The sequence below is a fragment of the Coenobita brevimanus genome, chromosome 93 (genome assembly GCF_032717465.1).
Source record: "Coenobita brevimanus isolate Jiangsu-jjx chromosome 93, ASM3271746v2, whole genome shotgun sequence".
Classification (NCBI taxonomy): domain Eukaryota; kingdom Metazoa; phylum Arthropoda; class Malacostraca; order Decapoda; family Coenobitidae; genus Coenobita; species Coenobita brevimanus.
Window position 1 is genome coordinate 11951193 of NC_137046.1, and position 144179 is coordinate 12095371.

The 144179-nt window shown below is 42.4% G+C and overlaps 1 protein-coding gene across 1 annotated transcript; it reads right to left on the reverse strand.

The window, feature by feature from the left end:
* Positions 1-21039: 21039 nt before the first annotated feature.
* LOC145412496 (cytochrome P450 9e2-like) lies at positions 21040-103445 on the reverse strand. Its single transcript, XM_080282384.1, has 6 exons — positions 103350-103445; positions 102497-103181; positions 76929-77147; positions 61862-61922; positions 25805-25995; positions 21040-21444 (listed from the first exon to the last, which is right to left on the reverse strand). The coding sequence occupies exons 1-6, from the start codon at positions 103434-103436 to the stop codon at positions 21272-21274; spliced, it is 1416 nt and encodes a 471-aa protein (XP_080138510.1). The 5' UTR covers positions 103437-103445; the 3' UTR covers positions 21040-21271.
* Positions 103446-144179: the final 40734 nt, after the last annotated feature.

The following is a 144179-nucleotide window of genomic DNA, read 5'->3' on the forward strand; positions in this document are numbered from 1 at the left end:
GTGAAGAACTCATATGAAGTTATGTTGGAAATTGCCAAACAAAAAAAGTTTCGCACAGTTGGGAAGATACTTATCAAAACTGCATGTTGCACATGATGAAGCTCGTTCTTGGGGAAAACAGTGTGTAGATGAGGAAGTATCTCTGTCGAATACTACCCTTCAAAGGCGTATTGCTCAGATGTCTAGGGATGTGAAAGAGCTAGTTTTGGACAGAATCAAAGCTTTTCCATTGTTCGCCTTTCAACTGGACGGATCAACAGGTGAGAGTCCATGTTCTCAGTTGTTTGTCTTCGTGAGGTATATTCATTCATACGACATCAAATAATTCCTGTTCTGTAGTGCATTTCACACCATGACAAAAGCTGATGACGTCATGGAAAAGGTCTCAACCTTTCTTCACATCAAAGGTCGACAATTGGGAAACGTGTGCGTGGTTAGTATGGACGGAGCACCAGCTAGGCTAGGATCAAAGTTTGGATTCCAGACGAGTGAAAGAGCCGTCTTGCGAAGCTAAGGACATCCACTGCATGATCCACAGATAGGCTCTCGCCAGTTCGACTCTTCCTGCTTCTCTGCAGGAACTGCTTGATTCTGTGATCAAAATTGTGAATTATGTGAAGGCTGGGGAATTCAACACACGTCTATTCAAAGAACTCTGCAAAGACATGGATGCTGATCATGAGGTCCTTCTCTTCTTCACAGCTGTAAGCTAGTTGTCGAAAGGGAGTGTTGTGAATCGCGTCTTCAAGAAGATGAAATCAGGTTCTTTCTGGAAGTTCAAAAACGAGAGATCTGGCTCACTTCAATGATGAAACGTGGAATAAACGGGTTGTGTGCCTGGCTCACTTTTTCAACCAGCTGATCAAGCTGATCTTGAAGCTTATGGGACGGGAAATGCATTCTATTTCAAGACAATCTATGGGCCTTCATATCGAAACTGCAGAACTGACACCCGAAAGTCAGTCCTTGGAGCTTAACCATGTTTGTAACCTCTGTGAAGTGATGGATGAATCTGAGGGCGAACTAGACCAGTCCTTGAAGGATGAGATTCTTGGACATGTTGAGTCCCTAGAAAAGTAATTTCAGTGATACTTCCCTGAATTCACAAAAGAGGGGACACTGGTAAGAAACCCTTTCTCGCCAACACTTGACTTATCCAGCATCCCTGCCGAATCCCAAGATAAATTTTTGGATCTACACAACGACTCACTGGCGTGTGACTTGTTCTAGAAGAAATCGATGACTCATTTCTGGTATGATATGGATCAATCATATCACAGACAGCATGCTGGCCTTCCTTGCTCTTCTTCTACTTGCCTCCACCTTCCTCTGTGAGGCGGGATTTTCAACCCTCGACCACATCAAAACAAAGACCATGAACAAACTGGATGTAGAGTTTCACAAGAGATTGGTCTTACAAGCACTCCGCTGTGAATTCTAAGACGCACTGCTCAGATGCAACCCCAACCATCCCACCGGCTAGGTTGGAAAGATGATACGTGAGTGATGACCATCGTAGATTGTGTGATGGTGGATGGCAGTGAGAAAAGATGATGAGTTTGGTTTGACTAACAAACTAAAGTTACCCCGAATTTTATAATGTGGAAGCAATATTGTAATAAAATTTGTGGAATTAATGAATTAATTATTCTTTTCTATTTCTTCCTCTTTCTCAGAAAAAAAATGTAGAACTGAAAAGGCTGATGGCGGAGAGGGGGGAACTGTGTATCAGATGTTACGTTCCCACCCCACACCTCCACAGGTTCCAACAGCAGTAGGTCGGTACAGGAAGGACATTGCCCAGTGAGTTGTTCTTCCTATGGTCAGCCTTTAGGTGTACAGTACACAGGATCAGCTCAGTCATCGTAAATACAGTAAACACTGGCTTAAGTTCACTCTATTTTCCAAATAATTACACTTAATGCTTTCCAACTTCACTTCACTATTCTCACAAACACTGCTATACAAACTTTACTAACTGCAATTACAGTTAATGCTTGACAACACTTCACTGTAATTACACATGCTTGACAACACTTCACTGTTATTACACTTAATGCTTGACAACACTTCACTGTAATTACACTTAATGCTTGACAACACTTCACTGTTTTTACACTTAATGCTTGACAACACTTCACCGTTATTACACTTAATGCTTGAAAACACTTCACAGTTATTACACTTAATGCTTGACAACACTTCACTGTTACTACACATAATCCTTGACAACACTTCACTGTTTTCACAAGTACCGAAAATATACAAACTTCACTGCCCTGACACTGCGCTACACTCACACTGAACCGAAAAAATGACTGAACTCGAACTAGTCTGTTCTCCAACCTTATATAACCTTCCTTGCTTCTCCAACATTCTAGAACGTGCTTGTCTTGTACCTGCCCCTAGCAACAACAGCTACCAATTCGGAGACAACCAAAACATGCAAGTTTTCTTCCATTACATAACACTCTAAATCATTTGTTATACAAACTTAATTTCAATTACATAATTTAACAAACAATCAAATAAATAAAACATTATAAAGAAAAATCACACAAAATTAATGCTTAACTTACAAAATAACTACAAACAGCAGGCAAACTGGCAACTCTGACTCGTACCAGAGCTAGCTACTGTAAACATCGGGAAACATCGAGATGCTTCTCAAGCACCTAACTGACAAATCCCGCTTCTTAACACTACTCCGTCCCTAGTTCTTTGTAGTCCCGACAAAACTACACAGTATATACAAACATAAACCTTAATCCTAATGAAACATCTAAGTATACAAAAATAATCCTTCAACTTATCAGGTCTTCTTCTATGCCGCTTCTGATTATGCCCTTGTTTCTCCACACAGTCCACTCCTGGAAGGTCTTGGTCCTCTTCTTGATTCGTTTCTTCTCTTAGGGAACTGTCACCATCCTCTTGCACTTCAGCTCCATGGTCCTCCTCAACATCCTTGGCTGTGGGAGAGCATGATTTCTCGAAGACGTTCCAGCTGTACTGTCCAGGCCCATGGTACTGCCACAGACAGTTCACTTGCACCACTTTTGGGCGAGACTTCCTGCCTCCCTGAATCTGATACATTACATCTGATAGGCAATCCAACACAGTGTAAGACCCATCCCATGGGCTCTGCAGCTTTGGTGACTCTCCCTTCATTCGCTGAGGATTGTATAACCAAACTTGGTCACCATCCTTGAAGCTCACCTCACTTGCCTTGGCATCATACTTGCAATTCATCACTTCTCCTGAAAACTTGAGGGCTCCTTGCACTTGATGATATACCTCAGCCAGCATTTCCGAAAGATGCCTTGCATAGCTCGAGGTGTCTGTAGACAGCTCTTCACCAGGTGGTCTTCCCATTAACAAGTCAACGGGTAAACGAAACTCGTGGCCCAACATCAGTTTTGCAGGGGTGTAACTGGTAGACTCGTGGGCTTGAGACCGATATGCCATCAGCAATGCAGATAATTTCTGGTCCCATTCTGTTTGTCCATTGATGCAGTACATGACCAGTTCTTGTCCTGGGGTCCAGTTGAATTTCTCCACTATCCTGTCTGACTGTGGCCTTAGTGGGGTCGTCCTGGTCTTCTTGATCCCCAGTAACTTGCAGCACTCACGGAACACAGCAGACTCGAAGTTTCTACCCTTGTCTGAATGAAGCTCTTGTGGCATCCCAAAACAACAGAAAAACTGGTCAACCAACACCAGAGCAACAGTCGCAGCCTCTTGATCAGGGATGGCATAGGCTTCTGGCCACTTTGTGAAGCAGTCCATGGCGACACATATATACCGGTTTCCTCTTCCAGTGAGTGGTAGAGGTCCAGCAATGTCCACCGTGACTCTTTCCATCGGTGCACTCACTTGGTACAGCTGAAGAGGGGTGCAACCACGTTTCTTGGGTGTTTTCTTGGCACAACACACATCACCGGCCCAACACCACTCTTGAACTTCCTGATGCATGCCATTCTAGTAGAACCTCTGTTGCAGCCAGCTTAGAGTTTTCTTCACTCCCAGGTGCCCACTAGTGATCTGGTTATGGGATTCATCCAAGATCTTGGACCTCATCTTCTTTGGAACCACCAGTTGCCAATACTTGCTGAAGCCATCAGGTGTTTCCCATTGATGCTCCAGTTGCCTGTTGTTCAAACAAAGAACGTCCCACTGACTTCAGTAGCTCTTGGTTGCAGGGCTTAAACTGGAAACTTCTTCCCATGATGGTCGCACTGTACTCCACTGCAGCCACTCTAGCACTGGTTGCGAATTTGCATCCTCCATCTGCTTCCTCACCTCTATTGACATCTGGTCCAGAATTTCCACTGCAGCACCCTTGGGGCTATTAGCATGCTGCACTGCCATCTCAAACTTCTGCTGCTCAAGCTTGGCAGCTACTTCCTCCTTAAGCTGTTGCTGTTCTTCCTTCATTTCCTCCATGAAGGCATCTGGCTGTCCTTGCATCGACAGTTGTAATTCCCTCTGTTGCTCCTCTGATGCCTCTTGAAGTTGTTCATATCATCCTTTTTGTTCTTCATGTTGTGCCTCTAGTTGTTCACTCTGGCTTCAATTGTACACTTAGTGCCTGTAATAGTTATTTGAGTTCTTTCTGTCCTTCATTCTTTGATTTCATTCCTGAGCTCTTTCTGTTCTTCACATTGGGCCTGTAATAGTTCTTGGAGTTGTAAACTTTATGCTTGTAGTAGCTTCATAATTGCCGTCAATGACACATCGTCCTCCTGCCCAGCTCGGGATCTTGTCTGTACACCCCCTTGCTCCATGTCGAAGGTCAGACTCACTGCAGCACTGAAATTATCCACACTCCTGACACCAGTGTTACGTCCCCACCCCACGCTGCCACAGGCTCCAACAGCAGTAGTTCAGTACAGGACGTTGCCCAGTGAGTTGTTCTTTCAGCCTTTAGGTGTACAGTACACAGGATCAGCTCAGGTGTCTTAAATAAACACTGGCTTCTTAAGTTCACTCTGTTTTCCAAATAAGTACACTTAATGCTTTCCAACTTCACTTCACTATTCTCACAAGCACTCCAGCTATACAAACTTTACTAACTGCAATTACAGTTAATGCTTGACAACACTGTAATTACACTTAATGCTTGACAACACTTCTGTTATTACACTTGATGCTTGACAACACTTCACTGTAATTACACTTAATGCTTGACAGCACTTCACTGTTATTACATTGAATGGTTGACTACAGTACACTTCACTGTTATTACACTTAATGCGTGACAACACTTCACTGTTTTCACAAGTATCGAAAATATACAAACTTCACTGCCCTGACACTGCGCTACACTTACACTGAACCGAAAAATGACAACTCGAACTAGTCTGTTCTCCAACCTTATATAACCTTCCTTGCTTCTCCAACATTCTAGAACGTGCTTGTCTTGTACCTGCCCCTAGCAACAACAGCTACCAATTCGGAGACTAACAAAACATGCAAGTTTTCTTCCATTACATAACACTCTAAATCATTTACCATATAAACTTAATTTCAGTTACAGAATTTAACAAGCAATCACATAAATAAAACATTATAGAGAAAAATAGCACAAAATTAATGCATAACTTAGGAAATAACTACGCTCACAAACAGCAGGCAAACTGGCAACTCTGACTCGTACCGGAGCTAACTACCATAAACATCAGGAAACATCGAGATGCTTCTGAGCACCTAACTGACAAATCCCTCTTCTTAATCCCTTTGCAGTACAACAGCGTAACCGTTTATATTCACACCAAATTATAACGGATTATAACCGCATCATAGAGTAACTACTCGTAAGATACTAATACGTTTAAAATAACTGTAATAAGACCGTAGGCTACATGATTAGCGTGATAATTCGGTCTCCCTTCGCCCATGTCCGCAGCTTCTTTGTTTACAGTAGATTCGTCCCACGTTTTCTTTTTTTTTTTTTTTTTTGGTTCAACTAATTAGACCCATCATACATTACGACAGAGAAAAGAAAGAACGTAAACGTGAGATCAAAATTCTAAAATTATACAAATGGCGGGGCTTAGCAATATAAATAGTCGAGATTATCGTGAGTGAAATTCCCTAGTCCGAATTCACCGAAAGACGAAATAACCAGCTACGAGTTCTTTTCTCTCCAGAGTAAGAGTGAATGATTCGTACGTCTGGCATGTATCTGGCAGCCGATGGCGCATGTGCAATGAATGCAAGGAGTCAAACTTTCCAGGGAGGGCAGGAATTTCTTACTACACTGGTTCCTCTTTGGACGGGTGACCTATTCTATCATGGCACAATGCAATTATGTACACGCATGTTATGGACCCAATTAATGAGACACCTCTCAGTCTGTCACGTATAATTCATCTTGCTAGAGCTAATGAATGCTACGCAGTCATATTATGCCTATATAGATGACAATATGTATTAGTTTATTGCATTTTATTCCCTGCAACATTTTCACCAAACATGGGCATCCGGAAAAGCCCATAGCTTTTAAGAAATTAGGAATCAAACGATGCACTTCCAAACCACCCAGTGCATCCACACAAGGGCTTCAGCATTTACATGTGTGTGTGTGTGTGTGTGTGTGTGTGTGTTTGTGTGTGCAAGATAAGTGACTTTTTGTAATCCTGTATGTGTGCTTGAACCATCAGGCATCATCCGTTGAAACAATTAAATACATAATTAGTTCACATACAAAACAGATCGTCCATACGTCCATCTGAGCATAGTGCCTGAAAATGATGCTTCCACAACACCGACCTACAGTACATATCTTTTTATTTCCCTTCATCTGTGAAACTATGTGAAAATACGTATATGATGTAACCATATGTTTCAGAAATGTTATATTACAATGTGAACAAGCCTCTTTTCAGTTGACACACTTATAATGTATACTTAACCCACCACATCTCGACGGATTTTCACCGCTGATCCCCTCAATCCCGGCAGATTTTCAAAAACAAAATTTCGGCTAAAACCTCCGCTTTTTATGAGAAACATTGGAGAATGCCCCCAAAAGTGCTCACCTGAGCTTATAAGTGGTCTAAACAGGTGACCCTTTAAACACCAGGTACCATGTTCTCTGCAGCCACGTTGTGGGCGTCGCGTTTTCTATGTAGCAGTAACTACTGCAAACAACTCAGAATAGTAGATATTTGTTCATCTGGTACGAATTTACTTATAGTACAAAAATATATTGGTCTTCACACAGTTACATAGGTGACATAAGCGTTGTTTCACTCACTGAACACATCAATATATCGCACCTTCCTTGGTGACGTTACCTTCTCATCACTTCTGTTCATTTCTTCCTCACGCGCCATGTAAACATTGTCCTCCACGTTGCCATTGATTGGGGAATCACTCCTGCCTTCAAGTTCGTACTGTGGGGCGACATGTCTTTACTTGCCAGGTCACTGGTAACGGGTGAGTTACTGAGACAATGGCGTGCGAGGGGGGAGGGAAGTCACGCATGGTAAGGCAGTGTCCCCACCTGACGGTGGGTAGAGGAAGGTGTCCCATATATACGTACCAAAAATCATGCACAAAATTTGAAAAATGTGCAAATGACGGATCTTGCAATTAGAAAACATATGGGTACATCAATAGGTGTCACCGTGACAAAACGAGGCGATGTATCCATATGTCAATGGGACGCCTTGGGTTAAAACCAACCTACCTCTGTATATAGATGGACACAGCAAGTCTCACAGGCAACAACACACAACACACGAACACACATATTATGAACCCTTCAAGTCTTCAATATCAGTGTCACGTTATGATGCCTTTGCTATGTAAGACAACGATTATTGCATAATACTGCTCGTTTTACCTAACGCTTATCTTTGTAAACCATGGAAAGGAAGGAAAAAGGCTGTAATTTCAAGACTAAAATTCAAGCAAACCATCTCACATCATCCAGTGCATCACACAACGTTATTCTGTGTGTGTGTGTGTGTGTGTGTGTGTGTGTGTGTGTGTGTGTGTGTGTGTGTGTGTGTGTGTGTGGATGGGCGAAGTGAGAGTTTCTCTTATTTTCATAATGTCATGTCAAAGTGTGTGGGGGGGTGCAGGCGAGACTAAAGATATACAGTACTTTTATAATGGTAGTGTGTGTGTGTGTGTGTGTGTGTGTGTGTGTGTGTGTGTGTGTGTGTGTGTGTGTTTTATAACATCAAGCTTCATCCTCAGTACTGTAATTCTTTCATAAAAATAATTTACCATTTACCTTCGGAGAGAGCTCACCCACGCATCAGTGTCAACATCATCCCAGAGCACACTTTTTCACCTCACGTCCATGATTCATCCTTACATCCAAAAAAGAAGGAGGATAAATACCTTTTGAGCACCCGTATCCACTCTGAAACACCAGGCCTTCTCCTACCCATGACGTCTGGTTGCTCATTCATATGGCGATGTTTTGAATCTCCATGTAACTCCAGCGTGTAGGTGTTTTCCCTCTTGTCCACTTGCTATGACGGTACTTTGAAAGGTCGTTTTCGTTTCGTTTCGTTTTTTAAAGGCTCCAACATGCTTGTATGTGTCAGCTTTGCTCAGCTAATGGCAGCTTTCCATGTCACTCGATCTCTGGCAGCTTCCCTATTCAGTCCTAAGGTCACACTCAATGACCTCATCCCAGGTCTTTTTCGGTCTGCCTCCCACAGCCCTACCCCTAACATTAATACTTCTCACTTTCCTCACTCAATTATCATCCCCCATCTGCTCCACATGCCCAAACCATCTCAATCTACCTCTCCTTATCACAACACCAATACACTCCAGTCCCATCCTACCTCTCAATTCTCGTACTGTAAACTTAGCTCCTCCAGGCCTTGCACTCAGGAATGCATTACATAATGCATATCCATCTAGGCATTGTCATTTCTGTATGTTTGAACCAGCAAATATCCTCTTCCTTTATTGCCCAGGTCTCACTACCATACAGTATTACACTCCTAATATATGCCACATACAAAGATCCCTTAGCACGACGGGAGAGCCCTCCCATTGTCAGGAGAGGCAACAGCTCCCTGAACTTCTGACCACTCCTTACTCTAACCACAGAGCTAGCTCCAGCCCCGCCTCCAGCACATAACATCTCAAAAAAAAAAAAAAAAAAGATCCACACACTCAAGAGACACAGCAGCAACATCAAACCTTTCATGCCTGACAACATCCACATGTTCTTCCTGACACACCACACACACGAAATCACCACTACATCTCTTAGACAACCACTTACCACAAACACTGCACAAGATGGAATTACCTTCCATCCCCTTGTGGCAAATCGCATGTGGCCATTCTCCCTCTTCTTTAACAGTACCGCCACCAGCTCTAGATACGATTACTTTTGTTACCAGCCGTGATAACGAAGCTGGTATTTTCAGTTTGTGTGTGTGTGTGTGTGTGTGTGTGTGTGTGTGTGTGTGTGTGTGTGTGTGTGTGTGTGTGTGTGTGTGTGTGTGTGTGTGTGTGTGTGTTAGCGTGATAACTTTGCAACTGCTCAAGATATCATCACAAAATTTTACAGGTGTGTAGTAGGGTAAAAACTGGATCACGAGTTCGAAATTGGTGAAAGTAAGTCAAGGTCTGTGTATATGTTACCACGATAACTTCGCAATCGCTCAGAATTTCATCACAAAACTTTACAGGTGTGTGGTAGGGATGAAAATCTCCTATTAATATTGTTTTCAGTTTGTTCGTCTGTGTGTCTATGTTTCTGTTAGCACGATAACTTAGCAACTACTCAAGATGTCATCCCAAAATATTACTGGTATGTATTAGGGATGAAAATCTCCTACTAGTATTGTTTCCAGTTTGTTCATTTGTTCAAAACAGGTGAAAGTAGGCTAAGATCTGTGTGTCTGTTACCACGATAACTTCTCACCAACTCAAGATATCATCACAAAATTTTACAGGTTTGTAGTAGGGATGAGGGATGAACATTTCAAGAGTCGAAATCGGTGAAAGTAGGTCAAGGACAAGGTCATATTCCGACCCGCGGTAGATATATATCTGCTTGCGGCTGCTGTGATTCACTGATTCCCCCCTTGGAGGGCCTCTAGTTTTATCTGCATTTACTTTTAAGCCCTTATACCCCATACCATCTGTTCACTTCTTAAATCTTTCTTCTACCTCCCTTTCATTCTCTACAGTCAACGCCAGATCATCAGCATACAACATCTCCCATGGAAGTCCATTTCTGAAGTCACATGAGAGGGCTACAAGTACCGTGATAAACAATAAAGGGCTCACGACTGACCCCTGATGTTCACCAGCATCCACGAACAATTCATCACTCAAATCTCCATTCATCCTTATCTGGGTGCAAGCACCCACATACATAGCCATAACCATCCTTACCAGCCAGTCCGCAATCCTAAGCTTTCTCATTACCCACTTCACTACCTCTCTAGGGACTCTCCCAAAGGCCTTCTCCAAATCAAAAAAAAAAAAAAAAAAGTATAGATTCCTTTTCTCTCATTATATTTTTCCTGAAGCTGTCGAATAATGAATATGGCTTCAGTGGTCCCTTTGCCTGGCATAAACCCAAATTACACTTCATCAGTATTCACTCATTCTCTAATCATACCTTCTAGAACTCTCTCCATTACCTTCATTATCTGGTCCAAAAACTTTATGCCTTTATAAATTCATCTTTTCAGGGCATCACTCTCCCTCTTGTACACATTTACAATTACACTCTTCAGCCAATCATCTGAGACAACGCACTCATGTATAATCATATTTATCAAGTCAGTGACTAACCACACTCCTGTATCTCTTGAGGCTATCAACAATTTCAGCAGTCAACCCAGACACACCTGCTGCCTTCCTCACTTGCATCCTTCCTATTGCCCTGTTCACAGTAGCAGCGTCAAATGTCAGTGGCCAAACACTGTATCTGCTGGCTCCAAACCTTTCCTGTCCCAGTCAAATTCCTCATTCAACAATCGGTCTTAATGCCCTCTCCAGGCATCTTTAATATCCCCAGTGCTCATCACAACCCTTCCGTCATCATGCATCACACATTGCTCACCTTTGATATCCCTGTTTTCCTTCTTCATCTGATTTGCAACCTTAAATATCAAATTCTTCCTTTCCACACTATTTAGGTTATCAGTTAAAGGCCTCAGAGACTCATACTGTGCCCTGTAAACCTTTTTTCTAGCCCTACACTTGACAGCCAAGTATTCCTTTTTGTTACCATCCTTATTCCCTTTCCGGAAAAGCCTTCTTTTCTCCGTAACTGCAGCTTCTAGTCCCTCATCCCACCACCAAGTTACTTTTTGTCTTGGTGTGCCCCTTATCCATCCACACACTGAATCAGTAACTCTCAGGAGGTTGTTCCTGAGGGCTGTGTACTGTTCATTAACACTTCTGTCAACGGCTCCCTGTTCACCCACCATGCTACTCATCTCGCTATAGATGGCATCCCTTACTGCTTGTTTTTTAAACTTCCATATTTTCCACCTAGGAGCATAGGTCCTCTTTTTCATCACCTCGCTCAATGTGCACCATGTCACATACCAATAACTTGTGTTACTGCACTCACTCCTCACTCCCTATGACTTTACCCCGCTCCTTCTATCAGCCTTTCTGACGAGGAAATAGTCTATCTGCCTGCTGTTTCCCCCAGATTAGTGTGTAATCAACCTACTTCCTCTTTTCTTCCAGTGTGTGTTGTACACAATCATGTTCATTGCCTCCCCAAACTCAAGCATCCTTTCCCCTTCCTCATTTCTTGTACCATATGCACATCCCTGATGTATCACTGAGCTGCATCACCTACATGACCATGTAAGTCTCCTCCCAAAACTGGACTCATCGTCATCCATACCACTTACTACACATATTAAGTCATCCCAGAATCTATTCTTCTCTACCTCATCCAACCCTGCCTGTGGAGTGTACACCGATAGAAATGAAAACATTATCCCCTCAAACAAATTTTCACTACTATCATTCTTTCACTTACAAGTATTCTCATTACATTCATCACATTTTCCACCCATTTCTCCATACCCAACACACCCACATCACCATATTCATCTGCCCTACCCTGCCAAAATAACTTGTAATGACAATCCATCTGCATTCATTCTGGCTGATCTTCCCTTATATCTGACATCTTGCACACATCCAACATCAACCCACCTCCTACCCAACGCCTCAACTACTTTCCCCGCTCTACTGCTCATGCTTCCCACATTCCATGACGCCACTCTGATCCCCTTGGGTGATTTATTTTCCTCAGGTTTGCTTTGATTCCCTTTCTTTCTTTCTTTTTTTTTTTTTTTTTTTTTTTTTTTTTTTTTTGTCATAATCGGTAGAAATAACGGTGTGAAACAGACCACAGGCCCCACCCACCTGCACAGTCCCATGTCCAGGCATGGGATCTGGGACCCATAGCCGTGACCAGTGGCTGTGGCAGTTGCCTCCTGGCACCCTGCCAGGATAGCTACATGGACCCCCCTTCAAGTACGCCTTGGCACTGTAAATACCTCGCCATATACCCACTGATGGGGCAGACTCCTGGGGCGCTACTCCCAGGTTTGGGCCCCTCTATTGGGCGGAAGCGGCAGCAGGAGAACTTCAGTGCTCTGTATCCTCAAGCACAGGTTTAAGCCCCTGAAAGGTATGCAGTGAAAAACAGTATTATATTAAATTTATTGTCACCTATGTATCCATATTTTGGTTAACAAGGTACATACATATCAAAAAGAGCAGAACGTGACACAGATGACAAAGCTTCGAGGAATTCATAATTTGTGTGTACGTGAGTGTCCTGTGATAGTCAGAGTGGGCTGAAGTCCAGAAAGGATCCGGTCGTAATCTCCGGCCCCGACCCGGGTGGGCTAGAGACAGTGGTTTCCGAATGTACAAGACTGCATATTTTTACTCTAGAGAGGCAGGACACAGGCAGGGCAGTTCTGTACCTTTTCCCCGTATCTTGCACTTTCCATGTAGATTTCACTTCAGTACATTACTAATATAAGGCTAATACTATCAAAATACCTTTTATGGATCTAGAAATCGATGTACAAATACATATTGGGGCTAGGAACGAAAAGCTCCAAGCTGGAGAACTGGGTGTCGCCCCTCAGAAAGACCAAAACAGAGAGCCTTTGTCCCTTCAGGAAAGCATGCTAGCCTCCCTACAAGGGACCCATATGATTAACTTGTAAAACTTTCTTTTTTTCTTCTAGAAATGTGGATAAACCTCACAAAATATATATGAACGAATTGGTAAGATATTAGTATGAAGTGTAATGATGTAAAGAATACATAATAGCAAGGCAGAAATTTATAAAAATAAGGGATATTATGGTGCAAAGACTAAAATTATTATAGGCATTTATTTCCAACCTGTACATACGGAATCTCCTTGTGCTGCGAAATATAGGAATCCACAAGTTAGTACGCTAACTGAGAAATTCTCGTGGTTAATCAGCGAAAATATGTTCGTTTCTGTATTCCGTGAATAACCTAAATTTGCACCAAGGTTCTAGAAAGCATTCCGTTCATCACGTGTGTAATTACACATACAAATAGCTCATAATTTTAAATCTTGTATTACTTGTATTTCTTAACAAATGCTACCTTAATTACATTTCTCAGTACTGTTCATATTTCGCCTTTATATTTACATCATGGACTCCGCCTTAGACAGCCTAGCCAGGGCAGCTAACATAATTATATGCTGCTCAAGCTAACGTAAGTATAAAGTAGTAGATTGTAACGATGAAGGATATGTTAAAATTATGGGGGAGAGAGGGAGAGAGAGAGAGACAGACAGACAGACAGACAGACAGATAGACAGAGAGGTGTGTGTTGGTGGGTATGTTTTTCCCATCACTCACTGAATGAAAGAAAAACATTCGGGAGCCGGATGCTAATCGCCAGCCAGACTATGCTGTTGGCCCAGTCCAAGACCTTGGCGATATCTTTATATCCTGCAGGCTTCATGTTGATAGCTTAAGTCGTTCATGAAATATAATGGCGCTAAAGGCAGGTGATAAAAACTAGATGATTATTGGCAGCCATTTTGATGACGACCCCGAGTGCTCAGCTTCGGATTTGGCCAAGATTATGGCCATATCTTGATACCCTGGATGTTTCATGTTGATAGTTCAAGCCGTTCATGAGATATAATGGGAACACACACACACACACACACACACACAGCCGGCCAAAACCATCATCGTTGCACCTCGTCAAGGCGGGCGCTAACCAGTACAATCTGGTGATGCGGCGGTGTGTTGTCCTCGTCCCAGGCCATGGCAGTGCTGCCACGCTTATAGTTAGACTAACCTAGTGCTATTTTTCTCTCATGTATAAGTGATATATCTTATAGATTCATTCACACTTTATACTGTATACTACAATTATTAAATGTGTTACTACATCGCTATATGCTGAAGGGATGTATGACAAGACCCACCACCTCCTTTGTTGCATATGTACTCTGTTTACGGTACCTGTACAACAATAAAAGTTTCAATCAGTCAATCATCAGGAAATACAGAACACATCCTCTGCATTTGCGTGTGTGTGGGGGGGGGGGAGTAACTAGGCACTTCCTCTGTCATCACGCTGCATCCCCATCTTCCCCATCCCTCCCCTCCACTCCCCATACACCCAATTAATCCCCTCCCCTCCCCACCATCTCGCCCTTCCCATCACTTCTTCCCTCCACCTCTCCCTTTTCTTCATCCTAACCCCTTCCCTCCCCATCCCTGTACCTTCCACCCCTCCCGTCCAATATTATGTATGTAGGCGTGTATGTAGTGTGTGGATCACATGAAAGTAACAATGGGAATGCTACAGAAAGATAAATGGAGTAGATTTACAATGTGTTCATTAACTATCTGTACAGAATTTATGACAATGAAAAGCACGTTACGTTTACGGACATACAAAGGATGTACCGATACCAAAATCATTACCGATACCGATACCTATACTCCTGTAAAGTAAATAGACAGATACTTCGTCGGCACCCACATCGACACTGATACTTCGAAAGTTTTCAGGGGAAAAAAAAAAAAAAAAAAAAGCATTCCGCAGCCGAATGCTAATCGCCCGCCAGAATATGCTGCTGGCCAAGTCCAAGATTTTGGCCATTATCTTGATACCCAGAAGGTTTCATGTTGATAACTCAAGCCGTTCATGAGATATAATGGGACCACACACACACACACACACACACACACACACACACACACACACAGGACAAAAATATTATCGCTCCGCCTTGTAAAGGCGGGCAGTTATAAACACATGAGCTTATTCTCACTAAGATAATCGTTAGAGAGAGAGAGAGAGAGAGAGAGAGAGAGAGAGGATGTGTGGTGTGCATGCGTGCATTCGTGTTTACATGCCTATCCGTGTGTGTGTGTGTGTGTGTGTGTGTGTGTGTGTGTGTGTGTGTGTGTGTGTGTGTGTGTGTGCAACCATTGTCACTAACCTTTCATGAACTATATCAATTTTACTCTAACTTGGCCGAGATTTTCGTCCAGTTGCAGCTTATATCATGACGGTCGGTAGTAGAAAAAGTCAATACTACCGCTCGCTATTATTTCCAAAGCACTTCTTCATAACTAGCAGCGTATTCTACTGTTAACCTCTTTTTATAACTCAGTATTAACGATGGAGAGACAGTAATTTTAGGCCAAGTTAGAAGAAAAGGGGTATAGTATTCTGCCCCAAATAACTTAATGCAGTAGAGGAACCCCTACCACTTACCACTAAATTAATCACCTCGAGCTCTTGGCGAGAAGTGGCATGCAAGTGTAGCAGGGAGAGGATTTAGAGACAGAGCATGAGTAGTTTAAAGAGAGGCACGACTGAATTGAGAGAGGCAGAGTGTGAGTTGAGGGTAAGGCAGAGGTGATGAAGATTAGGGCAGGGCAGCGTGAAGAGTGAGGCGGAGGAGGGTGGAGGGTGAGACAGAGGAGGGTGGAGGATAGGGCAGAGGAGGTAGGGTAGAGTTGAAGGTGAGGCAGAATACAGGACAGAGTTGAGGGTGAGGCAGAGCAGGGTAGAGAATGATGCAGAGGAGATTGATGGTGAAACAAGGTACGATAGGTGAGGCAGAGGAGAAGAGGGTGAAGCAGAGAAGAAAGCAGGGTGAGGAAGAGGAAGGTACAGAGAGAGGTAGCAGAGTGACTGTCGAGAGTGAAGCAGAGGAGAGTGGAGGGTAAGGCGGTGGAGAGTGTAGCAGGGTAAGGCGGTGGAGAGTGTAGCAGGGTAAGGCGGTGGAGAGTGTAGCAGGGTAAGGCGGTGGAGAGTGTAGCAGGGTAAGGCGGTGGAGAGTGTAGCAGGGTAAGGCGGTGGAGAGTGTAGCAGGGTAAGGCGGTTGAAGATGGAAAGTAAGGCAGAGGCAGAGTTGGCAAAGCTCAAAGCTCTAAAATGTCGCCTGGTACAAAGAGTTCAGCAGATAGATAGGAAAACACTACGATTTCTAGAGTAATGCTTAAATAGTAAAATCATCTTAAAGTTTCAGCGAGATTTCATTGAAATATTGTGTATGAAAAGTGTTAATGGATCAAGAATTGATACTAAACGCACTGATTTGACATGTCCGGGTTGTAGATTGGAGGGTGAGACAGAGTTTGTGGAGAGTGTGAGACAGGAGATACGGTGCGTGGTTGTTGTGGTAGAGGCCTGGGGGAGGCACCCGTGACAGATAATGAAGGTGACCTTGGACTCAATAGCGCCTTGTGGGATGGTGCGGGGGGGGGTGGATGGTCGTGGGTGAGGGGAGTGGGGTCGGAGTGACGGTAGTAACACAATCTTACATCCAAAACACACACACACACACACACACACACACACACACACACATATATATATATATATATATATATATATATATATATATATATATATATATATATATATATATATATAAGCCGACGGAACTGGGTCACTTACTTCTACATTACTTGTGCCTGCTTGAAATTCGGTCTGCCTTTGGTCACTATACTATTTTTACTCTAACTTGGCCTAAAATTGCCATCTCTTCCGCATGCATGATGAGTTAAGTAATAGATTAACACTAGAATGTAATAATGGTCATGAAGAAGTTTCATGAAAGGGAGATTGAGTAGTAGTATTTTCGTTTTCTGCCACTAAACAGCATGAAATAAGTTGCAAAAGGACGAATATCTGGGCCAAGTTAAGGTGAAAGAACAATGAGTAGGAATGAATTTCTAGTTATTAGTCAATTTAATCAGCTCTCCAACCTGACCAAAATCAACTGAGATGAAGGAAGTACAGAATTTTCATCAGGTTAAAATAAATGTGCCATTTTGTGGGAGGGTGGACTGACCTTATAATCCAGTAACTGGCTACATGACATGTTCTATGGGAAGGGGGGCTATAACAAACCCAAGTGCATTGTATACTTAATTTTTATTATCGATACCCAGCAGATAAACAAGCGTTTGCAATTTTTAATTTTATATGAGTTTATGCTCAAACACGACAGTTGATAGGTAAATAGTTTAAATGAACAGAAAAAAAAAGAAATAAAATTTATTATAGTTTGGTCAGCCGCCACATGATCGTGCTAAACCGATGCTTTGTTTCAGTTTATGTGATGGTTGTTCAGTTAGGTCCAGGTGGTCACCATCAACGAAGTTCAGGTGAACAAGGGTCGATCTAGCGAGGGTTTATTAACCATCCCCATCCCGGCTGATTTCTCATTAATATCCCCCCCCATCCCGGTAGATTTTCGATTTTTTTGGGGGGAGGCCTCAAATCTCTACTTTTTATGAGAAACATTGGAAAATACCAAAAAAAAGTGCTTACCTGAGCTTATAAGTGCACTATACATGTGTCCCTCCGAACACCTGCTACCATCTTCTCTGGGTGTGCGCTGCTGCTGTCACGTGTTCTATGGTAGGGGTAACTATTGCAATCCACTCAGAATGGTAGATATTTGTTCATTTGGTATGAATTTATATGTAGTACAAGAATATATTGGTTTTCACACAATAATATAGGCTATATAAACGTTGTTTCACTCACTGAACACATCAACATACTGCACCTTCATTGGTGACATTACCTCCTCATCACTGCTGTTTGTTTCTTCCTCCAGCGCTATGTAATCTTTATCCTCCACATCGTCATCAATTGGGGAATCACTCTCGCCTGTGAAGGCATCAAGGGCGGTTTGAATTTCATCGTCGGAGAGACCACAGCGCAACATGTCTGTACTGGCCAGATCATTGCTTCCATGGCCGGGAGCTATCTGGGTGTGCCTTATGCATTGCAGAGGTTATTCTTCCGGGCATGGAAACATACATTCCTTTCTCGTATCCTTTGTCTAATGCAAGAAAGCCTTGGTTTAATCACGCTTGTTCTAATGCTGTCCGCAACAAGGAGAGGGCCTACGAAAGGTACCGGAGTCAACCCACCCCTGAATCATATCATCTTTACTTTTCTGCCTGGAATCGCTCTGCTAAAAATAATTTCATCCGTACTAAATGCTCTCAACTCTCCAAATCGAATTCATCCCGCTCCTTCTGGCACCTTGCCAAAAACCTTTCTAACAACTTTATCTCATCATCCTTCTTTCCTCCTTTCTACTCTGATGGTTCTGTAGCTATTTTTTCTACTGATAAACCAGATCTCTTCGCTCAGACATTCTCCTCCAATTCCATCTTAGACAATTCCGGTGATGCTCCTCCATCACTGCCCCCCCTGACTTCCTCATGGCTGACATTAAAATTTCTTCAGCTGATGTATTTTCTGCCATCACTGGCCTCAATACTAACAAGGCATATAGGCCTGATGGAGTCCCTCCTGTTTTTCTCAAGAACTGTGCTTCTGTGCTTTCACCCTGCCTAGGTAAACTCTTTTGCCTTTGTCTGTCAACTTGTACCTTTCCTTCTTTCTGGAAGTTTGCTCTCATTCAGCCAGTCTCAAAGAAGGGTGACCATTCCCAACCCTCTAACTATCGTCCAATTGTTTTACCATCCTGTATTTCAAAAGTTTTCGAGTCAATTCTTAATAGAAAAATTTTAAGGCATCTTTCCTATCACAACCATCTTTCTGATCATCAGTACGGGTTCCGTCAGGGATGCTCCACTGGCGATCTTCTCACCTACCTTTCAAACTCCTGGTCATCCTCCTTTCAGAACTTTGGCGAAAGCTTTGCCATTGCACTTGACATCTCAATGGCTTTCGATCGAGTCTGGCATAAATCTTGAATTTCCAAACTGCCCTCTTACAGTTTCTGTCCTTCTATCTGTGCCTTCATCGCTAGTTTCTTTTCTGGTCGTTCTATAGCCACCGTTGTAGATGGCCATCGTTCTTCTCCTAGATCTATCAACAGTGGTGTTCCTCAGGGCTCTGTCCTATCACCAACTCTCTTCCTTTTATTCATCAATGACCTTCTAAGTTGAACATCTAACCCTATCCACTCATACGCTGATGACTCCACCCTTCTCCTTTCCATTCGGTTCCCACAATGCCCATCTCAGCAGTTACTTGAATAAACAAGGAATGAGGCTATGGCACACCTAATGTCTGACTTGGCTCGTATCTCTGACTGGGGTAAAAATAATCTGGTTGTTTTTAATGCATCTAAGACTCGGTTCTTACACCCGTCAACCCAACAAAATCTTCCACATGTATACCCACTAATGTTTAACAATATTCAGCTTCATCCTGCATCATCCTTGAATACGCTTGGGGTTTCATTTACTCGGGACTTATCTTGGAAAGATCATATTGCATTACTTGTAAAATCTGCTTCCAAGAGATTAGGTGTGCTAAGCCAACTCCATTTCTTCTTTACCCCTGCACAAATGTTGACTTTATACAGGGGTTTTATCCGGCCCTGTGTGGAGTACAACTCTCATGTGTGGGGAGGCTCCCCACATACAGCTCTTCTCAATAGCGTGGAGTCAAAGGCTTTTCGTCTCATTAACTCTCCTCCTCTTATTGACTCCCTTCAACCTCTGACTCTTCGCCACATTGTTGCATCTTTATCTCTTTTCTATCGCTACTTCAATGGTCACTGCTCCTCTTAACTGTCTGCATGCATTCCTCCACCTTTACGACGGACGCATAGCACCCGTCTAGCAGCAAACTCTCATCCCTTTTCTGTCCAACTCTGTAATGCAAGAGTTAACCGTTACTCCCAGTCCTTCATTTATGCAACAGGTCAACTCTGGAACTGTCTCCCTCTGTCTGTATTTCCTGCTTCCTATGATCTCCAGTCTTTCAAATGCATTGTGTTCAGGCATCTTGATATGATCGGATCTTGAATTTGACTCTCTCTTATATTTTGTGTTTCTCTTGGAGGTAACTGTTATTGTGGGCTCATGGCCTTTGGTTCCTTCTTCCTCATATTAAAAAAAAAAAAAAAGTGAGTTGCCGAGACAATTGCGTGGGGGGATCATGCAGGGTCAGGCAGTGTCACCGCGTGGTGACTGGTGGAGGAAGGTCTCCCACATATGCCTACCAAAAATAACCAGCGAAACTTGAAAAATGTGCAAAGGACAGACCTCGCAATTGAAAAATGTACCAGTACGTCGTCGGGTCTCAGTATGAAAAAAAAAAAAAAGTTGTGACGTACCCATACATCGTCGAGATGCAACAGGTTAATACGTCTGGTGGCTCTGATAATTTCATGACTCAGTTCATGTAGATATTTTTTTTGCAAGACATTCTCCTTTGCTAGCTTGCATTCTCTTATAAGGTCTTTAACTTCTCAAGCATTTATTTCTTATATAAGATTTCCTTCTAAAAGAGTCATGCTGATTCCTCTTCGGTTGTTATGCATTGCCTCCCTGTCTAAACTTAATATTCTGATTTACTATTATTCACTCCCAGCTGTGTAATGTAATACTGCCTAACGTCATTTAAAACTAAATAACAGAGCTGCCCTGACCACTGCAAGGAAATTTGCTGTAGGTTCTCAATCTCAGTTCGTCTGCCCATATTGCCCTTTCTTTTGTGGGCCTTTCCTCACCATTACTCTTCTCTCCTTGGATGAAGGACTTCACTCCTATGATGTATTTTCTCTTCTAGTCTTGCTACCTCCAATCGATTCTGTTCAGCTCTGGAGATACTTTTTGTACTAGAAGGATTTAACAGAGCTTTGAATACTCCCCCTCCCCTCCACAGCAAGAAATGCCCCCTTAGGTGCTTAAAAGCGGCTGCATGAAACAAAAATAAATGCACACACACACACACACACACACACACACACACACACACACACACACAATTATGTCACTGGATTCAGGGGTGTAAGATGGAGTTTGGACCCCTTCTTAGGCCGAAGCGTAAGTGCACCTCTGTCGTAGGTAATTTCTTCATGTCCCGCAGCCACGGCGAACTCAGCGGCCAGCAAGAGTTTGGCCAGAGCAACCTTCTCTTCCATCAGGGCGAACCGCATTGCTGGAAGGAAACCATTATTGTCATCATCATCATTACCATCCTCCTCCTCATGATCATCATCATGAAAGTGCTCACCCTGATGAACCTGCATTTCTGGAGTGAAAGATTACAATGTTAGTGTTGTATTATTAACACTGAGTAAAGGAAGGTGTGAACCCTAAATATCTAACGGTTACTTATGGAACAATTATTGTTAGGTGTGGTTATGCTCCATCACATAGTAGAGAGTACAGTCATCTGGGTGAGGCATGTGCTGTCATCGTCACTCAGTAATTATCGTGAAAACTTAGGAGCTTGTCCACACTGTTGTACGATATTCATAAAATTTTGTGTCAATTTGCATTTGTTTATGCTCTCACAATAACTCACAGCTACCAAACAGTTCAGAATTTAAATAGAATACATAAAAACTACAAGAAGATGAAGATGATGATGATGATGATGGTGGTGAAGAAGATGAAGACGGTGGTGGTAGTGGTGGTGGTGATGGTGAAGAAGAAGAAGACAAAAAACGGAGGCAAAGAAGTAGAATTGCCCAGAAAATGCAACATCCATGGTGTACCGTCAGTCTGAAAGCTTGTCTACACGATCAGATGGCACTTGTGGTTTTGAGTATAATAATGATGAATTTCTATAAAATAATCTGTCTGACACACTTTAGCTGCTTCTAATCCTCTGTGTTGTTTGTCACAGTGTTTTGAAACTAATGAGTAACGTGCTCTGACATGACACACCGACACTGATCGTCTGGGAAGACCTGATGGCCGAACCCTTGCTCTTATCCTGTGTACTTGACCTTTGACTGATTGCTCACAAAATCAAATTAATTCATCCATACATAACCCTAAACCCATCCACCAAGATTGGTTCATAATGCTTCAAAAGTGTAAGCTGACCTTACCCACTAGCCCAGCGTTTCTCAACCTTTTTACCCTTATGAAACCCTTCAAATAATATTCATGTCTCAGGGAACCCTTACATAAAAATTACTATATATCATTATAATCTTTCTTTCTTTTGTATAAAATTAAAGTTCACAAGGAGAACATAATGTATTTTTTTTGATGACTGGTTTAAGCAAAAAATAACTTAGGTTTATCTCAAGTTTATTGACAATGCAAAAAATTAATAATATAAATAAACAACTGAAATCAAACTGCTTGTTCATGAGACCTCATACGGAGGGTTTCATTCACACGCAGAAAATTAAACAAATAACCAACATCATATATAACATATAAACAGAACGAAAACAGATAATAACTACTAGTGTTACTACAGTAACTTAATAAAAAAAAATTAAACAAATAAAATTGAAGCAAATTAAGCCAAAATGAAGAACTAACCCTGAGAGAGAGAGAGAGAGAGAGAGAGAGAGAGAGAGAGAGAGAGAGAGAGAGAGAAAAACTTCTCATAAACTAACAAAATCATAAACATACTTAAGCTGTTAAAATTCAAATGATGGGTAACATTTACTAAATAACGTGGGTGAATGAGGGACTGTACCGGCGGGAAGTACATGCAGGACTGATGGGAACCGTGCATGTGTCATGTACTCAAGTGAGTCACTTGATATACGAATCCCTCACGTATAGCTCCTGTCTACTGCCCACTAGAGGCGGTTTCACACTGGTGCCGTAGAGACGTCGCTAAGTATATTCCCTATAATTATTATACTTTTAAATGATATAACAGGTTAAGACTTTAAGATAATACCCAAGAATTTTCCCAGAATATGCCGTACGTGTATAGTAAAATTACGAATATGAAATGAAACACAAAAATAACTCAAAAATGCATTTACATATGAGAAGTCTATTTATCACTATTTCTCTCGGGACCCCTGGCGACCTATCGTGGAACCCTGGGGTTCCGGGGAACCCCGGTTGAGAAACGCTGCACTAGCCGTTGCTGTCGTTCTATTGTTCTGAAACAGATAATTTGTCGTCACTTACCAATATCCTGTTTCACACACTATGATCCAAAACAAAACCGACCTGATTGAGTTAAAATATAGAATACTTGCCACTGACCGGTGATCTTTATCTCTGACCAGTAGTTCTCAAAACTGAATTACTTCACTCTTTCTCATCCTTGAATCCTTCCATCAAGCTGGATTACAATCAGATCAAAAGTATGAACTGACCTTGCCCTTGACCTATGACGTTTCTATGCCAAATTTAATTTATTCTTCTTCTGGTGGTTGTGAATCATTATAAGAGATCTGGTGCAATACCTTCCATTTCTTATTTTAAATATAATCCTGCTTACAAACAGACAGCCAAACAAAAGGACGGGAAAAAAAACGGACCTATAACCCCATACCATTGTGCGCGCGGATATAAAGATGACAAAGCAAATCTACTTCTGACAGTAACTGCCTAGTGGACTTACTTAGCATTGAAATTAGCAAATATATTTATTAGTAAAAAAATACTAATAATAAAGGCTTAGGAAAGAAACTTATTCCAAGAGTCTTCCTGGCTTGAAAATCGACCTCAGGTTTTATGGGTACTGTTCCTGCTACAGAACCAGCGCAGTTCCTGTGTCCTATTGATTTAAAAAAAAAAAAAAAAAAAAGGGTGAGACAGTCTTAATGGTTGCCTTGTTTTTGCCTCCTGGTAGATGATGTTTGGATAAATTTGAGTTAAGTTTGGTTGAACCAGATTAGATTAGGTTGGGTTGGGCTAGGTTAGGTTAAGATAGGATGAACTAGGTTAGGTTAGGTTCAGGTGAACTAGGTTAGATTAGGTTAAGCTGAACTAGGTTAGATTAGGCTGAGCTACATTAGAGTAGGTTACATTGAACTGGATTACATTAGGTTGGGCTGAAGTAGGCCAGAGTAGGTTAGAATGAATCAGGTTTGATTAGGTTAGGCTGAACTACTGTAGGTTACATTATGTTAAGTTGAAATAGACTAATTAGTTTAGCTTAAGTGAAATTAACCCACCGCATCCCATTGACGTATATATATGTCCACACATTCTGTCACTGTCAGTCCCATTGACATATATAAATGCGCATCAATTGCAAGGTTCCAAATTTGCACAATTTTCAAGTTTTGCACGTGATTTTTGGTACGTATACACGGGACACCTTCCTCTACAAGACGCCAGGCAGGGACAATGCCTTACCCCGCTTGACCTCCCCCCACCCCCGCACGCCATTATTTCGGCAATTCACCTGTTACCAGTGACCTGACCAGTAATGACATGTCGTGCCACGGTACGAAATTCAGGGCCAGAGTGATTCCCCAATTGATGACAATGTGGAGGACAAAGTTTACGTAGCATTAGAAGAAGAAACAGTCAGAAATGATGATCAGGTAATGTCGCCAAAAAAGGTCAGGTATGTTGATGTGTTTGGTGAGTGAAACTGTGCTTATATTGCCTATATTACTGTGTGAAAACCAATATACTCTCGTACTACATATAAATTCTTACCAAATAAATAAATAAATATTGTTTATGAGTGGTGTGGAATAGTTACCCTCCCACAGAACTCGTTTTCTTTTGAGCCAGCCTGATGGAAAACCCAGTAAGATAAGAGGAACTGCTACCTGTATTGAGTATTTTAAACCGAAGGTGAACGATTTCTCTATGAATTTTCGATGTTTCTCGCCAAAAGTGGAGGTTTCAGCCAAAAAAATTCTTTTCCAAACTTGGTCGGGATTGGGGGGAGTCAGTGGTGGAAAATAGGTCGGGATGGGGCGGGTTAAGTAAGGTAAGGGTTTGTTAGGTTAGGTCAGATTGGGTTTATGTTAAGGTTAGGTTAGGTGGGTGAAGGTATCAGTACACAAAAAATACTTAGCAATTTTCCAATATAATACATAGGTCCAATTCCAAAACGAATGAGTAAAAATTTTGTTGGATGTTGACCTTATTTGTCGGTTATGTTAAGCTTGGTGAGGTTAGGTTAAGTTTGTTTCATTTAGGTTAGGTTATGGCAGGGTATGGTGGTTCAAGTTAAGATAGATTATGTTAGGAGGCATCAAAGAACCCAAACACATGCGACATTACAAAATGATTGATATTGTCCTTGTTTACTGCTGAGTTAGGTTAGCTTAGGTTAACTTACGTTGGCTTCTATAGGATAGATTAGGTTTTAGGTGAGCAGAGTTATCTTTTGGAGCCTAGAGTAGATCAGGTTAGGTTAAGTTAGATTATCTTAGGTTAGGAATCAGAAGAGCAAAAATGCATGGAATGTTACGAAGGCAGTTCCTGGGTCCCACAGCAAAGGGCAAAGTGAATGAAGTGCTTGATGCTGGCTATATTTTCAGGTGTGTGTTAGGTCAAGCTGGATCAGGTTAGATTAGGCTTGATTGTATTAGGTGAGATAAAAAAAAAAAATGGGACATTACCAAGGCAGTTTCTGGGTCCCGCTCCAAAGGGCAGATGAGTGAAGTGCTTAATGTTGGCCTTGTTCTCGGGCATGAAGCGATCTGGACGGAACTTGTCAGGTTGGGGCCAGTAGCGAGGGTCGTGGTGGATACTCCAGATGGGGTAGTGTACCAAGTCGCCAGGCCTTAGCACCACTTCTGTCCCGGACACTCTAGCCATTCAAATGAGATAACATTAGAGGGAACAGAACATGAATGGGTTTTTGGGTGGCAGTGGTAACAATCACAGTCTACTGACTCACTCTTAGCGAATAAAATTGTCTAGCAAAGCTGGAGTTCAAGACTATAGCTGTCTTGAACAAGAATGTATTACCCTTTTTACTCTCACTTGGGCTAAAAGTGCCATCTATCCATCTTGAATGCTAGATTGTGACAAGAAATTAACACTAGAATATGATGCTAGTCACGAAGAAGTGCAATGGAAAGAAGTGCAATGGAAATTCAGAGCCACTGTATTGTTTTATTCTCCTAGTGTGCTACATGAAATGAGCTCCAAAAGGACCAGAATCTGAGCCAGGTTAAGGTGAAAAAAATGTAGTAATGCCACCAATGACCCTCTTGTGATTGGAAAAACTCTGATACTTTATTCCATTTCTGCGAAACAATAACATTAGGGACATTAGGATTTCTAGTCCTCAACATCAAGGAAAGGATGGCCAATCAAACAAGACCCGAAGTTGTAAATATCTAAGAACAAAAAAACTCTCTATACAGAGCACACAACTCTACTCAAGTCCAAGTACCCAACTGAGGGGGGTCACCGGCAACAGAGCTTGAAGTGTGGCTGGCAGTGTCAACTACTCTGGAGGCATGCCTGCCTTCACAGGGTTCAGCGCCTGTCGGCCTCGTGGACTAAGCATTCCGAGCCCCTGCATCAGTGGTAGAGGAGGTATGCTGGTGATGCTGCTTCTCCCTGTCTATCTTCTCTCTTGGGCGGGGTTTTTGCCTTCCCATGTGTTTGCTCTGTGTGGCGTCCCGGAATGCTGGAAAACGGGAGTCCTGGGGTTGAGCAATGCTGCATGATGTACCCTGCAGCTGCAACACACCACTTTGGTCCCCTATAGTTGCTAAACAAGCAGTCTGGTTGGGCCTGACCAGGTTAATTGGCTGGTCACTTGTTCGCCAGGGTGAAGTAGATATGGGGGAGCGGGCCTGGTGGCTCCTATAATCCTGGAGTCACCTTTGTTTAGGTTCTCCGGTGGTTACCTACGTATACTCCCTAACAACCTCCTGGGTCATCAGTGGTGTTATCCCTGGCATATGGCCTCCCCTTGTTGGGCTCCATCGTGGGTGGAGGAGTGGGGGAGCAACGTATATTTTGTTGTATGTGGTTCTTTTAAATAATGTCCTGTTGACGACCATGCATCTGTCCTTCGATTCTCAGACTCGCAGTCCCTCGTTGCCATTCTGGAGCATTGCCAGACTCCTGGGGACTACTCTCCTTTGCCCCACAATCGAGCTGGGACTGGGAGGCGTTCATGTCAGGTTGGTTCAGCTCTAGGGTTAGGCCCACAAGAAATGGTGAATGAATCATGTGCAAGATATTTAGTGCTGAAATCCTCTGTGAGTAGGTCAGTGCTTGATACTGACATTTTTTATATAAACCATGCCATTGTTTCACCTTGTGGCAGGGAACCTAAACTGTCTTCTCAGAGGGATAGAACCATCCTTATTGAGGTGTCCTCCCCAGAACAGAGCTCCCAATTACTGGCTTTGACATCTGTTACTGGTGTATATGTTTCATACGTTCTTCATGCCACCTATAACTGATGTAAGAGTGTCATTTTATCCCATGAGCGCCTTCAATAGTCAGAGACAAGCCTGTTGGAAGAGTTCCTGTCTTGTGTGGTGATGCTAAGAGCCTGCAAAAGAAAATAGATGGTATTCTGACCCGTACTCCACTCTTGTTCTCAACATTTGACCAGCTAACTGTGCCTGCTTCAGTGAAACTGGCTTGGCTGTCACTTCCTGTGAAGCCATATGGGTCAACTCCAAAGCAGTGTTTCCACTATCAGGGGTACGCATTAGCTGCTGTGCACGGACTGGTCTTCCTTGTGTCTGTGTCTCCTGTGGCGACCCAAGCCATACTGATGACTGTCCAGGACCCCTTAAATGCTATCACTGTGGGGGTTCCCATGCTATAACTTCTTGAATCTGTCCTCACTACTGTATTGAGAAGATTTTGACCATTTGTACACATGAGAAGGTTTCACTTCCTGAAGCAAAGAGGAGGGCCTAGACACGCTTCTTTCAGCCTGAGGTTTCTTATTCTTCTATCCTTTCTGGATCACTTTTGCTCCATTCAGTGTTTCAGAAGTTGTCTCGACCCATTCCAGTGCCTACTTCTCTGTCTGGTGATTTGCCAAATGCTGTCCTTGAGACTGGATGTGACACTGTTGTTTGCTCATTCTATTCTCAGAACATTTCTTCCCCAAACATCGGTGGCTTAGGGTTTGCCCATTTCCATGGTAGTGGCAGATGTCCACATTGACGTGTCATCTTCTCCCATGTCCAGCGTGCGTGAAGTTGATCTGAACCTGGTAAGCGTTACTGTGGTTCTTCAGAGTCCTCTGAGCCTGAGGACCAACCACCTAAGTTCTCTATTGTGGAACCTTGTGAGGACCTGTCTGCTGTTCCCCCTGCCATAGAGTCTCCGGAGTCTACCCAGGTGCAGGGTGAAGTTGGTGTTTTGCCTGTGATCCAGCTCCCACTTGGGGATTGAGTTGCATGGATTGCTGGTACCTCAGTTCTGCTACATCCGATATCAGCTTCACACGATTCTGGTCCCGTAAACTCTGTCTCTGCTTTGTAGACTTCTGGTGGTGGCACTGGCTGACCTACTTCACCTAGGCCAGGCTGTAAGCTGCCCTCCAAGCAACCATTCCTTACCATTCAGGAGAGAAGTGTTGTAAAATTTGTTCATTTTCATCCTCATGTTTGCTTTCAGATGGTTGGCACAATGTGTGAGTTCCAGGTGCTGGGCAGTCCTTTTCTAGGGGTCTTCCAAAGCATCAGTCCAAACCTGCTTGCTTGTCAGGGGCTGTGCAGTCCCTCAACTATAAGGGCTTCAGGTAATCAACAATGCCAGGTTCAGTAAACGTTGCTATGTAGTGGAACTACAGAGGTGTTAGAGCCAATTGAGAGTATCTCCAACTGCTCCTGTCTGAGTTTTACCCCTTCTGTGTCAGCCTTCAGGAAACTATGGTTGGAGACAGGCTTCTTCCTGCTCCTAGAGGATAATAAACTTTCTGTTTACCACCTCTTATATCCTGTGGTTCCCGAGGTGACTGTGCTATTCTGTGCCGGACAGATATTCCATTCATTTCTTTATTTGTCCAGTACCCCCTACAGGTTCTGACCATACAGTTACACCTGGAGAGGACTTACGTAATCTGTCGCCTTTACTTACTACTCTCTGTAGCTGTATCATGTGTCGATCTTGATCACCTTATTCGCCAACTTCCTAGGCTATTTCTTCTCCATGGTGACCGAAATAGGTGTTATGCTTTGCTAGGTGATACTCTGTGTAACTCCCATGGTGATCTCGAGGCATCTTTGATTCAGGATATAGGCCTGGTTCTGCTGACTCCTAGCGATTCGACGGATTTTTATGTACAAAATGGTACTTTATCCATTATTGATCATACACTGGTCATCCTAGATTGTTCATTGGACTTTTCATGTCAGACTTTGCCTGACTTGCACGGTAGTGATCATTACTCTGTTGTGATTAAGTCATGCAACTCTTTGCAGGTGGTGCATGTCCTCCACTCCAGGTGGTGCATGTCCTTCATTGGCGTTGAAGGCTTACTGGGCAGAGTTTGCAGAACACTGTAATTTTGACTTTAGTGTTTCTGACTTTGAGAGTACTGATAAAGCAGAACAGTATTTTACATTTACTGTATATCAGGCTGGTTTTTCCTCTTTGAGAATTTCTCGACTGTCTGGAAAGTTCTGCAGGAGACCTGTGTGTTGGTGTAATGAGGAATGTGCTTTGGCCAGGAGTGTGAACAATGTTGCTAGTAAGAGATACACGAAAAATATATATATTTTTTTTTATTCAGATTAAGAAAGTTCGTGCCTGTTATCGGTGGGTTCAGAAAAACTCATGTCACACCTCATGGAGAACCTATGTCTCATCTGTCACCTCATACACTCCTTTACCAATGGTCTAGAAGAAAGTGAGGAAAATACCGGACATGTATTCATCTTCTTGCCAGGGATCTCCTGTACCCAACGCCTCTGAGGTAACTTCAGCCCTGGGAGAGCACTTTTATTACGTTTCTAAATCAGATCCCGCCAAGCTGTTTAGTTGTTTTCGCCATCAACAGTAGAGGTTAGGTATTTCCTTTTTATCTAATGGAGAACCTTATAATGCATTCATTACTTTATGTGAACTGCGTGCTGCTCTCCAGCAGTGTAGTGGCTGTGCTCCTGGACCTGATGACATTCCTTTTGTGATGATTCGCCATTTGCCATACCATGCTCTATTGTTTTAGTTAGAGCTTTATAATTAGATATGGGATAAAGGCGTAGTCCCAACAAACTGGAAGATGGGTATAGTCCTTCCATCTCCTAAGCCAGGTAAAGATCATTCTAATGTCACAAATTATCGTTCAGTTTGTTTGACGTCTTGTCCATGCAGACTCTTCGAGAAGGTGGTTAATGTGAGGCTCGTTTGGTATCTAGGCAAAAATGGTTTCTTCTTTTCGTCACAAAGTCGTTTTGTAGAATGTGATGTACTTAAGACAACCCCATCAGACTTGAGTTGGCAATATGTGAGGCTTTTGCATCTTGACAACATCTTGTGGCTGTGATCTTTGATCTGAAATAAGTATACGATACGGTATGGCTCCATGGCATTCTGAGTCAGCTTCACAATTCTGGGATGTGTGGCCGACGGCCTTTATTCCTTTGCAAATTCTTATCAAACTGCAAGTTTCAGTTCCATGTGGACTCTTCACTCTTTGCCCCTCGAGTTCAGGAGGAGGGTTTTCCAAACGGGAGTGTGCTCAGTGTTCCTTTATTTACTGTTGTCACAAATGGCATAATAGGTTCCTTGCCTGAAGGGGTGTCTTCAGTTTATGTAGATGACCTAGCAATATGGTTTGGTGGATCCTGGATGTGTGCAGTTTAAAGTAAAATGCAGCTAGTACTGGACAGGGTCGCAAACTGGGCGGAATAGAGACGTTTTCGTTTTTTTCAAGCAGGACTGTGGCTATGCAGGTCTGTAGAATTAGGGAGGTTCATCCAGACCCTGATTTGTTTCTAAGAGGACGCCAGCTACAGTCCATGGAGGAGAACATATTTCAGGGCTTAACATTTCACTGTCGACTTAATTGGGTTTTGCATTTGAAACTACTAAGAGCATCTTGTTTGCAAGCAATGAAATTGTTGATGGTACTATCTCACACCTTGTGGGGTGAGATACACCTGTATCAAGCTTTAGTGGGGTCAAAACTTGCTTACAGTTGCGAGGTGTACTCATCTGCTAATGTGCTGCGGCTTCAAATTCTCGATCTTGTGCATTATGCTGGTTTGCATCTCTACTGGTGCTTTCATATCTCCCAAATTCCTAGCTTGTCGGTCAAGAATGTGTGCCTCCCCTAGATCTACAGCGCAAGGCACTGATCATTCAATGCTGGAACCGTGTGATTGTATGCCAAACTCACTCACCGCTGTTTGGTGTCATAAGGCATTATTTCAATTTTATAATTTGCATTCTCGCACTCTGCATACCCCTGGGTACAGAGTCAGACAGGTTATGAGAGATATAGGTCTGTTTGCAGAACCTGTCTGCCCTGTCCGACTCCCAGGGATCGCCCCATGGTTTCTTCCAAAGGTGCAAGTGTGCAGAGATATTGTAGGTACCACATCTTCTGTCACTTTACTAGCTCTCCATTAGCAATTTTTAGATCATTCATCCATTCACAGAGGCACCATTCCTGTATATGTAGATGCCTCGAAGTCAGACGCTGGTGTTGGGGCTGGGGTGGGTTTCCCAAATTTTGTATAGGGAGGAAGTCTTCCTCTAGATTGCTCAGAATTTACTGTGGAACTGACTGCTGTCGTTTTAGCTCTTCAACTAATTTTAACACACGAGGAGACTTCTTTTACGATTTTTAGTGATTCTTAAAGTACCCTTTTGGGTCTTCAGTCCTTTAAATCAACTCATCCCCTGGTCCTTGCTGTTCTTCAGTGGCTTTTTCTGATACAGAGGCGTGGTAAACTTGTCCAGTTTTGTTGGGTTCCCGAACATGTTGGTTTGGAGGGCAATGAAAGAGCGGACACATTAACTAAAGGTGCATTTTCTCAATGGCCCTCTAACAACTACCCAGTTCCCACTTCTGCTATGACACCTCCTTGAAGTATGCGATTCGTACAGGTTGGCAGAGACAGAAGGATTCTGTAGCTATTAATTAAGGAAATTTTTCAGAGAGCGGTTGTGGTGAGGGTTCTCCCCTCCATGGCTCAGCAGTTGAAGGTGGCTCCTGCCTGGCTTTGCATTGGGCACTCATGGCTTACACACGGGTCTGATGTGTGGTGGGATGCAACCGTATTGCAATGATGGCCTTGTTTCCTCTATTGTCCATCACTTGCTGGTCGAGAGTCGAAGTCTGAACTACATCAGAGATACCTCCATGCATGAGGGGGTAGATGGTGGTTACTGTCTGTCCTCGATGGTTGGAGGTCTACGGCTATTTAACTGATGTTTTTAGCTTTTTTCAGGTGGGCTTCCTGACGTTTTCATAGGTAACTGATACTAAGTAATTTATCCTCTTTTCATTTAGAGTATTTTATTTCAACATGGGATTTTGAACTTTGTTTTAGTAAGCAAAATTTAAATTTAAATATTTTGTGGTGTCTTTTACCTTGTTGTCCGACAGCATATGACCCTGGCAGTTGCACCACCAGTTTTTATTATATTTAATAATCAATGTAACATTCAAACAAGCCTAAGTAATTCTAACAATATAGCCAGTATTATAAAGGAAAAACTTACCTGTTTGTTGCGTGAGTTTCAAGCTGTAGGGACGCCGTGATTTGAAAGGTGGGCTTCTTGGGATGTGGGCATGTGCGAGTCGGATAGAGTTTTGTTCAACCCGTCCTCAGACCAAAATGTCTGACTACCGACTGACACAAATAAAGAAAAAGATGGTGACCTGATTTGTGCCAGGGCACAGGTGGAGTACTACACAGAAAACGTAATGAATTAATTTGTATGAAAGCCTTTTGCTTAGTATACAAATGAAACGAACTAAATATTTACTCTAGGTTTAAACCGTTTTTAGTCCAATAGCTTTCTTATTCAAGTATTAGGATGCCCAAAAGTAGACAACAGCACTAGTTTCAAAGACGTTAGGGCATCCACAATGGTTCCCATTTCATTTATATTAAGAAAGCCACAGAATACTATGAAATAAAATATTACATATATTAGGTAACATCCCTATCTTTTCCTGTTGCCTGAAACATATTAACATTGAACTTTGGTACACCTGTTATTCTAATCTATTGCTTCGATGCTTCAGAGTTTGAATATTGATGAAAATTTCCACACGGGGATTTCCCCTACTGTTGGCCTGAAGGGAAAAGGGAACCCAGTGTTGAAGCTGTTCATCTCTCTCAAAGCATTAACTAGCAGAGCTTGTACGATCTGAGCAAGATCAGCGAAGTACTCCATTGACCTTGGATCTAGTATCACCGGAATCACATGCAAACCTAAGAGGGGGAAGTAGATTAGGTTGGCCCGCTTCAGTGTCAGCTCCTGACGCTATGAACTTCTGGAATACATGCAACCATCATATGAAGCTGGCACACCTGGTGTGAGCTGTTGTAGCCACTCGGCTCAGAGAATCATCAGGATCCGGCATTTTGTTAACCCATAAGCTTCCCTGGTTCCTATGTGAGGGACTGTGCTGGAAGGGTGCTAAGCGTACTGCCCTCCTCTTATCGGCTCATTATCGCAATGTTCATGGGTCCGTACCACGGGGTTCCCTTCTTTGTTAACCTTTGAAAATGCCCAATTCCGTCGTATACTGTAGTCACTGGGAGCAAATGGGTTAAAGGAACTGATAGATTTGCCAGTATTTAAAGAAACTGATAGATTTTCCAGTGTTTAGCCCATTAGCACCCAGAGTTCTGGTGTGAGGGATTGTGCTGGAAGGGTACTAAGTGTACTGCCTTCCGCCTATTGGCTCATAATCGTGAAGCTCACAGGCTCCAAACCCGGGTTTCCATTCTTCATTAACTTTTGAAAATACCTCATTCCATCCTATACTGAGGACACTCGGCGTTAATGCGTTCAAGAAACTGACAGATTTGCCAGTGTTCAACCCACTGGTTCCCAGCCTCTGGGTAAACTAAAGATTTCTTACGGATTTAAATTGTTTATGATACCTATACATACTTCGATTTTAACTTTCTATTTATTAATTTGTTAGTATTAAGACGAATGTTCACACACACACACACACACACACACACACACACAATTATATATATATATATATATATATATATATATATATATATATATATATATATATATATATATATATATATATATATATGTTAATGGACCCAGGTGCGAATCCCGGCTGGGATAGGGAACAGTTGAAGGATTTGAATTTCATGAAAAACATACTTTTCTGATCTACCAGATGACCCGCCGACATCTTATAAAAGTACCCCCGCTAATACCAGTACACCAGTCTTACATGAGATAGCCCTAGCATGTGTTCAGTGTGGATGGTGGATGCTAGCGCCGAAGTGGTGACATGTGGAGATGTAGGAGGACTGCTGGGCCCGAAGGAGGACTACTGGGACTTGGGAATAGGCCCTGAAGCCTTTGCCTAGAGTCGGGTATGTAAAAAAAATTTATATATATATATTTTATATGTGTATGTATTTCTATATATGTATATATTTATTATAATTATATGTATTTTCTTATGCATATACTATATATATATATATATATATATATATATATATATATATATATATATATATATATAGATTTATATGTATCCTTCGTTTTCGTTTTCGTTTTTAAAGGCTCCAACATGCTTGCATGTGTCGGCCTTGGTCACCTAATGGCGGCTCTCCACGCTGCATGATCAATTGCAGCCTACCTGTTCAGTCCCTTAACCCTAAGGTCACACGTTATGACCTCGTCCCATGTCTTTCTCGGTCTACCCCTCATAAACCCACCCCCAATATTAACACTTCTCACATTCCTCACCCAATTATCATCCCCCATCCTCTCCACATGTCCAAACCACCTCAATGTACCTCTCCTCATCACAACACCAATACATTCCAGTCCCATCCTACCTCTCAACTCTTCCATCGTAAACCCAGCCCCTCCAGGCCTTGGACGCAGGGATGCACTGCACATCCACCTAATCATTGTCATTTCTGTACTTCTGAGCCGGCAAATATCTTCCTCCTTCACTGCCCAGGTCTCACTACCATACAGCATTACACTCCTAACACATGCTGCATACAAAGACCCCTTAGCACGTAGGGAGAGTCCTCTCAATGTCAGGAGAGGCAAGAGCTCCCTGAACTTCTTCCAACCACTTCTCACCCTAGCCACAGAGCTAGCTCCAGCCCCACCTCCAGCACACAACATGTCTCCCAAATAACAAAACTCTTCCACACACTCAAGAGATTCACCAGCAAGTTCAATCCTTTCACGTCTGACAATCTCCACCTGCTTACCCCAACACGCCGTACACATAAAATCAGCATTATCTCGCAGTCTACGTGTGATACCACTACATCTCTTATGCACCCGTTTATCACACACACCGCACAAGATGGAATTACTTCCCACGCCCTTGTGGCAAACTGCACATGGCCACTCTCCTTCGTCTTTGACAGTACCACCACCAACCCTAGATATCATCACTTTTGTTTTATCTGGGTTTACTCTTAAACCCTGTTGCCCTATACCATCTCTCCACTTCCTAAACCGTTCCTCCGCCTCCCTTTCGTTCTCTGCAATCAACACCAAATCATCAGCATACAACAACTCCCACGGGAGTCCGTTTCTAAAGTCACGTGAAAGGGCTTCAAGTACCATGATAAACAACATGGGACTCAAGACTGACCCCTGATGCACACCAACATTCACGGAAAACTCATCATTCAAATCTCCATTCACTCTTACCTGGGTGTGAGCACCCACATACATGGCCATAACCACCCTAACCAGCCACTCCTCCAAGCCAAGCTTTCTCAATGCCCACTTCACCACCTCTCTAGGGACTCTGTCAAAGGCCTTTTCCAAATCAAGAAAAACAAAATAAAGATCCCTTCTCCTACCAATATATTTTTCCTGAAGCTGTCGAACAATGAACATGGCATCAGTGGTCCCCCTACTTGGCATAAACCCAAACTGCATCTCATCAATATTCACTCTTTCTCTAATCATATCTTCTAAAACTCTCTCCATTACCTTCATTATCTGATCTAAAAGCTTTATACCTCTATAATTTCCTCTTTCCAGGGCATCACCCTTCCCTTTATACACATTTACAATTACACTCTTCAGCCAATCACCTGGGACAACACACTCATAAATAATCCTATTTATCAGGTCAGTGACTAAACTCACCCCTATATCGCCTGAGGCCTTCAACATTTCAGCAGTCAACCCAGACACACCTGCTGCCTTCCCCACCTTCATCTTGCCTATTGCCTCACTCACAGTAGCAGCATCAATCAAAGGCCAAGGGCCAGACACTGGATCTGCTGCTCCAAAACTTCCCTGTCCCAGTCAAACTCCTCATTCAACAACCGGTTATAATGCTCTCTCCATGCATCTTTAATATCCTCACTATTCACCACTTCCTTCATCATTCTTCACACACTGCTCACCTATAATATCCCGATTATCCCTCTTCACTTGGCCTGCCACCCTAAATGTCATATTTTTCCTTTCCCCATGATTTAGATTATCAAGTAATAGTCTCTGTGACTCAGACTTTGCCCTGTATACCTCTCTTCTAGCCCTAGGTTTGGCAGCCAAATATTCCTCTTTGCTACCACCATTCTTCCATTCCCGGAAAAGCCTACTTTTCTCCTTAACTGCAGCTTCTACACCCTCATCCCACCACTAAGTTACTTTATGTCTTGGTGGTCCTCTTGTCCAATCGCATGTTACATCAGTAACTCTCAAAAAATTGTTCTTGAGGGCTCTGTACTGTTCATTAACGCCTCTGTCTACAGCTCCCTGTTCAGCCACCACTCTCCTCAACTCGCTATAGAAGGCATCCCTTACTACTTGGTTTTTCAGCTTCCATATTTTCCTCCTAGGTACATAAGTCCTCTTTTTCATCACTTGTTCTTTAAGCACCATATCACAAATCAATAGTTTGTGCTGCTGCACACACTCCTCACTTCCTATAACTTTAACATCCCTCACTAACCCCCTATCGGCCCTCCTTACCAGAAAATAATCTATCTGACTGCTATTTCCCCCAGACTCATACGTAATTAACCTACTGTCTCTTTTCCTAAAATATGTGTTGCACACAATCATGTCCGTTGCCTCCCCAAACTCGAGTATCCTTTCCCCTTCTGCATTCCTTAGACCATACGCACATCCCCCATGCACTCCTTCATAACCTTGTGCTGCTTCACCTACATTACCATTTAAGTCCCCTCCCAAAATCACTATCTCATCATCCCGCATACCACCCACTACACGTATTAAATCATCCAAAAATCTATCTTTCTCTGACTCATCCAATCCTGCCTGTGGAGCATATGCTGATATAATCGCAGCTATCTTTCTTCCCAACAGAATTTTCAGTACCAATATCCTATCGCTTACTCTCAAAACATTCATAACATATTCCACCCATTTCTCCGCAACCATCACACCAACACCTCCATATTCGTCTGTCCCCCCCCTGCCAAAACAACTTATAGCAACAGTCCTTCCCAACAATCTTTCTGGCCGATCCACCCCTGTACCGGACTTCCTGCAAACATGCCACATCCACCCACCTCCTACTGAATGCCTCAACGACTTCCCCCGCTCTTCCCCTCAAACTTCCCACATTCCATGAACCCACCCTCATCCCCATGGGTGATTTATTGTCCTCAGGCTTGCTTTGAAACTTATTTTGTTTTGTCATCTTCAGTATTAATAAAGGGGGACAGACACAGCACAGGTCCCACTCACTGCACAGTCCCAGGTCCAGGCAATGGATCTGGGTCCCCTAGCCCACCAGCTTACCAGTGGCTGTGGTAGAGGACTCGGGGCACCCTGCCAGGACAGCTGCAGGGACACCCTCCAAGCGCGTCTTGGCACTGCAACTATCCCGCCATTATACACCCACTGATATATATATATATATATATATATATATATATATATATATATATATATATATATATATATATATATAATCAAAATTATTGTAATATGGATACCTAAGCGCGAAGAATCGGAAAGGTTGGCTAACGTGGCTCAACAATCCTCCACACACACACACACACACACACACACCTACTGTCCTCGGACCCAAGAACATCACTAAATATAATCATAAACCACCATAATCAAACACCCATGTCACCGGTATCAGTACGTGATAATGATAGTACTAATGTGCGAAGCTGTCTGAGGGTATTTACGAATGCCCTGCGCCATTTATTGTAATACGATGCAGTATATCACAAGTAATAACCTTGCCTAGTGTGCAATGGTAGAGGCTATTTTATATGACAATGTTACCAGTCATTACCCGTACAGTTATGACACTTATAACGTGGCACGATAAAATCCACGGTGTTAACTCGTCACTGTACAAACGCATTAACTAAGATGATTCGTTTATCCAGCCCTCGATCCATACTACAACTACTTTACCACAGGTCGGCTGTTACCAACCCAAAACTCACAATTTATCGTCAAGCAATTCGCTCACTGATTACGTTATTCAGGGACATTTGTCTTCTCGTAGGTAATGTTTTGTCATATTAGGAATACCAGTCTATAGCAAGGATGTGATCCCATAAATAGTGAAGTATTTGTTGTGCCCTCACCTGGACACTGATGGCAGCCGTTTTCTTGGTGCGTGTCCACACGTGCTCTCGAACATATGTTGGCAACACAACTGGCAACATGTTCGGGAATATGTTTGCAGCAGTATTTGGGCAGATGTATGCAGACATGTTTCAGTGCAGCTTCGAACACTGGCAGAAAAGGTGATGGGATAAGTGTGTCCATACCAGGCAGCTGTGACTTCATCATGATGTTGCCATCATGATCTGGACGCTGCTGTTCCCAACATGTTTGCAGCGTGTTAGTTACTGTGTTGCTTACATGTTGCCAGCACCTGTTTGAGCACACGTGTGTACGCGCCCTCAGATTTATTTAGGATGCCAAGAGTGACACATTTGTTTTTTGTACTTGAGGGTACATTACCACTCCACCATCTAAAGTATAGATATATAGCTCACATATAGTTGGTATTACACGACAGGTAACGCTTTATTTTGTCATTCATTGTTATTGCACAGCTTGTAATGCTACAGCTGTAACAAGTCCTATATACCTATCATCCACGAAAATTAAAACGTATATACACATCATCCATGAAAATTAAACAAAACCTATATACTCATCTTCCAGGAAAATTAATCAAAACTTATATACTAAATTACTCATCTCCCAGGAAAAATAAACAAAACCTATATAATCATCTTCCAGGAAAATTAAACAAAACCCATATACTCATCATCCAGGAAAATTAAACAAAACCTATATACCCATCATTCAGGAAATTAAGCGAATCCCAACTGTTACCCGTATCGGAAAGATCTCCAGATTTCCTTATCAGCCTGCCACAATATACCCACACATTTGACACCTAACATGTGATTTTCTGTGTTGAACCTAAAGTATTGACGGAATCCCGAGGATGGTCAGAAGGCTATGGGATTCAAGAAGGATCAGCAGCAGGGAAGAAAACCTCTGTGGGGTCGAATTATTGTTGGAATTAGAGGGAGTGGCAGAAGTTTACGTGAAGTTGCCACAAACCAAAGTGTTTCTAAAACAACGATGCGGTTGTGGCTCCAATGAAGGGAAGAAAGTGGGGAAATAACTAACCTCCTGAGAGGGAAGTTGAGCATGCAAAACAACCCCGGAGAAAGAACGGCAAATACAGGAGGCTGCTGGTAGCAATCCTTTTACAAACGCCGCATCAGTAAAACACTGAAGTTCGATGTGACCCCCCTCATCGTGTGACGATGCCTGCACAGAGGAGGTCTTCATCACCAGACTCTTGCGAAGAAGTAGCCATTAACAGAAAGACACTGCGAAATGAGGCTGAAGTTTGCTGAGCTACATGTCCACGACGATTTGAAGTACTGGGGGCGAGCCTTATTTACCGAAGCTTACATTGGTGAAGGAGGAACAACGCAATATTATAACGAAATTTTTATATTCACAGTTGTTTATACTGGCTTCACATATTTGCAATAAATAAACCATTATAGTAGATGGGTGACGAACACTATTTGCATCTATTGCAAGTTTTTTTTCTTTTTTCATTGTTAAAATCTTCCTTGCATGACCGGTTCCATTACACAAAATTGCAATGCAAATTTTATTCCAATGCAGCCACCATATACGAAAAAATACGTATTACAACACTAAGTTTAAGCTGTTGACATAATTAACTTCATGTTGCACTTTTTATCCTCATATGAGTCCACATTTTTAGGTATGCTCCGGCGAAAATGTCTGCGAGGAAACCCACAGAGGTCAGGTGAAGTACAACGTCTGGGGATGGATTTGTCTTTATGGAATGAGGTAAGTAACACAAACAGGAGGCAGGCTCACAGCCGCCAGATATTCAGAGATGTTCAAGGAGGTATTTTTTCCATCTTTAAGTGACAGAGATTTTCCATTCCAAGGAAGAATATTATTCATCCAAAATAGATGCCTGATTCACAGTGCCTGCACAGTCCAGCACTGGTTTTCTGACCATCCAAATCTACAATTGTTGGATTGGCCTAGATGGGGGTGTGACATAAACCCCATTGAAAACATCTGGGGAAACATAGTCGAAACGTAGGATCCAACTAAGGAGAGGACACGAAAACAACTTAAGGAACATTTAAGAACACAGTGGGAACAGAGTTAATCCTCGGCTGGTCAGTAACCACGTATCGTCCATCCCTAGTCGATTGCTGGCCCTCTCTGATAACAATGGGGGATGGAGCAAGTCCTGAAAAGTCGGAGTTCTTATTTGACAATTTTATATGGTAAACATGTATGGAAAATTGTTATACACATTGCACTGTTTATTGATATTTTGCATAATTCATGATGGTAGCTTCAGATAAGTATTGATGCAAGTATAATCCAATTATTAATTTTTGTTGCATCTAGTCAACGAATACAGTTTTTTTAATATACGAATATTGGACAAGGCTGAAAAGCAAATATTAGCTGGGTAAAACTTTGAGATACGATACTAACCAATGGGTTTTGTTTAATTTTCCCAGTATGATGGGTGTACAGGACTTGTAAAAGTTGTCGCGTTACAAGCTGTGCAGTAACAATGAATGAAAATAAAGCATTAGTATAATTCCAACACTCTCAGAACCATATATCCCTATTTTTCATGGTGAAGTGGTAATCTAAGTAATGTATGTGTCTCTGTTGTTATCCTAAATTATTACTCTAACAGAACGGCTGCCATCAGTGTCCAGGTGAGAATACAACAAATACTTCACTGATTATGGAATCACATCATTGGATTAAAGATTGGTATTGCAAATATAAAGTAATATTAGGTACGAACTGTGAAATGTATATGGTAATCAGTAAGCACACAGCTTGAGGATAAAATGTGAGTTTTGGGTTGGTAACTGCCAACCTGTGGTAAAGTTGTTGCAGAATGGAGCAAGGGCCGGATGAATGCACCATCATCGTTTATGCGATTTTATCGTGACACAGCATACGTATCAGAATTGTATATGCAATGACTTGTAACATAATGTTGCTACACGTATAAACAACCACTTAACATTGGACACTAAAGGAGATTGTTATCATTGGTATATCTCATCATATTACATAAAACGCGCAGAGCATTCATCATTACCCTCGGACATAGTATGATTTACAGTTTTCCATTAACTGGTGCTGTCATTATCACGTACTGAAAACGGTGACTCAGGTCTTTGATTATGATTGTTTATGATTATATTTAGGGATGTTCCTGGGTCCGAGGCTTGTGCGTGTGTGTGTGTGTGTGTGTGTGTGTGTGTGTGTGTGTGTGTGTGTGTGTGTGTGTGTGTGTGTGTGTGTGTGTGTGTGTGTGTGTGTGTGTAAGACAGGTGAGGCAGGATGGCTAACCTTTCCAACTGTTTGCCTTTAGGTCTCTAAAGTACAATTGCAATTATTCTGATGTGAAAGCTGAGTTTTGGGCGAGTGTAGAAGCATGTATGGACAAATCTGAGAAGAGCGAGAGAGTGCTTTTGATTGGAGACATGAATGGCAAAGTTGGGAATGTACGAGTGGATGGAGTGGTTGGTCAGTGGGGTATGCCAGCTGAAGTAGATGGGAATGGTAATGCTTTGGTGGACATCTGTGCTGGTAAGGGGTTGGCAATAGCTAACACCTACTTTCGGCATAAGATGATCCACAGGCATACATGGAGAGTAATGAGGAGGATGGATGGTGAACTTGTTGAACGAAAGGCAATGATAGACTACGTATGTGTGGATGAGCGAATGAGAAGACAAGTGTTGGATGCAAGAGTGTGGAGAGGGTGGGGGAATGGAGTCTCGGACCATCACTTAGTGATGGCCAAAGTAAAGCTGCAAAGAAAATGGTTGAAGAGACGAAGGGGAAGACAGGAGGAAACAGCTCCTGTGAGAAGAGTGGAGAAGTTGCAAGATAGTGAGAAAATCGCGGAGTATAAGAGCACAGTGGAAGAAAGATTGGGAAGGTATGACTTAGAGCGGATGGAAGGGGTGGAAGATGTATGTAAGATATTCACGGAAGACATAGGCGCAGCATGTGAGGTGGTTTGTGGAGTGAGGAGGAGATGCAGGGGTGTGCAAGGGACAGCATGGTGGAATGATGAGGTGAAACGAGTTGTGGAACAAAAGAAGATGGCATATAGTGAATGGCTAGCGAGTAGAGGTAGGGGAGAAGATGAGAGAGAGAAGAGAGAGGTATATGTGAGCAGGAGAAGGGAGGTGAAGAGACTGTTGAACGAGAGTAAGAAGAAAGTGGATGAAGAATATGGGAGGAATCTGAGTGTGAAATGGGGGAGAGTAAGAAATTGTTTTGGAAGGAGGTAAAAAAAGTAAGGCAGTGTGAAAGGTGAAATAGTAGGGGAGTGAAAGATAGGAATAATAGATTGTTGGTGGAGAAGAGAGAGAAACTGAGGAGATGGAAGAAGCACTTTGAGGATTTGTTGAATGTAGAGAGAGAGCAGTGCGAGTATAAGTGGTTGGGGAATGGCTGGGAGAAGAAGAGATGAGAGGAGGGAGGAAGAGATCAGTAGGGCGGAAGTAGTGGAAGCAATGAAGAAGATCAAGTTGGGAAAGGCCCCAGGAATTGATGGAGTGTGTGGTGAAATGCTGAGGTATGGGGGTGAGATTGTTATGGAGTGGATATGGAAGTTGTGTAGATTGGCTTGGGAAGAGGGAAGGGTTCCAGAGGACTGGAAATCAGGTATAATTGTTCCTTTATACAAAGGAAAAGGGGAGAGAGAAGTATGTGGTAACCATAGGGGTATTTGCCTTCTTAGTGTGACTGGAAAAATTTATGGCAGAATACTCATTGATAGGGTTAGGCATATGACAGAGGAGCTAGTTGGAGAAGAACAAGGAGGATTTAGGAAGGGAAAAGGGTGTGTAGATCAGATATTTGTTTTAAGATGTTTAGTGGAGAAATATCTAGAGAAGGGAAAGAAGTATGCTGCCTTCATGGACTTGGAGAAAGCTTATGACAGAATAGATAGGCAAGGTATGTGGACGATATTAAGACTATATGGAGTGGAGGGGAAATTGTCGAGTGCTGTGAAGAGTATGTACGAAGGAGCTAGGGCTACGGTGCGAGTGGATGGTGAGCTGAGTGAGTACTTTGATCTTAATGTGGGACTGAAACAGGGTTGTGTGATGTCTCCATGGCTGTTTAATATATACATGGATGGGGCTGTAAAGGAGGTGCAAGGTAGGGCAGTGGATGTGGGGGTGGCTCAAATGAATGAGGGTGATATTTGGAAGATTCTGGTGTTGCTGTTTGCTGATGATACAGTATTGTTGAGTGAAGATGAATGGGAGTTGCAAGGTTTGGTGAATGAATTTGGGACAGTGTGTAGGAGGAGGAATCTGAAAGTTAATGTAAACAAGAGTAAAGTTATGGTGTTTGAGAGGAATGAAGTCACAGAATGTACAGTGAGGTTGGATGATGAGGATATGGAGAATGTGAGTGCATTCAAGTACTTGGGTAGTGTGATGAGTAAGGATGGAACTTTGGGGGATGAAGTGCGTGAAAGGGTATAGTATGAAACGAAGGTTGTTGGTTCACTGAAAACTGTGATGAGAAATAGGGAGGTGAGTATGGAAGTTAAGAAGTCACTGCATGATAGTGTTGTGATCCCTACCGTGACGTATGGAAGCGAGGCGTGGACCTTGCAAGAGGGGAACAAGTCAAGAGTGAGAGCATGTGGAGTGACACGGAGGGACAGGTTGACGAATGAAGAAGTGAGGGAACGTTGTGGGGTGGATATGGATGTGGTTGAGAAGATTAGGAGAAATACACTGAGGTGGTTTGGACATGTGCAGAGAATGGAGAATGAAAGACTGACTAAGAGGGTGGGAGAGGGAAGGGTAGACCGAGGATGAGGTGGAGGGATGGAATTGAGAGGTATATAAAGGAGGGGGGTGTTCGTTGAGGGGAGGGTAATCAAATGGTGGGTGACAGAACGACTTGGAGGCGTTTTGTCTGCGGCCACCCTTTGCGGGATTAGGGCGTAGGGCTATAGATAGATAGATAGCATATATATATATATATATATATATATATATATATATATATATATAGAGAGAGAGAGAGAGAGAGAGAGAGAGAGAGAGAGAGAGAGAGAGAGAGAGAGCAAGAATGCAAGATATGCTGTGATGGCATTTTGTGAAATGAAGATGAAAGGGTGCGAAGTAGAGGAGTGGGAGGTTGTGAAATGTGTAAGATCGGCAATGAATGGGAGAAGAAGATGCAAGGAAGGAGTTGCTTTGTTGATGAATGAGGTGTGGCAAAGCGGAATGAGAGACTACAAATGTGTCAGCTCGAGGTGTATGTATGTCAAGTTCAAGTTTGAAAAGGTGAAAGTGGCAGTGATTGTAGCATATGCACCATGTGAGGACAGGAGTGAGAAAAACAGGTTTTCGGATGAGCTGGGTGAAGTAGTGGGAGAAATGTCCTGGTGCTATAAAGTGATCGTGATTGGGCATATGAACGGAAAAGTAGGCACTGGTCCTGAGCATGACATAATGGGTTGTTATGGAGTACCAGGAGAAAATGTTAATGGGAATCAACTAAAGGATATGTGTCAGGAGAGGAGGTTGTGCATTTGTAATTCGTATTTCAAACACAAAGATGCACATAAATATACATGGTATAAAGGAAACGGGGATCGTGTTGAAAGAAGCCTGATTGATTACGTGCTCGTAGAGAGGTCGATGATGGGAAGGGTTGCCGATACGAGGGCTGTGAGAGGACGATGTGGAGCTCTGTCAGATCATATGATTGTGGATTGCAAGATCTAGCTTAGAGGAGTGAGGTGGATCAAGAGAGAGAGGAGCAATCAGGGAGAAAGACTGAAAGTTGAGAAGCTGAAGATCAAAGAAATGGCAAATGATTACAGGACCTAAGTAGAGGACGAGTTAGAATCAGTGAACTGGAATGAATTGGATCTGGACAGCCTGTGGAATGTATACAGGGATTGCTTAGTTAGGAATGCTAAAGTGGTGTGTGGTGTGGCAAGAGTATCAACAAAAAAGAAGGGTACGGCATGGTGGGATGAGGAGGTTAAGAGAGAGGTGAAGGAAAAGAGGAAGTGGCTAAAGTGGTTACAGGATAGAGGTTCAGTTGAAATAAGAACTGAGTATATCAAGAGCAAGAAGCACGTAAAGAGACTAGTGAAGAGGAAAAAGAAGGAGGTAAATGATCTGGGAAGGAAAATGAATGCAAATTACTCTGAAAATAGGAAGTTATTCTGGAAAGAGGAGCGGAAATGTAGAAGTAAAAGCAGAAAGAAATGTGATGATGCGAAGGATGCAGGTGGTAGGTTACTAACCCATGGAGATGAAGCAAGGACCAGATGGAAAGAATATTTTGAAAGCCTGATGAATGGGAATAGAGAGAGCAAAGTGGCTGTAAACATGATTGGTTTTAGGGATGCGCAGAGAAGGAATGCAATGCCAGGAGACGTGACACTCGCACAGGTGAAGAGTGCTGTGAAGCGGCTGAAAAATAGGAAAGCAGCTGGTGTTGATGAGGTGTATGCAGAGATGCTTAAGTGTAGTGGAGAAAGTGGAATGAAATGCTTGTTGGAGATATGTAAGAAGGCATGGATGAGTGAAACTGTGCCTGCAGAGTGGTAAAAGGCTGTGATTATACCCCTGTACAAAAATAAAGGTAAGCAAAGAGAGTGCAAGAATTATCGTGGCATAAGTGTATTGAGTGAGGTAGGGAAGGTATATGGAAGAATTATTATAGAGAAAGTAAGAGAGATATCAGAAGTCCTAGTGAGTGATGAACAGGGTGGCTTTAGGAGTGGCAGAGGATGTGTGGATCAAGTATTTGCAGTGAGACAGATGGCAGAGAAGGCTTGTGAGAAGGACCATAAGGTATTTATGGCATTCATGGATCTGAAAAAGCATATGACAAAGTAGACAAGGAGGGACTGTGGAATGTTTTGCGCATGTATGGTGTAGACGGTAAGCTGCTACGTGCTGTCAAGAGTTTTTATGATGGTGGCGAAGCATGTGTAAGAGTTAATGGGCATCTAAGTGAATGGTGTGGGCGTGCGACAAGGTTGTGTGATGTCCCCATGGTAGTTCAATATATATATGGATGGGGTGATGAGAGAAGTAAAAACACGAGTAATGGAGAAAGGGATGGCGTTGGTAATGAATGGTGATAGATGGAATATCTCAAATTTGTTGTATGCTGATGATGCAGTACTGCTTACAAGTACCGGACAAGGACTTGGTAGGCTAGTGCAGAGTTTTGCTGATTTCTGTGAGCATCGTGCCTTGCGAGCAAATGTAGAGAAGAGTAAAGTCATGGTTATTGGGAGAGAAGGTGACTCCCAATGTGATGTCACAGTGAATGGAGAGAGACTGGAATTGGTGAGAGAGTTCAAATACTTGGGTACAGTGATAAGAAAGAGAGGAAAATGTGCAAAAGAAGTGGAAAGTAGAGTGACACAAGGAAGAAAAGTAGCTGGTGCTATGAAGGCCTTGATAAGAAACAGAGGCTTGAGTGTTGCAGCTGCACGAGGCTCACATGGGGGAGTGTTAGTGCCAACTTTAACATATGAGTGTGAGACTATGGTGTGGCATGAAAATGAAAAGTCAAGAGTAAGAGCAGTGGAGATGGGACTGCTGAGGAATGTATGTGGAGTACAGAGGGTGGATAGGGTACGAGATAATGTGATTCGTGAAAGGTGTGGAGTGAGGAAGTCGGTGGACACCAGAATCGAAGAGAGTGTCCTGAGATGGTATGATCATGTGGAAAGAATGGATAACAATAGAGTGGTGAAAAAGGTATACCTGAGCGAATTTGAAGGAGGAAGGAGGCGAGGTAGGCCAAGGAGAAGGTGAAGAGATATGGTGGATAAGTGTTTGAGGAAGAGAGATTTGGAAGTCGGTGAGGCTAGGGAACTGACAAGAGATCGAACTGGCTGGATGAATGTTGTGAGGAGAAGTGCATGATCAGGGATTTTGGCACGCCTTGTGAGCATGGCAGCGTCCGGATTCACTCAATCGGATACGTTTGTGTGAAGCTGCAGAATGTGGTGAATGTTTTTGGCATATCCGGTAGAGCCAGGATTCCGGGGGCTTGAATGATGAGTGAATGGAAGCATGGCCTATTGGATTGGGCAAGTTTGTGCTGTATGGACATTGCTACTCCTCACCCTGCCCTTGGGTGGGAAAGGAGGTCCGGATGATGATGATGATGATGATATATCTGTATCTATATCTATATCTATATCTATCTGTCTATAAACTGGAGCCATAGTATTTTCCAGCTATAATTATATATATTTAAACCAGCTGCACATTTTGGTGATGCCTGGACCTCAATGTTTTCCCTTTACCAATCTTTGATAAGCTCTCAAGCCTTAGGTTACCGAGGCAACTTTTCGACATATTAATAATTACAATGTCACATTGAATACTGATGGCTCAGAAGAGCTTCTACAGTACCACAAAGGATGCAATCACCGCAATTTCATTTTATAGGGTATACTCCTAATTTATTCAGACAAACGTATGTTACTAATCCCAACCACAGTCAGGATTACAAATGGTAAAGTTCATTCATAAAATGCTACAGCCTACAACAACCGTTTTATCAGACAGCACCAGCACGATACAAGTATTACCAGTGGGTCAGGTTCGAGTGTCTCTGCTAGTACACTGTGACTTCTCTTTCTCAAGCTACCTCCGTCCTCTCTCATTACAAATCGCTCACTGGCAGTTCAGTGACAGACTAACTCACTTATCGAGTCTGACTGACTACTCCGTCCTTCACAAATACTCTCTGAGTCACCAATTGTTACTGACTCTATCACTCTGTCTACCAGTGACTTATTGACTGTCTCACTTGTTATTAACTCTATCACATTCTAAGTATATACAGTCGTCCCACTCTCGGTTCAAAATTTGGAGGAGTCCGCACATGACATCACAGGGTCCCGCAGCTCGATGTAGCAGAAGGGCACAGGTGAGTCTCCCCACAGTCTTTCCTTGTGCGCAAAGCTCAGATGTGCGGCATGTGAAAACATGCCAGTTTTAATATGGAATAATATCCGAGGGTAAAGAGGTCAAGAGTAGCTTTAAAAGTTTACCCTTATCAAAGAAAATTAACCTGCCGCATGCCGGCTGTTTTTAGCCCCATGGGTCACCCCAGTGCCGGCCATTTTTTGACCTTTTTTTTTTTGGCTAAAATGATAGACTTTGATGTGGAAACAACGAATTTCGCCATTAAAATGCTCACCGAGGCTCAGAAATCAGTTTATTGAGTCCTGCATACTCGTGTACTGGTATAGCCACTCTCTCATGCTCACCACGTACGTGAGAGAAAGCCCTTTTCTATGTAATGTGTACTCAGGTATTTATGGTGGGAAGGTATAGGAATGTTCATTACACTTTTCTGATGATTTATTACTTCATCATCTATCACAATTTGCGTGTCTTTCTCACTGTGAATGCATTATCTTACACTTACTTGAAGATAGGTACAACCTGACTTCATTATGTACAGTCCTGGCACTTACAAGAAGGTATTTACAACTTGACTTCACTATATAGTCCTTACACTTACAAGAAAATATTTACAACTTATACTTACATAAAAATATTTACAAAATACCTTCACTATGTACAGCACCGGGTGAGGCACACAGGCAGAGTGAGGCAGAGTGAGCGTGAGGGGGGGGAGTGAGTGAGTGTATGGCCTTGACAGCCTGGGGGATGATAGAGGAACAGTTACCTTACATGCCTGCCAATTTTTACCCGTGAATCTTGAAAAATGCGGTCACAGTGAAGTTTTTTATTTTAAACTGTTTTAAAATGGCACTGGCACTGGCTGCAGAATTATGTCTGACCGTTTTAATACAGCACTGGCACACGGTGTCTCTTGCCAGATGCTTTAATCCCTTATACAGGGTGGCCACAAACAAATCGCCTCCACATCACCCTGTCCCCTGCCATTTCACTGCCCTGCTCCCAATTCACACACCCCTCACTCATATCCATCTTCACTCCATCCCTCCATCTCATCCTTGGCCTTCCCCTCCCTCTCTCCCACTCCACCTCACTTACATACACTCTCCTCGTCAGTCTCTCTCTCTCCATCCTCTCCACATGGCCAAACCACCTCAGTGTGTTTCTCCTAATGCTTCCTATCACATCCACATCCACACCACAATGCTCTACCACCTCCTCATTTGTCAGTCTGTCTCTCCATGTGACTCCACAGGCTCCTCTCAAATAACTCATTTCCACTGTTCTCACTCTTGACTTGTGTCCCTTCAAAAAGGTCCAAGCTTCACTTCCATATATCAGAGTTGGTATCACAATACTGTCATGTAAGAACTTTTTCACTTCCATGTTCACTTCCCTGTTTCTTATCACTGCCTCCAAGGAACCAGCAACCTTTCTTCCTTGTTGTACCTTTTCAAGCACTTCACCCTCCAAACTTCCATCCTTACTTATCACACTACTCAAGTACTTAAACGTACTCACATTTTCCATTTCCTCATCATCCCATCTCACTGTACATTCACTGGCTTCACCTCTCTCAAAGACCATAACTTTACTCTTCCCTACATTCACCTTTAATTTCCGTTTCTTACACACTCCCAAGCTCATTCACCAAGCCTTGCAGCTCCCCTTCGTCTTCACTTAACAACACAGTATCATCTGCAAACAACAGTACAGAGAGTTTCCAAACACTACCCTCTCTCATTAGGGCCACTCCAACATCCACTGCCCTACCTTGTATCTCTTTTATATCCCATCTATATACAGACTGAACAACCATGGAGACATGACACAGCCCTGTTTCAAACCAACCTTCATATAGAAAACCTCACTCAGTTCACTATCTACATGCACTGCAGCCTTACAGCACCCTCATACATACTCTTCACCACATTCAACGACTTCCTACCTATTCCATATATTCTTAATACTTTCCACAGTCCTTGTCTATCCACCCTGTCATATACTTTCTCCAAATCCATGAAGGCCGCATACAACTTCTGTCCCTTCTTTAGGCACTTTTCCACTAATGATCTAAGAATGAATATCTGATCTACATAACCTCTTCCCTTCCTAAAGCCTCCCTGTTCTTCTCCAACTAATCCCTCTGTTCTTCCTATGATGACCAGACACTTCTTTTTCCCCTTTCCCTTTGTATAATGGAATAATTATACCTGACTTCCAGTCATCCGGGACTTTACCTTCCTCCCAGGCCAATCTGCACATCTTCCGCATCCATTCTACTACTATTTCTCCCACATGTTTCAGCATTTCACCACACACTCCAACAATTCCTGGGGCTTTCCCCATTTTAACTTAATTCATTGCTTCCACAACTTTCATCCTACTGATTTCTTCATGTCTTCTCACCTCCCTCCTTCTCCCAGCCATTTCCCGGCCACTTATACCTGCATTACTTTCATTCTCTATGTTCAACAATTCATTAACGTGTTCTCTCCATCTGCTCACTTTTTCTCCCTTCTCAACTAGTAATCTACCATTTTTATCTTTCACTCCCCTACTAACTTCACTGCCACCCTGTCTGACTCTCTTTACCTCTTTGCAGAACATTTTCTTACATTCCCTCCACTTGACACTCAGATTCCTTCCAAATTCCTCATCCACTCTCTTCTTCATTTCCCTTACTAATCTTTTCACCTCCCTCTTCTTGTCTCCATATAACTCTTTCTTCTGTCTCTCTACTTCTTCCATGCCCCTATTTCTCATCCATTCATTATATGCTTTCTTCTTTTGTGCCACAGCCTGTCTCACCTCTTCATTCCACGATGCTGTTCCTTGCACCCCTTTTCGTCTTCTCTTCACCCCACACACCATCTCAGATGCTGTACATATTTCCTCTGTGAATATCTTGCACACACCTTCCACGTCCCCCAAGTGCTCCAAGTAAATTGTCCACCCACGGCGTACATCTAGGTGCGCATGTTACACTAAAATACATGCTGCATTTACTTCAAAACTCAATCATTGCCTTATAAAACTATAAGATCAACTTTAATTTTCTTTGATGAAAGTAAACTTTTAAGGCTTATTTTGACCACTTTAGCTTCAAACATTATGCCATATTTAAACTGGCTGCATATATTGCAAGTAGTTTACAAAAAATATATATATGTGTTTAAATAAGAAAAGCTGTAGATCTACCACGCTCCTCAGTTTTCCATTAACCAATGAGCAGCCTTAGTTCAAACGTTTTTATCTCCTGCTATCAGAGCTGAGTGAACAGATTATAATTGTCACACTTTAGTTATCCCTTTACCTCTCGTTTTCTCTTTTCGGGGAGACCTTGTGATGTCATCCTCCTGCACATGGCATGACTGTAATAGACTGGACTCTATGACCATTATTATCTGACCATCTTTCACTCAGTTCCTCATGCACACAAACTCACTTTGTCCCTTACTGACTAAACCTGAACTCTTTGAGTAGCAGGATTGTCTCTTTAAATACCCCCACCTGACTCCACATACTGGTATAGCCTAGAACACTCCAGAGCTTAGGAGGGAACTCGCATTTTCTCGTGCAATAATTCATATTCTAGATCCTAGGAGAGAATTCTCATTTTGAAACAAAAATGCATTTAAATAAAACAATACATGATAACAATAATGACAAAAAATATTTTCTAAGGTAAGAAAGTAAACAATACAGAAATGTCGACGTTCCCAATTATTCCTCGCATCTCCAGATATAAAACATTAACCTAATGAAAAGCCATAACACTTAATTCTAGAATGTTCCTCACATATCCACATATAAACCACAAACCTAATTCTACCGGCATGACACTGCTTTATATCGACGATACAGATGGAGGTTTATGTTGTAAAACAGCAAAATTTGTTGACGATGCTATAATCGGTAACAGTGCAGATGCCCCTGGACAAGGACTGATGAGTGATGATTCAAAGAGATATTGAAAAACAGTGCAGTTGGGCTCAAACATGAAGTTTAATGCAGATAAATGCAAGATCGTACATATCAAGAGGAAAAAAATGTAGATGTAGTATGTATAATACTCAGCTCTTGAATGTAAACCAAGAAAAAGAATTGAGAGTAATGATAAATTTTTTTTAAAGCCAAGACAACTGTGTCTGTACGTAATACAGAAAGCTAACGAACTTATCTGATTTATAGGCAGAACATTTTAATTCAGACTGAAGAATATTATGCTTACCTTATACAGTTCCTCAATTCATCTGCATCTAGAGTACTGTACTCAGTTTTGGTTATCCTTTTACAAGAGAGTGATAGAGAAAGTACAACAAAGAGTAACCATAATAATACCCAGATTCCGAAACTAAAATACGCGCCTCCGCCGCCGGGCCCCCCCACCCCACCACACCCCACCCTGCTGCGGAACCGCAGCCCTACCCCCACCCCAGAAGGACACCACGGGGGGCCAGGTCAGTACGAGATTGGCCCAGAGCGAGAAGGGCGCCTGGGCGCCCCTACTTTGAGCCCCTCAACCTACCCAACTGTGACCACGCAGGAAGGAGAGACGATCTCACGGATGAAGCAGCCCTCACCAGATTCGGGGTGGGACTGCTCCAGATTCAGTCGACAATGGCCACCGTACATGTCGGGGAGGGAACAGCCACCGTACGTCCCTCATCCACCTTCTCCTCCTCCTATGGGAATAGCACCACGGTAACAGCCACCGTACATACCAGGGAGGAAGCGGCCACCATACACCCCTCAGCTGCTTCCCATTGGGCAGACAGAGCTGCGACAACGACCACCGTACGTGTCGGGGAGGGAACGGCCACTGTACATCCCTCATCTGCCTCTTCCTCCTTCAGGAGCAGCACCGCAGTAATGGACACAGTACATACCGGGGAAGGAACGGCCACCGTACGTCCTTCTGCTGCTACCCATAGGGACTGTGGAACCACCACAACGGCCACCATAAGTGTGGGGGAAGGACCGGCCACCGTACACCCTTTGTCTACAGTCTCTAGGGTTCTCCCGGAGGGGAAGGTCCCTTGCGCAGCCGGCTCAATACCTCTCGGCTGCGTGGGATGCCCTTCACTCTCTCCCTCCAGTTGTGGTTCCCCGGAGTTGCTGCCATTCCAGGAGTGGTGGTGAGGTCCTGTTCCTGCCCTGCAACCGGCCCCTGGGCGACGCCGGCCCCTGACAGATGCCCGACAGAAGAGGTGCCGCAGTCTGTTCCTGATGGCACCCCACTCTGTAGGCGACTGCAGCACCCGGCCTCCCAGGGCCAGCCAGCGGACCCCAAAGCGGGACCGCTCGGGCCCCACTCCCCGTCGGCCCTCCCCTCGGAGCACTAGGCAGCAGGCCCGCCTGCTGAAGTTGTTTGGCCCCAGCCCCGATGGCCACCCATCAGGTCGAGGCCCCCAGATGGAAGGGCCTCCCTGCACCCCAGCTACGAAACAGGCCCGGGCAGTGACGTCCCCGAGAGCTGTGTATTGTTTCCTGAGGGAGAGCTCTCCCGAGGGGCCTCCTCCCATGCCCGGGCGCCACCTCTGCTAACCCCAGGAACCAGGGGCTTAGTAACGACATCCCTCACCTCTCCAGTCATGTCAGAAACTAAATGAATGAGACAGTAGTGAAAGTGACAATAAAACGGTAACAATATAATATAAAGTGATGATCAGTGCATATAAACACAAGGGCAGAAACCAAGGGTCAGTGAACACGAATAGCGAACCCAATGTGATATACCAAAGTACTGTGGCTATACCCAAGCCCTACGAAACCAAGAAAACATACCAGTGGTGCCCCGAGACAAACTAAGACCAGCCAGTAAAGACAGAACCAGTAAAATAGTGTTGCCACGGCTAAGTGACATTCCCGTGTGCTGCGGATCGCGCCATGTAATGTATATAGTAATATCAACCAATCTGCCCCTTCACTCCATCCACGTATAGTATATCCTGTCAAGTATATTAAATGACAATTGTGCCTTAGCTCCAGCACCTACACTGTGCCCTAGTGACTGGTAATATCTATGTGTGTTGATATAATTGTATTTTGCCCTCGACATCATCACTGTGCTTGTGTACACTTTATACCTGTAATAGCAACTCTGTCACCCTGTCCATTCTGTATCCAGTGTATCTTTGTTCTTGTATTGTAAGACGTTCAAATTAAGACAATAGCTGTGCTAAGGTATACTGCCAAGTTTTTATGCCCTGTTCCTTTGTGGGTGCTTTACTTCCGGTCTGGAAAGAGGACCCAGCTCAGTCGCGGGCGTTTTTAGGACTAGAGACAGGACTAAAAACACCCAGCATAACAGAAACAACCAATATGAAGAGCGTTTAGAGGAGATGCAGTTATTCAGCTCATCAAAGCACAGATTACAAGAAGATCTGATTCAAGTATATACAACTTTTAACCCGCGGCGTCCCATCGACGTTCTTTAACGTCCACATGTTTTGTCACTGCCAATCCTGTTGACATACATAAACGCGAATCAATTGCAAGGTCCCTAATTTGCACAATTTTCAATTTTCGCGAGTGATTTTTGGTACATATACACGTGACACCTTCCTCTACAAGATGCCAGGCAGGGACAATGCCTTACCCAGCATGACCTCCTCCCCCCCCCTGCATGCCACTGTCTCAGCAATTCACCTGTTATCAGTGACCTGGCCAGTAAAGCCATGTCATGGCACGGTATGAAATTCAGGGCCAGAGTGATTCCCCAATCAATGACAATGTGGAGGACAAACTTTACATAGCATTAGAGGAAGAAACAGTCAGAAATGATGATCAGGTAATGTGGCAAAAAAAGGTCAGGTATGGTGATGAGTTAGTGAGTGAAACAATGATTATAATGCCTATATTACTGCTTGAAAACCAATATACTCTCGTACTACGTATAAATTCATACCAAGTAAATAAATAAATACCATTTATGAGTGGTGTGAAATAGTTATCCTCCCATAGAACTCGTTTTCTTTGCTGCCAGCCTGTTAGAAAACCCAGTAAGGTAAGGAGGTACTCGTACCTGTATCGAGTATTTTAAACCTCAGGTGAGCGATTTCGCTATGAATTTTCGATGTTTCTCACCAAAAGCAGAGGTTTGAGCCAAAAAAAAAAAATCCAAAAATGTTCGGGACTGGGTGGAGTCAGTGGTGGAAAAGTGGTCGGGATGGGGTGGGTTAAAGGATATTACACTATCATGGTTCATAAGTACTTCCCATTAGACAGATTGTTTTACACTAGAAGTTATGGTTAGAAAATTATAGCCAAACGTTTCCATTCAATAGAAAGAAAATTTTTCTTCAACAGAGCTGTCAGCATATGGAACAAATTGCCCAGGAATGTGACAGACTACAAATAAATAAGGCGATAGCATTTGAATTTCACTTTGATAAGTTGCTCGGTTACAATCCCCAGAGAAGTGCTTTCATGACTGAATAATGTAAAAATTTAAGTAGTTTTTCGTTCTCTCGGATGATGGAGATTGCAGCAGTAATGCAATATTGTTACCACATAGTAACAGAATGAAGCACGAAAACGCTCACAACCAAGCGAGTGAAAGTTGTCATCGGTGGCATTTTTCGAGTTCACTTTCTCCGGTACTAATTATGATAGATGAGTGGGAATTTTGCATTACTCCTCAGTTTTGATATTTACTCACCGGAATGACTTTTATTTATCGTCTTTTTGTATTTATAAGGCGTCCTCATGAAAATTGAACCTTTGCTGCATCTCATGACATTGGTTTTCATGAGGGTGTGGCTAAATTTGCACACCCAAAGATGCATGGAAAAGAAAGTTCTGAAAATTATTTCTTAAGACGTCTGAAAACTTTTTTTAAATTCTTGCAAACCGCACAGCGTAATGGTGCAATAATGGTTTTGTGAATCAAAAACTACAAAACTGAAATGACTAAAGTAGTATCAAGAGGAAAAATACATATATTGCTCTGGCTGATTAGTTAAAAAGACTATTAGCCCCTAACTGTGACACTCGGGCTGGACAGGGCCAGGCTGCACAATGTACCTTTTCTCCCATACACTGACAGTAAACTTCCCTTCCTGGTTTCTCTCGCTCGCTCTTAATTACTTTTCCCTTGCAGATAAAATAGTCACACCATTTTCAAATAAACAGATAGACAGATAGATAGATATGGATATATAGTTTTAATCTCTCATGATAATTCCATGGCAGTTTTTCTGTGCTACATGGTGGTCCTGGTCCATCTCACTTTTCTTGCCAGATTTGGCCAGTTGGTTTGATGGGTGGGGAGGGGGGGAGAACCTTCCTGCATTGCTGTCTTATCTTCAACTAAAGGAATTAGATGTCATTGTCGTAGTCTTCTCACTAACAAACAGCCTCGAAAGGGCCATTATGTTTATGGTTTCCTTTCCATTGTACTTTGTTCGCTTTGTGGGTTTGTAAGTAAAATTATTTCTAGGGTAACACATACGGGAGGTAACTGGTAACTTGGATCATGGAGTGGCTTTGTATCCCAGCAGAGTTGATGAATAAACCTCCACAGGCTCAAACGCCTAAGTTACTGGGCGATCCCCATGGCAGAGGGCTACATGGCTGAATTAACAGGTAATGTACCATCGATAAAAAATTATTGGCACCCATTCAATGTGAGACATTACGATACACGGACTATGATTTAAGGGAAATGACACGGTTATGTCGCTTTGTATCCTTCATTTGTGTTGTCATATATTTTGCAGATACATAGCTGGATTAGTCGGATTAACACTGTACTGTACTACATGGTAAATCAAGCATTTCTGTGACTTAACCTGCCCTGTCCTGTCGACGTATGGGTACGTTGCAACAATTTGCATTTGCCAGTCCCGGCGACGTACTGGTACGTCGTGCAATTGCAAAGTGCATAATTTCGACAATTTTCAAATTTCGCGCTTGATTTGCGGTACGTATCCTCGCATGACCTTCCCCTACCTGCCATCAGGCGGGGACACTCGGCGACCCCGTGTGACCCGTGTTAACCCGCCGCTCGTCCACTCACCTGGTAGCAACGGTCCTGCTCAGACATGGCTAAGAGAGGTCTCTCAGAGGGCGAAATTCAAGCCGCCCTGGACGCCTTTACAGGCGACAGTGATTCCCCACTGGACGACAAGGTTGTGGATAAAGATTATGTGCAGCCAGAGGAGGAAGAAACCACCAGCAGTGATGAAGAAGTCCCGTCTCCCAGGAAGCGGCAGTACGTGACTTACCGTGCTGCTAGAGAGGGGCAGCCGGCCAAGAAACTACGTGCAACATCCTATGCTCAGCCCCAACGTGATATGGAACCAGATTTCGATGACGATGACAAGGACGAGGATGGAGTCGTGGGACGTGCTGCCACATGGTATGGACATGAGGTAATAACTCATCATGGCCCAGAGCGCACACCACGTCGGACGAGCAGGTATGGGCCTAGTATTTTGTTTGGGGAGTTAGGAAGTGCCGTGGAGGGAGTGGGGAGTGAAAGGGAAAGTGCAGGGAGGAGTATGGAATGTGAGAGTGACGTGAGTGAGTCATTGCTCTCCCTACGTAGTGTGAGGCGGCGGAGTGTATCACGTGGGCGAGTGCGGGTGCATTCAGTATCACGTGGGGTTGTGATGGAGGGGGAAAGTGGGGAGGAACCACTCCCAAGCACATCTTATGCTCCCCAATATCCCCTAACACGTGGTCAAGCTAGGGTGCGTGAAAAATCACGTGGTGTTGTCATGGAGGGGGAAGGTGAGGAGGAACCACTCCTCAGCACATCTTATGCTCCCCAGTATTCCCCTACTTCATCCCCACAGCCCCCTAATGTTCCTCAAGGCCATAAGGGTAAGGGAAAGGGAAAGGGTAAAGGCAGAGGGAAGAGGAGTGACAGTGGGGAAGCCCTCCACACTCCTTCTCCCCCACCAGGATCTCCTCCCCACCCAGATGAAGGCAGTGATGGGGATGATGGGGACGAGGGATTTGTGGGATGGAATTGGGAGGATGGGAGTGATTTTTCTCCCCTCATTCACCCCTTCACTGAGCAGGGGCACTCTGGCTGCATTGCTCCAGGAATTCACCGTAATCCCACCAGGTTGGATTTTTTCCACCTGTTTTTTAGTGAGGCATTCGTGGAGCAGAATGTTTACCAAACCAACCTTTTTGCAAGCACCCAGCGCCTTGAGAGTGAAAGATTGGGAACAAGGAGTAGGCATTCTATCATATATGATTACCCTGTCTCCCTTTCAGAAATGTTCCTATTTTTTGCCCTTGTCCTTTTGATGGGTATTATACGAAAGAACAGAATTCCTGCCTACTGGACAAGGGACCCTGTTATGTTTACCCCAATATTTGGGCAAGTGATGAGCCGTAATCGGTTTCAACAAATTCTAAGTCGCCTCCATTTCTATGATGCTCATGATCCTGCAAATGCGAATGACACTGATAAAATGAGGCGAATTAGGTTGGTCTTTGATCACCTAAGGCAAACCTTTCGTTCGTCATTTTATCTCTATAGAGACCTCGTCATAGAAGAGTCTCATGTTGTGGAGAGGTAATATTTCATTTAGGCAGTATATACCCAGCACAAGGCACCGTTTTGGGTTCAAGATCTTTGTTATGTGCGACTGTAGGACTGGATACGTGCAAGACATAGTCTTGTACACCGGTGCACAGACAGACATAATAGAAGATCGAAGTATTGGACTGTCGGGAGCAGTGGTAAAGACAATGATAGAAGACTACCTTCATCGTGGTCACGTCCTCTACCTGGACAACTAGTACACTAGCCCTCTTCTCGCTCGTTATCTTCACATGCATGAAACGGGAGTCTGTGGAATCATGAAGGTGAACCGGCGTCACATGGCCAAGGTAGGGCAGAAACTGCTCTGAATTGCCACCACCTTCACGCCATGACAACAGGAGTTCAGGAAACCTTTGAAGGGTTTGTGAGGGAGCTCACAAGAGAAATGTTTGCACGCTATGCTGTTGAAAGGCCCCAACATCGCACCCGCACTGCCCCTATTGCCCAAACTCCCCTGAGAATATCCGGCCGCCATTTCCCCACTCCTATCTCTCCCCAGCCAAACAGACCTAGGCCCCAACGCAGGTGTCACGTGTGTAGCAATTCCCGGGTGAGACTCACAACACAAAGGAAGGACACCCGCTATGAGTGCGTTGAGTGTGACGTGGTTCTCTGTATTCACCCATGTTTCAGCGAATATCACACGTTGATGCAATTCTGATATGGTGTGAATGCGATAGGACACTGAAACTATGAAGTAAATGCGACAGACAGACGCTCAGTGAAATTATCAGTCATGTTGATCTCCAAATATTAGTATAAAGTGCATACGGGTATAACATAAGTGCAAAAATTGTGTGTAAGTGTATAAATATGCTGTAAGTGGAAACATACATAGCGAGGGTTTTATGATATGATATTCTGTCGCTCAGTGCAATAAATATGGCCCGTAAATATATAATTATTATTATTGGAAATGCTTACTGGTATATTATAAGTTCAAATTATTGTAAGTGCTGAAATATATTCTAAGTCAAATATTCATAGCGTGTGTATAGAGATGCGATATCCTGACGCTCAGTTGAATCAATAAGGCCCGTAATAATGAAGATAGAAGTCAACAAGTGGGAAAGTGTGTAATATATGTGAAGAATTAGTATATAAGTGTTTGAGTATTATGTTGGTCGAAATATTCATTGCGAGGGTATATTCATGCGATATTCTCACGCTCACTTGAATAAATAATGCCAGTAAGTATGTACAGTGCAGTATAGGGGTGTAAACGTGTGTAATATAAGTGGGAAAATATAACTGGAGTGAATAAATAAAGTAGAAGATGAAACACGAGTGTTTGAGATTGTGGTTGCTACGTGAATATGCACTAGCATATCGCTAAATGCCCTCATAATGAATGTAAATAATTGAAAACATTTACAGTGGTGGAGGAAAGGTTCTATGTAAAGGGGAAAATAATAGGAAAGTGATAAAACAATTGGGTATGTTGAAATACGAGTCATAGCGAGTGCGCATAGTAAGCATATGTGCGCTAAACTTATGCTGCATTTCATCATAATGAATGAAAACATCTGAAAACACTTACAAACAGTAGAAATTGGTAAAATGTCATTGAAACAGAAGTATACAAGTAGAAAAAATGTTATGTTGACTGATACAAGAAACTTATCATATAGCATGTTATGACTCGGACCTAACTCGCTATGCTCACGCGATGGTACAATGCTTATTTTTCATATATATGTGTCTGAAATCCATTATATTGCTACTGTTATTGTTTATTGTTCAAATTCAATAAATATAGAGGTGTTGTGTGTTGTTTCTCCCAGTATTCCCTACCATAGAAAACGTGAGCGCCTGACACGTCAATCATAGAATACGATACCTGGCGCGGGGGACCTCACCTGTTCCGACCACTTATAGACCACGGTAAACCCTTTCTTGGTGATTTTCCTTCGTTTCTCAACCAAAGCGGAAGTTTTAGCCAAAAAAAAAATTTTCCAAAAAGGCTCGGGACTGGGGGATGTCGGAGGTGCAGAAAACCTCGGGACTTGACGGGTTAAACAGGCATGCCAACACTACCGATTGAACCAGAGACGAAGCGTTTCACATCTTATCCGACCCCAGGGTGCCGATACTTTTTTTTTCAATGGTACATGGGGACACGAGTTTTGCCCAACAGTCTGACTGGCCTGAGTATCGATCTGAAGGTCCTCCAGTTGTATGCTGGGTCTGCTGTCACTATTACTGGCTTCCAAAACGTCACTGTAATGGGTCTGTGCGAGAAGTGCTACTTACAGAGATTCTCCATTATCCTTTCTCTGCCCTTCCAGCAAAACTGAATCTTAGTTATGACCCATAATTATTTTTCAAATTATATGTATGGCTCCTGAACATTAAATGAGAAATGCTCATGCATAGGAGAGGTCAAGTACTACTGTACAGTATAGTAATTTTATAGCAAATAAAAACACGGCATTCCAGCTTACTTGTATGGCTTAGTGCACATCCGCTCCGCCAAGCCAGCTGGTGGACAGAGTCTCAAGGTTTCTGTGAAAAGGAAGAAAAATTACTGCAGTGTGGTTACCAATCCTTTTAACCCCTAATCGTACAATGTGTAAGTAAACGACCTTAATCTACTTTGTATGTTGTCATCTACTGCATCTACTTTTATGCCAAACAAACTTTAGCACGGTTCATACAACTTACTTTGGTTGTGAATTCACACATTTATCAACAGGCTTTTTATTTTTATATCTTTATTTGTTATAGTAAGGAATTGGATCAGAAATCTGCCATACGAAAGACTGAGTCCCAAAGAGAATAATAAAAAAACAAAAACTATTTTACTAAATATATAATTGATGTTAAATTTTGCTAACTCTGCGAAAAGAGAAAATTAATTATGACCGTGGGTATGACACTATGTCTGATATCCATATTGCTTAGATATTCGTTAACAATATTGATCATTTTCAATACAATATCTGGTCACTACAATACACAGCTCATAAATCTACCCCGAAGTCTTTGGGGTCAATCCATTTCGTATTCGTTGTCTGAAGTACTGAGTTAAAAATAATCTGTTTATCTATTGCCAGACGCCTTAACCCCTTAACCGCGGGGCGTCACTTTCGTGACGCTTGGGAGCAAGGGATCATACCGCAGGGCATCGCTTTTGTGATTCTGTGTTATTTTGAATTCACCCGGGCTTCCAAGTGGGGGCTTGTATCATCTATCAGTACTGCCAATGTCCAACACTAGTCAGCACTCCTAATCTCATCTGTACTCCCATCCATTGTTGACAATTTAGCCATTTCTCCCCGTTCTTGACTCCCCTCCCTACCCCCCCTCCATTACCCTATCCTCTCACCTGCCCAGCCGTGCTACGCTAAGTAAATCTTCCCTGGAATTTTTCACTGATTTCATCCATTGAAATAAGCCCTATGCCCTATTCTTATACCAAATAATATATACAAGAAAGAAATAAGGTAAGTGAGAGTGCCATACACCTGGAATTGGCTAATTATCACCTGACAACACCTCACGTGCACTCGTTCGCTAATTTTCGCTGTTTTTTTCCCCTTGAAATATGCCATATAATCTATTTTCGTAATAAATATACATATAAGGAGGGAAGGGAGAAGCCTAAGTGATATTTACATTCACCTGGAACTACCTAATTTATAATGTATTGTCTAGATTTCCTGCCAAACATTTCAGTGAAATACATAGCTGTTTCAAGAGCTACATTGGTAGTACAGAATATCCCCTAAGTAGGCCTCTACCCGGGCCGGCCCTCCCTTATCAGTTCTCTCTCATCTTCCGAAGAGGAGGTACGCGTCTGTTCCTCTTGCTGACTTCAGGGCCTTTTTCACCCCCATGCAAAGGGCCCTGTGACCTTTACCCCCTACTGAACCTCGTGTGGAAAGAGGTAAAGGGCTGACAATTGATAAAAGAGTGACTACGATCTTTCTATTGAGTAAAACAGTGCAAGTGGAATTGTAAATAATGTGTAAATAATGTGTAAACAGCAAGTGAAAGTAATGAATGTAAATATACGTGAACAATGGAAAATAGTTTTATAAGTTACTCCAAGTGACAGTGCATAACACAGTGTAAATAAAATAGAAATGTAAATAACGTAAATAAAATAGAGAACGTAAATAGAAATGTAAATGAGTAGTAACATAAGAATACGAGTATACAGTATACCCTAGGAGTAATGAAAGTGAAAGTTTCACTCTAGCATGTCTGAATACTATGAGTTATGAGAGTGAAGATGAAAGTGACATTCACTCTCAATGCTAGTATACAGGACGAGAAAGTGAATGCTACGTATTTTACTGAAAGAAATTGAATCCCTACAGTGACAATAAACTAATACTACTGAAGGAAACTTATGGATAAAGACTGTAGATATATAAAGTGTTATATAGTAATAAAAATATAAAGTGTGAGGGGTTTAATGAATAATAAATGACAGACTACCAAGAGCGAACTAGCGCAAGTGCGACGGTCAGACGCGCTCGTAATTTTCATTGCTTTCACAGTGTTTTTTTTTTTGGAATATGGATCCCAAACTACTTGAAAATCATAGAGTAGTGTTTATAGTGTTAATATCTGGCTGTGGTAATCATATTACGGGTTGTTGGGAAGTGTAAAGTGGAGACTTCGTTACCCAACTTCAGAGGTCTCCACAAGTCCTACGGTAACGGACGAAGGCTCAACAAACATTCCAGGAGAAAGCTGAAGGTATGTGCCATAAGCATATATAATTTTAATATTCTAGGACTAATAACTGATTTTTGGCAAATATTTTTTGAGAGCCTGTCGGAGCCCGAATAACCCCGCGGCACACGCAAAACATCGGTAAACATGCCCGCGGTGTAGGGGTTAATCCCATACGGAATGGCAACAAACAAATCACCTCCACGTCGCCCTGTCCCCCGCCATTTCACTGCCCTGCTCCCAATTCGCACTCCCCTCTCTCATATCTCTCCACTCCATCCCTCCATCTCATCCTCGGCCTCCCCCTCCCTCTCCCCTCCTCCCCTCACTCACATACACACTCCTCGTCAGTCTCTCACCCACCATCCTCCTCTCCACATGGCCAAACCACCTCAGTGTGTTCCTCCTAACGCTTCCTATCTCATCCACATCCACACCACAATGCTCCTCATTTGTCAGCCTGTCTCTCCATGTGACTCCACAGGCTCCTCTTAAATAACTCATTTCCTCTGCTCTCACTCTTGACTTGTGTCCTTCCAACAACGTCCAAGCTTCACTTCCGTACGTTAGAGTTGATGACACAATACTGTCACGCAGAAACTTTTTCACTTCCATGCCCACTTCCCTGTTTGTTATCATTGCTTTCAAGGAACCAGCAACCTTTCTTCCTTATTGTACCCCTTCAAGCACTTCACCTTCCAAACTTCCATCCTTACTCATCACACTCCCAAAGTACTTAAACGTATTCACATTTTCCATCTCCTCACCATCCAACCACACTGTACATTCACTGGCTTCACCTCTCTCAAAGACCATCACTTTACTCTTCTCTACATTCACCTTTAGATTCCGTTTCTTACACACTCAACAGTATCATCTGCAAACAACAGTATAGGGAGTTTCCAAAACCTACCCTCTCTCACTAGGGCCACTCCAACATCCACTGCCCTACCTTGTATCTCTTTTATTACCCCATCCGTGTACAGATTGAACAACCATGGAGACATGACACATCCCTGTTTCAACCCAACCTTCAAAGAGAAAAATTCACTCAGTTCACCATCCACACGCACTGCAGCCTTAGCACCATCATGCATACTCTTCACAACATTCAACAACTTCCCATCTACTCCATATATTCTTAATACTTCCCACAATCCTTGTCTATCCATCCTGTCATATGCTTTCTCCAAATCCATGAAGGCCGCATACGACTTCTTTCCCTTCTCTAGAAATTTTACTCTAAAGATCTAAGAATGAATATCTGATCTACACAACCTCTTCCCTTCCTAAAGCCTCCCTGTTCTTCTCCAACTTATTCCTCTGTTATTTCCCTAACTCTGTCAATAAGTATCCTACCATACACTTTTCCTATTACACTAAGGAGACAAATGCCCCTATGATTACCACACACTTCTTTTTCCCCTTTTCCTTTGTACAAGGGAATAATTATACCTGACTTCAATCCTCCGGGACTCAACCTTCCTGCCAGGCCAACCTGCACATCTTCCACATCCATTCTACTACTATCTCTCCCTCATGCTTCAGCATTTCACCACACACTCCATCAATTCCTGGGGCTTTCCCCAGTATGCCTTTCTTCATTGCTTCCACAACTTCTATCCTACTGACTTCTTCCTGGCTTCTCACCTCTCTCCTTCTCCCAGCCATTCCCCAACCACTTATACTCGCATTACTTCCATTCTCTATGTTCAACAATTTCTTAAAGTGTTCTCTCCATCTGCAAATAATACAGCTGTTTTTAATGAAACTATATACAGTTACCTTTCAATTAACTCGTAAGTATTTTTTGTCTCTGATGCCGGCGGTGGCTCAATCGGTAAAGAGGTGGCTTGCAGTCCTACTGGACCCAGGTTCAAAATTCCGCTGGGGCAGGGAACAGTTTAAGGATTTGAATTTCATGAAATCAGACTTTACTGATCTACCAGAAGACCCGCTGACATGTCGTAAAAATACCCTCGCTAATACCAATACACCAGTCCTGTATGAGACAGCCATAGCATGAATTCAATATGGACGGTGGGTATTAGCGCCGAAGCGGTGACATGTAGAGGTGTATGGTATGTAGGAGGACTACTGGGCCTTGAAAGCAGGCTGTGAAGCCTATGCCCAGAGTCGGACTCATAAAAAAATAATAATAATAATAATAATAATAATAATATGTGCATACAGAAAGTGCACTAAAAATACATGTACAGCCGACAGCATAAGTTCGTCCCTCTCAGCGTGCGTGATACGAGCCTGTTGATCTGGTAACACTGTATGAGATAGAGTTGACAGGTACGCTTTAAATGGCTAATATTAAAGAAATGTGTTCGGAGATAAGAACACATTCCCTAATGATAATATTAATTTGTAGCAGGTGGGATAATGTTATTGTGAAATGTTTGACACTGGTGTATGAAGATTCTTTGTTACGGACACAGACGCATAGGATTATTTGGACTGGACTGATGTTGCCAGCAAGTATTATATGAAATATTATAGAACGATTGCAGACCTAAAGGTGAGGTTGCAAGAAAACACTAATTACGATGTCAGTTACACACTAAACAAACACAGAAACTGCCAGTTCGTGTTTCGCCAGTATGCGGTTTAGTTTTACAAGTTAAATCACTTCCTTTTCCGACCTCTCTCCCCACCCGTCTCTTCTCTTCCTAGTCATGCTTTGCCATCATTCACGTTTTATCGTTAATGCTGAATACCGTATGTCTGTAGATAAACTGTGGGAAACAATATAAAAGTGTCAAATGAGCTTCATTTCCTCCTCCATCGCTTGAAATGTTATCCATGACTTGAATATAAATGTTAGTAACATGAATAAATCGTCACTGTGGTGGTTAGGAGACATTACTCGTCACATTATATAACATTTATATAACCATCGTTAATTCAGTGCTCCAAATACACTCCCTTTCCACCCCCTCGCCGTCTCCTCCCCGCCCCCTTCCACTGTCTCCATCACTTCTCCCCCCTCCCTTCCCCCCCTCTACCAGTACCCCTTGTTTCTCTCCCTCAACACCCCCAACCCTTCCCAACGATTTCATTTAACTGACTCTGCTTCTGTTTACCTCCCTAACTAGATCGGTTCTTCATAATTTGAATACAGTTATTACCATTTACAGGACTTTGAGTCTTAATTGTAATGACATTATAAACACAATACTCGTGCATGTTATATTGCCAACTGTATTACACACAAGTAACCAAATTACTTACATAACAATATGTCCATCGTAACTATCAGTGTTTAATACCATCCCCCCCTTGTGGATTCCTTCCCTCCCCGCCTCCTTCCCGCTTTCTGTATCCCTCACTCCTCCCTTCACGTTATAACATATTTATCTGTGTCCCAGCTTGTAATATATGTAATCCCTTCCCTCACCCAAAGTATTCCTGCTTCCATAATCCCCCCCACACATTGTGTTCCGCACTAAAGTGAGACCTATGAGATACGTCTACTTATATATAATTTAAAACAATATGCCATCGACATACTTTGATCTGAACTCCCTCAACGCATGATCTTACAAGGTCAGAGAATGCAGTCAGCAAGATTATCCCTATCATTCCATTCCCATAGCTGCATTGCATGGTTAGAACAAAAGGTAACGGCATGGCTGTCCGTCAGCGCCCTGAACATCTGTTCTGCAACTGCCGATATTATCGATACAGGAGTGACAAGGACTCGGATGGATAGGAAGCGAACCTTTACCATAATTAACCCTTACACCGCGACAATCTCATACTTCCACTTACATCTGCCTGCTGTCCGGGCTCATGACAAGCATATTCCGATAAGGGCTTAATCTACTCATCCAGAGGGGTATAATCCCCCTTCATCGTATATTACGATGATTAAGGTAGCCAAATGTATGAGGATACAGCTTCTGTGACTATCATCTATTTTGCTATATTTAATCGTAACTGAAGATCTACAAATTATCACCAAGAATACTGACAGTACTTTTAAGAAAATATTTTCTGGATGCGTGTAGATCATACAACATCTATCTATCTATCTATCTATAGCCCGACGCCCTAATCCCGAAAGGGTTGTCGCAGACAAAACGCCTCCAAGTAGCTCTGTCACCCACCATTTGACTCCCCTCCCCCCAACTCAACCCCCCCTCCACCATATATTCCTCTCAACTCCATCCCTCCACCTCATCCTCGGTCTACCCCTCCCTCTCCCTCCCTCCACCTCACCTACATACACCCTCTTAGTCAGTCTTTCATTCTCCATTCTCTCCACATGTCCAAACCACCTCAGTCATACAACATACGCAATGATTATTTTTCATTTTATACTTTCTTTGGTGAAAAGAAGGACGTTTGTTCTTCATATTTTATGTATGTTGGGATTTATAAAGTAAGTGTAAGCAAGATATTAATGGCTAGAGGAGGAGAAATAAAATGATCATTAAACTGAGGCACTGACTGCCGTCCTTTGAACAGTTAATGCCTCTTGACCGCCATTGTCACGGTCATTTTAATATTACACATTATTAAAGGATACTATACAAAAACATGACCCAAACATCGTTATGTTGTTCGATTCCCGAGACAAAAATGAAAAAGGGAGAGAAAAAGACATTTGAAATGACAAGGGAGAGAAGTTGGGCAGGGTCAATACAATAACACGGTGGGGAGGGATTCGGAGTGTTGCAGGCTAGAAACAAAGGTTACTGGAAATGGGGGCGGAGGGAGGGGGAGAAGTGATGGAAACAGTGGAAGGGGAGGGAGGAGACGGCGAGGGGGTGGAGAGGGAGTGTATTTTGGGCACTGTAAGAACGATAGTTAGGTAAGTGTTACATAAATGATGACGAGAAATGTCTCCTAACCACCACAGTGACTATTTATTCATGTTACTAACATTTATATTCAAGTCATTCATAACACTTCAAGCGACGGAGGAAAAGAAGCTCATTGACACTTTTATATTATTTCCCACAGTTTACCTACAGACATACGATTTTCAACATTAACGATAAAACGTGGATGATGGCAGAGCATGACTTGGAAGAGGAGAGACGGGTGGGGAGAGAGGTCGGAAAGGGAAGTGACTTAACTTATAAAACAAAATCGCATACTGACGAAACACGAACTGGCAGTTTCTGTGTTTGTTTAGTGTGTAACTGACATCGTAATTAGTGTTTTCTTGCAACCTCACCTTTAAGACTGCAATCGTTCTATAATATTTCATATAATACTTGCTGGCAACATCAGTCCAGTCCAAGTAATCCTAGGCGTCTGTGTCCGTAACGAAGAATCTTCATACACCAATGTCAAACATTTCACAATAACTTTATTATCCCACCTGCTGCAAATTAATATTATCATTAGAGAATGTGTTCTTATCTCCGAACACATTTCTTTAATATTAGCCATTTAAAGCGTACCTGTCAACTCTATCTCATACAGTGTCACCAGATCAACAGGCTCGTATCACGCACGCTAAGAGGGACGAACTTATGCTGTCGGCTGTACCTATTTTATAAAAGCAGCCGTGCCCCCCTTCCCTGTGGAAACTTGCAAGTAATCAGGGAAATGGAAATTGCTGACCGGGTTGTTTGGCTGGTGGATGGAGTGGTTTCATGGGCGTATGAATGGATCGACAGGCAAGGTGGTTAAAGTGGAAGGAAGGGTGGCTGGGATTACAGGTAGGGCGGACTGAGTGGGTGGGATAGGTAGGTGGGGTGGGCAGAGTGGGTGAAATGGGTGGGTGGGTGCCCGTGCTGGATGAGGTGGGGTGGGCGTTTGTAGATGGATGAGTGTATGGGTGGGTGGATGGATGGGCAAGGTGGGTTGGAGGGTGGGTGGAAAAGGTGAGCAGTTTGGTGGATGGATGGTTGGGCGAGGTGGGGTGGTCAGTGGTGGTGGGTGCGGTGGGCCGGTGGGTGAGTGTGTGATTCGGTGGGCTGGCTGGGTATGTGGGTGGGTGAGCAGGGTGGGTAGGAGTGTGGCTGGGTTTTGTGAGTGGATGGATGGATGTGTGCTCTCGCAGAGGACAAGATATGAGGTGGGCTTACTACACTGGGTAAATATGTGGGCTCGTGGGCTGATCAGTAGGTGGAAGTGGGAAAATAGGTCCACTGGCAAATGTCAATGACGAAAATATATGCATGACTGGAATAAGTTCATGTGAGAAAATAGATCCGTAGGAGATTATGTACTTTGAGGAAACTGGCCTCGGGAGAAGAAGGTCCAATGAAAAAAAAAAAAAAATGTCCATGGTGTTAAAAGGATCATGGGAGATAATGGTCCATGCAGGGATTCGGTGTTTCCCCGTGTGGAAAAAAAAAATGTTTCATGGGAAGGATAGGTCTATGTGGATAATAAGTCTATGGAGGGAAAATTGGTCCATGGGGGAAATAAGTCTATCTGGAAAATAGGTTCCTTGAAGGAAAATACATCCATGGAGGGAAAACAGGGTCATGTAGCAAAACAGGTTCATGAGGGGAAGTAGGTCCCTGTAGAAAATATGTCCTTAAGGGAAAAAGGTTCACTGGGAAAAAAAAAGGTCTTAGGGGGAAAAAATTTAATGTGCCTATGGAAGGAAATAGGTTCATAAGAGAACATAAGTGAGTCAGGGATGACCCCTCCTGAGTGCAGCCAGAGACAGGCTCGTGTGCTAAAGTGTGACAGTTTGCATGAACCTCAAATTGATTAGGCAGAACGATGAATACTGACAGTTGTTTAGAGAATAAACTGCATAAAATGGTACAGTAGGGACAACAAGTTGCTGGTTCACTATCAGCAGTGATAAGGAACAGGGAGGTGACCTTGCATGTAAACAGGTCATCACTGGACTGTACTGTCATTCCCACTCGAATGTATGGATGTGAACCTTCGAAACTGTTGAAAAGACAAGTCAAGGATGAGAGCAGCGGAAATGAATTGTCTGAGTGAAACAAATGGAATAACCTGGGGAGATAAAGACAGGCAATAGAGGAAATGAAGGACGGCTGAGGTGTTGGACTAGATGTGCTAGAACGCATTAAGAAAAATTGTGTTGATATTGTTTGGCCATGTTGAGAGAATAGCAGATGATAGACTGACAAGGGGTGTACTGTATGTGAGTGAGCTGGAGGGGAGAAGACAGAGGGAGGAGACTGAGGATAAGGTGGAAGGATGGGTTGGAGAGGCATATGAGAAGGAGTCTCAGTTGGAGAGAGGGATTTTGAGTTGGAAAGGGGGCAGCCAGATGGCATTGGACAAAGCGACATGGTAGCAATTGGTTGCCACCTCTTAAAGATTATGGCATGTGGCAATAGACAGAAATATAGACATCGTATTTCTGTTGTGCATAGGTATTTATGAACGATATTACGCATTTTCATCTCATCATTACATCCAATACAAAGATCATATAACCACTCATCAGTCTCTGGCTCAATTGGTTTTATTATCGGTCTTTGGAGTTGACTGAGGAAAAATGTTTCATAAATGTGTTACAACTGTTTCACATAAAAATAAGTACATTTACTTCAAAAGTATTACTTTATGCACTTTTTTTTTTTATGTAGCTCACTTGCATTCAAAAAATTCACCCAGCACACAGTGTTCTATACTTCAGAGTCATCAGTCAGAATCGGCGCATCTCTGATTGGTAGCGGTTGGATGGGGCTAATACTGCTACAGGTGAGAGAGTCACAGGTACTTTTATAATTTGACCATTTAAAAAAAAAAAAAACATTTTCATAGCTTTGTAAAGACACCTCTGAAACTAGCATGGATGGATGGTTAACCCTTACACCGCGGGCTTGTTTTGCATTGACTTGCGGCTCCCGCAGGCATATTCGCGCTCCGACAGACTCTCTAAAAATATTTGCCAAAAATCAGTTATTAGTCTTAGAATATTAAAATCACATATACTTATGGCACATACCTTCAGCTTTCTCCTTGGGTGTTTGTTGAGCCTTCGTCGAGTACCATAGGACTTGTGGAGACCTCTGAAGTTGGGTAACGAAGTCTCCACTTTACACTTCCCGACATCTCGTAATATGATTACCACAGCCTGATATTATCACTAGAAATACTAATCTATGATTCTCAAATAGTTTGGAATCCATACTCCCCCCAAAAAACACTGTGAAGCAATGAAAATTACAAGGGCGTATGACCATCCCAGTTTCGATTGTTCGCCGCTAGTGTTGTCTATTATTCATAAAAACACTCACAGTTTATATTTCTGTTACTCTATAACACTTATATATATCTACAGTCTTTATCCATAAGTTTCCTTCAGTTATAGTAGTTTATTGTCACTGTAGGGATTCAATTTCTTTCAGTAAAATACGTAGCATTCACTTTCTCGTCCTGTATACTAGCATTGAGAGTGAATGTCACTTTCAGTTTCACTCTCATAACTCATAGTATTCAGACATGCTAGAGTGAAACTTTCACTTTCATTACTCCTAGGGTATATACTCGTATTCTTATAATACTACTCATTTACATTTCTATTTATGTTCTCTATTTTATTTACGTTATTTACTTTTCTATTTTATTTACACTGTGTTATGCACTGTCACTTGAAGTAACTTATAAAACTATTTTCCACTGTTCACGTATATTTACATTCATTACTTTCACTTGCTGTTTACAAATTATTTACGCATTATTTACAATTCCACTTGCACTGTTTTACTCAATAGAAAGATCGTAGTCACTCTTTTATCAATTGTCAGCACACGAAGTTTAGTAGGGGGTAAAAGTCACAGGGCCCTTTGCATGGGGGTGAAAAGTGGCTGAAGTTAGCAGGAGCAAACAGACGTACCTTCACATTGGAAGATAACAGTGAACTGATAGGGGTGGGCCGGGGTGGCCTACCTAGGGAAATGCATTACTACCAACGTCAGCCTCTTGACAGCAGGTAATATATAGCAGTGAAATGATTGGCAGGAAATCTAGACAATACATTATAAATAAGGTAGTTCCAGGTGAATGTAAATATCACTTAGGCTTCTCCCTTCCCTCCTTATATGTATATTTATTACGAAAATAGATTATACAGCATATTTCAAGGGGAAATAAACAGCGAAAATTAGCGAACGAGTGCACGTGAGGTGTTGTCAGGTGATAATTAGCCAATTCCAGGTGTATGGCACTATCACTTACCTTATTTCTTTTTTGTATAAATTATTTGGTATAAGAATAGGGCATAGGGCTTATTTCAATGGATGAAATCAGTGGAAAATTCCAGGGAAGATTTACTTAGTGTAGAATACAGTGTGGTGGCCTGCAATAATTAGGTAGTTCCAGGTGAATGTAAATATCACTTAGGCTTCTCACTTCCTTTTTTATATATATCTTTAATACAAAAATAGATTATAAAGCATATTTCAAGGGGAAATAAACAGCAAAAATTAGCGAACGTGTGCACGTGAGGTGTTGTCAGGTGTTAATTAGCCAATTCTAGGTGTATGGCACTCTCACTTACCTTATTTCTTTCTTGTATATATTATTTGGTATAAGAATAGGGCATAGGGCTTATTTCAATGGATGAAATCAGTGAAAAATTCCAGGGAAGATTTACTTAGCGTAGCACGGCCGGGCAGGCGAGAGGATAGGGTAATGGAGGGGGGGTAGGGAGGGGAGTCAAGAACGGGGAGAAATGGCTAAACTGTCAACAATGGATGGGAGTACAGATGAGATTAGGAGTGCTGACTAGTGTTGGACATTGGCAATACTGAGAGATCATACAAGCCACCACTTGAAAGCCCGGGTGAATTCAAAATAACACAGAATCACAAAAGTGATGCCCCGCGTTATGATCCCTTGCTCCCAACCGTCACGAAAGTGACGCTCCAAGGTTAAGGGGTTAAGAAATTAGGTTTTGGCAGTGAAGTGGCTGATTATCTTTGTTTTAACAAAGTCATCTATTAAGTAAAGTGCTGAAGCATAATAAACACATTTTCTGTAGAAAGTGGCTTGGGATATCTGAGGCTGTACTGCAGTGCACTCATTGGTCAGGCGTGAATCAGTTCAGTTAATACTCTGATATCCCCAAAATGTCAGACTGAACCATTACCACACAAAGTCAAACTGGAGAACTTTGAAATGCATAGAGATCTAGATCGTGGGTTATTTGGAGATACTGTAGCACTTCTTCCCTAGCCCCTTAACCGCAGGGCGTCACTTTCGTGATGCTTGGGAGCAAGGGATCATACCACAGGGCATCACTTTTGTGATTCTGTGTTATTTTGAATTCACCTGGGCTCTCAAGTGGTGGCTTGTATCATCTATCAGTACTGCCAATGTCCAACACTAGTCAGCACTTATAATCTCATCTGTACTCCCATTCATTGTTGACAATTTAGCCATTTCTTCCCATTCTTGACTCCCCTCCCTACCTCCCCTCCATTACCCTCTCCTCTCGCCTGCCGAGCCGTGCTACGCTAAGTAAATCTTGCCTGGAATTTTCCACTGATTTCATCCATTGAAATAAGCCCTATGCCCTATCCTTATACCAAATAATATATACAAGAAAGAAATAAGGTAAGTGATAGTGCCATACACCTGGAATTGGCTAATTATCACCTGATAACACCTCACATGCACTCATTCGCTAATTTTCGATGTTTATTTCCCCTTGAAATATGCCGTATAATCTATTCTCGTAATAAAAATATATATATAAGAAAGGAAAGGTGAAGCCTAAGTGATATTTACATTCACCTGGAACTACCTAATTTATTATGTATTGTCTAGATTTCCTGCCAATCATTTCATAGCGTATATATTAGCAGCTGTCACCAGGCTGACATTGGCAGCATTGCACTCCCACTAGGCAGGCCACCACACTGTATTCAGTTTACTGTCGTCTTTCAAGGTGAAAGCACGTCGGATTCGCGCCTGTCCAATTCCACCGTTTTTTAACCCCACACAAAGGGCCCTGTGACCTCTACCCCCTACTAAACCTCATGTGGAAAGGGGTAAAGGGCTAAGTGACTGCTGTGGAACGTGAACTGGCTAATTTGTCAATGAAAATGATAGACAGTGACTACGATCTTTCTGGTGAGTAAAACAGTGCAAGTGGAAATGTAAATAATGTGTAAATAATGTGTAAACAACAAGTGAAAGCAATGAATGTAAATATAAGTGAACAGTGGAAAACAGTTTTATAAGTTACCGCAAGTGACAGTTCATAACACAGTGTAAATAAAATAGAAATGTAAATAATGTAAATAAAATAGAGAATGTAAACAGAAATGTAAAAGAGTAGTAACATAAGAATACGAGTATATATACAAGGAGTAATGAAAGTGAAATTTTCACTCTAGCATGTATGAATACTATGAGTTATGAAAGTGAAGGTGAAAGTGACAGATTCACTCTCAACACTAGTATACAGGACGAGAAAGTGAATGCTACGTATTTTACTGAAAGAGAAATTGAATGCCTACAGTGACAATAAACTACTATTACTGAAGGAAACTTATGGATAAAGACTGTAGATATATATAAGTGTTATATAGTAATAGAAATATAAAGTGTGAGTGTTTTTATGAATAATAAATGACAGAACACCAGCGGTGAACGATCTCAAGTGGGAAGGTCATACGCGCTCGTAATTTTCATTGCTTTCAGTGTTTTTATATTTTGGAGTATGGATTCCAAACTATTTGAGAATCATAGAATGGTGTTTCTAATGATAATATCAGGCTGTGGTAAACATATTACGGGTTGTCGGGAAGTGTAAAGTGGAGACTTCGTTACCCAATTTTAGAGGTCTCCAAAAGTCCTACGGTACTCGACAAAGGCTCAACATACATACCTTCAGCTTTCTCCTGGGATGTGCCATAAGCTTATGTAATTTTATTATTCTAGGACTAATAACTGATTTTTGGCAAATATTTTTAGAGTCCGTTGAAGCGCGAATATGCTCACGGAACATGCAAGTCAAAGCAATACAAGCCCGCGGTTTAGGGGCTAGAGAGATACTTTGCCATAATTATTCATCTAAATGCTGTTTATGAAAACTAAGCCAGTATTAATACTGATATATATATATATATATATATATATATATATATATATATATATATATATTTGTGGTATGTGAGGGTGCTCACAATCCACTCACTCAATGTAGTGCTGGTCTCGGGCGTCTGCCCTGTCCTCTCCTCCCTCCTTCTTTCCTTCCATCTTCTTCTATCTTTCTTTCCTTCATTCTTTCCTCGTCCTTCTGCCTATGGGTGACTTTACAATCCCTCTTCTGTCTTTCATTCCTTCATTCTTTCCTCTTCCTTCTGCCTATGGGTGACTCTACACTGGGTGACAAGCCAAATGGTTTCCTGTACACCAGGAAACCATTTACAACGCTGGGTGGTAACCATATAACCAAATTTTGGTCCCTGATGGTTTAGTGGGTAATTTTTGTGCTCCAATCGGATTGAGCGTGTGAAGGTTTATATCTAAGGGGTGGTTGGAGTTTATTGCTCAAGTAATAACACTCAGGGATGAGTGAGGCTGGTCACTCTCATCTTAAATGTCAGGACCAACTGCCTAGCCCCGGGCTCCTACGCTCTTCATGGGGCAATGTAGGATAGGATGATGGATGGATGGACATTATATATATATATATATATATATATATATATATATATATATATATATGACATACACGAATATTAAGGTGTAATATACTGTATAAATCACAAGGGAAGATGCATTACAAAATCTCAAAAACCAGCTAGAAATACAGATCTTGCCCCATACTGGTGCGTCAGTGACGGAGACGTGAAAAAGCATTACTCTGACTTCCCTATGGCTTTCAGTGTAAAGATTTCAACTAACCTTGTATACACGCATCCAGATATTTGGCTTCCATCACGCCTTGGTACGTCAGCTCCCCTTGTTGCTTCACCAACTCCTGCAGTTCCTCACGCAGATGTTGCTGCTCCTTTGGGTTTTTAGCCAGCAGGTGACAGGCAAAAGCAAGGGTGGAGGCAGATGTGTCATACCCGGCGAGCAGGAACATCGCACACTGTGCCACTATAGCTTTATCATCCAGCACTGAAGTAAATGGAATGAAAGAAGCCAATGGTTAGACATTAAAGTAATGTCGATGGATTGGGTTATATTAGCCCTTGTATGAGGGGCACCTGAACAAAATACTGGCTTGGTCATTTATGGGCAGACATCAGAATCAGTCTTGTATACTGACCTGAGTTTTATGCTTCTGTTTGAACTTGGATCTCGACCTAAACACTCAACTACTACCCATCTCTCAAAATGAACTCATCTCAGGCTTAATGCCTTCAAGAAGTAACCACCACCATTAAGAATCTGCATAGTAGATATGTAAGCATAATAAAACACAATACTATATCTAACTACTGTACATAGCTATAGGTAACAATATGTAGAACAGGTAGTTATGTCTGAGTCCTACAGGAAGAGTCAAAGAACACATCCCCTTGCCTAGACGAACCAGGAATATCAGTTCACATAATGTATATCCACAACCCTTGTTGTCCCAGACCATCAAGAAATCTTAACCATATAATGTATCTCAAACTTCCTCGTAGGCCAGACGAACGAGAATTTCATGATGCATCCAAACACGTGGAGTAACCAGCCGTAGTCAGTTAGTCCACGTGATAGGAAATTTACCATACACATCCTTCCCATGCTCTATATAATGTCGGAAAGATTCCCTTCAGATGAGAAGGGGGTTAGAGAGAGAAAGGGGAGAGAAGGGCTGGTTAGAAGGTCCGACATTACTATCACACTCTACTAAACTGTAGCTCACCTTTTTTATAACTTTGTGCAATAAACTTTGTAACCCAAGGGTGTTGTAACTCAACTCATTGACACTACGTCTCACTACTTAATTCTGGCTGAGCTCAACGATCCATAATCAAGTGCCCTATCTCACTACAAGTACCTAAACCCACGCTATCGATATTGGTGGCCAGATAACCCTCTCTGTATAATTACACCCTCGGCTACATCTACTTACAGCTATAGAAAATGTTTTTCACACAATACTAAAACACATCGTAATATATACCACTTAAGACACATAGATGGAGGACAATAATTAAAAAAAAAAAATACTGGACAACTTTCCCCCAGGTACTCCATCAAAACAAGCCTGGGTACTCTTCCAAAACAAAATTCCTAAATTCTGAATACTAGCCAGTGATATTCCACAGGGCTTAGTCCATTAAATCTCAATCTTGAACGCTTTACAGTTTGGCCTGCCAGCTTCTCTTTTAGTAAACAATGTACTGACAGTTCGGGAAGAGCTTCAAACACAGCAAAATTCACCACGCAGAAGCTCAGCAATGACTATTAGTATACTTCCTAAATACTGGCTCAGACAGATTAGAATGACTGGCTAACCATTCGCATCAACCATTACCCTCTTCACTCCAGAAACACAGGAATCTCAAACGCAACATCCAATTCCCCTCTTCAACGAACAACTCATTCTGGAAAAATACCCCAAACTGTATGATTTACATAAACCAATCATACTGGAAATACACCATAAACGGTATGACTTACCTGAACTACTCATTCTGGAAAAACACCTCAAAACGCAACGATACTCTGGACAAACACAGATCCTTTTCTCAGCATATGAGTAACACTGGTGCAAAGGCACCATGTCGACTCGATGCCATGAAGAGACTCACAGAACAAGAGAAAGAAATCTGTTCGAAAACTGTTTAAACAATTTTTCAGAAGAACTATGAATTATGCTAGCCTAAGCTGAGGCCCTAATATACGTATGTATATACAGTATATACATCAATCAATCAATCATTTCCTGTGGCACCCCACGGGATGCATAGGGCCTCAATGAACTCTCTCCACCAATATTTGTCTCTTGCCATCTCCTTCAGGTCCCATCAACACTCCTCTCCTGCTTCTTTTTTCATTGTCGTCAACCAGGTTTCCCTCGGCCTACCTCTACCTCTTCTTCCTCTAGCAGTCCACTCTGGCACATCCTGTATTAAACTACCTTCTTTTCTGTATATGTGCCCCAGCCACTTCCAGCGAGACAGTCTCACATATTCATTAACTGGTTCCACTCTCGTAATATCCCTTACTCTTGCATTTGTAACTCTGTCTTGCCACTTTACCCCAAGAATCCTTCTCAGTATTTTATTCTCAAATCCTAATTTTCTGATCTGTTGCAATTGTACTGTACCATGACTCATGCCCGTATATTAAAATTGGTCTAACCATGGACTTGTAAATTTTCACTTTAGTATGTACCGAAAGCATATTATTATTCCAAACAGATTTCAACATTCCAACAGCTCGCCAAGCCTGTCTAATCCTCTCCTCAATTTCATTGTTTAATGATCCATTAGATGATACAATTGTTCCCAGATATTTAAAGTTTTCTACATTCTTCACCACATTATTCCCAATTACACAATCGATTTGGTTCTCCACGTTCATATTAATAATTTCAGTCTTTCCACAATTTATTACCAATCCCACTTTTTCTCCTTCCTCCACCAGACAATCAAGCACCCTCTGCATCTCGTAAATACTTCCGCAAATCAGTACAATACCATCAGCATAGTCCAAATCCATCAGCTTCTTATTTTCTTTCCAGTTAATTCCTGCACCTGCTCTCCTTACAACCTTTTTCATAACATAATCCATACCAAAACAAACAACAATGGCAAAAGAACTCCTCCTTGAATCACTCCTGACCTAACTTGAAATGGATCACTCAAAGAACCACCCACCATTACCTTACAAAAAGTACCTTCATGCAGGCTTCTAATAATATTTACAAACTTTTCTGGTATACCATAGAATCTCATAATTTTCAACATAGCTCCACGTGAAACACTATCAAATGCCTTTTCAAAATCCACAAAACACATACTAAGTGGCATTTTCATCTCATTAGCTTGTTGTATTAGATGCCTTACAATAAAAATCTGATCATTACAACCTCGACCCTTTCTAAATCCCGCTTGTTCTTCTCTTAAAATTTTATCAATTACTGGCTCTATTCTGTTCAACAAGATTTTGGAAAAGACTTTTGCAACTACAGGTGTCAAAGTTATCCCCCTCCAATTGCCACATACACTTAAATCTCCCTTTTTTGGTATTTTTATAATCACTCCATTCTTCCACTCTTCTGGAATTCCACCATTATCCCAAGCCACATTAAAAAGTTTCAAAAGCGCATTGATCAACTCGTCATTTTCCACCTTAAGCATTTCAGGGAATATTCCATCCTCTCCTGGGGCCTTAAAATTTTTTAATTCCTTTATAGATTTCGCTACCTCTTCCAAAGTTATATCCCCTGTTTCTATCTGCAAATCTCTCTCGGCTGGCAAAATGTCCTCTTCCGCTGGGATTGGTCTATTTAGAACAGATTCAGAGTGCTCTTTCCACCTTCCTTTTATATCCAAATCTTTAGTCATCAAATTACCATTTCCTTTCTTCTCTTTTCAGTCCCAGTTAACTCCTTTATGGCCTGATACGCTGCTCTTGTGCTCTGACCGTCATTTTTACTTAATTTAATTTCTGTCTCTGTCGCCTTTTCATCATATAGTCTCCTCTTATCACGTCTAACGAGTCTTTTTACTTCAGAATGTAAACTCCAGTACTTTACTCTAAGTACTTCAACTACCTGGCCATGAACATGTTGTTCTTCACTTCTTAACTTAGCCTCTTTCCTTTTCTGAATGCATTCCATGTTTCATCTGACATCCACTTTTTCCTTCTCGCTTTTCCCTTTTTGTTACTAGAAACCTTAGCACTCTCATGCAAAACCTCTTTTACCTCTCTCCACATTTGATTAATATCATTGTCTTCAGATTCCATCAAAGTCTGCAGGACTAGAAACCTGTTCCTACATTCCCACCGAAACTTTTCCCTTGTGCTCTCATCACTTCTCAGCTCATCCAAATCATAATTATTAGCTCCTGTACAATTACCATTAACGTTTCTCTTAAGTTTTTTTTTAATCTTTGACACAACAAGTTTATGATCACTACCTATATCTGCCCCCCTCCTTCTTACGCAAACATCTTGCAAATAATTCCTATGCCTTCTGCTAATTGCAATGTGGTCAATCTGGTTACAATATTTACCACATGGTGAAATCCCAGTAGTCTTATGTATTTTTCTATGCTCAAAGATAGTTCCACCAACTATAAGGTCATTTGCCAAACAAAAGCTTCCAAGTCGCACCCCATTTTCGTTCCTTATACCAACACCCTACTTACCCATACAATCTTCAAAGCCATCCCTACTACTGCCAACAATCGCATTAAAATTACCAATGCAAACTAACACATCATGTCTTGCCACTCTATTCACTACATCCTGCAGCTTCTCATAAAAGTCATCCTTCATTAATCATCAGCGGCCTCATTTGTCGGAGCGTACCCTACAACCATACAGATATTACCATGGTCAGATTTTAAACGAGCATAAAGCAAGCGCTCATTAATTGGTTCAAACTCACATACTGCCTTACAAGCATCTCTACTCAGCAGTAAGCCTACCCCTTGGTAATGATTTCCATCACTCCTGCCAGAAACCAACATAGTAATACCATCTTCCAAATTCATTTTATCAACTTCAAGCACTCTTGTTTCTGTAAGAGTACAAATATCTATCTTGTATTCCTTGAACACTGAAATAAGCTCTTCCATTTTACCAGCCTGATTGAGAGTTCGAACATTCCAGTTTCCTATTCTTAAGGTTCTTTTTGAATGTATAAACTTATTTTTACACCGTGGGATTCTTAGCACCCCCTGCCCACTTAAGGGCTGCACGAGACTGAGGGCCATTGCTTCGTCACCGGAGTTCATCAAGATTTCTTAGGCAGAAAAATATTTTACCCTGGAGCCATATATATATATATATATATATATATATATATAGAGAGAGAGAGAGAGAGAGAGAGAGAGAGAGAGAGAGAGAGAGACTGTATCTATCAAGAGGATGCAAGAAACTACACAAACCTAGAATCGAGTAAGTTGCACCAAGAAACAAAAATAATTCCAAGCGACAATCATGCGAATATGAGAGGCACCAAGTTTCTTGCATGTGCTCTTTGGCGTGTCTTCATACTGCTTGTACATCACCCTATCACAAAAAGAAACAACTACCCAACACCACATAGAGCATTTAGGCAACACCCCCCCCCCCGTCCTCCGTACACCACCACAATGCACAAACATATTCATAAACACATAGCCACCACAGCCATCCAACCCCTTCACCACAGCCATTCAACCCCTTCAACCAGACAAAAACCACACTTATCCAAAACCTTATACCAGACAAAATCCTGGTACGAAACTATCCTATCTAGAGAGATATTATTATAATATTATCAAGCCAGAGTCCTATGCGGTCACCACACTTCCCTGCTACAACGCCTACACAAAATACAACTCACAAACAATTCACTTTGTCATCACTGCAGTGGAGCCACAGCAACATCAACATGGTGCAATCGTTATGTGTTGTTTGTTGATGACCAACCACGAGTCTGGCCAAGCGTACCCATCAAACAAAGCACGCAGTCACCCTTGCATGGCTGTCTCGTGCAGTGAAATGGTATTTCCTTGCAGCAGACAACGCCTTGCCAGAGTGAGGCGCGGGGAAGAATGTGGAGGTATATTCTTGGTTGGCTGCCCTGGATGGATGCCCCATTGGCGTCCCTCCACCGAGTATACAGGGACACCGTATTAGGCTTCATAGCATATCGTTACTTGGTAATGTGATTACCAACCTGCATTATTAGTTTCTTGGTTACAGAAAACCACTAGGTTTTTCACCCAGTGTAGTCACCTAAGTTGGAGAGAAGGGCAATATAAGTGACACGAATGATGGAAGAAACAGAAAAAGAATGATAAACGTGATGGAAGATGGAGGTGAAGCTGCATCAAGTGAGTGGCACCCGGTATGTGTGAATCATAATTATATTCGCTATGTCGGTTGCTTGTGTGTGTGTGTGTGTGTGTGTGTGTGTGTGTGTGTGATTAGAACGTTATTGCAGTGTTGTGTAGTCTTTAACAGAGTTCAGAGAACTGCACCGACTTCTGTATTTCGAGTGTTTTCACTGTCGAGAAAGTGTTTGGTACTTCTGTTTAGAGTGTCATGTCTTATGGCATTGAAACATGGGAAAGTAGACTGTAGCACCAGTCGAACAGGGCGGTACTCCCGAGATGGATGGCAAGCTGGTGACAGGGCGAGCTGGAGCTCCCGTTTCACCAGCCCACAGGAGCTGTTCCTGACCATCTCCCTTTCCTGAACACTGTCAGTTTTTTCAAGAACAATGACAGCAGACCAGCATACTGTCATTATAACTCTGCCTCAAACTGTCTACACCACACTACATGCACATTAAATATCACAGCTTCTATTTCCAAGCCCTCATAGCAATGGCCGCTGCAGAGTTATCGGCACATTCGGTGGTACCTCGGATTGCCACCACCGGCAGGGTAGGACTGGGGTCACAGGGTCCTCCCAGGCGCAGTCATGCGACTCTGCCGACTGCAGTTATTGCAAACACTGATGCTCCTCAGAGAGAAAGTGTGAGTTCGACCTAATACTCCACTAACAATTGTGGTCCTACTACTAATCAGCATTCTGTTCACTTACTCCTCCAATCAGTATCCCTTCTAGCCCTATTCCTCACAGAAACCCAAATCCCTCCCTCTACTGACATATCTTCATTTAGTTTTCCTGGTTCCCATCTCCTCACAAATTTCTGTAACAAGGGTTGCACCTGTTGTTATGTCAGATCAGAACATGCATTGACACTAATCATTATAGAAACTAAATTACATAAATAGTGCCAAATATGTTTGTGAAGTTTATTGCTCCCCAATGCTTCTTCGGAACCCAGCATATTTGACTCGATATTTACACAGCTGACCAAACTTAATCACTAAATTTACCATTCTGGGTGATCTTACCGTCAATAATGTAGTTATTGCATTCTGCCAGGTCTGGCGATACTGGTCTAGAAAGCGAGCTGTTTGCAGAATCGTTTAATCTCACGCAATTTGTAAAACAACCAAGCAGAATACCAGATAATCTTGACCATGGTGCCCTTCTCTTGAACCTTTTCCTGATTCAATAGCCCACATCAATACAGGATAGAGGTACTGTCACCACTTGGATCCTCCAGCGACAGTCTCTTCAAAGCCTCATTAGACAGTTTCCCCAAACCTTCCCCTTCTGAACCTGGAAGGGTGACCAGATAGCACTTCGATAGGACAGACTGGGATGGATTTAGAAATTATCTTGTTGATACTGCATGGCAGTCTTTCTTCTCCACTGACATTAGTTCTGCCCAGTCCCACAATGACTTAATACAAGCTAGTATGAAATTGTTCTAACCCAGTCTACAAAGTACTAAACGATTGGACTCCCTAAAATGGTTTAACAGCAATTGTGCAAGAGCAACGACACAGAAATCCTTAGCATATAACTTTCACTTTAAAAACATCTGAATTCCTCAAACAATTTAAAATTGCTAGAAACCATGCAAAAATATCAAATTTTCTTCACAACCAAGCATCTAAACTATTAAATAAGGACCTGGATAGGTGGCATCTTCGATGTAGGTCTACCCTCCAGAGGCTGCTGAAGCAGAAGACGAGGACAGCATGGAAGCCAAACTACCGCAAATCCCCCTGGCCCCTCACGGGGCCTGAGAACCTGGGAGTGGCTTCGGTCGCCCGGGCAAGTACCACTTCTCTCAGTGCAACACATACAACAACATCGTTTTTTCTACACCGAGAAATGACTCCTCGGCAGTCATTTCTCGACGACTCTTCTAGCCGGGGACATTGAGAGCAATCCAGGACCCACCAACAAACCTATCACGTCGAGCCGACAGACAAAGGATTCAGTTCAGTGCATTTCCTGCAAGAACTGGACCCATTACACCTGCACAACACTTGCATCCAGAAAGCATTACACAAACACCTGGACCTGCTCTTTATACTCCTTCCTCCCACCCACTAACACCCCCACCAACCCTACTCCTACTTCCTCCACACCTCAGCCAAACTCACCGATCCTTCCCACACCATCCAATCCCCCAACCCCTCCCATTCCACCCCATCCTAATCCACCCCAACCCGTACCTCCATCACAACCTTCTCCTACCCCTTCCTCCCCACCCACACCAACACCTCCTCCCTGTGCTGCAGCAGTCAACACACATCGCACACACAACATAAACATCCTTTAATTAAACATAGATGGCATCAACACTAAAAAACAAGAACTCACACAATTCATCAAACAACAAAGCATACACACTGCCATCTTACAAGAAACAAAACTATACTGAACACAAAAAACACCTACATTTCATAATTTCACCACCATTCAACAAGAGCGGTCCCACGGCAGTGGTGGACTCATCACCCTGGTACACAAATCCATCAACTTTTCAGATACCAGTGCACACACAAAGTCACTTCTCCCCTCACATGACACCACAACATCAATACAATCAATTAAATTATGGTAACAAATCACATATAACAATCGCCAACACTTACATTCCCCCCCAGACGTCCCCCACAATACCACATAATTACTCTCCACAAATACACCACATCACTAACATACCCATCATCCTGGGTGATTTTAATGCCAAGGCGTCGGCCTGGCATGTCAACAACCCTGACACAGACAGAGGGCTGGTACTACAATCCCAAACAGACTATCTTTTCATATTGAATACTCTCCATCAACATACCCATATCCCACACCAAGCCCTCTTCCTCCCATCTTCCCGAGACATCACCTTTTGCTCCCCAAACTTCGTCCCCACAACATCCTGGAGAGTGATTAAAGCCCTTGAATCTGATCACCTCCCAGTCATTATCACTACCAAAACCAGAATCACCCCAGCTGGCCACAGACACACAGACACTAATTATAAGAGAGCCAAATGGGAGGCCTTCACAACTGAAACAGAACAACATTTCGAAACAGTAAACAGTACACCCATCACAAAACATCAACACTGCTGTGCACACTTTCAATACAATTATACAAAACACAGAGAAAAGACACATCTAGAGGCAACAGGACGAGACACAACACCAACTTCACACCAGAAATTAAAGGCCTCATCAGTCAACGGGACACATTACGACACTCCCCAACACCCCATACACAAGACACCGTACAACAAATACAAGAACTCAACACTCAAATAAACATTAAAATATTAGAACAGCAAACACTAAACTGGAATTATTATCTCCAAACACTTGACCACAAAACAAACACAGCAAACTCTACAAAACACTAAACAGCATCACACTCTCCAACAGCAACACTACACAATCACACGCTGCCATCACAACAGACCATACCTTCAAACAAACAACAAGCAAACACTCTCATCAATCACTTTTCACATGTCAGCCATTTAAACCCCCATCACGACGACCGATGTATCATCTGACGTAAGAGACAGTTCCCCACAGACCCAGACTATGCACCTTTCACTTACAATCCGACGAAGCACATTATTGGCAACCTTAAGCACTTATCTGCCTGTGGACCAGGCAACATAAGCAACATTCACCTTAAACACCTTGGACCACAAGGCATACAAGCACGCACCAACATATCAAAGTACAGATACTCATGCAGCATAATACCCAACATGTGGAAGCATGGCATTATCATCACTGTCCCTAAACCCAACAAAGACCCCACGTTACCTTCCTCACACCGCCCCATCACACTCCTCTGCACCCCCCTCTACAGTCATTGAAAGACTGGTACTACAACTAGTTATGCCTCACATCCCCCCTAGCCCTATCACAACATGGCTTTAGGCCACTACACTCCACAAACACTCTTCTTACAGACTTTACACAGAGAGTTTTTGATGGCATGAACTCAGCTAGGCCACCACACAAAACACTCCTAGTCACACTAGACATCAGCAGAGCTTTTTATGCCATCCCCCACCACAACCTCACAATCAAAATATTCAACACAACCATGCACGATAACACAAAAAGATGGCTGGCAAACTATTTAGCAGGCAGATGTGCACATGTAACATTTGCCAGTCAGTCTTCAAACATCAGAAGCTTCACAAATGGTGCCCCCCAAGGATCTGTTTTGTCCCCTACACTCTTTAACTTATGCATGCACGACATACCCACACTCCCCACACAAGAGATACACATAGCTTCCTATGCAGATGACACAACACTTATATGTACACAATAAAAGGCAGAGTTATTTAAAAGGAGCCTGTGGAGTCACATGGAGAGACAGGCTGACGAATGAGGATATAAAGGAGCGTTGTGGTGTGGATTTGGATGTGATAGGGAGCGTTATGAGGAACACACTGAGGTGGTTTGGCCATGTGGAGAGGATGGAGGGTGAAAGACTGACGAAAAGAGTGTATGTGAGTGAGGTGAAGGGGGGAAGAGGGAGGGGGAGGCCGAGGATGAGATGGACGGATGGGGTGGAGAGGTACGAGTATATGAGAGAGGGGGGTGTGAATTGGGAGCAGGGCAGTGAAATGGCGGGGGACAGGGTGACGTGGAGGCGTTTTGTTTGTGGCCACCCCAAACGGGATTGAGGCGTCTGGCAATAGATAGATAGATAGAAAAGGCAGACACAGCTGCACACATCCTCCAACCTTACGTCAACACACTACACGAATGGTTCACCACAAACAGGCTTAAAAGAGCCCCAGCCAAATCTACAGTGACCCTTCTCACGAACTGGACAGCAGAACACAGTCACATTCCACACCTCACCATAAACAACACTCCCCTACCACGCAAAGACACACACACAAAATCCTTGGCGTAACATCCAATACATCAGTGTCATTTAAACAACACATCACAAACATCAAAAATAAAATAACACCAAGACTCAGTGCCTTGAGGTCACTTGCCCATACAACATTTGGACACAACAAAGAAACCACCACCACAGTGTACAAACAATATAATTCAGTGATGAATTATGCAAGCCTTGCTTGGGCTCCTAACCACACTAAAACACACTACAACACTCTACAGACCATACACAACAAGGCCCTAAAAATAATCACAGGCTGCACAGGTACTACACCCACAGACCACCTACATCAAGAAACCAAAGTCCTCAAAGTCAAGGATCACCTAGACATGAGAGACACCCAAACTCTCACTCCAGCCTCCACAAACCCACAGCATCCACTGCACTACATGGCAGCACTCCACACATACCAAGGAACATCAGAACAACACCCAGCACTCGATATCATACACAAATACTGTCATCTCTCCCCCCTCGCCCACCTCAGACCAGCTCCCAGAAGCATATCCATATTCAAATCACTCACCACTGCATTCAGTCACTTAAAGATTACACACAGCTGCAAGCACGGCCTCCTGATATCCACCCTTCTGAATCCTATCTCCCTCGTGAGGACAGGGTCCACCTGGCCAGGCTGGGATGTGGGTATCATCCAGCCCTCTTAAGTTACCACAAGAGGCTGGATGACTACGTCACTGATGCCTGTCCAAAATGTAACACAGCACCCCATACTATTAAGCACATTATGGAAGACTGCATTGCACACAATCACCTATGCCAACAACACAACATACACTCCTTGAGAGCTCTGGGGGAAAGCCCGGTCTTGGCCATGGCCTTCCTTAACCCGTCACGTCCCGAGCCTTTCCGCACCTATGACATCCCCCAGTCCCGAGCCTTTTTGGAAAATTTTTTTTTCTTATGAAACTTCCGCTTAGGTCGAGAAACTATGGAAAATCTTGAAGAAAGTTGTCTCTGCAGTCTATAAGTGGTCTATACAGGTGCGGTTTCCCCCCGCAGGTATCGTATTCTGTAATGGGCTGGATATGCGTAAACGTTTTCTATGGTAAGGAGTAATGGGACAAACAACACACAACACCTCTACATTTATTGAATTTGTACTAATAAACAATAACAGTAACAATATAATGGATTTCAGACACATATATAGGAAAAATAAGCATTGTACCATCGCGCGAGCATAGCGAGTTAGGTCCGAGTCGTATCATGCTATCTGCTAATTTTCTGTTATGAGTCTACCGATCATTTTTTCTACTTGTATACTTCTGTTTCAATGACAATTTACTAATTACAACTGTTTGTAAGTGTTTTCAGATGTTTTCATTCATTTTGATGACATGCAGCATAAGTTTAGTGCACATCAGCTTAGTAAGCGCACTCGCTATGTCTCGTATTTCAACATACCAAATTGTTTTATCACTTTCTAATTATTTTCCCATTTACATAGAACCTTTCCCCCACCACTGTGAAGGTTTTCAATTATTTTCATTCATTACGAGGGCATTTAGCGATATGCTAGCGCCTATTCATGTAGCAACCACGATCTCAAACACTCGTGTTTCATCATCTACTTTATTTATTCACTCCAATTATATTTTCCCACTTACATTACACATACTTACTGCCATTATTTATTCAAGTGAGCGTGAGAATATCGCCTGAAAATACCCTCGCAAGGAATGTTACGTCATACATAATACTCACACACTTATATACTAATTCACGCACACACTTATATACTAATTATTCACTTTATCACTTGCTGACTTTTATTTTGACTAATACGTGCCTTATTCATTCGACTAGGCGTCAGGAAATCTTATCTTTATAGACACGCTATGAATATTTGACTTAGGAAATACATCATCATATACAATAATTTGAACTTATATTATACCAGTAAGAATGTCACATAATAGAAAATATATAATAAGGGGCCGTATTTATTGCACTGAGCGACAGAATATCGCATCAAACAACCCTCTCTATGTAAGTTTCAACTTAGGGCAGATTTATATACTTACACCCAATGTTTGCACTTATGTTCTACCCGTAGGCACTTTATACTAATATTTGGCGATCCACATGACTGATTTTTTCACAGAGCGTCTGTCGCATTTACATCATAATTTCTGCGTCCTTTCGCAATCACACCATGCTAAAATTGCAGCAACGTGTGGTATTCACTAAAACATGGGTGAATACACAGACCCACGTCACACTGCACGCACTCATAGCGGGTGTCCTTCCTCTGTGTCGTGAGTCGCACCTGGGAATTACTGCACACGTGACACCTGCGCTGGGGCCTAGGTCTGTTGGGCTGGGGCGGGATAGGAGTGGGGAAATGGCGGGCGGATATTCTCTGGGGAGTGTGGGTAATAGGGGCAGTGCGGGGGCGCTGTTGGGGCCTTTCAACCGCATATTTTGCAAAGATTTCTCGTGTGAGCTCCCTCACAAACCCTTCAAAGGTTTCCTGAACTCCTGTGGTCATGGCGTGAAGGTGGTGGCAATTCAGAGCAGTGATATCTAGCAAGTGAAAGAACAGTTTCTTATACCACTTCATCGTGGTCCTGGCACACTCTACCGTCGATATCATGGAGTCTGACTGGTCCACGAGGCGCATGTTTATATTATAGTCCATGACACATTCAGGTTTCCAAACACGACGCCTGCTCTCGCTATGGTAATCAACAGAATCAGTACGGTGCATCAAGGGGCGGTGAACCGTGGACAAGAGGCTTACTTCTCTGTTGTGGTTCCACATTGTTGCAAGGATGTTGTTTGCTTTGAAGAAGACAACCTCACTCCTTGCAAGTTTCCGCCTACCTTGACCATGTGACGCCGGTTCACCTTTACAGTTCCACATACTCCCGTTTCATGTCTGTGAAGATAACGAGCGAGAAGAGGGCTAGTGTACCAGTTGTCGAGGTAGAGAACGTGACCACGATGAAGGTAGTCTTGTATCATCGTCTTTACCACTGCTCCAGAAAGTCCTATACTTCGATCTTCTATTATGTCTGTCTGTGCACCGGTGTACAAGACTATGTCTTGCACGTATCCAGTCCTACAGTCACACATAACAAAGATCTTGAACCCAAAACGGTGCCTTTTGCTGGGTATATACTGTCTGAATGAAATATTGCCTCTCCACAACACGAGACTCTCGTCTATGACGAGATCTCTATAGGGATAGAATGAGGATCGAAAGGTTTGCCTGAGGTGATCAAAGACCAGCCTAATTCGCCTCATTTTGTCCGTGTTGTTTGTATTTGCAGGGTCATTAGCATCATAAAAATGGAGGCGACTTAGAATTTGTTGAAACCGATTACGGCTCATCACTTGACCAAATATGGGGGTAAACATAACAGGGTCCCTAGTCCAGTAAGCAGGAATTCTATTTTTTCTTATTATACCCATCAAAAGGACAAGGGCAAAAAAATAAGAACATTTCTGGAATGGAGACAGGGTAATCATAAATCATTGAATGCCTACTCCTTCTTCCCAATCTTTCACTTTCTAGCCGCTGGCCGCTTGCAAACAGGTTTGTTTGAAGCACGATCTGATCAACGAAGGCCTCACTGAAAAACAGGTGGAAAAATCCAACCTGCTTGAATTACAGTGAATACCTGGTGCAATGCAGCCAGATCGCCCCTGCTCAGTGAAGGGGTGAATGAGGGAGAAAAATCACCCCATCCTCCCAATCCCACGACACAAATCCCTCGTCCCCATCACCGCCTTCGTCTGGGTGGGGAGGAGATCCTGGTTGGGGAGGTTGGGGAGAAGGAGTATGGAGGGCTTCCCCACTGTCACTCCTCTTCCCTCTGCCTTTACCCTTTCCCTTTCCCTTACCCTTACGGCCTTGAGGAACATTAGGGGGCTGTGGGGATGAAATAGTTTGATATTGGGGAGCAGAAGACGTGCTGGGGAGTGGTTCCTCCCCACCTTCCCCTCCATTACCACACCACGTGCTCTCTCACGCAACCTTGCTCGACCACGTGTTAGGGGATATTGGGGAGCATAAGACGTGCTTTGGAGTGGTTCCTCCCCACCTTCCCCCTCCCTCACAACCCCACGTGATAAGGAACGCACCCGCACTGGCCCACGTGATCCACTCTGCCGCCTCACACTGCGTAGGGAGAGCAATGACTCACCCACCTCACTCTCACTTTCCCTAATCCCAGGAATGTCCATTTCACTCCCCACTCCCTCCACTTCACTTCCTACCGCCCCAAACAGAATGCTTGGCCCATACCTGCTTAGACGACGTGGTGTGCGCTCTGGGCCACGATGCGTAATCACCTCCCCGCCCATACCACGTGGCAGCACGTCCCACGTCTCCGTCCCCGTCCTCGTCCTCGACCTCGACCCGGCTTCCAAGGCACGCTGGGGATAGGGATATGACATACCACGTGCCTTCTTTGCCTCCTGCCCCTCTCTAGCAGCACGGTAAGTCACGTACTGCCGTTTCCTTGGTGACGGAACTTCCTCATCACTGCTGGTGGTTTCTTCCTCATCTGGCTGCACATAATCTTTGTCCATCTCCTCGTCATCCAGTGGGGAATCACTGTCGCCGGTAAAGGTGTCCAGGGCGACTTGAATTTCGCTCTCTGAGAGACCTCTCTTAGCCATGTCTGAGCAGGACCGTGGCTACCAGGTGAGTGGACGAGTGGCGGGCTAGCGCGGGTCGCGCGGGGTCGCCGAGTGTCCCCGCCTGGTGGCAGGTAGGGGAAGGTCAGGCGAGGGTACGTACCGCAAATCAAGCGCGAAATTTGAAAATTGTCGAAATTATGCACATTGCAATTGCACGACGTACTGGTACGTCGCCGGGACTGGCAAATGCAAATCGTGGTGACGTACCCATACGTCGTCGGGACGGGGCGGGTTAAGGACTCGGGGCTGTTCAGCCAGACTGCCTAGGGAACAACAACTACTACTACTACTAAATAATCCTAATGACAATAGAATATTCTAGTCAACACCCAGTTGTTTCAATGACATCTTTAACAAGTCATCATCCATTTCTCCAAAAAAAACTTCAGATGGAAATATTGTAAATGACCCATGTGGAAAAGCCAACATCCTTGCCAGAACATTTGCCACAAATTCTACCTTAGAGGAAGTTAATCAGAACGTCCCAGTACTAGAACTCGACTCTACCGAAACTGCCATACTTAAGATACGAACTAGATACACTCGACCCTCGATTTGGCTGACCCCTCTTTCCCGGATTTCGGATTTCCCGGACACGGGCTGAGGCTGGACAATATTATCAAATGCCAGACAAATGCCCCTACAAGTCCGGGATTCTCAACAAAAGTCCGGCCATTATTCTCTCATATAAAACTATAAGCAGTCTGCTGCACAACATAATTTTAGCAAGGTTTTGACTCAATAGGCCATTTTAACACACAAGAAATTATTTTCATTAATGAAACGCATCCTAGCCACCAACCTGCTTCATGCCACCAGCTCCTAACTCGTGGCAATATTCCATTTGCCTCTTACCTTTCTCAAATGCCACTATAAATGGTTTATTGCATAACACAGTAAAGTTTAAGGAAGGCATGGACACAATAATATTCATAGGTAATAAAAAAAATAAAATTCTTACGGCCAAAGTCAATGGGATCCATTCCTACTCACTTACCTCACCTGACTCGGTGTGACTAAATACTGAATCGGCACTTTTCACTGGAAAATATATTAATTTTTTTCGCCACAGTGACTCATACACACCTAATTATCTTAAATCTACTTTAAATTTTTTTCTTATTATAACCAAATTAAAAAATTAGGTTTCCGAGCTAAAGTGCACGAATGTTAGGGGATACTTCCTGTTAAGATTGTCAGTGCTTATATCTCGGTCAGCTGAAGAGTGGTTGGCCAATGTTAGCAGATATTTTCCTTTCAGATCGTCAGCACACCTTGACAGACTTCCATTTTGCATAACAGTTTATTTTGAGAACAAAAAAAAAAATGTACCTGCATTGTAAATCGATATTTGTCCAAAACAAAAGTCCGTCAAGGTGAGTTGTTAGGCTAGAGGCAAAGCACTTCTGCTAACTTTAAGAAATTTTCACTCTGAATCCTGATTTTCTATTAATAATTAAATTAAGCACATACTTTTGACTGAATTTCAAATAATTAGGTGTGCAAACCTATATGGTGATAAAGATTAAAACATTTTCCAATTAAAATTGCCGAGTCTGTCCAAGATCAAGATCACATTCGATGATTGTATCTCGATCAACTGATTAATGGTTGGCCAATGTTAGCAGATATTTCCCCTTCAGATCATCAGAACACCTTGATAGACTTCCGTTTTGCATAAAAAATATTTATTTTGAGTACAAAAAAATGTATCTGCATTGTAAATCGATATTTATTATAAAACAGAAGTCCGTCAAGGCAAGTTGTTAGGCTAGAGGCATTGTAAATCGATATTTATTACAAAACAAAAGTCCGTCAAGGCGAGTTGTTAGGCTAGAGGCAAAACATGCTAACTTTAAGCAATTTTCACTCTGAATCCTGATTTTCTATTAATAATTAAATTAAGCACAAATTTTTGACTGAATTTCTAATAATTAGGTGTGTAAACCTATATGGTGACAAAGATTAAAATATTTTCTTATTAAACTTGCCGATTCGGTCCAAGATTGCATGTTTGTATCTCGGTCAGATGATAAGTGGTTTGCTGACCTTGTGGTGCTCCATGCCTTGCTCATTTTCCTCTTTTTCCTCAGCTTTCTGATCTTCTTCTATCATACCCTCCACATTCTCGTCAACAACTGTCTAAACAACCATTCTTGGGGTTGTAGCTAGCAAAATACAGCTATTGTGTCAGTTATTATTATTGCTATTGCGTCAACGTTATTATTTTATGTACTGTGTACGTTAGTTATGTTGCTATAGGTAACCTACATTCCAGAATGCTCTAGATTATAGGAATAATTGCCGGACAATATTGGAGAATTCGGACAAAGTATGGTAATAGTCCGGAGAATGGTATGTGGGGCTGGACTTTCCCATTTCCGGACTTTTGCCATTCCTGGACTGATCTATCCCCCCTTTTAGTCCAGCAAATCGAGGGTTGAGTGTACATAAAATCCAGCCTAGACAATTTACCAACCAACAAAGCTCTATGTCCAGATGGAATTCTTCCAATTGTTTTGAAAAAGTGTTCCTCAGATCTTGCTCCTGTTCTAGCTGAATTATTTAGACTATGTGTCTGTACTTTTTCATTCCCTAATTCTTGGAAAGAAGCCAATATCAACCCAATCCCCAAGAAAGGAGTTCCTCTGTCCCTTCAGATTACAGACCAATAGCTATCCCATCTTCTTTTGGTAAAGTACAAGGTGCTACCCAAAACTTCCAATAATTTGAATACTGTAGGAAAATAAGTTACCTTACCTCCTAGTTCTCACTGTCGCCTTCGAAGTAGTCCCCTTCGGTATGTATAGAGTGGTCCCAGCATGATTTCCACAAGTCCATGCATCCCTGGAAGGCTTCAGGCATGATGGTCTTGAGCATCTTATGCGATTCTGTGTGGATCTCCTCAATCGAGTCAAATCGACGCCCTTTCAGTCATAATTTCAGCTTGGGAAACAGGAAAAAGTCACAGGGGGCAAGGTCAGGCGAATAGGTTGGGTACAATAATTGCGAGCTCACCGCCTTTGGTTCCTTCTTCCTCACATAAAAAAAAAGACAACAATAACCGATCTGTGGGCAGGGGTGTTGTCATGATGCAGGACCAAGGCCTTGTTCTTCCACTGTTCTGGATGTTTGCGGCAGATGTTCTCCCTCAGACGCTGCAAAAGTCACAGTAAAACTTTCCATTGAGAGATTGACCGGGTGAGACGAATTCCCTGTGAACAATCCCTGGGATATTGAAGAAAATGATCATCAACTTGACACTGCTGCGCCACTGGTCCACCACCAAACCATCTACACACCACATTACAATAGTATGCGTAGCTCAACAACACGTCCGCTCACAGACACGGCCGGGGCCACACTGACACACAAGGGGTGCTGCTGACTCCTCCTAGCGGCAAAAGGCAAAACTGCAGGCGGTTGGCTCCCTTTGTTCAAATTACTGGAACTTTTGGGTAGCACCTCGTATTTGTGAATGTAATTAATAAGCATATTGCTAAACATCTTCGATCCAACAACTTAATTAGTTACACACAGCATGGTTTTCACCATGACAGATCCGTTGATGATAGATCCGTTGATGATATGCTCAATCTCCTGATTCATACCATCCATCAGTCAGTTTGCCAACATGAAACCCTGGCAGTAACCCTTGATATTTCTAAAGCTTTTGACAGCGTGTGGCACCATTCTCTGCACTCCAAACTCCCTTACTATGGCATATCATCCTTTATTCCACTGGTTTCCTCATATCTCACCGACAGAGAGATAAAAGTAGAAGTATATTTCAATATCCATTTGATTAATGTCAGTGTGCCACAAGGATCCCTCCTGGCTCCAATCCTATTCACTCATATGCAGATGACTCAACACTTCACACTTCCTTCACACTTAAACACCAATTCACTAAGTCAAATATCTCTAACTTGCAAATCAGTACAGGAATCTCCATAAACCAAGACTTATGTAAAATCACTGAACAGGGACAAAGTAACATTATCTCATTTAATGCTATTAAACTAAATACAGAATATGTACTAACAGGCTGATATTACCTGATTCCCATATTACCTTCAATGCTGCTAATATTCCCATCTCTAAAAGTATTGAATTTCTCGGTATTGTGCTTAACAGTACACTCAGCTGGACCACTCATGTTAGATCACTCGCTAAAACCGCTTCAAAGAAATTTAGATTATTATATGGAATCTGCTACTACTTCACTGACAGGCACTTGTACAGCACCCTACCTGTATCCCTGATCTCCTTGGAGAGAGCTCCAACATACTTGACCTCTTCCTTACAACTAATCTTTCTGCTTACAGTTAATCTTTTCTCTCCTTTGGGCTCCTCCAATCATAACCTTATCACCTTAACTTGTCCTATCACTCCAGTATGACCTGTGGACCCTCTAAAGAAACATCATCTGTGGCACTTTGGAGCTGCAGATTGGGAGGCCCTCAGGCAGTACTTCTTTGATTTCCCCTGGAATGATTATTGCTTCCATGGCCAGAAGCCATCTGAGTGTGCCTTGCACATTACGAAGGTTATTCTCTTGGGCATCGAAGCATACATTCATTTCTCATATCCCTTGACTAAAGCAAGAAACCCTTGGTTTAATCATGCTTGCTCGAATGCTGTCCGCAACAAGGAAAGGACCTATAAAAGGTACTGGAACCAACCCGCCCCTAAATCACATCTTGCCTATGTTTCTGCCCTGAATCATGCTAAGTCTGTTTTTCGCTGTGCTAAAAATAATTTCATCCGTACTAAATGCTCTCAACTCTCTAACTCAAATTCCTCCTGCTCCTTCTGGCACCTTGCCAAAAACCTTTCTAACAACTTTACCTCATCATCCTTCCCTCCTCTTTTCTACTCTGATGGTTCTGTAGCTATTTCTTCTACTGAAAAAGCAGATCTCTTAGCTCAGACTTTCTCCTCCAATTCCACCTTAGACAATTCCGGTGCTGTTCCTCCATCACTTCCCCTCTCTGACTTCCTCATGGTTGACATTAAAATTTCTTCAGCTAATGTATTTTCTGCCATCACTGGTTTCTGGAGTAAGAAGGAGATGCAAGAGTGTGCAAGGGACAGCATGGTGGAATGATGAGGTGAAACGAGCTGTGGAACAAAAGAAGAAGACATATAGTGAATGGTTAGCAAGTAGAGGTAGGGGAGAAGAAGAGAGAGAGAAGAGAGAGGTATATGTGAGCAGGAGAAGGGAGGTGAAGAGACTGGTGAACGAGAGTAAGAAGAAAGTGGATGAAGAGTTTGGGAGCAATCTGAGTGTGAAATGGGGGAGAGTAAGAAATTGTTTTGGAAGGAGGTAAAGAAAGTAAGGCAGTGTAAAAGGAGAAATAGTAGGGGAGTGAAAGATAGGAATAATACACTGTTGGTGGAGAAGTGAGAGAAATTGAGGAGATGGAAGGAGCACTTTGAGGATTTGTTGAATGTAGGGAGTGAGAGCAGTGCGAGTATAAGTGGTTGGGGAATGGCTGGGAGAAGAAGAGATGAGAGGAGGGAGGAAGAGATCAGTAGGGCGGAAGCAGTGGAAGCAATGAAGATCAAGTTGAGAAAGGACCCAGGAATTGATGGAGTGTGTGGTGAAATGCTGAGGTATAGAGGTTAGATTGTTATGGAGTGGATATGGAAGATGTGTAGATTGGCTTGGGAAGAGGGAAGGGTTCCATGGGACTGGAAATCAGGTATAATTGTTCCTTTGTACAAGAGAAAAGGGGAGAGAGAAGAATGTTGTAACCATAGGGGTATTTGCCTTCTTAGTGTGACAGGTAAAATATATGGTAGAATACTCATTGATAGGGTTAGGCATATGACAGAGGAGCTAGTTGGAGAAGAACAAGGGGGATTTAGGAAGGGAAAAAGGTGTGTAGATCAGATATTTGTTCTAAGATGTTTAGTGGAGAAGTATCTAGAGAAGGGAAAGAAAGTGTATGCTGCCTTCATGGACTTGGAGAAAGCTTATGACAGAATAGATAGGCAAGGTATGTGGAAGGTATTAAGAATATATGGAGTGGAGGGGAAATTGTTGAGTGCTGCGAAGAGTATATACGAAGGAGCTAGGGCTACGGTGCGAGTGGATGGTGAGCTGAGTGAGTTCTTTGATCTCAATATGGGACTGAAACAGGGATGTGATGTCTCCATGGCTGTTTAATATATACATGGATGGGGCTGTAAAGGAGGTGCAAGATAGGGCAGTGGATGTGGGGGTGGCTCTAATGAATGAGGGTGAGATTTGGAAGATTCTGGTGTTGCTGTTTGCTGATGATACAGTATTGTTGAGTGAAGATGATTGGGAGTTGCAAAGTTTGGTGAATGAATTTGGGACAGTGTGTAGGAGGAGGAAGCTGAAAGTTAATGTAAACATAAGTAAAGTTATGGTGTTTGAGAGGAATGAAGTCATAGAATGTACAGTGAGGTTGGATGGTGAGGATATGGAGAATGTGAGTGCATTCAAGTACTTGGGTAGTGTGATGAGTAAGGAAGGAACTTTGGGGGATGAAGTGCGTGAAAGGGTACAGCAGGGAAGGAAGGTTATTGGTTCACTGAAAGCAGTGATGAGAAATAGGGAGGTGAGTATGGAAGTTAAGAAGTCACTGCATGATAGTATTGTGATCCCTACCCTGCCGTATGGAAGTGAGGCGTGGACCTTGGAAGAGGGGAACAAGTCAAGAGTGAGAGCAGTGGAAATGAGTTACTTGAGAGAAGCATGTGGAGTGACATGGAGGGACAGGTTGACGAATGAAGAATTGAAGGAACATTGTGGGGTGGATGTGGATGTGATTGAGAATGTTAGGAGAAATACACTGAGGTGGTTTGGACATGTGGTGAGAATGGAGAATGAAAGACTGACTAAGAGGGTGTATGTAGGTGAGGTGGAGGGAGGGAGAGGGAGGGGTAGACCGAGGATCAGATGGAGGGATGGAGTTGAGAGGTATATGAGGGAAGGGGGGGTGAGTTGGGAGGAGGGTAGTCAAATGGTGGGTGACAGAGCGACTTGGAGGCGTTTTGTCTGTGGCCACCCTTTGCGGGATTAGGGCGTCGGGCTATAGATAGATAGATAGACTGGCCTCAGTATTAACAAGGCGAATGGGCGTGATGGAGTCCCTCCTGTTGTCCTCAAGAACTCTGCTTCTGTGCTTACACCCTACCTAGGTAAACTCTTTTGCTTTCGTATTTCAATTTGTACCTTTCCTTCTTGCTGGAAATTTGCTCTCATTCAGCCAGTCCCGAAGAAAGGTGACCATTTCCAACTCTCTAGCTATCGTCCAATTGCTTTAATATCCTGTGTCTCAAAAGTTTTCGAGTCTATTCTCAAGAGAAAAATTATAAAGCATCTTTCCTATCACAACCTTCTTTCTGATCGTCATATGGGTTCCATGAGGGACAATCCAATGGAGATCTTCTCACCTACCTTTCAGACTCGTGGTCATCTTCCTTTCAGGACTTTGGCGAAAGCTTTGCCATTGCACTTGACATCTCAAAGGCTTTCGATCGAGTCTGGCACAAATTTTTAATTTCCAAACTACCCACTTACGGTTTCTATCCTTCTATCTGTGCCTTCATCTATAGCTTCCTTTCTGGTCGTTCTATAGCTGCTGTTGCACACGGCCATCGTTCTTCTCCTAGATCTATCAACAGTGGTGTTCCTCAGGGCTCTGTCCTATCACCAAGTCTCTTCCTTTTATTCATCAATGATCTAAGCTGTATATCTAACCCTATCCACTCGTATACTGATGATTCCACCCTTCACCTTTCCATTCGGTTTCCCCAACGTCCATCTCAGCAGTTACTTCAACAAACAAGGGATGAGGCTATGGCACACCTAAGTCTGACTTGTTTCATATCTCTGACTGGGGTAAAAATAATCTTGTGTTTAATTCATCAAAGACTCAGTTTTCACACTTATCAACCTGTCAAAATCTTCCACAGGAGTACCCACGAATGTTTAATAATATCCAGCTTAATCCTGCATCATCCTTGAAAATGCTTGGGGTTTCATTCACTTGTGACTTATCTTGGAAAGACAATATTGCATCTCTTGTAAAATCTGCCTCCAAGAGATTTGGTGTGCTCAGCCGACTCTGTGCCTTCTTTACCCCTGCACAGTTGTTGACTTTATACACGGGTTTAATTCGCCCCTGTTTAAAGTACCTCTCATGTGTGGGGAGACTCCTCACATAGAGCTTTTCTCAATAGGGTGGAGTCAAAGGCTTTTCGTCTCATTAACTCTCCTCCTCTTACTGGCTTCCTTCAACTTCTGTTTCTTCGCTGCACTGTTGCCTCTTTATCTCTATTCTGTCGCTACTTCAATGGTCACTGCTCCCCTGAACTGTCTGCTTGCATCCCTCCACCTCTAAGACTAATGGGTAGCACCCGTCTAGCAATAAACTCTCATCCCTTTTCTGTCCAGCTCTCTAATGCAAGAGTTAACCGTTACTCTCAGTCCTTCATTTATGCAACAGGTCAGCTCTGGAACTTTTTCCCTGTATGTATTTCCAGCTTCCTATGATCTCTAATCTTTCAAATGCAGTGTGTCCAGGCATCTTGAAATGAATGGATCTTGAATTTGGCTCTCTTTTGTACTGTTTTTGTTTTTTTCGTGGAAGGAACTGTTTTGTGGGCTCAGCCTGTGGTTCCTTCTTCCTCACATACAAAAAAAAAAATGGCTATAATTTACAAGTCATGTGTATTCCCAGCTGTAATATTACTCACCCTTGTGGACTGGACGTGGAGAGGTACCACTAAAACAACCGGACAAAATTCATAATGAAGATGTAAGAATCATTAAAAATCCTGCAGTTATAAATGGACTACCTCCCCTACAAGTAAGAAGGAATGTTGCCTCCCGTGCATTGTTTTACAGAAACTTGTATACCAAACGCTCAGAAGAAGTTGCATCGATTGTGCCACCTCTCCACGGCTTCCCCCGTGCCACACAAGCATCTGGTAGCACTCATGACTAGACTGTCACATTGCCACATTGCAGAGCTTCTGCCTATCAGAATTCTTTTATCCTCTGAACTGCAACTCTTTGGAACTTGCTTCCCCAGAATAATTTTCCCCGAAACATCAACCTACAGCACATCAAGTCCAACTGTTAGATTTTTTATGAAGGGAGGACACCTGTAATCTGGTGTGAGGGTTATTTTTTTATCTAATTTGTTTTTCCTTCCTCTGTTCATCTGTAAAAAAAACAAAAATTAAGGAGATACTGATGAGACAAGAAAATGGTGCAGCAATCGGGAGGGGGGGGGGGGTTAGAATAATGCCTCACCTCCCATTGCTCCCCCTATTTGAAATTTTATCTTATTTTTTGTGTGGATATTGTGCTGCAGTCCCACTCCCCTATTTAACTTTGACCCACATTACCCCACCCCAAAAATCTGTGAAGGCCTGCCTACTGTACTGGAATAATATGATATTAGCATGTTTCAGCGGTTCTATGGAATGATGCCAGACCACGAAACATCATTAGAAGATGTGGGAAAGCAGCTAGAAAACTTCAGGAAGTAGAATGGATGATACTAGAATGGTCTGGGCATGCTGGAATCATGGACTTAGAGAGATGGGTCAGGAGATGTAGAAGGGCTGAGTCTCAAGGCCGTTTACAGAAGTGTATACTGAGAAGAACATTAGCTGAGATGGTGTGTGCTGACCATAGATCTAGAGGTGTTACAGAGTTGATGCAGTACAGAGCAAGATGGAGGAGTGCTATCAGATGAAACCATTTGACTGAGATTAGATGGCAGAGGAAACATTAAATTAAAAATGGTGATGATTCCATAAACAATGGCCTTAACCTTACAGAGAGTGAGAGTTATGAGGCACGATAGGAATAAAATAAACAAGGGACTAACCATGCTTGGCTGACTTAGTACTGTTGCAGCTGCTGTCCTCAGCTCGTGCCTCCAGCAACAGGTCTAGGTAGTCACCTCTCCTTTGGCCAGTCTCACGAGACTTGATAGTCGTTTTTGCAACCTCAGTGAAGAACTCAATCTCTGAAGCAAATAGCTTTACTCCAATGGCACTGGCAACGTTTGGAAACATAAATGTTAGAAACATCTGCAGACCCTTTATTAGTGACACTGAGACAAACTTCTCAGCCTTTTCTGCAAACTCTAGCTTTTCTTGGGTGAAGGAGTTGCATTCTATACCAAACGCACATGAAGCAATTGTGTCCATGGTAAACCTGCCAGCCTTGTCCTTCATGTCAATATTGGGATCCTTTACTGCATCTTTAAGGCATGAGGAAACTAGCAAATTGGCTTTGTCACACACAAGAGGAAACATTTTCTTCATCTTGCCTGAGGAGAAGGTTGGTGACAGGATGGCACGCAGAGTCTTCCACTCATCACCTGTTTTGTTACCTACCATTTCTTTCATCATATCCTCATCTTGACTTCCTAAAAATCGTCTGTCAGTGAAGTGATCGAAGTCCTTAACCAAAACTTCCCTCAAAATATCTGGATCGCCAATAACCAGAATTGGTCGGAAACCTTCATATATCCCGCATAGCTTCGAGCCCCCATGCTGGTGGTATACCTGCAACAATACATAACATCTTATAATAAATTCCTTGACCTGCAGTGAATTATATTTTTAGTGTCATTCTGTACAGTCACTGCCTTTGACATCATGTAGTATACTTAATATCAGGTGAAGGGGTAGAAAAATAGGTATAACTGCTACCAATAACCTTATGAGACTCACCTCATCGTAAAACTTCCATATAGGCATAAGGAAGCATTGATGTATGTTGCCAATAAATGGTAGGTTGGGTGCTGTTGGAATGCCCATTGAAACCCAGTGACTGTGGCGCCACCTGGAGTACCACCAAGCTGCCACCATAACAGTTAAGAAAACTAGCCAAAGCTCCAACAACATCCTCGCTTACTCTGCCTGGAGTGGAAAAAAACTGGAATTAACACCTGCAGTACCACACTTGGTCCGAAACTCATGTACAGTATAGTATGTGAAAAAATAAAAATAAATAAATAAAAAAAAACTGACCTAATCTTGCATGACTGTCGTATCTTAGGAAGTACTTGATTAACTGGTATGAAATTTATTGAAAGATATTTCCCGGCGTACTGGAGGTAACATGTAAACTCTGGCAATCCAAGTGTTGTGTAGACAGCACAGGCTCTGTTTCATTCTTGATCTCAGCGCCAACGGGAAAGTGCTGATTAGTCCATTTAAATTTACGTTCAAGTCAGCCAAGGAGGTGGTGGCGAAAATACTCTTGTTACTGATAGGGTATTTCATGACCGTAACGTTGTGTCTGAAATGCTGTGGTATAAATATATGAAATAATTATGTAACTGTTACTTGAACTGTGCAGTCAGTTACTTGCTTCAGTTACAAATTGTACTATCTTATTTCTCTTTGTGCTATCATCTTCCTTCGGCATTTATTTTCTACCCATCTGCCATTCACAAAAATAATTATGATTGATATCGTTCGTACTGTGCGAGATGAAAAAAGATATATGAAATGCCAGTGTCTGTGGCCGATATTTTGGAGCATAGAGAATGTAGGCAGCTTGTATGTCAAGGTTATTCAACTGGGGGGCCAAATCCGGCACTTGAGTCGTTTTCTATTGGCCCTTTGACAGACTCAGAAGAATACACATAAACTAGTTAACAAACATAAGTCAGAAAATTTTGCGTTTTTTAATTATGTTCTCAGTGGAAAATGCAGAATGCAAATTACACAGTATATGAATTTTTCGTTTTGTTCTACTTATAAGTGTTTAGATAAAGGAAAAAAAATGGAGCTAAAATAAGTTTATGACCTTTTTATCAATCTGAGTTTCATAATCCGACCCTACTCCTAAAGTACTTTAAAAACCCTGTTGTACGTTCTGCCACTGAGCTAAGTACTTAAGATATTATTGCGCCCTTGGGTTCATTGATCTATCGAGAATGACGTGCAGACAGGCCAGGTTGTTAATCAAAGCTCACTGAACGTTTAAGAGTTTCATTCCTACCAGGCATAACTGTAGTACCCTTGCAGAATACTGGCTTTTCTGTCACACGCTACCTCCGTCCCAGAGCTGGGAACGTCTGCAATCACTTCTGCAAACCGCAAATTCCACGGTTGCAGAAGTGTGATTTCATTACCGGATTTGCGTTTGCGACAAATTCTACTCAAATATGCTGTTTTGCACTTGCGGAAACACTTCCGCAAATGCAAATCTGCCTGCAAACATGTACGTGTCCTAGCCCGGCAGGCAGCACCTGGGTGAGTTGTCGCCTAGCCGGCAACTCCCGCACTGTTGCCCGATGTACGATAAATATTGTACCTATACGATAAATTCACCTACGGTACGATGTACAGCTCCGGACAGATGAAACGGCTACACCCCATCCACCAGCGACTTGGTTTGGGTCTCAGTGGTTCTGGTAACAGTTGCAGGTGGAGGGAGGGGGGATGTGGGAGGGTGAGGAGGGGAGAAATGTGGGCGGAGTTATATAGGGGGTAGTGTGGAGGGGTGAAGATGCATGACAGTCTGGTTGGTGGGAGGGGGAGACGAATGGTTGTGTAGCTGAGTCGAGAGTCTGCTGGAGGGTAAGACAGGTGAGTGTGATTAGATGAAAAGAAATTACAAAAAATGAATTATTATAATATCTGCTGTATATATTGCATTTTATCTACTAAATAAAAACACTGTCTATTATTCACCACCGTATTTGGGTATCCTACTCATTAATCCTTTGGATATTAGGCAATAAATAAAGATATTGGACGGTCTTTCAGACCCGAACCAATTTTTTCATACCTTTTTCTTCAGCTATTTCCGTATTCCTATTATCCTTCGTGCTTGAAGTCCCCCTTTTTATCACTTTCTCCTACGCCCTACATTTTTTTTAGGCATAAGGCAGTTTAACTTTCTCTTTAAATAACCATATTTGTCAACAAATATTCCTTCATTAATCTATTTAATTACCTGTTTTCTTTCAATATGCATTTGTCTAATAATGGGTGTTACACCTTAATTGGCCGCTATTTGACGTTGTGAATAAATTTGGTCTAAATTTACGCATATATTGCAGTCTCTCTCAAGTAGGTTGGCAACCTCACACATCCTCCCCCTGCTTTCTCCTTCTCTCGCTACCTCGTTCCTCCTTTCCTTTGTAGTACTGTTTATCTATTCTTCTCATATTTTTAACTCATTCCTTCTTACAAACTTTAGTGCCATAGGAATTTCTCCCTTATCACCTACAGTCCTACTACATGAAAGTGGAAAAAAACTGCCATCGGGAAAAGAATAACTGGAAATTTATGGCGAAGGTTACGATATTAGTTATTTAGAATGAAAGTGTTGGCAGATAGGCATTCTTGACGTGATTATCGCAGCCACAGCATTTCGCCTTCATAAAACAGAAGGACTATAGGTTTCATGCATTACCTCCTTACGTCCAGCATTACTGTGCAGAACGCCATGAATAACACATTAAGGACCACAAGGACAGTACTGGTAGTCATCGTGATTCTCATGAATCTCTCCATAGGCTATTGAAAACAGTGCTTTATGCTCAACTTCAGAATTATGTTCTCATCATGGCAATGATAGGCAAAGATAAGAAAACAATATATACAACCAAATTATCATTTATTATACAACAAAGCTCAAACTGCCTGTGCTGCAGTCTCAAGGATGTAACCAGCTCACACAATCACATGTAACCTGAAGAAATTAAATACATGAGCCTATATATATATATATATATATATATATATATATATATATATATATATATATATATATATATATATATATATATATATATATATATTAATAACCATGAACAACACTGTTTGATCTAAAATTTATTGTGTTGGGTAAAGCAGAGGACACTAACTAGCATGGCAACCTACCACACGGAAACCACCATGTTGCACTACACGCCACAGAAACCGATGCACAGACCATGATATCAGCGAAAAGACTATGAGAAGAGTATTGCACGAAGCAGGGTTGCATCACAGGACCCTAGCAAACGTTATGTTGACAAGCCAGAGGATTTTTGGAAGTGTGTCACTGAAGGCGCAACTGCTGGAGAAGGAATAATACTCGGTGAGTATTATTTCTGAGGTTTTCACTTGTATAAACTAAACTATTCAGTCATACATAACCATAAAAATATATTAATAATTACTGCAGGGGGACAACCAGTTTCGTTACAACGTCAGTCCATGCAGAGGAAATTACTTTGGGCATATAGGGTTACTCGATGTTAAATTTCATAAGTGTAGAGCCTGTATGATTATATATATATATATATATATATATATATATATATATATATATATATATATATATATATATATATATATATATATATGATCAGGTATTTAATTTTTTTCAGGTAGCACGGAGGCAGTTTGAGCTTTGTTGTATAATAAATGATAATTTGGTTGTATATATTGTTTTTATTATCTTTGCCTATCATTGCCATGATGAGAACATAATTCTGAAGTTGAGCATAAAGCACTGTTTTCAATAGCCTATGGAGAGATTCATGAGAATCACGATGACTACCAGTACTGTCCTTGTGGTCCTTAATGTGTTATACATGGCGTTCTGCACAGTAATGCTGGACGTAAGGAGGTAATGCATGAAACCTATAGTCCTTCTGTTTTATGAAGGCGAAATGCTGTGGCTGTGATAATCACGTCAAGAATGCGTATCTGCCAACACTTTCATTCTAAATAACTAATATCGTAACCTTCGCCATAAATTTCCAGTTATTCTTTTCCCGATGGCAGTTTTTTCCACTTTCATGTAGTAGGACTGTAGGTGATAAGGAGAAATTCTATGGCACTAAAAGTTTGTAAGAAGGAATGAGGTTAAAAATATGAGAAAGAATAGATAAACAGTACTACAAAAGGAAAGGAGGGAACGGGTAGCGAGAGAAGGAGAAAGCAGGGGGAGGATGTGTGAGGTTGCCAGCCTACTTGAGAGAGACTGCAATATATGCGTAAATTTAGACCAAATTTATTCACAACGTCAAATAGCGGCGCCAATTAAGGTGTAACACCCATTATTAGACAAATGCATATTGAAAGAAAACAGGTAATTAAATAGATTAATGAAAGGAATATTTGTTGACAAATATGGTTATTTAAAGAGAAAGTTAAACTGCCTTATGCCTAAAAAAAATGTAGGGCGTAGGAGAAAGTGATAAAAAGGGGGACTTCAAGCACGAAGGATAATAGGAATACGGAAATAGCTGAAGAAAAAGGTATGAAAAAATTGGTTCGGGTCCGAAAGACCGTCCAATATCTTTATTTATTGCCTAATATCCAAAGGATTAATGAGTAGGATACCCAAATACGGTGGTGAATAATAGACAGTGTTTTTATTTAGTAGATAAAATGCAATATATGCAGCAGATATTACAATAATTCATTTTTTGTAATTTCTTTTCATCTAATCACACTCACCTGTCTTACCCTCCAGCAGACTCTCGTCTCCGCTATCCAACCATTCGTCTCCCCCTCCCACCAGCCAGACTGTGCTGCTTCTTCACCCTCCCACACTACCCCCTATATAACTCCGCCCACATTTCTCCCCTCCTCACCCTCCCACATCTCCCCTCCCTCCACCTGCAACTGTTACCAGAACCACTGAGACCCAAACCAAGTCGCTGGTGGATGAGGTGTAGCTGTTTCATCTGTCCAGAGCTGTACAATAGCATTTTTCATTATCGTGTATTTTGTACCGTACCATAATTTTACGAATGTGCTACGAAGCCTCCCAGTCCACCTAGAACATGACCTTTAGTCTAAATTCCAAATTTGTCAGACTTATAGTATTCCCAGTGCCTGTATTTCAATCCCAACAAAAATCATTAGGTAGATAAATAATAAATTAAACAAGAAATATACGAAATGGAAATGATCATTGTAATGCTACGTGAAAAAGGCCCGACTCCTCGGTCCTAGAACACCTAACGTGTAGCGGGGTCCTTTTTCGAGACCGGGGCTTAGTGCAATAAAGAGAGGTAGGACACAAAAACTCCTTTACTCGTATATTACTACAGTCAGACACAGGACAAAACAGCAGATAGTACAACAAATAAAACCTTAACTAGATCATCAGTATCTCACAGGGTACTAGCTTAACAGACACTGATGCTAACACTCTAGATTTAGTGCACAGGTTTACTTGGAACACAGGGTCGTGGTGCACGTGGGAGAGTAGGAGTGGGTCTCACACGGGGGTGGGGGGGGAGCGAGGGGTGACGCGCGGAGGGTCTGATTATAGTTATAGTAATATTAGGTGGGAATTGATGTTACAGATTCTGACTTGGTATTTTCTGGTTGCAAGGGGATTTTGATAATTGATTATATTGCTAGTCCAGGTTTTTACATAAGCACTGACTGCTGAGAGGAGATTTATTAAGGGAGGGTGGAAAGCACTGAGAGTCTGTCTATGTTTATGGTAATACAAGTGGAAGGGTATTATTAACACTTTCTCTTCACTATTTCCTAGTAGCAAAGGACGGTTGGATATTTTACTAAGGAGAATCTTTCGTTTTGAGAGTCTTAGTGATTTTATACAAGGGCGTCACTCGTGAGTCTGATTCACCAGAACTTAGTCTCTGCACTCGTCCTTGTTAATCCGCCCCATGATATCGTGTATTCTCGTTGTCTTCTGAACACTTGTCCTGTTATTCGACATATACTAAGTCACTGTATCACTGTTACACTAACCTTGGGGCAACATCACACTTAACATAAGTCACTTATGTGGTGGGGGTGGCGGGGAGACACGCCGGCGACAATTCTGCCGGAACAGGGGCACCGCCAGGGGAGGGCGTGCCGAGAGGGCACGGGACAACTCGCAGGGGCGTCTTCTCTCGTCCGGGGCTGCAGGTGGCGAAGGGGCCCATATTCTCCAGGCTGGGTACAGGGGTGTGGCCCTCAGGACTGGGGCCAAACAGGTCCAGAAACCTCTGGCTCAGGTCTCAGCCGGAGGTGGAGGTCTTCCGCCGTCGGGGTGTGGGGAGATCTCGCCTGGGCGTCCTGGGGAGGGCCTGGAGTACCCTAGGACTGCGGCCCCCAGAGTCAAGGGGCGCCATCAGGGAGGGGCTGTGGCACCGACCTGAATCAGGGTCCGTCAGGTGGGTCTTCTCCAGGGCCAGGCGTAGGAAGCAGAGGCCGGGGGAGGCTGTAGGGCCTCTCTGGGGTCCTTCTGCGTTGGGAGTCCGGGCACTCATCTCACGTTTGGGCGGTAACACTGCTCTAACCTCTCTCTGGCCATGGGGCCCGGCTATTAGCCGTGGCTGCCCAAGGGCGCGACTATGAGGTGCCAAGGCCTGGCTATTGGCTGTGGTCTGAGTGGGGGAATCAGCATGCCTTTGGGCACCTTCAGAGTGGCTATCCGCCTCTGACAAAGGTGGGAGTGGCTCCAGACCGTCTCCTGCAGGAGGGAGGGGGAGCGGCTATAGGCCAACTCAGGGGCAGCACCTTCGGAGTGGCTATCGGCCGTCTGACGAAGGCGGGAGCGGCCACATGCCATCTCCTTCTGCCAGAGGGAGGAGCGGCTATCGGCCGTCTGACAAAGGCGGGAGTGGCCACATGCCATCTCCCTCTGCCAGAGGGAGGAGCGGCTATTGGCCAACTCGGGGCAGCACCTTCGGAGCGGCTATCGGCTGTTTGATGAAGGCGGGAGTGGCCACATGCCATCTCCTTCTGCCAGAGGGAGGAGCGGCCATCGGCCAACGCGGGGGCAGCACCTTCGGAGCGGCTATCGGCTGTCTGACGAAGGTGGGAGCGGCCACAGGCAATATCCTTCTGCCGGAGGGAGGAGCAGCTATCGGCCGACTCGGGGGCAGCACGTTCGGAGCGGCTATCGGTCGTCTGACGAAGGCGGGAGCAGCCACAGGCCATCTCCTTCTGCCGGAGGGAGGAGTGGCTATCGGCCGTCTCCTGCAGGAGGGGGTGTAGGGCGGCTATTGGCCGTCCCTGGAAGAACACCTTCTGACGAAGGTGGGAGCAGCTATCGGTCGTCTCCTGATTACCCTCAGGTCGGTGAGACACCGATTCCCTTACGAGGGTCGGGTGGCTATCGGCCGTCCCAAAGGAGAAGACATCTTCGGACAGGCTATAGGCACACTCCTGTTGAAGGCGGGAGCGGCTATCGGCCGTCTCCTGAGGGGCGCTGTTTGGAGCTGGATAGGCAGCTCCACCCCAATCCGATCCGGTGGTACCTCTCCCCGAAGGTAGTGTTGAATTCCTGCTAAGGAGACAGTGAGGAGGCTGAGTATCATAGGGGTGCAGGACCCGGGCTGACTTGTGCCTTTGTCACACTGCATCCTGCGGTTCAGCTGTGGCCACTCCATGCGGTCCGGGTGGGGGTGTCGGTGAGTTTCCGGGGGCACTATGCTGTAGCTCACGCATGTTACCTATCGGGGAATTTCTGGGGGCACTATGTTGTAGCTCACGCATTTTAATCATAATTTTACCATTTTCCTTACCGGACAACTGCCTTTCCCCATGTGGATCAATATAGACAGATAGATGGACAGATAGATAGATATACTATATGTTGGGGCTGTCTCAGTTGTTGAAGGAGTCTGACTGTGACTAAGGAGTGAGGACTGAGGAAGTTAGAGCGGAGGAACATACGTGAACTGGTGTGTCAACTTGTCAAGTGTGAGCTGTGAAGTGTAATAATTTAATTCATTTATATACTGTACAAAATATACCTTTGTTTTATAGTGAAAACAGCCTAATATACCAATATTAATAACTGGAATATATATTTTAGTTTTACTATAACTATAATTTTATATATCCCATTCATTACTTTAGACAATTTTCAGACTTCATAAAGTCACCTATTGTTAGTCAGAAAAGAGTAAAATAAAGCTATAATTATACAGGAAAAGCAATACCAGTGTTGCAACGAACAGCATATTTATTATGTCCAGACGTTTCGACATATTCATCTATGTCATCTTCAGTGGATCTAAAAAGATGAAAAAAAGACCTGTAAGGTATTTAAAATCCTAAAAGAACTATATGAGCATGAGCTCATCGTACCTACATAAAAGAGAAAACGTAGTGTTAAATTATAGGGGGGACTTAACTGCACAATATATTCAGAGGGACAGCAGACAGACAATTGTTTAGGGCGGGTTTTCGTTTATAAATATGAATGGATTCTAGTATTCTTAGATTCATACTGGTACATGTGTCTATTATACAGAAATTCTTGGGATCAACAGAAGTATTACAAATATATGAATGTTCCCTTTCCTGTATAAGTTGCGGTTCCCTCAGAACAAGCCTGTCTCAATAAAAGCTATAATTGTAGCAGGCGAGTAACAAGAGATGATTTTTAACCCCCTGATTATGAAAAATATAATCCTAAACTGAATACAAGAAGCGGTGCCAATGCACAGTAAACCCGTCCCCGACTGACATATAAACACAAAAGGATATCTAGTCAAAGACGTCACATATCAAATTTGGAGTATATTGGGTGAAAATTGACGATATTATATCCATTTGAAATTTTAGGCCTGACCCACCTGACACTGGCCCCCCCTACCGCTAATTCAGGAGTGATCACCTTGATGTAATGAGGTATGTTATTGGATGCATATTTGAAAGATGCACTTTTAGGTTTTGGTTTGAAGTCGATATGACGAATTTGAATGGAGTTATGGAAAAAAATAAAAATGATTATTTTTTCGTTTTTTGGGCCTGCAGCCTGGGCCTAGGTCCAATCTGGACCAAAACTGAATCAGGTGATCAGCCGGTCATAGCTCATCATCTCTGTAATTTTAGTCAAAATCACAGACTTTTTTTTATGCGAGGAAGAAGGAACCAAAGGCTGCAAGCCCACAATTATTGTTCCATCCAAGATAAATACAAAATACAAGAGAGAGCCAAATTCAAGATCCGATCATTTCGAGATGCCTGGACACACTACGTTTGAAAGACTGGAGATCATAGGAAGCAGGAAATACAGACAGAGGTAGACAGTTCCAGAGATGACCTGTTGCACAAATAAAAGACTGGGAGTAACGGTTATCTCTTGCATTAGAGAGTTGGACAGAAAAGGGATGAGAGTTTGCTGCTAGACAGGTGCTACGCATGCAGACAGTTCAGAGGAGCAGTGACCATTGAAGTAGCGATAGAAAACAGATAAAGATGCAACAGTGCGACAGAGAGACAGAGGTTGAAGGGAGTCAGTAAGAGGAGGAGAGTTAATGAGACGAAAAGCCTTTGACTCCACCCTATTGAGAAGAGTTGCATGTGGGGAGCCTCCCCACACATGAGAGTTGTACTCCACACAGGGGCAGATAAAACCCCTGTATAGAGTCAACAATTATGCAGGGGTAAAGAAGGAACGGAGGCGGCTTAGCACACCTAATCTCTTGGAAGCAGATTTTACAAGAGATGTAATATGATCTTTCCAAGATAAGTCCCGAGTAAATGAAACCCCAAGCATGTTCAAGGAGGATGCAGGATTAAGCTGAATATTATTAAAGATTAGTTGGTATACCTGCGGAATATTTTGTCGGGTTGATAGGTGTAAAAACTGAGTCTTTGATGCATTAAAAACAACCAGACTATTTTTACCCCAGTCAGAGATACGAGCCAAGTCAGACATTATCTGTGCCATAGCCTCGTCCCTTGTTTGTTGAAGTAAGTGCTGATATGGACTTTGCGGGAACCGAATGGATAGGTGAAGGGTGGAGTCATCAGCGTAGGAGTGGATAGGGTTAGATGTATAGCTTCGAAGGTCATTGATGAATAAAAGGAAGTGAGTTGGCGTTAGGACAGAGCCCTGAGGAACACCACTGTTGACAGATCTGGGAGAAGAACGATGGCCGTCTACAACAGCAGCTATAGAATGACCAGAAAGTAAGCTAGAGATGAAGGCACAGATAGCAGGATAGAAACCGTAAGAGAGCAGTTTGGAAATTAAAGATTTATGCCAGACTCGATCGAAAGCCTTTGAGATGTCAAGTGCAATGGCAAAGCTTCGCCAAAGTCCCGAAAGGAGGATGACCAGGAGTCTGAAAGGTAGGTGAGAAGATCGCCATTGGAGCGTCCCTGACGGAACCCATACTGATGATCCGAAAGAAGGTTGTGATAGGAAAGATGCTTTAAAATTTTTCTATTAAGAATTGACTCAAAATCTTTTGAGATACAGGATGTTAAAGCAATTAGACGATAGTTAGAGGGTTGGGAATCGTCACCCTTCTTTGGGACTGGCTGAATGAGAGCAAACTTCCAGCAAGAAGGAAAGGTATAAGTTGATAGACAAAAGTGAAAGAGTTTGCCTAGGCAGGGTGTAAGCACAGAAGCACAGTTCTTGAAAACAAGAGGAGGGACTTCATCAGGCCCGTATGCCTTGTTAGTATTGAGGCCAGTGATGGCAGAAAATACATCAGCTGAAGAAATTTTAATGTCAGCCATGAGGAAGTCAGAGGGGGGAAGTGATGGAAGAACAGCACCGGAATCGTCTAAGGTAGAATTGGAGGAGAAAGTCTGAGCGAAGAGATCTGCTTTATCAGTAGAAGAAATAGTTACAGAGCCATCAGAGTAGAAAAGAGGAGGGAAGGATGATGAGGTAAAGTTGTTAGAAAGGTTTTTGGCAAGGTGCCAGAAGAAGCAGGAAGAATTAAAGTTGGATCAATCAAACAAACAAAAAACAGGCTAACCAAAACAAAACAGTACTCACCCTCGAGCCCCTCTAATGGAGAATAAAATGAAGCTGATATCGGGATAATGAAAGGGATAAAAATGGTTTGTGCTTGCATATTTGCATTTGCTGAACTGCTGATTTCAAGAATTTGGCAGATTTGCGGTTGCAGAAGGTAATTTTTTGCGCCTGTGGATTTGCGTTGCAGAAGTGGATTTTCATTTGCGGTAGCCACCTCTGCTCCATCCTCACTCATTACTGCTCACTCACTGTAGATACACTGACTGACTGTGATTCCCTGCATCTTTGACTGAATACTCCATCTCCCACAGATTAACGCTCACTGTTTGGCTCACTATTTGTCACTGTTTCTTTATAACTGTCCATCCACCACTGACTAAATAGCTCATGGACTGTTTGTTTACTGACTGTCCGTTACAGACTCGACTTTCGTTGTCTGGCTAGGTCTCACTCACTAACTGCCACCTACAGACTCACTTTAGCCATTATTGACTACAACTGAGGAGTATCAGATGTGGGAAGATTCTTTAAATACCCCCTCATCCTACTAATGCAGCTCAAAATATTCTGGAGCCTTGGAAGAACTTATTTTTTCTCATGCAATAATGCACTCAAATTAACACTACATAATAACAATAATGAAAGCAACTACTTCCTAAGATGAGAAACAAAAGCAAACAGACATGTCGACAATTCAAGGGCATTCTTGATATCTGCAGATATAAAACTAAAATGCAGCAGGGCATCAAAACAGACAGCAATGATCCACCAGAAGGAGCCCTAGGAGGAATGTACACGGCACGAATAAGCTCCAGGCAGAAACGGCCTAAGTCTACCCGGGCCGCGCCCCTCTGACACGGAACTCGCCCGGCACCACCATAGCTGGAATAGAAGACGACCTGCCGGGCGAGCTGCCCACTGATCAGACCAGGGTGGAACTGTTTCTCCATTTCCTAACAGCACCCCTGAGACGGCCGATAGCCACTCACCCTCTTACAGGAGACGGCCTGAAGCCGCTCTGGAGGAAACAAGGAGACGACCTGAAGCCGATCCCGTCTTCGTCAGTAGATGGCCTGAAGCCGCTCGGCAGGTGCCCTACAACGAGACGGCCTGCAGCCGCTTGCCCTCCTACAGATGGCCTGAAGCTGCTCTGGAGGAAAAGAGGAGACGGCCTGAAGCCGCTCCGACCTTCGTCAGGAGACAGCCTGAAGCTGCTCAGAAGGTGCCCCTCGGAGAGACAACCTGAAGCCGCTCACCCTTTTACAGGAGACGGCCTGAAGCCACTCCGGAGGCCAATCAGGAGACGGCCGGAAGCCGCTCCGAAGATGCCCCTGGAGAGATGCCCTGTAGCTGCTCCCCCTCCTACAGGAGACGGCCTGAAGCTGCTCCCCCTCCTACAGGAGACGGCCTGAAGCTGCTCTGGAGGTCAACCAGGAGATGGCCGTAAGCCACTCTGAAGGTGCCCCTGGAGAGTTGGCCTGTAGCCGCTCTACCCTCTTGCAGGAGGCAGACGGTAGCCACTCCGAAGGTGTCCTGAAACAGCCACGGCCAGTAGCCGGGCCCTACCACCAGAGACAGCCTGAAGCCGCTCCTTCATCAGGTGTTGAGCCCGGTCCACCTACCCACGACTTGGAGGGAGCCCCCAGCCTGGAGGGGTATTGGAGAGGCCCTGTGACCACCACCGGGCTCTTCCCCCTGCAGCCAGTGGAGACACCCCTGATGGACTTTGATGCCGGCCAATGCTGCAGCTCACTCCTGATGGCATCCCCAACCTACGGGGATCGCAGCCTCCCCACCGCTTCTTAGACTCCCAGGCGGGACCTCCCCGCACCCAGACGCTGGAGATCCCCATCCTCCATCAGGCGCCCGACTCAGAAGTTCAGGCAACTCTTTGGCCCCAGCCCAAAGGGCCAGACTCCCATCCCGTGGCCAAAAGCCTCGGGCCCCTACGCCCCCAGCAGCCCCAGATGAGAGAGGACACCCCTACGCACTGTCCCTCGGCCCCGGGACCTAGCCGCCCCTGGCGGATCCCAGCTCCGTCAGTAGGGAGGCTGAGACTCCACCGGCGCCCCTAAGCCTGACTTTGACACGTCCGACCTGACAGTGAGTGAAAGTGAACACAGGCAGCGTACAGACAGAGTAGGAGCGACAGAGTAAAGCGGGCCAGTGGGTAGAGCAAAGAAGAAAGTGGTGGAAAAGATAGTGCAATAGTAAGACAGTGAAGGACGGGCCTACCATAGTGTACAGTGCCACCGTATCACGTGAAGATCATACCTAGGCCCCTGAGTTGAAGTTCCAGTACCGCCAGCTCTACCTGAGTACATAGTAAAGTGGTGTAATACTGATCTATGGGCAAGGTACAGTGAACACTCTATACAACAGCGAAGGCACGTCTTGGTAAGGTCACACTTAGGCCCAGTGTAAAATATTAACGCTACCCTGCGAAATCAGATGACCACCACCACCGGCCTAGGAAATATAAACTCCCCCACCAACATAGGTGTCTAGCTCAAGTGTTGTTCCCCTAACCAATCTGGTTCTGTACAGTATCCTGCGTGATACTATTATTCCATATCTGCAGCCCCAGAATTATAATTGTCCAGCTTGTTTTTATCTGTGACATCTGCTTGTTCCTGTGTGAGATTTAGTAATGCACATGTAAGGTGTTGCCTTGAGTTTTTGTGTCCTGCCTCTCTCTTATTTGTCTAAGCTCCAGTCTAGAAAGAGAACCCAGCTATTCACTAGGTGCTCTAGGGAGGGAAGGCTGACCATAAAACACCTAGCATTACAAAAACATTTACCTAATCCTACAGCATAACACTTAATTTCTAGAATGTCCCTCACCCCGATATAAAATATTAACCTAATCCTACAGCATAACATTTAATTTCTAGAATGTTCCTCATGTCTCCAGATACAGATAAAAACCACTAACCTAATCCTACCAGCACAATAATATTATGCCAACTACTTCATTCTTTTTAACCCTAGAGTACTAAACTTGGGTATAATATACCCGATGCATATGACGTCATTCGCATTACACAGTGATCCTGCCATGCCAGTGTGCTGGGACCCTCGGTACCCTCAGGGTTCCCTGAGTGCTCAAGGGGGTAGGGCATGTCATGCTGCTGCTTGGCTGGGAATTGTCCATAGTGATGGGTTCAAGTTTAGTGAACCCAAGTTTAGTGATAACCGACCAGTGACATACTTGGGTATATTATAAATGGGTATGGTGCTAATAACCCTCTTGGAGCAGAGCCAGAAGTGCTTGGAGGGGTTTGGGGAAGTTTGGGGTAATTTGGTGGAGTTTTTTTTTGTGTGTGTGTGTGTGTGTGATTTTTTTCCCCAGAAATTTGGTGACAATTTTACAGTGTTGGATGTTTTTCTAAATTTCCCTAAAATACCTCATCTATAGTAATTGTTACTAACAGTTTGGATAATATCAAGATGCCTTAAATTTAGTGTGTAAGTGATAGTTTTATACATTTGCATTTTTACTATTTTTTTTTTCCAAACTCAGGTATAATATACCCATGTTTAGTAGCACTGTAACAGGCACTGAAGTTTAGTGATCTAAGGTTGAAAATGCAGTGGGATACAAATGTGCACAAAATATATATATCACACAGAGTAAAGCTGTATAAACATGTCACTGTAGGTCAGTTATTTATCTTCCCGCTGATACCTTCCTTATTATTGGTACCAACCTGGTAGACTGTAGCATTAGTCGAACAGGGCAGTACTCTCAAGGTGCATGGAAGACTGATGACAGAGAGAGCTGGAGCTCCCGTTTCATCAGCCATCAAGATTAATTTGTGACCCTCTTCCTTTGCTGAACTTGTTCAGTGTTTAAGTAAACAGAAGGTATGCCAGAATGCTCTGCAATACATGTTCCTCTAAATACATACATTTTACGCTCCACTACCTGTACAAAATTTTATTAAAATTTTGTCAACACCAAACTTCAAAGTCCCTGAGGGCGAGGGACCATGAAAGCCCACACCATCGGCCCCTTTCCCAGTGAAAACCAAGCAATACACCTGGAACCACTCTTTGACTCACTTCTATATTTCTGCAACATTTGCAGCATTGCCTGTAACTTTAACTTCCTCTCTGTTGAACACCACCTCTCCTCCTCCAAACCTTCCCTTGTCTTCCTCACAGAGACTCAACTATCTGAGACTACTGATAGCAAACCCTTCTATGTATCCACCTATTTTCTAAATACTCATTTAACCCGTGGATTGCTCAATTACCCTTTTTTATCCCACCCTGCGGTGTGCAAAAAATGAAGGATTTTTTTTTTTTTTTTTTAGTTTTTGTTTATTATAAACTTGAAGATAAACATCCAGGGCAACATCTGATTAAAAAAAAATAATAATCTCTCTCTCCATCTCTGCGTAGGGCCATGAGCAAGTTTATGAAGGGGAGTAGTGAAAAAATTAAAAACAAACTGATTTTATTATAAACTTGAAGATAAACATTCAGGGCATCATCTGGCGAAAAGAAAAAATTCTCTCTCTCTCTCTCTCTCTCTCTCTCTCTCTCCGTCTTTGCGTAGCGCCATGTGTAAGTCTGGGTAGGGGTGGAGCAGACATAGGGTAATCGTAATCTGTTATCGTAATCGATTGTAATCGATTACAGACTTTTGTGTAATCGTAATCGTAATCGATTACTTAGGCATTTTTTCAAAGTAATCGCAATTGTAATCGATTACTCTCATACTGTAATCCTAATCATGGTTACTTTTACGATTACAAGGCCCCAGATATGTTATTCTTCCACAAATACTCGTCAAGAATAAAATACTGTAGTTCAGTGTTAAACAGTCAAATATACACCATAAAAGTCCATAACTAATATGAAAACAAAAGTGACCTGTAGGTTATCACTTACAAGCTTCCATATAATATCTTGCCTAAGGTACCGGTAGAATAACATCACCTGGGAAGATCTCAGTTGGTAGAAGAGTTAACAGAATGAAAGGGTCAAGGACAAGGTGACGAAAAGTCTCGGAGCTTGAATTATTAAAACACATTTGTATTGCAATTGGCAAAAAAATAAAGGAACAACTTAATGGACATAGCACTGTACAGTATAATTTTATCCTGAGTAACAATCGCCCTAGGTTCTGCAGAGCTTAACCCTATGTTATTCCTTACGCAGGCAGTTCTTAATAAAATGATTTGCATATAAGATATATATCCCTAGAAAATTATCTGTTTTATATTACTGGACGATGTTTTTCCATTTAAAAACTAACTTCAGCCATTTACGTAATCAATGTCAAGCATAAATGAAAGGTGCTCATAATTATATAGTGCATAACAGTACATGTAATCATGATTGTAATCATGATCACTTCTTATGTAAACGTAATCGATTACACTTACATTTACTGTAATCATAACGTAATTGTAATCTGAAGTTAAGTTTGCAAAGTAATCGTAATCGTAATCAATTACAATACCCTTGTAATCGCCCCATGCCTGGGGTGGAGGAGTTAGAGGCGATGCACGGCCAGCACAACCTGAGCTGTGGCTCGCAACGCGATGCTACCCAGCCTGAGGTGTGGCTCGCAATCCACAGGTTAAAAACCAAAGGTGACTTGTGTATATGTACTCAACAACATATCTTCCTCTCGTGTTCCTGAACTTGAATCTTCTGAATTCTTAAATCTCAATATTTTATCCTGTCATTCTTTGACTAAGGATATCTGTGGTGTTTACTTACCCCTTAAATCTATTATAAAAATTTTATGACTTTCTTACTTCCATGATGGAGCACATCCTATCAATTTCTCCTTTCTCTGAAATCTCCATACTAGATGATTTCAATGTTCACCACCACCTGTGGCCCTCCTCTCCTTTCACTGATCCACCTGGTGAAGAAGCGTACGTTTTTTCTACACTTAATGATATAGAACAACTTGCACACCACCCTACCCATTTCCCTGAATGACTTGGAGACAGTTTCAATATACTTGACTTCTTCTTTACATGTAACCCTTCTGTTTATGGTGTTATTTTCTCTCTGCTGGGCTCCTCTGATCACAACCTTATCACCTTAGCCTGTCCTGTCGCTCCAGAAATACCTATGCACCCACCCAAGAAGGGGTAGCTGTGGCACTTTGGAGATGCTGTCTGGGAGGACCTCAGACAGTGCTTCTTTGATTTTCCTGGGAAAGATTATTGCTATCAAGGCTGAGAGCCATCTAAGTGTGCCTTGAGTATTTCAGAGGTTATTCTCTTGGGCATGGAATCATGCATTCCTTTCTCTCATCCTGTGACTAATGCAAAAGAACTTATCACACTTGTTCTACTGCTGTCCACAGCAAGAAGCAAAGAAAATGTATTGGAGTGAACCTACCCCTGAATTTCGTGTCTTTTATGTTTATGCCCGGAATCATGCTAAGTGTGTTCTTGGCTTTACTAAAAATATTTTCATTCCTAATACATACTGTGACCTATCCAACTCAAGTTCTTCCCTTTACTAAAAATATTTTCATTCCTAATACATACTCTGACCTATCCAGCTCAAGTTCTTCCCACTCCTCCCAGCACCTTGCCAAAAACCATTCAGACATCATTACCTTATCATCCTTCCCTCCTCTTTTCCACTCTAAGGACACGGCCACACTGAACGCTATTTGCTGAGAAAGTAGAGGGTAGCGGGCTGTCTAACGGTTAGAGGCAAGCGATGCTGTGGCCACACTGGAAGAGGGAATATTCATACAGGATGTTAATCATTATTCAGTGCCTGTCACACCCACTCGGTGCAATGTCACTGTCAAAACTCTCTAGAAAATTGCTTCTAGGTGAGATTGTGTCTTTGAAACTTGATGACTTGAATGACGGCAGATCTTGCTGAATTCACGACTTCAACAAGCAATGAGCAAGACGTGGTGAATTCAACAATGTGTACTGTCCAGCTCGTATGTACGACGATAAGTTTTTTGAGTATCTACGGACGACTCAGGGAACATTTGATTGTTTGTTGAATAAACTGGAAGTGCAACTGGCAAAACTGACAACCAACTTCAGAGAACCACTTAGTGTTGAACAGAGACTGGTTATAACACTGAGGTAAGGACATTTACAGGGTAAATCACAACCACGTATACATAATGTACATCAAATTTTTTACAAGAATTAAACAAACCTGTAAAGAGGTGGAAAATACTTGTACAAAAATTAAAACAATGTAACAAACAGTACTTGTTCATGTATAAGGAATCAAGCGAATAGCACCTCAAAAAAACGTGAAAGAAAAAAATCTAATTTCTCATTTGCACATGTGAAAAAAGTACCTGCAGTGGATCATTTTTTATTTTTCTTCTTTGAAGAACATATTATGCATTTCATAATATTTTGATATTCACATTTTACGTAACATGTACTACGTAACTTTTTTCTTTTTAAGGTAAATCACATTACCAGTCTTTTTATGATACTCATTCAATTCAGTGGTGATCAGCAACAGGAAAATAAAATTAATTTCAATGGGTCTGATTTTTACACACCAAATACTCGTATACCGGCATTGCACATATAGTTTTCCTTTATTTTATACATGTTCTGTATAAAATATCTGTACACTCAATAAATGTGTCAAACTTACTACAGCCTATAATTCAATTCCAGATTTACATCTAATGTAAGCCTTTAATAGACAGGCACAGCCTTTTGTCAGATATGAAGTTCTTGTATAGTAATACTGGCTGCATGCTTGGTATTCATAAAATACGTATCGTCATCCATCATTAATCCATCTGATTCATTAGAGAATGGTGGCACTACCAATAAATAAGTTAGTATAGCCTAATCATGCCATACTACACAGTGAATCAACAGCTAAATGCACAACAATATTCATATAAAAGTAATCCACTGTATCCATCAGAGAAAGGTGGCCCAGCTAATAAGTTAATCATAGCCTAATCATGACAGATTAATCGATGAGTTAGGTCAACTTATAACTTACCTGTTATATTTAATTGTTTACATATATCGTCCCAGAGTTTTTTAAGGACACCTACATTTTTGTGTAGGGGGTCCGTGGGGGTCCCTCAGCACCCTCCTCTGAAAAACAGCACTTACTATTTCTTCACTACACTTTCTTGGATTACGTCTGATCTGGTGTATGTCAGGATTGTCTGGCGTCCCGCAAGCCACTAGGAGATTTTAACCAACATGTTAGTTCACATAGCGGAGAGGGGACCGGGTAAGCTTGGCGGGAACCTGCTACCCGCATTCAGTATGGCCAGTCGCATTAGATAACGTGTGTTCGTTCTTGCCTTTCACCTGCTAGGCTGCCCATTACCCTCTACCCTCCCAGCAAATCGCGTTCAATGTGGCCGTACCCTAATGGGTCTGTGGCTGTTTCTACTACTGATAAAGCAGAAATCTTTGCTCACTCTTTCTTCTCCAATTTCACCTTAGACGAGTCCAGTGCTGTTCCCTCATTACTTCCCCTCCCCCCCAACTTCCTCATGGCTGACTTTAAAATTTCTTCATGTATTTTCTACCACCACTGGTCTAAATATTAACAAGGCATATGGACTCGATGGGGTCCTTCCTGTTGTCCTCAAGAACTGTGCTTCTGCACTTACACTCTGCCAGGGTAAACCCTTCCACATCTGTCTGTCAACATGTACCTTTCCTTCTTGGTGAAAGCTGGTTCTCATTCAGCCTGTCCCAAAGAAGGGTGACCATTCCCAGCCCTCTAACGATCGTCCAATTGCTTTAACATCCTGTATTTCAAGAGTTCGTTAATGCCGGTATATCCTTTAAAAAAAAGTAAAAAAAAAAAAAAAAAAAACTAAAGCCCCTCCCAAGGGGGGAATCACTAGCTGCAAGCCGATACTTATCTAGCATGGCTCAGAATATGACCTTGTCCTTGACCTCCTTTCACCAATTTCGAACTTGTCGGAGATTTTCATCCCTTCTACACATAAGTAAAATTTAGTGATATCTCGAGCGGTTACGAAGTTATCATGGTAATAGACACACAGACCTTGACGTACTTTCACGAATTTCGAACTCAGAGATTTTTATCCCTACTACACACCTGTAAAATTTTGTGATGATATCTTGAGTGGTTATGAAGCTATCGTGGTAACAGACACACAGGCACACAGACAGACAGACAAATAGAAAACAATCCTTGTAGGAGATTTTCATCCCTACTACACACCTGTAAAATTTTGTGATGATATTCTGAGTGGTTGCAAAGTTATTGTGGCAACAGACACACAGACCTTGACCTACTTGCACCAATTTCGAACTCGTGATCGAATTTTTCCCTACTACACACCTGTAAAATTTTGTGAAGATATCTTCAGCGGTTGCGAAGTTATCATCCTAACAGAAACACAGACAGACAGAAGGACAGACAGACAGACAAACTGAAAACAATACCAGCTTTGCTATTGCGGCTGATAATAATGCACCTTTCCTATCACAACCTTCTTTCTGATCATCAATTTGGGTTCTGCCAAGGACACTCAACTGGTGATCTTCTCAACTTCCTTTCAGACTCCTGTCAACCTCATTTCAGGACTTTGGTGAAAGCTTTACCACTGAACTTGACATATCAAGGGCATAAATGTTCAGTTTCCAAACTTCGCTCTTACGGTTTCTATACTTCTGTCTCTGCCTTCATCTCTTGCTTCATTTCTGGTCATTCTATAGCTGCTGTTGTAGACGGCCACTGTTCTTCTCCTACAGCTATCGACAGCAGTGTTCCCCGGGGTTCTGTCCAGCTACCAACTCTGTTCATTTTATTCATCAGTGACCTGAGTCCACATATATGCTGATGACTCCACTCTTTACCTTTCCATTAGTGTCCCGCAGCGTCCATCTCAGCAGTTACTTCAACAAACAAGGGATGAGGCTGTGGCATACCTAATGTCTGACTTGTCTCAAATTTCTGATTGGGGTAAAAAGTAATCTTGTTTTTAATGCATCATAAACTTACTTCTTACATCTATCAACCAGACAACATCTTCCACAGCAGGCCCCTCTAATATTTTACAATATCCAGCTCAATCCTGCATCATCATAAACATACCTGGGGTTTCATTCTCTTGGGATTTATCTTGAAAGATCATAATTATTACCTCTCTTGTAAAATTTGCTTCCATTAGAATATGGGTGCTAAGCCGACACTATGCCTTCTTCACCTCTATACAACTGTTAACTTTATACAAGGGTTTTATTCGTCCCTGTGTGAAGCACAACGCTCATGTGTGGGAAAGCTTCCCACATACACCTCTTCTTAAGAAGATGGAGTCAAAGGCTTTTCATCTCATTAACTCTCCCCCTCTTACTGGCATCCTTCAACCTCTGTCTTTTCGCCACACTGTTGTATCTTTATCTCATTTCTGTCTCTGCTTCAATCATCACTATTCCTCTGAACTGTCTGCTTGTATGCCTTCAGCACTACGGCAAGCATGTAGCACCCTCTGGCAACTAACTCTCATCTCTTTTCTGTCCAACTCTAATGCAAGAGCTATCCATTACTCACAGTCCTTCATGTATATACAACAGGTCAATTCTGGAACTGTCTTCCTCTGTCTGTATTTCCTACTGCCTATGACCACAAGACTTTCAGACACAGTGTATCTTGGCTTCTCAAAATGAACAGATCTTGAATTTGGCTGTTATCTTGTTGTTTTCTCTTGGAGGGAGCAATCTTACGGGCTTCTGGGCATTTGGTCCTTCTTTGCATTTAAAAAGAAAAAAAAATGAATAGGCCAATGTCATGCCAGTTTTGGTACTCCAACTTTTAGTATATTGGACCAATGACGTATAATCTGAGTGCGCGTCCACATGTGCCCTCGAACATACGTTGACAACATGGTTGGCAACAAGTTTGGGTACATGTATGCAGCAGTTTTTGGACAGATGTATGCAGACATATTTCAAACACTGGCAGCAAAGGCAATGGGATATGAGTGACCATACCAGGCAGCTGAGACTTCATCATGATGTTGCCAACACGATCAGGACCTTCCTAACATGTTTGCAGTGTGTTCATTATTGTGTTGCATACGTGTTGCCAGCACTTGTTCAAACACACGTGTGGGCTCGCCCTAAGGAAACTATCAGCATTTGAAAGCTTATCCTCTGTTAATATCTACCATACAGTCCCCAAATCTGATAGCTCAGTCAGAGTGGATCGTCAATACAACATGGATCCCACCCAGGTTACATAGCGTTACGAACACACACTATGCTGACAGCTCAGTCTTGCCTTATGTCCTGCACTACTGCCAAGTGATGAAATGTCTGAAATGAAACAAGTGAAATTCAGTGCCCAGGGTGGGACTATACAGAAGTGTGCACACTACCACTGAGCTACAAATGACCTCTTCATACAGCAGTGCAACTCTGAGAATTTTAACCCCTTAAGCGCAGGCATGTCGGATGCGGTTCGTGCACCTCACGCGGGGATATTCATGCTCCGACTAACATTTTAAAAATGTTTACCAAAAATCAGTTATTACTCCTAGAATATTATAATTACATATGAATATGGAACATACCTTTGGCTTTCTCCTGGGATGTTTGTTGAGCCTTCGTCGACTACTGTAGGACTTGTGGAGACTTCTGAAGTTGGGTAACGAAGTCTCCACTTTACACTTCCCGACACCCCGTAATATGATTACCACAGCCTGATATTATCACTACAAACACTATTCTATGATTTTCAAGGAGTTTGGAATCTATACTCCAAAAAACAAACACTGTGAAAGCAAACACTGCGAAAGCTGGTACGAGCACGTACCAGCTTCCCACCTGCGTTTGTTCCCCATTGGTATTCTGTCATTTATTATTCATAAACACACTCACACTTTATATTCGTAGTACTTTATTACACTTATATATATATATATATATATATATATATATATATATATATATATACATATATATACAGTATTTATCCATGAGTTTCCTTCAGTAATAGTAGTTTATTTTCACTCCAGACATTCACTTTCTCGTTCAGTAAACTAGCGTAGAAAGCAAAGCTTTCACTGTCATTACTCCAAGTATTTGTACTCATTTTCTTATATTAGTAATTATTTACGTTTCTGTTTTATTTACACTATGTTATACACTGTCACTTCCAGTAACTAAGGGCTCCTTTCCCTTGGAGCCAGGATGAGCTCGGGACACTGAAGCCCTCGTACTGGGAGTTTATTGCCATTTCCTCTACTGGCTCATCACACGATTCACCAGAAAGATTGTAGTCACTGTCCATCATTATCATGGATAAATTAGCCAGTTCACGCTCCACAGCAGTCACTTAGTCCTTTACCCCTTCCCATACGAGGTTTAGTAGGGGTAGAGGTCACAGGGCTCTCTAGAAGCAGCGGAAATGGAGGGGCGCGAGTGTGACATGATTTCATCTCAAGAGAAAACACTGAACTGAATGACGAGGCAGATATGGGGCCGCCAAGGGTTGACAATGTCAGCTTGGTGACAGCTGCTAATTTATATGCTGTGAAATGATTCGCAGGAAATCTAGACAATACATAATAAATTAGGTAGTTCCAGGTGAATGTAAATATCACTTAGGCTTCTCCCTTCCTTTCTTATATATATTTTTATTATGAGAACAGGTCATACAACATATTTCAAGGGGAAATAAACAGGGAAAATTAGCGAACGAGTGCACGTGGGGTGTTGCCAGGTGTTCCCAGGTGATAATTAGCCAATTCCAAGTGTATGGCACTATCAATAACCTTTTTCTTTTTTATATATATTATTTTGTATAAGAATAAGGCATAGGGCTCATTCCAATGGATGAAATGAGTGGAAAAATCCGAGCAAGATTTGCCTAGCGCGGCGCAGCTGGGGCAGGCAGGAGGAGAGGGTAATGGAGGGAACGTAGGGAGGGGAGTCAAGAACGGGAAGAAATGGCTAAATTGTCAACAATGGATGGGAGTACAGATGACAACAGCAGCACTGACTATTGTTAGACACTGGCAGTACTGACAGATGATACAAGCAACCACTTGAAAGCCCGGGTGAATTCAAAATAACACAGAATCGCAATAGTGATGCCCCACAGTTGAATCCATTGCACCCGAGCGTCACGAAAGTGATGCCCCGCGGTTAAGGGTTAAAGACCCAGTTATATATATTGTCTGTACACTAATATTCCTTTAATATTTACCTTCTCCTAGATGATGTTTTTGCCCCCATTTGTTTGAGTGTTTGTTTGTTTGTTGGCAGGATTACTCATAAAGTTATGAACAGAGTTTGATTAAATTTTGTGAAAGGGTGGGCCATGGGCCAAGGAAGAAATTATTAAATTGGGCTGGATCTGGATCCTGAGTATCCCGCACATATCTCCAAATGATCTTAATGAATTTCAATGAAATTTTCTGGAAATATGGGCCACAGACAGATAAATAATTCATTAAGTTTGGGGGCGGATCTGGATCTGGACCCTTTTAATGGCAGTGGCACTGGCAGAGGTGTGCACTCTGAGTGCTTTCTAGTATCTGATATTATCTTCTAGTAAGCTGAAAACATAAGTTCGATTCCAATAAAACATTATAAAAAATGTAACTATTGTTTTTGAGCACAACGGGTGCTTGTGGAAACATCTCTTCTTTATCCAAATTCCAATATTTTATAAAATATATTGTTACAAATGTAGGGTTAGTAGATACATTGTGAATGACATATAGTTAGTTCAGGCAGTTAATCAAGGGCATATGGACACTTCTGGGTTTTATTTCTTCAAAGCACAGCTGAGGTACACTTGCAAAACACTGACTTTTCTCTCCCACATTTCTTATGTCCATCACTCATTACTACTCACTCCTTGTCCCTGCCCCAGAGGGGCTCGAGGACGGATATTGTTTTCACTCGGCTTGGCTGTTTGTCTGTCTGTCTGTTATCAATTTTATGCAAAAACTACCGGTGCAATTATGACTAAAATTACAGGGATGATGGGTTATGACATGATCACAGGCCAAACTATGCCAAAGCCCAGGCTGTATACCCAATAAATGTAAAAAAAAAAAATGCAAACAAAAATCGTTTTTTCGCCATAATTCATTTCAAATTAGTCATATCAATATGATACCAAAACCTAAAGGTGCATCATTCAAATCTGCATCCTATAACATGCCTCATTACATCAGGGGAGTTACCCCCCTGTTAGCGGTAGAGGGTCAGTGTCAGGTGGGTTGGGCCTAAAATTTCAAATGGACATAAAATCGTCAATTTTCACCCAATTTACTCCAAATTTGATATGCGACATCTCTGACTGAAATTCCCGTTGTGTTTATACGTCAGCACTAAAATGACTGCCAAGGATGGGTTTGATATGCCTTGGTACCGCTTCTTATTCTGTCCTCCCTCCTTCACTGATGACTCTCACTATTTGACTCACTTTGTCACTTATTATAATGACTGTTCACTGGCAACAGCCCTATTGTCTAAACTGAACTGACTAGATGGGATGGCCTTTAAGTAATTTCACCATCCCCTTTCAGCTCCACCTACTAGTGCAGTCAAGACTAGAAAGCACTCGGAGACCACATACCTCCACCTATGCCACTGCCATTAAAAAGGATCCGGATCTGGTTCTATGGATATGATCCAGATCTGGATCCGCCCCCAGATTAAATCAATTCTTTACTGGTCTGCCACACCTTTTCGCAAAATTTCATTTAAATTCATTGAAAACTTTTGGATATATTGTGCGGGAGACTCCGGATCCGTCCCAAAATTTAATAATTTCCTCCTTGGCCCATGGCCAACCCTTCTAGAAAATTTCATCAAAATCCGATCATAATTTTTTGAGAAATCCCAGATCCGGATTCGTGGATATAGGATTAGGATCTGGATTGACCCCGAATTTAACCAATTCTTTCCTGGTCCATGCCCCACCTTTCCACAAAATTTCATTGAAATTCATTGAGAACTTTTGGTGATATTGTGCGGGATACTCCATATCCAGATCCGGATATGCTGCCAAATTTAAAAATTCTTCCTTGGCACATGGCTCACCCTTCCCAAAAATATCATCAAAATCCATTCAAACTTTTTGAGTAATCCTGCTAACAGAAAGACAGACAAACATACAAACTGACAAACACAAAATGCTGGCCAAAACACAACTTCCTTGATGGAGGTAAATGTTCTAGTAAAGAACTCACATTTTCTGATGCAATAATGAACATTCTAGATCCCAGAAGAGAAAAATTTTTCTCAATTATACACATAACCCTCTCAAACACGACAACTCAGTAAAAAAAATCCAACTGCTTGCTCTTTTTTTATGCAGGTTGCATCCAAGTGAAATTGAACCACCTGCACCTTTTCAACGCAGGTTGCGTCGAACCATATACTGTAGGTTGCGGTATTTTTTCGCCACGATTTTTGGTTATGTCATTCAACTTCTCCCCTGCCCTTATTTATAACTGTATTGTTATGAAATTGCTACATGTTATAAATGAATAATGATCTTCCTAATGGACAAAAAAAAATGAAAAGAGAAAATAAATTACCATATTTTATCATTTGCACATTTATTCAGCGCTGATTTCTCACAGGTATATAAACATTTCATCAATGTTTATTGAGAGAAAGTTGAGCATTCAACAAGCACTGACGAAATTTTTATGTACTCGTATATCTAAAAAATCGGCATTGAATAAATGAATGAAAAATTATGAAATTTTTTTTCTTTCTTTTTTTCTTCTCTCATTAGGAAGACCATTTATTCATTTATAATCTGTAGTAATTTCATATACAGTTACAAATAAGCGCATGGGAATGAAACGATTGTAAACATTTTACAGTGTTGAGCCAGCTGCAGTTAGAGCAGGCAGGTGTAGTCAAAGGCTATAAGATATTTCTGTTCTGTAAGCCATAAGAATCTTTCTAACAGAGATAGAAGTGTAATTTTTAAACGAAAATCACCGCAAATACATTCCCTACAACTTTCTTTTAACAAGCATTGACAAAATGTTAAGATATCTGTGAGAAATCAGTGCTGAATAATGAGTGAACAATAAAATATGGTAAATTTTTCTTTTTTTTTTTTTTTGTTCATGAGAAAGATCACTCACTAATTTATAATGTAGCAGTTTCATAACAATGCAGTTATGAGTAAGGAAATGGGAGGAAGATGAATGGAAACATTTTCCGACGTCATGCACGTCACTGAGTGAGAGGTGTGTGGCGCTTAAGGTCTGGGCCATGTAGTCTGGGAGTCATCCAGTACTTGGAAGCTGTTTGATGCAGTTTGCATTAAAAGAGCTTGAAAGAGCTAAATTGATATAGTTACAAAAATGGCAAGAACTAATTCCTAAGGTAGAAAGAAAATAAAACAGACATGCTGAAATCTCAAGAATGTTCCTCCCATCTCCAGATGTAAACATTAGCCTAGACTACAACAGAATGCTTAGTTTCTAGAATGTTCTAAACATCTTCAGGTAAAAACACCACCCTAATCTTACCGATAACCCTGCCCCTCCTTCAAAACTGCGTCATCCCCAATACAATCACCTAATCCAGCCTATACAGATGTATATGCAGCATAAACTTCCAGACTATAATGGCTCGTCACCATCACCTCTGCTGTCTAGGTCACAAGGGGTGAAGAACTTTATCAGCAGTCCTGTCAACTACATCATTCTCCTGGACCCTCCCTCATCTTCAGTGTCCAGCAGGTCCTCGGCTCAACTCCAAAAGCACTTCCGAGGTCCGGAATATCTCCTGAGGAAAATACATCAGCATACTTCACCAAGAGCCCCTCCAGCTGCTCCATGTGTGGCTTCTCCAGACACTGAGGACTCCCGACAAACAGATCCCACAAGTGGTTGTGTAGTTCTTCCTGGAGCTCAACTGTACCCCTATCGATGAACGTAGTTTATCATAGTTTACCAATGTTCACTGCTGCTGCCAGTATCGATGAGCATCGCCTTAGACAGACATAAAGATATATGGAGGTTGGTTGTAGATCGTCAAAGTACCGCCAGTATGAAGTCGTGAGGCATCGTATGGCACGAACTTGCCGCTGCTTAGTAAATGATGTGTCACCAACTATAGTGAATAGGTAAGTCTCTCACTCTTTCTCACCTTCCCCCTTAGTGTATCATAAGTGAGGTGAGTTACAGAGCACTCTTGAGTTATGGAGTTTATTGTACACAGTTACTGTTTATTGAAGTGTGATTGACAGTGTAATGTAACATGACATGAAGGTTGGTTGTAGATCGTCAAAGTACCGCCAGTATGAAGTCGTGAGGCATCGTATGGCACGAACTTGCCGCTGCTTAGTAAATGATGTGTCACCAACTATAGTGAATAGGTAAGTCTCTCACTCTTTCTCACCTTCCCCCTTAGTGTATCATAAGTGAGGTGAGTTACAGAGCACTCTTGAGTTATGGAGTTTATTGTACACAGTTACTGTTTATTGAAGTGTGATTGACAGTGTAATGTAACATGACTGCAAACCTCCTAGCTGACCCTGTCTCCTGCCTTCTGCCCTCGATTGTATTCTCAGGCTCTCTCTAATCCCTTCTGACCTGAAGGGAATCTCTCTGGCATTATATAGAGCTTGGAGAGGATGTATGTGTGAGATGCAGTGTCAGGTAGATTTCCATTCATGTGAACTAACCACTAGAGCTGGTTACCCCACGTGTTTGAATACATCACAAAATTCTTCGTTGTCCCAACTACTAAAAGATTGTTTGAGATGCATCATGTGTTAAGACATTCCTGATGGTCTGGGACAACAAGACTGTGCATATACATTATGTGGATTGACATTCCTCGTGAGAAGCTGTGTATGTCTCCAGCAGACACTACGTCCTGCGCATTGTGAAATGAGATATATAACATGTAATATGCCTCCACACTGAAAGTGTGGAACGTGTTCGAGCTAACAAGTGAGCAAGTCAGGCAGTGCTGAATATTTTCTCATTTGGCTCATCATCGTCCTCTGATTTCCTGCCCTGAAAATACTAAAAAGAAATTACTAGATTACACCAAAAATATTTCCTCACACTTTCTAAAACCAATACTCCTCTTGTATTAATTTTAGGTCTAGGGCTTGGGACCTAGCAGGTTAATAATGATTTTCCATTTTGTTCACTAACAACAATTACCGGTACTTTCATCAGATCTCTCAGTGCCCTCCGATTCGAATCAGAAATCAGAAATTCAGAGTATCTTTCGTCGATCAGGGTACTGTATTAGTTTTACTCGGATTCAGTCAAAAGTTTCCAAAAACGTCAAACAGAAGGTATTATTTGTTTTGAAAAGGCAAAACCTGGTTGCTCTCAACAGTTGTCAGAAAATAATGCTGCGCTACTCATGCAACCTTAAACTGTTTCTTCTTGTGCAGCTGCTTGTTACGCTAATCTGCCTTATGAAAGTCCCATCCCGATCCTGGTAAGGGCTGCTCCGTCCGTGAAGTAGTGTCACATTCCTGCGACATAGTAGTTGGGTAGGTGGAGGGGAAGAGGGAATGAAGGTAGGGGTGCCCCGGCGCCCGTCTTGCTCTGGGCCAGTTCCGCACTCAACTGGCTCGCCGTGGTGTCCTCCTGGGGTGGGGATAGGGCTGCGGCTCCGTAACGGGGTAGAGGGTCCGGCGGCTGAGGCGCGTATTTTAAAAACAGAAAGCAAATAACGAATGATCCCGATTATGACGTACTGATGTGAGACCTGAATCATTGGAGAACAAACTAATCAATTCTCAAAATCCGACGGAAAGGTCAATGTTGGGATTACTTTTGACAAACAGGATGAGACCAACTTGGGTGTGAAAGCAGACTAATGTCAAAGACATTAAATAAGTTATAAAATAACAGAAATGGAGGTGGGCAGGTAATGTTGCAAGAATTAGGGATAACCAATGGACGTAAGGCTGACTGACTGGACCCAAGTAATTGGTAGCATAGCAGAAAATGACCAGAAGGGAGATAGAGAGATGAAATAGAGAGGTTTGCGGGCAAAACCTGGCAGAGATTGGCTTAGCCAAGGAATTCGTGGAGAAGGCTGGGGTGGCCTTTGCTCGGAAGAAGACTTCCAATGGCTGATGGTGATTATATATCTATCTGTTTATGTATCTGTCTATATACATATATATTACTGTTTCTTAGCATATGGAAGTATTTTCAAATTAAAATGAAGATTCTTTATCGCTCAACCCCCAAACGTGAGTCCCCACCTTAAATCTCTCAGGCTGTGACTTGAATAAAATCATCCGGCGTCAGCTAGAACAGCCTATTTTGTTCCGACCATAACACTGAATAGTGACAATATTTACAGACTCCTGTGGCCCACTATTAACTCAGGCTTCTATGATCCATTCTCAAATGAATAATGATCTGGCGTTAGCTAGAATACTAGATTTTTTTTTTTTTTTTTACCATGAGTATGTGCATGGAGACAATATTAACGCGCTTATGCGCCTATGACACAGTCTTGGATCTGAATAAAAATCATCTGACGTTAGCAGCAAAAGAAAACTAGGTTTGTTCCAATCTTGGGGGGGGGGGGAGGTTAGTCGATATGTATGAACCTGTTTTTGTCACTTTACCTGTGGGCTTGCAGGATTGGTTCAGCGATAGACGCGACGCAAGCACACAAGCACTCGGCAGGAAGGCTAGCGAGCCCAGTGTTGCCAGGTGCTGGCCCTAAAATATCTGTAGAATCATCCATAAAATTTCTTGAGATTTGAAAAAAATTCTGTAGATCACAATTTCACTCATATATTGACAAAAGGTATGCAAATATGTCTTAGAAGTTATCTGTGCCTTTATTTAAAAGAAAAAAAAAAAAAGATTAATTCCATACGAATAATCTAAGATTAATAGTTTTATTAAATTAAGAATATGGTATGAATTTTCATATTTCAAATTCATAATATGCGGGTTAACACACAGTTACTATGAGTCAAGTTAGACACGAACCTAAGTGAAAACTTACTGAGAACAAGGGCTAAAAGAGCGAGCCCCTTTTTCACTTTTCGTTTTGCTCATAACTTTCTAGGCCAAATAACTATGACCTTGTTATATTAGACAACCGTAGGAACAGTCGCTAACACCACTAATATATTCCAAATATGTCCAAACTTCCGAAACTAACTCTAACATACCGGCTTCTGACTCCCTCAGAATGTAAACAAAAATGGCAGTACACCGACGCATTCGATAGTAGAAAAATGTATATATTTAATATTGAAATTTTCGTATTAGTTCACAAATTAAGCAGTTTATAAGTATATTAATTGTTATACTGCAAGTACTAGTCTAATATAGCTTAAGCGACATGATTTGAAATTAAAGAAAATACAATATTTCATAGAAACCTTTACGTTTCAAGGGTTAACGACTGTATACAATACGCTTTCTTTCAGGACTGTCCCCTTGCCCATGCTAAATTTCTCTATGGTATTTGTAAATTGAATTCCTTTCCATATTGCTTGTAAAATTTCTTGAGAATTTCTGTAATATATCAAAATATCTGTAGATTAAGCACAAAATTCTGTATTTCTGTAGATCCTTCCAAAAATCTGTAGAAATACAGAAATTTCTGTAGACCTGGCAACCCTGAGCGAGCCACTGGGTCTGTTTGATTAGCCTACAACTGTGTGCTTTCATAGTTGCCAACTATAATTTTTGCATGATGCTCGTGTCATCCGCAAATGACGCCAAAAAGCTGCAATCTCACCATTTTCTTAAGGTTTAATATCCAAACACTACATAACTGAATGCTTTCGTCACGATCTAAGAAGAGTTTACTGGATCTGCTCATTTATACCTAAAAATGGGACCACTCAGCATATGACAACTCGGCTCAACAGCCGCCTCTCCATCAGGGTTAATGAGTTTGCTCTGGTCTTGAGTTTGCTTGGGTCTAGATTCAAGAATCCTGCCAATTTCCTGCATCAGTCCAGAATTATGGTTTGCTATGGAAACTTCGTGTGGAAACGTAAGCGGGGCAAAGATACGAAGAGGAAGACCCATGTTTTCATCACGTGTGTGTGTGTGTGTGTGTGTGCTTGAGGGTAGAGCAATGTGATGTGATGTTCTGTGGTGATGTAGTGTGATGTGGTGTGGCTCTTCCACAAGGAGGAATATGGACAAGACCTTCCTTCTCCCCAAGGAAGAGCAGTTTCATTAAACCATAATCTTCATTGGGACGATGGTTGTGGTGTATGTGGTGAGATGTGGCTTGATATACATGATGTGTGTATGTGGTATGTATATCATTGTGGTGTGAAAAAGAAATTATTGAAGGATGAGGGCAGTATAGCAATGACGATGATCATGATGATGATGATGGTAGAAATGACGGTAATCACTAAAAACGTTAACACTATTGAATAAACAGCTTTACTGTTAAAAACATTATGGAAAAGATAAAATATCAGTATAAGTAACTTTGATAGTCAAAATCTTTTATGTATTTCTTCATGCCCTCTACTTACCTAGCGTAGGTATTGAAACAAAAGAAAATGAAATAATCACTATCAGTAGTAAAATCACCAGCGCTACAGAAATAAACAGACTGCGCAGATTTGCCGCAGTTACCCATCTATTTTTTTTTTTCCCCTCTAGGGTGAAGTGCGTGAAAGGGTACAGCAGGGAAGAAAGGTTGCTGGTTCTTTGAAGGCAGTGATAAGAAACAGGGAGTGAGCATTGAAGTGAAAATGTTACCACATGACAGTATTGTGATACCAACTCTAACGTACGGAAGTGAAGCTTGGACGTTGTTGGAAGGACACAAGTCAAGAGTGAGAGCAGTGGAAATGAGTTATTTAAGAGGAGCCTGTGGAGTCAAATGGAGAGACAGGCTGACGAATGAGGATATAAAGGAGCGTTGTGGTGTGGATGTGGATGTGATAGGAAGCGTTATGAGGAACACACTGAGGTGGTTTGGCCATGTGGAGATGATGGAGGGTGAAAGACTGACGAAGAGAGTGTATGTGAGTGAGGTGGAGGGGGGAAGAGGGAGGGGGAGGCCGAGGATGAGACGGAGGGATGGGGTGGAGAGGTATATGACAGAGTGGGATGTGAGTTGGAAGCAGGGCAGTGAAATGGCGGGGGACAGGGCGACTTGGAGGCGATTTGTTTGTGGCCACCCCAAACGGGATTGAGGCGTCTAGCAATAGATAGATAGATAGGAAACAACCCCACCCGGTAAGCCTCGTGAGTCATTAAAGGAACCCACCATCTCCTCCATCAAAGTGACTTCCATAACAATCCTATCTGTCTATCTATTGGCAGACGCCTTTATCCCGTAAGGGGTGGCCACAAACAAATCGCCTCCATTTCGCTCTGTCCCCTGCCATTTCATTGCCCTGCTCCCAGCTTACACCCCCCTCTCCCATATACCTCTTCACTCCAACCCTTCACCTCATCCTTGGCCTCCTCCTCCCTCTCCCCCCCTCCACCTCACTCACATACTGTACACTCTCCATCCTCTCCACGAGTTCAAACCACCTCAGTGTGTTTCTCCTAACGTTTCCTATCATATCCACATCCACACCACAATGCTCTTTCGTTTCCTCATTTATCATTACTCGAAATCTATCGTCTCTCTGTCAGCAGTCTTATCCTTGTTGCACAATACATCTCACAGACCTAACCTCAGTAAAATACTCAAAAGTTAAATAACAGAAATAACATAATTTTCCTCAATTTACATTCTAACATTTTCCCATTGTTTAGACTAGCCTTAAGGGCATCACTGAGATGGGGAACAAACATAATGGACGCGATAGTATGATACTACGCGTTAACTTCTTTAGTTTAAAATATTTGCATTCCTTAACGTTTAAACAAACATGAGTTGGAAAGCTCACTCAAATTATCAGCTACACCCAATGAATAATGTTTATGAAGTGACACATTGATCTTAGTTTATACTTTTGGAAACAATGAAGAGGTAACAACTCTACGAGTCGTCTGTATAATCTTCTACACGCACCTACAAGTAGCGGCAGTCTTCATCCCACAACGAGTAAATCACAAGAGAAAAGGACCGAGAATACATCGAGAAAGAAAAACAAAACAAACAAACGAAGAGTGAGACACGACTCACAACTCACAATCACCAGACCTCACCCTCCTCTCTCTGCTACCTCCACCAACCTCCACCGCTGACGCAGGAGTGCGAGGTCAAGACGACGCAGCAGATACCAAGCCCTTATTCACAACTCATCTTACTCATCTTCACTCAAGTTACTCATCGCTACTCATTTACTCACCACAGCTACTAGTGTGGGAAGTGGACGTCACCATAAGTGGTTGCTGAGACAACACGTCAATCAACCCGTGAAGGACAACGCTATCACCAAGTGCACCACTCACACCATTTCCACCACGGTAAAAATTAGTGAGTTACATAGTTACTTCATTTATACAATACACAGTGATAGACAACACATTTTCCACAAACATATAAAACGTGCTATATAGTTACAACTTAAGTACATATACCTACTTCAGTTATCTTCATAATTCAATCATTAAATACTTGCACCAATAATAAATATTCTACACTGTATATATTCATTCATATATTATAGCATTTATTTACCACCAACGAGTGTTACCATTTATACCTACATAAAATACGTGTTTCATACATACAGCTATACATTATTACATCTACAAAGTAATAAAGAAAATATACCATTACAGTTACTCAGTGAGCGATTAAAAGAACTGTATTAAACGTTTATTAATTAAAGCTACCTTGTGGAAACAGATAAATTAAGTTACAAGGAAAACCAAAAAAAAAAAAGAAAAAGAAAGAAAATGGCCAACACAAATGACGTTAGCAAGAGTGAACATCTTCAACACAATCGTGAAGACAAAGATTTCCACACAGTGCTGACACATATATTGCCCACGATAGGTACAAGTGAACAACAAGTCAGTGTATATAGTTAATACTGTATATAGTGTATATATATATTTTTTATATAAAATAACAAAATATGAGGCTATATAATATCATTTTCAGTAATATGTGTGCAATATAAACTAAACCTTAAAAAGGGTCCCAAGGGAATTAACCAGCAATTATGCAACCATGAACAACACAGAAAAAGCATAGACAAACGAAGAAAAACAAACTTTAGAAAATCAATACATACAAAAAAAAAAGCCAGAAAAAGAAATAGAGTAAGATCACACAACAAACAAATGAAAAAAAGCATAAGTGTTAAAGAAAAAGAAATAGAGTAAGATCACGTAACAAACAAATGAAAATAAGCGTAAGTGTTACTACAAATGCCAAAATACCACATAAACTCCTTCTATAAGTGAAACAAAAAGCAAATTAGTGTTCTCCACAAGCAAATGGCATGGCACATCATCACATAAACTCCTATATGTGAAACAAAAAGCAAATTAGTGTTTTCCACAAGCAAGTGGCATGTCACATCATCACATACACTCCTTCTATAAGTGAAATAAAAAGCAAATTGTTGTCTCCACGAGCCAGTGGCATGTCACATCATCACTATCATCGACCGCAGCATGACCGGATTCAATGTCAGGACTGCAATTATTACAATTATGTAACTACAAACGATATGTAACAATTATGTAACGACAAACGATTGCATTATGTTACACTTGCTACAATTATGTAACTACAAACAATATGTAACAATTATGTAACGACAAACGATTGCATTGTTACACTTGCTACAATTATGTAACTACAAACAATATGTAACAATTATGTAACAGTTGCATTAACAAGATGTAACTTTTATGTAACTTTAACTACAATTATAAGGCCAACACAATTATGTAACAGTTGCATTAACAAAATGTAACTACAATTATAAGGCCAACACAATTGTGTAACAGTTGCTTTAACAAAATGTAACTACAATTATAAGGCCAACACAATTATGTAACAGTTGCATTAACAAAATGTAACTACAGTTATAAGGTCAACACAATTATGTAACAGTTGCATTAACAAAATGTAACTACAGTTATAAGGCCAACACAGTTATGCATTACTCCAATATTATGTAACAATTCATAAAATGTTACAATTATGTATTTGTAATGCTAGGTGAAATTAGGCTCGACTTCTCGTTCCTATTTCACCTAACGTGGAGCGGGGTCCTCTTTCGAGACCGGAGCTTAGTGCAATGAAGAGAGGCAGGACACAAAAACTCTAGGCAACAACCTTTACACGTATATTACCACAGTCAGACACATGACAAATCAGCAGATATTACAGCACAATACATAGCAATATAAAACCTTATCTAGGATATGTGTATCTCGCAGGATACTTGCTTCTCTGATAATAATGACAATATCAACCCCAGTGTATCAGGAGTGCAATAAATATAGGCGCGCACGGGGGCGCGGGAGAGGTGCGTTTTTTTTTTTTTTTTTTTTTTTTTTCCTGGCCTATCAACCATTGGGGCCGAAGCCCCTGGTTATTAAGGCCATGTATATATATATATATATATATATATATATATATATATATATATATATGTATATACATTTATATATATATACATATATATACAAACATACACACACACACACACACACACACACACACACACACACTTCCATGCATACATACAGACACATTTTCATGCAAACGTACATATATATATATATATATAATAATTTTAATCTTTTTTATTTATTTTTTTGTATTTTTATTTTTTTAATTTTTTCTTGGTTTTATATTTTTTATACCTTATAATATAAAGACAAACTAATCTAAAGACCCTAAAACTAATCACCTAACAGACAAATCGCTAACCTATACTAAATCCTACAGAGACAAATAGCTAGACCTACACTAATGGTAAAAATACCTCGACTAACAGAACACCATCGACTGCAGATATGTAATGCCTTTCTACATGACATACCTGCACTCATCACCTGGTGACTGTCAGTCGAGGCACAACCTAATATAGGGGACATCAATATATGAAAGGGAACCAGACGAGTCAGGAACATTTCCATATACGTCAGCTGTCGTCCCTAATTAGAACAACTTAAGCAAGATAATATAATGTATTTACATAATTTGTACAAAAAGTGAAGAACCTCGCCCAGCAGACCACCATCGACTGCAAGTGCCCAATACCTTCCTATATTGCACACTTGCACTCATCAGCTGGTGACTGTCAGGCGAGGAACTTGGCTTAATGTAGGGGACATCTATATTAGAAATAGATCGGTGGGAGGAGGAACTATTTAAAATATGTCAACTGTCAACCCTAATTAATATTACAATATATACATATTTACTGTTCATAAAAACCATAACCACGCAGTAAAAAAGTCACATCACTGATCAGTCCGGTCTCTCTCAAGAAAGCCATCAATTTATCAGTCATAACAATGTCCCCATCACCCAGGATGGTGGAAAGGGTGAAGGGGACGTCTACTGCGGCGCAGTAATTTATAAGTGAAGCACGTTCACGAATAAATCGCCGACAGCGCAGGATGATATGACTAATAGATAACACCGCATTACAGATGTCACAGTGCGGTGGGAAGCGTCTTTCCATATATGGTTTTATGTGGGTTAAAATGGTGGCATTAAGCCGTAACCGTGCCAACACTTTTTCTTCTAGGCGACTGGGACGGTTGGCAGTGTCCCAGTCGCCCAGGTACGGCTTACAAGTTGGAATATTTAGTCTGGTCCACTGACCTTGCCACAGAAGATTTATTGATTTCTTTCCGAGAGATAGACTCGACCGTAGATCACGAGGGAACGTCCCAAGTCTCCTCGAGCTCCACAGCCGACTTTGCAGTAAGTCAGCCTGCTCATTGCCGTAGATACGACAATGACCAGGCACCCAGATCAGCGTGAATGACTTGTTGCATGAATGCAACTTATTAACGATGCGGCCCTGGATCTCATGAGAGTCCGTAGTGCAAGATGCAATTGCCTGAAGGGCTGATTTTGAATCTGAAAATATGACAAATGAGTCATGCCTAGAATTGAGAGCATAGTCTATGGCTTTGTCAATAGCAAAAAGTTCTGAAGTAAACACAGATGTATGATTCGGCAACCGATACCTGAGGGCACATTCAGTCGACCACACACTTGCACCCACACATTCACTCGACTTGGAGCCGTTGGTGTACAATTGATGGGACCCCAAGTGACGAACAATGATGTTACGAAACAAGTGGTGGACCTCCGCCTCCGGCGCCTTGGCCTTTGGTGCTGGGAGCCATGTAACATCGACTGTAAAGCCGGGTGGCTCCCAAGGCGCTATATTTTTAAGCACCAACTTGTCACAGTCACTGGGGTCCACATCAAGCTCCTGAGTCAGTAAGTGGAGGCGAGCGGCAAGTGGCCGACGCACCCCCCGCAGAAGGTGGTGGTATTGACGCAGGGGGGTACAGGCCACATTGCCGATATTACTTTTTCTTAGCGTCCTTATACCGTAGGACAAGGCCAGGTGGTCACGGCGAATACGGAGGGGAGGCACATTCGCCTCCACTTCCATACGAGTCACACGGGTACACCGGACGGCTCCAAGACACAATCGCAAACATTTATTCTGTAACACATCCAATCCTTTCAGAGTGGCATCGGATGCCGAGCCATACACCTGTGCGCCATAGTCTAGCTTCGATCGAATAAGGGACTTATACACCATTAATAAAGATTTTCTGTCGGCACCCCAGGTAGTACCCGCTAGATACTTAAGGACATTTAACGGTTTATCACAACGAGCAAGCAAAGTATTAACGTGAAGTTTAAAATTCATTCTACGATCAAAATGTATTCCTAAAAATTTTACAGAATTTTGAAAAGGTACCGCCTGATTATCCAAAGTTAAGCACAAATTAGGTACGTTACGATTAGTGAAAACTATAGCAGCACACTTACGTACGGAAAACTTAAATCCCCACTGCAAGGCCCATTGGTGGACGGAGTCAAGGGCTGCTTGAATCCGCCCAGCCGAAAATTGTGCATTACGGGAAGAGTGCCATATTGCACAATCGTCAGCGTAGAGCGAGTATTTAAGATTCCTCGGGATGGGAGCTGATGACAGAATATCATTGATCATAATACTAAATAAAGTAGGACTAAGCACACTTCCCTGTGGCACCCCGTTTTCCTGGATAAATATATCCGATGTTACGTTACGGGGCAATTTGACAGAGAAAGTTCTGTCCCTTAAGAAATTTGAAATAAAAACAGGCAAATTTCCTCTTAAACCATAAGCATAGAGCTTCATTAGTATACCGTGTCGCCAGGTCATGTCATAGGCTTTATGGATGTCCAAGAACACCCCTATCATGAATTCTTTATTGACAAATGCCTCTGCAATACAATGCTCCAAATTCATTAAATGATCTAGTGAACTTCTGTATTTACGGAAGCCACATTGTTGATCATTTAACAAATTCTTCGACTCTAAAACAAAAAGAAGCCTATTGTTAACCATATGTTCCATGACCTTACATAGACAAGAAGTCAACACAATAGGACGAAATGAAGTGGGATTTATAAGACGACCAGCCTCTTTGGGTATCGGTATGACGTGCGCAAAGTGCCATGAGTTTGGGAACGTTCGAGACGCCCAAATCTCATTGTACAATGCTAACATCTTAATCAGGTTGTCCTGATTAAGATGCTGGATCATACCGTACTTGATGGTGTCTGGTCCAGGGCTGGTGTCTTTACAGGATTTAAGGGCAAGGAGCAGTTCATCTAGCGTAAACTCTTGGTTGTACGGGGAGTTTACGTCTTCTGTGGCAAAGTCTAATATCTGTAGCTCAGCCATGTGTTTATGATGTTGGAAACGCGGATCATAATTGGCTGAGCTACTTACATGAGAAAAACTCCTGGCGAGGATGTTAGCAACGTCCACGGGCTCGTCATGGGTGGTGTTATTCACCTGCAACGTGGTGACAGGGAAGTATGGGCGTTTATTATTTAATAATCTTATAGTGGACCAGACTTTACATAATGGTGTTGTACGAGTCACCGTGGACACAAAGGACCACCAGGAGTCACGTTTGGCCCTTCTTATTATTCTCCTTGCCTCAGCCCATGCCTGTTTGTATGCAATAAAATTTTTCTCAGTGGGCTGACTATCAAAAATCCTGTATCTCCTATTGCGTTTTCTTAATGCTTGTCGGCAATCCGGCATCCACCAATGTGCTCTATGCTTCGCATGAACTGTAGAAGTCTTGGGAATAGCAGCCTCAGCTGCGTGTAATATGGAAGTAGTTATATTTTCGACCTTAACATCTATGGTCTCCCCAGATATATCTAAATTGGCGATCCTTGAGAAGGATCCCCAATCTGCTTTCTTATAATTAAATTTTGGAGGTGGAGGGTCCGAAATGATGTCGCGTGTATAAGAAAGACAGATGGGTAAATGATCACTTCCCAAGGAGTCGTCGTAGGGGTCCCATGAGAGATCTTGATGTATACCAGGGGAGGCCAAAGATAAGTCAATGGCCGAAAAGTTACCAGTACGATCATCTACATGAGTCGCTCTACCATCGTTCAGAAGACAGAGGTTGGACTGTAGTATTAGGTCGGCTACTTGCTCCCCACGACCATCAATCCTCAAGCTACCCCATTGATAGTGATGGGCGTTAAAATCGCCCAACACTAACTTATTTCCAGGCAGATGTTCCACTAGTGAATTTAAAGCATCACTATCAATGGGGCCATGTGGAGGACAGTACAGAGAGCAAATAGACAGATACGTGGTATTAAATTTTACTCTGCACGCGACCGCTTCCAGAGTAGAATTTAGAATCACTTCCGTTTGTGGGTGTGATTTGTGGGTGTAAATGGCAACTCCGTGACCTTCAT

What these genes read in the sequence shown, in the direction of transcription:
- LOC145412496 (XM_080282384.1), bottom strand. Translation starts at nt 103,436, where the DNA reads ATGGGCATTCCAACAGCACCCAACCTACCATTTATTGGCAACATACAT. An exon ending in TCTGGATGCGTGTATACAAG is followed by an intron (nt 61,923 to 76,928) that starts GTTAGTTGAAAT and finishes TCCTTTTCACAG; the next exon opens with AAACCTTGAGACTCTGTCCA. An exon ending in GGGACCCAGAAACTGCCTTG is followed by an intron (nt 21,445 to 25,804) that starts GTAATGTCCCAT and finishes GTTTCCTTCCAG; the next exon opens with CAATGCGGTTCGCCCTGATG.